This window comes from Amphiprion ocellaris, chromosome 16 (genome assembly GCF_022539595.1).
Source record: "Amphiprion ocellaris isolate individual 3 ecotype Okinawa chromosome 16, ASM2253959v1, whole genome shotgun sequence".
In the NCBI taxonomy this organism is placed as follows: Eukaryota; Metazoa; Chordata; class Actinopteri; family Pomacentridae; genus Amphiprion; species Amphiprion ocellaris.
In genome coordinates, this window is record NC_072781.1 from 23,862,266 (window position 1) to 24,006,444 (window position 144,179).

Consider the following 144,179-nt stretch of genomic DNA (forward strand, 5'->3'; position numbering starts at 1 on the left):
CACACATCAACAATGCTGGTGTAAACTATTGCTGCCAGTGGGGGGAGACTGAAGGTTCATACTTCAGGCTTAAATAAATGTCAAAAATTCTTCCATCACTCGCCATTGGTGACAAGTCACCTAAACACACACACACGTACCTCAGGCAGCTGCAGATTTGGTGTCTGCAAATAAAACCACCGTGTCCATGTCTCTGATCTCTTATTGTACGATTTCTTGCTAAAAATGCACACGTCACACCTTCTTGACTGAATGCTCTATGACAGCTGGTATTTTTACAGTGAAGTCTGCCTCCACTGCCCTGAAAAACCGATTAGTCATGTTGAATCTAAAGTATTTGTCAAGGTTATATCAGTTGAATGTATGTGGAGACTTTCATAATGCTCACTCTTTGGAGGTAGTTGGTCCTGTCTGTATAATATATGAATATATGTCTCCTTCTTTGTCTCCCTCATTGCGTCCTATCTTGCTCATTACACAGCATGAAGAGGGTTTATTCTTCTTCTTTCGGAACTCAGTGTGCCCACAGTAGGACAAACCTGATTTAATAATAAAAAAAAAGAAAAAAGATAAGAGGAATAAAGATTAATAGACATAGTGGGGTAAGTAGAGCGGAGGAGGAAGCATCTCATGCCAACTCAGAGTGGTCCACTCTTTCATTTGCTACAACTCGCCTTTTCTGGCCTGAAATAAACTGATTGCAGAAGGATTTAGACCCATCACAAGTGTCACTGAAAGCCAAATACTAGCATTTATGGCTGCATTACATGAGCGCCCTGATTATGGGCAGAACGTTATCCAAAATCTCGGAGGGACATTAACATTTGATTGCAGCACGCCATTAATGAGGACAAGGTCAGGCAGAGTCCAGAGTGGAGCAGGGTCCTGTCGTAATCTTTACGTTAGAAGAAGTCCTCCGACATCTGCTAATTAGCACGCTCCTGCACAGGAGGGAAAAACGGCACCACCTCCCTTTCCGGGCGAGTGGGTGGTTAATCAGCCTTAGCTGCAGATGTGTTATTTTTGATAGGTACCGGAATGAAACTATATGATTTTACGGAGGCCTCGGGGCCGTCCCTCCGCCAGCTGGCCCCTGCCCACCGGAACACTCTCCCCCTCCTCCCCTGATCCTCCCTCTCTCCCAGCAGCAAGCTGTGTGCTGCTACTGACCCTAATCCCAAACCGCTGCTGTCACTTCTGCTTAGCCACTGCTTTTGATTACTCTACGGGGGTATGCCATAAAAACCCACTTTCTCCGTGTTCCTCAGCTTAACCCATGGAGCAGCTACTGCCAATGAAATGTGATATCGCCTTTTGCGCCGCGTTCGCTGGCAATTTTACCAGCGTCTGTGGAGCAACAAAGACAGCATGTGAATTCCACAGGTGTGGAATTGCTTTCTGTGTTCTTCCAACCTTTTGGCATTTCACACCTTTCTGTGTCTCACATAGGAAGCCATTTTGAGAGGTTCCACATATTAAGAGCTACACAGGCCTGAAGGATGCTGTAGCTCACCTTGAGTAACCTTAAATATTTGATGAATTTGAGCTTACCGGCAAAGAATTCCAAATGAAAACACAACTCTCTTAAAGTGCTTCATCTTCACTTTGACATAATATCTCACTAGTACAGTTTCCATTTACGCAAAAAAAAGAAAAGAAAAAAACAAGAAAAAGGCCATCTTTGACAGGACACTCAGTTTTCCCAGAGAATCAAGAAGAAACCCAAATCGAGGCTGATCAAAAAACATCCAACCATTATGAGCATCTTTTGAAATGTGTGCCTTCTTCCTTGAGTCTTTAAAAGGATCTTCTTCGCTAAACATTTGAGTTTGATGATGCCGGGGGATCAAACAGATGAGGATCTATTCGGTAAACACTTGAGGTGAAGTTACCTCAGACTGAAAGCTGGTTCCTCTTGAGGCGCTCAACTCTGTGGGATGTTTTTCTCCCTCGGTTTGCCTCTTCTGATTCATGAGAACACCACTTAGAGGGGGAAAATAGAAGTCAGAGACTTTGTGTTCTATGGATTGTACGTGTGTGTGTGTGCTGAATGTGTGTCAACTACAAAAATATCCATATCTAGTTTTGTAGTCCAATTTAATTAATTATTTGATACATAGAGATAATATACACTGCCATTCAAAAAAGGTCACACACTCTAATATTTCACTGGACTGCCGACTGAACGACACGCATTTGCCGTGGCATCGTTTCGATAAGCTTCGGCAATGTCACAGCATTTAATTCCTCTCCAGAGTTGCATTCATTTTCTAACAAGATTTTATACTGATGATGGGAAAGTCGGACCACTACGCAAAGTCTTCTCCAGCACATCCCAAAGATTCTTAGTGGCTAAGGTCTGGATTCTGTGGAGGCCAATCCATGTGTGAAAATGATGTCTCATGCTCTCTGATCCACTCATTCTCAATGTGAGCCCTGCGAATCCTGGCATCATCATCTTGGAACATGCCCATGTCATCAGGGAAGAAAAACTCCATTGATGGAAAGACCTGGTCATTCAGTATATTCAGGTAGTCAGCTGACCTCATTCTTTGGGAACATGACGTTGCTGAACCTGACCAACCCCAGATCATAACCCCCACAGGCTTGTAGGCACTAGGCATGATGAGTGCATCACTTCATCCTCCTCTCTTCTTACCCTGATGCACCATCACTCTGAAACAGCATAAATCTGGACTCATGAGACCACATGACCTTCTTTCATTGCTCCAGAGTCCAATCTTCATGCTCCCTAGCAAATTGAACTGTTATTACCTGTTGAAACATATTCATCACTGAAGTAATTAACCAATGGAAAATTTTTACTTATTTGCTCAGTTAAATCCAAGAAGCACCTTTTTTTTTTTGGACAGTCAGTGTATCATTAAAGTGAGTTCAAGATTGTTCTTAAATCAATTAACTTGATGATAAATGAATACTGATGTCTTAGAAATCTTTAAAATACCTCTGTGTATGTAAAAATTGTTTTTATAGTCAGCTAATCAGTGCCTCTACTCCTTCCAGCTTGTAGAACTGGTGCTTTTAAGCCCCGAAAGGAGCCATTGAAGACTGGGCATCTGACCAGGGTTTCTCCTGTGGCTGAATGCATCCCAATGGAAATTATTATACCACTCTGAAGAGACTCTGGAGGCCCCCCAAATCACGGAAACACGATGCAGAAATTGTATACTTTTTGTCCATCTGACAGATGTTGCTAAGAGAAAGCTGTGGAGGCTACTTTTCTTTGCCAGCTGTGACCACAGCTTATGCTGATAAGAGACAGAAAAAGGTTGATCAGTCAACAATATTATTTTGAGCGAAAATATATGGGAAAATATGCCAGCAAAGAAGAATAACAAGCAGGACACGCAGGCTGCTGTCCTGAGCAAGTTAAAGGTTCTCTCTAACCATTGATTCAACACCTAAAAACTCATCTCTGTTCGTCACAGTGACCTGTCCAGGGTGTCCCTTGCCCTCATCCTAAATCAGCTGGGATAGGCTCTAGCGCCCTACTGAGGATTAAGTGGAGTATAGATAATGAATGGATGGATGTTCAAACTGGAAACTAATTCTGAAAAGAAGAAGAGTGATTTGTACAAGATTGCCCACAAGCTGATAATTTAGATTGCTTTATTCTGTCAGCCTTCTACTGAAAAAAATCATCATGGAATATGTGAAGTTATACAAGTTTCTACTGTCCTAAAACTGAATGCATTTACCAAACAACATCTAAATTCAATTCTAAATTGTATCATTTCTGTATCTAATCCTGTCAGCTTGCAAGATTCTGTATCGTCATTCTTCATCAGAATTAATTTTCAGTTCAAAGATGTGTGGCTGATTTCTTCCAGTGTTACAACTTGCCACTGTGGCATAGAGTAGTTTTAGTGTTTGAGCACTAAAACTTTAGCTGGTGTGCAAGCTGCAGTAAGTATAAAGGGGTGGGTAGGGAGAGAGGCAAATACTTCATAGATCTGCACATTCTAGAGGGTGCAATGACACAGAGTCACACTACTGTTCAAAAGTTTGGGGTCACTGTCCTTATTTTTGAAAGAAAGGCATTTTTTAATGAAAATAACATTAAACTAATCAGAAATACAGTCTAGACATTGTTAATGTGGTAAATGAATATTCTTGCTGGAAACATCTGATTTTTAATGGAATATCTCCATAGGGGTACAGAGGAACATTTCCAGCAACCATCACTACTGTGTTCTAATGCTACATTGTGTTAGCTAATGGTGTTGAAAGGCTAATTGGCGATTAGAAAACCCTAGTGAAATTATGTTAGCACATGAATAAAAGTGTGAGTTTTCAAGGAAAATATGAAATTGCCTGGGTGACCCCAAACTTTTGAACGGTAGTGTGTATCTGAGCCATTTTTGCCATGAAGAGATCATTTTAATGAAAAAAAGCAAAGCTTGATACACAAAAAGGAGTTTTTAGGGATTAATCAATGACCATAGTTTTGCTACTCTGATATCTGTACTCTAATATACAATTAATAGGTATCTGCAGCAGCAAGTTAGCTTTGCTTATCAAAAGAGACAGAGAGATTCAGCAAACCTAGCTAAAGCTAACAAAATCCATTCAACAGCACCTCTAAAGCTCACAAATTGGCATAAATGGTTTGTTTAATCTTTAAAAAGCTGAAGTGTAAAATGGATGATTACACAGACATTTGTGCTACAAGCTGGTATCAAGGAATTCACTAATCACAAAGGCTCTACAGAGAGGACACCGTTGTTGCATGATGAGAGTCCAATGTTTTGGATATCTTGGCATCTGTTACATCGATTTTGACTCTTCTTTCATGAATTTGTCTCATCCAAAACCAACAACTTCATAAAAGCCCAATACAAAGGTGCTACAGCACCTCTTTAAATCTGAACTCATTGTAACTTGGCCTGCAGGTCTGTGAGTGTTTATAAGCTAAAACAGGCACACACTGAAATCCAAAGAGGTAAAAGCTTATTGCTTTTCTTTCCTCCCCTGTGTAGTCATATTGCAGAGTTACAGTGAGATCATAAGGCAATGTCGGGTTTAGCAGCAGCAGAGCTTCTCAAAGTCCAAATACACCTGATTGGTTTTGTAAATGAGAGCAGACTGGCTGGCATTACTCACACATTCATCCTGTTTCTGCAGGACATGTGGCTTATTTCCATGTGCCAAAATACGTCTCAACAATGACTCATAGCTTTACTTACTGCAGGCCAAATGCTTTCAAACTCCTGGTGGGGCTCACCTGGGTAAACTGAAAGCGGTTCTCCTCTGTGCGCTCCTTTATTCAACTCTGAAGTGTCGCATCACGAAACTCAAACCCAAGTCATTGATCAGGGGAGCGGGGGAAACTTGTTTAAGATCAACAAAAAAAAGCGCCTTGCCAATGCAGGAGCTCCCCAGCTAAAAATTTCCCTGGGTCGATGTCACGACTGCGTAACCGTCACTACAACACAGAGAATAGAAAGAGTGGGAGAAAGAAAAAGAGGGGGTTTAAGATAGGGTTTGCTGAAAAAAGTAGCTGAAATATACATCACAGGATGCTGCTCTTTTGAGATCTCGCTGCAGTCTCAGGAGTTGCAGGGGTGGGAGAATGGAAAACACGCTCTTTAGTCATAGAGAGATGAAACTCAAATACTGAGCAGCGAGAGATGGCAGGGATACAACAGCGGAAACTGTCTTAATGTAGCGGTGTGTTAGGTGGTAGCGTGAATTTCGATCACGCCGCAGAGTGAAATTAATCAGGGACATGGAGGGCTCTTGACGATTCCAGCAAGAGTGAATAAGATCACAGGAACGTCACAGTGCTGCATATTACAGGATCAGTGGTAGACAATAAGATAATCTGCTGCTGGGGATGAGGCATTATTATGAATAACAGCGTCTGTGGGTGTGTGTGCATGTGTGTGTCCATGAATATTCTCTTTTTGTTAATTGGAAGGTAAAGCTCATGAGCTCCCACCTTGTCAGAGGTGTTCACCTTTGAAAACTCTCCTGCTTCTGCAGTGTCTCACACACACACTTTTCTGACACTTTCTCTGCGTATATTTGCACACACACATACATGCACGGTCATGTTACCTGAGCATCCCTGTTCCCTGTCAGTTCATCTGCTCCCCTGTGCATTTGTGAGCTTTTATGCATGTGCAAATGTGTGTTTCTGAGTGTGTATCTGTGTGCTTTGGTAAAACGCTGGAGCTGCTCTGTATTCCTTACTCCCCACTGCGATGCAGAGGCTCCAGACTGAGCTATGACTCATCACGGGCTCTCAGCTAGATCTCTGAGTTCAGACACAAAAGAATATAGGCCGACAGAGAGGTACAGAGGCATACTGAGAGGAATGGGCTTAGCGAACACATGATCACTGGCCTGAAATTCATGGCCAGGTTGCGGCCATTCCACTAAAATAACCCTCTAAATAACAATAACACGACAAGCAGAAAGAGAGGCTGAGACGCTCTGCAAAATAGGTTAAATAAGGACGTAAAGGTTTAAATCCACCTGCTCTGGACTGAAGAATCAAAGCTACGTGATCACACAACCTTGCAGTCTAACTTGCTGTTTGTCGGATAGTACAACATATCAAAGGGCTTTATTTGGCCACCACTGAAAGCGTGTCCACTGCTGCCTCCCAAGAGCTTTGGAGGCAAGTCTGCAGAGAAAAGGGGCCGACAGTCAGACGGAGCGACAGACAGCACAGTGGCGTTATCACACGAAATGCTTGTTACATAAACAAGCTCAGATCCTGCTTCCAATTTGAGCCCAATTACATGGTGCTCACAGGCCATAGGGAGAAACACAGATCTCAGGGCAGATTAGGGATCACTCCTGCACGCCCAGCACAGGCTTCTCAGTAGAGGCGAAACGCTGCCATTCTGAAGTGAGCTCACAGATGGGCAAAGTGGGAAGCAGATAGAGGTAGGTGTGTGTGTGTGTGTGTGTGTGTGTGTGTGTGTGTGTGTGTGTGTGTGCCTGTGATGAGGGAAGCAGTGAATATATGAGGCTTTGTTTATGTGTTGCAGCTGCACATGCCAAGGAGCGGTAAAGCATATTCGAGAAGGTTTTGTGCTATAAAGCCCTGTCCGATGACACTGTTGTGGCCAGTTGTGTACAACTACAATACCATTCAAAAGTTTGGGGTAAGCCAGACAATTTCATGCTTTCCGTGAAAACTCACACTAGATCATTTGAACATTTAGTGACCCAAAGCCATGTAAGAAAGTTTAGAGAAGCAAACCCACTATTTGATGAATCTTTTAACTCTTCCTGACTACGACTTACACGGCTTTTCCTCCTGTTCCCTTATCTGGGTGTTACTGTACTCAAAATCCACTTCACTATGGGAACAGCAACAGCAGCGAACTCTGAGCAGCAACTTTCATGGTGAAACTGTTTTTGCAGATAAGGTGCATCATGCAATGAAGTAGGCCTGCCTGGTTCTTTCAGTAAATTATCCTTTTAATGACAGTGCTTGTCTCACTACATGCAAATGTTCCACTAAAAGAATTTCCTCCCACACCACTTTGTAGAGACACTATCGCTGCATCCTGGACTTCGCACCAACAAAGACGTTATTGTTGAAAGAAATACAAAGAAACCAAAAAAACATTTCCTCCTACAGCAGAGAAGCAATGAGGTGCAGTCAGACCATTCTTCACAACACTGTGGCTTTGGGAGATGACCTGACTGTACACTGTTTTTTGTAAGACATCAGAAGTCAAACAGGTCAGGAATGACTGTGTTAATCTTCAGCATTGGGCTGTTCAAAGCTTTTCATTATGGCATACCTTCATATTAAAAGTAACTCAAAACGTCAAATAAATGTAGCAGTTAAAAAATAACACAATTCCCTCTGAAATATAGTGGAATGGAAGTGCAAGGTACAAGTATAATGGAAAGACTTGAATAAAGACCAAGTACTTCAAAACTGTACTTAAGTACAGTACTTCCACTTTGCTTTCCACCATTTCTGAGGACTACTACGCTACATTTTTGTCATTGTGACCTCATGGCATAGCAAAGCGATAATGTGCAAAAGCTGTTTTTTAAGTACAATCTCCTTGCTAAAAAGAAACTAGTGCTGTTTGTTGTGATGTAACAAATACAGTCCCAGCTACAGTTTTAAAGGATGTACCATATTAATCTTTACAGTGGCTATAAATTTTTAGCAGCTGGTACAAGAAACTGCAAAATATCAGTAGAGGATTGGACACTGACTTCTTTTAATCCCTGCCAGATTATTCTGTCACTATTTACGGGTGCCTCTATTTCTTTTATGTGTTCCATTGTCAGACAATCGACCTCTTTTCACACCAGACATTTTAATTGTCCTGGCAGGTAAAGCACTGGCGTAATTAATTAACGTTAATAATGGCTTTGTTCCGTTAAGTGTCACAGCAAGGTATTCCAGTATGAACAATACCGGCACCTCCCCTATGTGGTATACAGTCATCATTAATGTCATTACATAGACGTGTGTTTCTCCAGCTATAGCATGTTAGAATGTCTCCATGAAAAGGTCAGTAATCTGCATTAGTAGCAAACCTTCCATTATGAACTCACTACAGTGTCATAGGTGTGTTGCTGTGCCTTAAATATGATCATTAGCCAGTCCTCCCACTGTCTCTGTAACACAGTGCTGACTTCTTTCACTGTACTGTGTTATTACCAATATGAAAATCCCTGCACACTTATGGTTCACCCACATAAGTGTTTTTACTTGACTAACTAGATCTCCTCTCAGGACCTCCTCATACACACCCCACATACCTCAGTTTTCCTTCCTGTCCTATTGGCTTTCTAGCTTCTGTTAACTCTATGCTTTGGTATCCTACGGCTAAAAATTCAAGAAAGTTCATCCATTATCTATTCACTGCTTAATCCTCATTACAATCAAGAAAGTCATAATGTCTTATTTTATGATGATCAAATCTTTTCTTTTTCCCATAAAATCTAAAAAAAAATCTTGTCAGTCCACTAGTGCGCTCAGTTATTTGGCTTGTTTCAAGGTAACCAGCCTTTTCTGTCTCACAGAGGTATTCAATCTGTTTTTCAGCTTGAGCTGATGAGAAATAAGTTGCAGTTTTACCTTGAATTTTCAACAGTTCGGTGTATATGTAAAGCTGCAACACAGGCTTAAATCTAGCAAGTTTTAAGATTGTTTTTCTGGAGCTGGAGTGTGGTACATTTGCATACAAGTTTTTATTCTTTCATACATTCAAGCCAACTCAATGAAGATTAAATCTATCAGTACCAAAGGGTATGTGCAGGTTTAAAGTCATTTTTTTTGAGTGGACAGATGCATATTTCAAGAAAACTTCTCAAATAATTTACTGATTCAAGAGAACAGTTGGAGTTGTGTCTAGTCTAGAGACTTTCAATTCAGTTCAGCTCAATTTTTTTATATAGCGTCAAATACAATTCAAATTGTCTCAAGACACTTTACAGAACCCATATGCCTGAACCTGAACTTTGACACTAGAGTTTCATTACCACAGTGTCAGAGATACTCACAAAGTGTCCTACGGCATCTGTGCCACCTGCATTATCATTCTTATTTATTTATTTAAATTATTCAATGATAGATATACATGAGTTTTTTTTCCATTTTAAAACAGCCTCATAGAGGCTAGAGATGTGGTAGTGGTGTCAGTCACAGGATTTTTCCTCAGGTGACTGTAGTTTGTCACTTAAGTCTGATTTTTGCCTTGTGTGCTTACATTCTGGACCAAAACTAATTGAATAGGCTGAGGAAAAGGCCATGGTTAGTGTTAAAATACACTCACAGCATTGATTACATCATACGTTCAAGAATTTTTATAGATCTGTCAGATGACTTGTGAACTGAAATATGATGCTGTGAGTTGAGATTGAAACCAGGCTTGATCTAAAATTTTATTTCCAAAGCAAATATATTAAATTGCATGATAGACATGTCAATATGAAATAGGTTTATGGCAAAGTTTTCCTCCATATTACATGTAACCATTTTTTTTAAAGCTAGATTGCTATTTTGAGTAAAGGCCCTTTTTTCTCAGTGTATCAACATGTGAGTTGTTCACTACTGCAGGAAAAGCAAAGAAGTTACTAAAAGTATTTATAGCAATTGCATCAGTTGTGCATTGCTGGCTTAGAGGCAGGACTTCTTCAGACTCCCAGATGTAAAACATGATCACTGATTTTATGAATAACGCCCAAACTTCTTTTGCTTTAATGTGTTACACAGATTTGGTGATGGCTGAAGTCATTAAAAGAAACACAAAGGTGGTTGCTTGAAGCTACAGTTTTACCTATCAACAGTGGAAATGGGTAGAAAATGTTGGTGTCAAAAATTACAACACATATTTCTGAATATTTAAAGTATATGCTAATTTGGACTGAATTTAGGGTATGCTGGTGTCCAAGTAATATTCTGAATGCTTTGAGGGTGTAGTCAGACACAGTGAAACACCAGAAGTATCCTGTTCATTTGTGGTTTATTGTAGACATATTGTACAGCAGTGGAGGCTAGCAGAGAGCAATGCTGATTTGATGTCTAAACAGAAGAATATGTACCATGTGTTATCCTATACATATATAATCACCTTACGATAAAACTACTGCTACTCTGTTACTGATAGCAAAGCAACAACTACAACCATTCTAACCTAAATAACTCAAGCAATAAGGCGCTGCAAACAAATGTTGTAAGAGCAAAGGAACTTGTGTTTTCGCTCAGACAAAATGTTGGTGCCGATAGAGAGCTCAGAGTTCTGCTGCAGGTACGTATGCAGATGGCCCACGCTTGGAATATATCTTGGTCAGCCACAACATCTGAACCACTGACAGCTAGCATGAATAACATTGATCATCTTGTTACAGTCCAGTGTTCTGCAGGGAAACTTTGGATCCTGTTGGTTTGACACATACCATCTACCTAAATATTGCTGCAGATAATAATAATAATAATAATAATAATAATAATAATAATAATAATAATAATAATAACTAGAGAAGCACTCAGTGGATCCAGACTATAAGCTGCATCACTGCCAAAATCTAATCAGCTGGTCCTTGTGTCATTTCTGACCTTCACTGAAAATGTCATCCAAATCCGTTAGTCCGTTTTTGAGTAATGCTGCTAACAGATGGACATACCATAGGACACTTCCGGAGGATTTAATGTTGTGGCTGATTGGCATATTCAGTACATACTCCATTTCATTTTGAAATCAGGGTTAACTCACTCTCCAAACTCTCCAGATGCAACCCGAATGAACATCCACAGGATGCACCAGAACAACGCCAATCCAGAGGTCTCACCCCACAGGATGCAAAGGATCTGCTGCCAGCGTCCCAGTGCCAGACACCACAGGACACCCCCATAGGCCCCACGATGAGTTAGAGTTGTTTTGGCACAGGAAGAACCTACCCAGTATTAGGCAGATGGTTTTAATGCTGTGGCTGATTGGTGTATACAAACTCTAATCAGGCCAGAGTCCTCCTCCTTTCTGTTCTCCTCACACAGCTCCTCCTCCAGACCTGCTCTTCACAACACAGTAGGCTGAGGTGCTGTGACTCTCAGGTGCAGCAGGACAGCAGCTGTGCTCTTCTCACAGAGCACATTCTGACATGTCACAGTAGGAAAGGTATATATGTGCACAACAAAATGAATATCAATTGAATTCTGTTTAGCTGCTGCAGGTCCAGGGACGCGGTATTGTGCATGCTGGCTCACTGTCACACTGTCATGGCTTAGCGAAGAGAACAAAGTCATTGTTAATGTGATTAGTAACACCTGTGCTTTTCGAGCCTAGTCTCATTCCCAACTCGTCACATTCTGCTGCTTTGTCAGGAGGCCTTGGCGTTTCATTTGAATGCACTGGATACCCAGTAGCTTCAATTTTCAGTGCACAGTGTAGTCTGATACATCTACAAAGATCTGTGAATGCCATCAGTTTATAGTCAAATGTTCTGCGCTGGTGTCGTCACTGTCTCTGCCTAACATCTTGTGAAAGGGTGTATATTAACCAAAACCATGCTCTTTTTCTAAACTTAACCAAGCAGTTTGGTGCCTAAACATATCCAAACAGTGAGTGAAAACACAATTAAGCCACAAAATTAAGCAAAACTCAGTGACAAAAGTAATGGTCCAACACAAACCTCAGCCTCCTGAGTGAAAGTGTCCTGTGACATACACTTCCTCCACCCATGCAACCTCTTCCTGAAGCAGACACCTAAGGACACCTTGTGCATATCTCTCAGATGCAAGCAGCTTTGCCAAGCATTTGGCAGTATTTGATGCCCTTGGAATGAAAACAGGTTGACTTCTTCCACTATGACATGTCAAAATGCCTGCTGTTGAGAATAAGGGCCCCATATGGTTCTCAAGTGTGTCCTTTTATCAAGTCTGTTTCAATTTTACAGGTGATCCACGTAAGACATTTCCTCCACTTGTAAAAGGATGATAACTCATAAACAATGAAGATTTGGAACACAGAGAAGATCATTGCAAAACAGGTTTCTTAAGTCTTCACACTGAGTATTTCAATAGAGCTTGAATATTTACACTACCATTCAAAAGTTTGGGGTCATCCAGGCCATTTCATATTTTCCATGAAAATTCACACTTTTATTCATGTGCTAACACAATTGCACAAGGGTTTTCTAATCATCAACTAGCCTTTCAACACCATTATCTAACACAATGTACCATTAGAACTCAACAGTGATGGTTGCTGGAAATGTTCCTCTGTACCTCTATGTAGATATTCCATTAAAAATCATCCATTTCCAGCTACAATAGTCATTTACCACATTATCAATGTCTGGACTGTATTTCTGATTCATTTAATGTTGTCTTCATTGAAAAAAAAAATGTTTTTCTTCAAAAATAAAGACATGTCTAAGTGACCCCAAACTTTTGAACAGTAGTGTATATGCATCAACTCAAATTTAGGTCGTATAAAGTATATCTTTTCTATAAATATCCTTTGAAAGCCTTACAAGTGGGCTATGGAGGTTCTCAGACCCCAGTCTGGAGGAGTAGTGTCTTAGTCCAAGCACTTCATGAAAAACTGGATAGTGTGTTGAACATAGTGAGCTAAATGGCTTGTGCTTAAAAGGTTTGATTGAAATTCAATTTGCAGGGTAATGGTCCCAATGGTCCAAATTTGCAAATTACAAGGAAATCTGATTGACATGGAATGGGCCATAAGAAGTGGATGGAGTTATTTTTAGTTCAAGCACTGTAGCAGAGAGCAGTTTGCAGGTACTTGTATTTAAGTTATTTAGTGCTGACTTCTTTGCAGTTTTACTTTATATGTGAATAATTATACATAGCTTTATTCCAACTTTTTTCACTCTATTTTGTCAATTAAAAAAAGCCTCCTATCATTGTCATTCTTTACCCGCTTCAGCCACTTGGTTCTACACTATCACTCAGTATTTTTTTTTCTAATTATTGATTACATGATTTAAAAATAAAACAAATAAAAAACATTATTTATAAAGATTGTACACATTTGATAGTGTCAGATCAAATTCATCCAAAGAAGTATTTCCCAAGGAAAACTGATGGGATTTCGGTATTTCTGATTATTTTTTATTTATTTATTTTTTTTTAATATTCTTGACTGTGTTGAAGTAGATTCTTACTTATGGACTTTAATGTATTACAGTAAAAGAAAAAAAGCTGCATTGTCATAATTTATACTAGATAATTTTCTGTAGTATATTGCATGATGGTAATATATGAATACAAAGAGAGTAATGTGACTGCCACTAATATTAAGTCATAATAAACTATACATTTCTTTGTAATCAGCTTATTCCCAGTTTATCACTGTGCACATTCAAATGGAGTTTTTCCAGTTTATCAATGCTGAGTCATAATTACAGTTGTGGTGAACGAGCCACCATAGACACTATTGCATTATATAAGCCACGTGTGTTGCTGTAATGAGAATATTAGCAGTTGATCACTGTCTAGTACTGAGCATTAAAACTTTAATGGAGTATATACTGAATGCACCAATCAGCCCAAAACATTAAAACCACCCTTCTAATATTGTGTCGGTCCACTTTGTGCTGCCAAAACAGCCTGTAGGGTCATGGACATGGGACCTCTGGTGGTGCCTGTGCTGCTGAGATGTTGGTAGCAGATCTTTTGGGTCCTGTCAGCTGCAAGGTGGGGCCTTTGTAGCTTTTTCAAGTGCATTTTTGATGCTCGATTGGAATACTGTCTTGTTTGGTGGCCAGATCATCGCTTTGAGCTTTTGGTCGTGTTCCCTGAGCTGCTCCTGAGCAGTTTTTGTGTTGTGATGGGGCGCTTTGTCCTGCTGGAAGAGCCGTTACAATAGTGTGTGCATGGTTTGTAATGTTAGGGAAGGTTGTATGTGTCAAAATAACACCCATAATGCCAGAACCCAAGGTTTCCCAGCAGAACATTGCACTGTAATAGCATAATCAGTGTTATTCACTTCACCTGCCAGTGTCACCTGTGCTATTGTTGTGACTTTGGTGTGCAGGTGCTTAGTTATCAATACAATGAGAATAAATAAGCCTCCATAGATTTTTATGCAATTGACAAGCAGCTTAGGTTCAGTTGATTAGTGTCGGACTGTACGTTTTAAAACATGTATACAATGGCTGATCTATAAATACAAGGCATCCTAATAGGAATGATTTCAGCTTAGTTATTCAAACTCCGCAATGAACAACAGAAATGTACAAAAGATTGTACAGTGTTTAAAATATGAAGCAATAGCAAAAGTACCTTTGTGTCCTTCAGGGATTACTTGATTGATATGCAGATTTATGCACATCTATTGGAAACGCAGCAACTAGCGTCAAATTACACATCCATTGATACATAAATGGTTTTGAGCTGCAGATGAGCCAAAAAAAGGGGGGGAAATGGCAACATGAGTGTGATTGCTGCTGCACAGCAATCAGCAATCACACCATTGAGAATGCTTATTATGGAGATTTTACATGTGATCAGTTCATTAATGGGATGCAGTCTTATCAATCTCATAGTCAAAGAAGATATTCCTCTCCTTTCTGTAAAGCGAGGAGTGTTTTAGCAATCATTTCATTTTTATATATCAGAATATATTCAAGAGCAAAGTCAACCAACCAATCAGTTTTATCAAGTTATTAAGTTTCTTATTAACACTGCAGTCACATTTTCAGCTTTATAATTTACTGAAACCGTTCCATCACCCACGCTGAACCTGATTTTAATGAGCCTGATGTCTGTTCCTGTGACTGTAACCTGCCGCTCCCTGAGGACAGGAACACTGAAATTAAACAACACGTTTCTAACGGTAGGGGGTTGTCAATAAATTCCGATAACAGCTGATTTGTCGGTGCATCAACATGTGAGGGAATCTCATTATATTTTGTAGCTTAGTGCAGCTCCTTCACTCTGCAGTGGATTTGCTGGTGCAACATGGTTCCATACTGCCATCTTGTGTTGACGCGCAGCCGCACATGTTGGCGTTTCTCTGGCTGTGTGAGGAAAGCATGCTATGCTTTTACGAGGTTAAGTGGTGTGACTGTTTACAGAATTAGCTGGCTATGGACACGTCACACCTTTTACTCTGGAATACTAAAAGCAGCCATGTGGATCTTTACCATGTAACAAGCCTGAGAGACAAATAAAATGAGTATCCAATGTGGTGGAGCTCAAGATAAAGAGACATTCTTATGGATAGATCCACAGAAATCCCTCAAATCAATTCACTACATGCTTTTGAAAAGGTCTCATCAATTCTTGGCCAGTAACCTCAATGACTTCGAACTTGTAGCTGCCCAGCTGGACTGTGGCCTCCTCCTTCCACTACTGTCTGTTTGATTGGACCACTATTGATATTCCATGAACTGTGAGGAAAAATGATTGCACACATTATTTCACATTCCTGTGTGACTCTTCTGCCGAGACAAATGTTGTATTGGTCTCACTCACGCTGCTACACCCTCAGATCTGCCACCCTGAGATCCGTTTTGATGCTGTCATAACTTTCCCCTTCTGCACTCCTTCAAACCCGATTCATGCACCATGTCCTGCAGGGAGGGTAACAGGCTTCTTATCAGTTCTTACACTGATGTATCTGATTTTACAAAAAATCATGCAGTCATGGTGCATAAACGCGCTGATTTTAACAAAAGATGTCTGAGGTACTGCTGATGTATAAAAAATAAGAGCACTGGTTATTTGACTGGGATTGTTGTAGGCTCTTCTTTGTAAGTGTGGGCTTTAAAGACGTCAGCTTTTGCATATTTGACAGTGGTTTGATGCTCAAGTCAAGAAAAATGACAAATGACAAATGAGAGTGCACTGAGTAATGCAAATCAGATGAGTCACAAGCAGCCGGTTACAGTATTTTGTCATTACTTTGGCTCAGATCAGTTCCGGTATGCAAATCTCTTGCTGAATTCTTGCCTTGAAACACAAACTCGTGCCCCTGCATCCATAGTGCAAAACATCAAATCCAATGCTCAATACTCAGAATGCTACTGGCACATTAAACGAACAGCTTACTGGCATGCTTTAGAGCATTTCTCCTTATTTCAAACCCAGATACACGCCAATGGAGCAAAGCACTGGACAGTTTCACTATAACTGACTAATGTATTCTAGTATTCCAGTATTCTAGTATCTTGGACTACAGTAGATGCTTACTGCAAACCTGTATGTAATGTAAATATCTAAAGTATGATGTCTTGAATAGAAACAGACTTTGTGTTTGAGTGTAGGATTTATTGCAGTGTATATCCAGACTTCACAGGGCAGCCATGATGAAAGTGGCAAAGTATTTATTATTATTTTAATTTTAAGATTGACATGTTGCTCCCCTTCCTATGTCAATGTGTCCTTGGGCAGGACACTGAATCTCAAGTTGCCCCTGAAGGCAGGCAAGCCTGCTGCATGGCAGAAATGCCAACTTTGGTGTATGTGAGAATAAGAACCGCACTGTAAAAGTGCCTTGTTGAACCTACCTAAGGTTATAAGGCACTATATAAGTGCAGATCATTAACCATCTGGCATGAACTAATCTTTTTTTTCTTTCTTCAACTTGCATAAATTTGATTAAATTACTAATCTCATGCATACTCTGTTTTCATTACTGTTACTGTTTGACAGCATTACTTGGATTTTTAAGGACTAATTGATGTGAATTGTAAAATTCACAGAAGACGATGTACTGTAAATGTATTAGTTTATTTAATAGGGATACATCATTTAAATAAGTAAGATAAGTAAGATGCACAGTGGCTTGGTGGTCAGCATTTTTGCCTTGTAGCTAGAAGATCCCCAGTACGCATCATGGGATATTTCTGCATGAAGTTTGCATGTTCTCCCTGTGCAGGCGTCGTTTTCACCGGGTACTCCGGCTTCCTCCCACAGTTCAATAACATGTTGAGGTTAACTGTTCATTCTAAATTGTCCATAGGTGTGAATGGAAGTGTGATTGTTTGTACATGTAGCCCTGTGATAGACTGGTGACCTGTCCAGGGTGTCCCCTGCCTTCACCCTAAGTCAGCTGGGATAGACTCCAGCCCCCCATGACCCTAATGAGGATTAAGAGGTGTATAGATGATGGATGGATGGATGGATCATTTGTCTCATATTCAAGAGTTTATTTTTTTAAATAATTCTGTTAAGCCACAGTTCAAAAGCAATGTCTGATTTTCATTGGTTAATTTTCATAGAATTTTTATTTATTATTACTTTTGCCAGATTCTAATTATTTCTGTGACCATTGTGGGTTTTTCTTTCATTAACCGAGGGGTACCAACAATTTTGTCCACATGTGTACTATATGATGTTGTGACCTGTGTTACGGTGGGGGCTGGAGAACACAAGCGCAGACACAGAAACTGGCAGACAAGTAAATAAAGGAAAGAGTTTTATTAAACCAGATAACTAAACCAATACATAAAATGGAGAACCAAACTGGGGAACCGAACTAAACCAAACTACTCAAAACTCTACAAACCAACACTAAGAACGCAAAAATGGACGTCTACAAAACTAAAGTGAATAAACAATACTAAGCTAAAGAGGGGTACTCACAAGATGGGGGAACTGACAACAGAGGGGGAAGACAGGCTGAGAGAATCCAGGGGCAGACGGAGGCGAGGCAGGAAAAACAGGCTGGAGACTGAAGCAGAGCTGGTGAGAACCCAGTAGGAGAACTGAGTCCATGTGGGGAAAATCCAGGAAGGGGTAAAACGGAGTCCAAAGGTGGGGAAGCAAAGTCCATGTGGAAACTGAATCTCAGAGGGCAACAGAATCTAAGAAGGGAATGTGACTCTATGATCCGGCGGGGAGTGAATGGAAGCATGGAGCTTAAATACTGGAGGTGAGGTAGAGAACAGGTGAATGAACTAATTACTGCAGGTGACACTCATTGCAGTAATCAGCTGATGGCAGAATGCAGGCAGGTGAGACAGGGAGAGAGAGAGACATGAGGGAGAAAGGAGGAAAATGAGGAAAAAGGGCAAATAAGGGCAGGGGCTGGAGCAGGATCATAACAACCTGTTTCTAACCACAGGGGAACCATTCTTTTCTTGGGAACCTCATGAGGACATGAGGGTCAGTTTCATCACATTCTAATTTCTGAAGTGTTTAACTTTCATGTCCTAAAGTAATGATGAGCTGAGACATGTTAAAATGGCAAGTAAATCTACCAGCTAACTTTTGACAAGGCTCATCTGCAAACTAAATATAATTTCAGGTGATAACCTCATGAAATTGGTTAATGTACTGACAATAGCATGCAAAGCTATCATCAACAGAGGCTACTTTAAAGAATCTAAAACAGGAATGTATTTTGAGTTGCTTAACACTATTTTGATTACTATATAATACTATACATGCTATGGTCAAGCTTTGAGGTCTTTAGTGGCATCATACAATGGAAAAAATAGTAAAATTAAAAACTAAAACCAAAAAAAAAAAAAAAAAATTAAATTAAATCTAAATGTGTGTCTAAAGCTGTGAGTGGTGTATCTGATTCAGTGTTTTGTTTCAAAATGCCTCTGTCTGACTTGGTCAAACTCAAAATTTAGATCTACAATCCCCTGAGGATCGGGCAGCAGATAGTAAACATTGTACAACATGCATCATTATAATGTATGTACTTAGTAAACTAAGGCACTATGAGGTTTCACATTGTTTTATTTAGATGAATGAAACAAAAGCTGTTTAAACAATATGCAAACGAAACAAAGTGTGGAAGCCTATACGGGCATGTATTAAATAATAATGTAATTCCACAATAGCATTATTATTTTTAACATATCCATGTATAGAAGTATAAAGTGCATGCTCTGTTTGAGTACATTTAAAACGGAATGTAATAATTCATTTCTATTTTTACATAGTTGTGCTTTATTTTCACATAGTGTATGGAGATTCCATGACTGAGGTGAAAATGAAAAAGCTGTTTGTCAGTTCTTTAAATGCAATTTAAATTTTCCATTTATGCAACCAATATTCAAGTGTATTCAAGATTTTTTCAATGATAGATAACATTAAATGAATCAGAAATCCAGTCTAGACATTGTTAATGTGGTAAATGATTATTGTAGCTGGAAACAGATAATTTTTAATGGAATATCTCCATAGAGGTACAGAGGAACATTTCCAGCAACCATCACTCCTGTGTTCTAATGCTACATTGTGTTAACTAATGGTGTTGAAAGGCTAACTGATGATTAGAAAACCTTTCTGCAATTATGTTACACATGAATAAAAGTGTGGGATTTCATGGAAAACATGAAATTGTCTTGGTGACCCCAAACTTTTGAACGGTAGTATAAAACATAAAGGCTGTCATGCCAGTGGACATCCCATTTATGATCAAAGAATCTGAGCATGAAACACTGACAGCAAGTACTTGACAAGGTCAAAACCTGCACTTTTGACAAGCACTACATCCCCCTCATGATCTGGAAGCAGACATGATTGAAAAGAGGATCAGGATTTACAGTATGAGGATTATGAACACACAGCACTAATATTGTTTTCAGCTTCGTGGTACAAAGGTATTGACTCAAGGTAACTGTCAGGCTTTTTGATCCTTATAATCTGTGCTGTTACTCATCCAGAGAGGAGGATATAATCACACTACATGACATTTGTTCATGGTAAAATATTTAAATGAATATGTAGGCAGTGGTTATATAACGCCGCTGCGGTGCTTGATGGAAAAACTGTACTGTTATATATCTGTGTTTGAATCTCGTTGATGTATTTATTATGTTATGTAAGGTGAGTAGTGTTAGGAATGTAGTAGCATTAAAACACTGCAGGAAACAGTGCGCATCACTTGTGTGTGGTGAGTCAGACTAAGAATACAAACAGCTACACAAAGTTAGTCCTTTTTCATCATAGTTTACCCATATTCCCCATTTCTGGGTAATAAAATGATGTTAAAACTGTTATCTTTGCCTCGCCTTGGAACCGCCAAAGAGCAAAGTTGTAAATTTTTAAAAGTAAGCCTCTTTTGGAAATCACCCATTAAAAGTAATTGTGTGTGTGCAGGCGAGTGTGGGGATCTCAGATCATCTTCTCACTGTGCATACTGCTGACTCAGAGTTAATAGAGCTGCAGGGAATTAAAACTCACGTTCTCCCCCCACCCACCCACTGGGACACTGATACCCTAACATCTGCAACACACAAGTGCATACATTAGCATGACTGCAGGCAAGCTACTCTATCTGGCTGTGCTGCTAATTTAAATGATCCAGTTTTTCAAGCTACCTTGTTGTATTATGAAGCCATCTTCATATACAAATGTTACAACTAATGAGCAAAATGTATAAAGAGTGTCAACAATGCGCACGTTAAACCTCTTTTATTGCTATCTTTCATATTCATACACCAAATAAACATGCATAGTGTTACTATTTATTTACAACAGGTTAAGCAAACGTATGCCTATATTAACATGGTACTACAGTATATAAATACATTTCACATGAAGATGTGCCAGGAACTGTGAGGTTGGTAGCCACTCTCACCTTGAAGATAAAATTGACAAGTCCCACAACAGGAAAAGAAAGGGCAGTCCAACGGTAGCCATTTCCCCAGTTTTTCTGTTGCTGGAAAGGTACTCCAGATATGTCCTGGCAATTCTGCGCATATTGTCTTGTTCACTCCTTCCTTGGGTATTTATAACCGTCCAAAATGCTGTCCATTTGGAGCAAAAACTCACGCTGATAATGTAGTTGCAATCGAGGAGCCATTCTGTACTGATACTCTAGTGCTTGGCGCTCTATATGCATCCACACTTACAGGAAGCTTTACTGGTTGCTCTTGTGCTTCTTTGGCTCCATATTGGCATTCATTTATTGTACTGGTCGCTGAGAAGAATGCTATCAAAACTTCAACCGCGGTGGTATATTGTAGAAAACCTGACAATCTGTGATTTATCACGTTGACCTTTTCAACGCGTCAGTGCTCACTGACTTCCACAGCAGAGATGCAGCTCAGTTGGAGGCAAAACAGCATCGTCACTGGTCGCTCGTTCTTTCAAAGTTCAAAAAACGGAAAATGAGAACAGAAGTCTGAGCACTTTTGGAACCAGATGAAACCCCAAATCAAACAAACTACACATTTAATCCTCACAATAGCCTCAGTTTAGCATTGAATGGTGATTCTCCCCCATCATGTTAAACCAAAGTGAAATCAAACAAAGCAGAAGAAACAAATTTATACTTGATAAGCATGCAGAAGGAACAAACTAAAAAAAAAAAAAAAAACTACTTTTATTAGTATCAGGCAAAGAGAGCAATCAAAAAGTTTAATAATTGATGGTATATTCAAAAATAGATTCAAACATGGAAAGCAATGGAGCTAAAATAAGTCCATGAAGCATAAATATATATTGACGGTATAGCTTGTCTTTACACATAGACAGGTAGTTCTTCAAAATGGATCCTTGAGACTTGCATTCCGGCTAAATGGTCTATTAAACTGCTTTTGTTTAAATGAGTGAGAGTATGTCACAGCAATATTGAATACAGCAAGAAATAGTCATGCATCTCTGTTGTTCAAGTGAATCCTGCCTGGAATATGAAGTGTGTATGTTTATCTGCTCACTGACTGCATGCTATTTGAGAATTCTCAGATGAATAACAAACATGATATTAACATTTAAAAATGCACTTAAAGTCTTGTAGGAACTAAAGGGAAACCAAGAAGAACGGTGAAATTAAATTGGAGTCTTTGGTTCTTTGGTTCACGTCACTGATAGCGAACATACTGTATCACCTGAACTGAAACGCTCAATACTCGTAACGTGGAAGGTGACCATAGCTTTAAAAACTGAGGAGAGGAGTTACACCTCAAGCATAGCACGTCCAGGCAGATTGCCATGTGGATAATATGTAGATGATGACATTCTCTTGAAATGTTTCATTCATATTCAAATCACTCTACAACGTCTAACACATCAAGCTGTGGCTTTATGTATTACAAAAGCTCACTGAGAAACACTACCAGGAATCCAGAAAGAGAGAAATATTGCATATATATATATATATATATATATATATATATATATATATATATATATATATATATATATATATATATATATATATATATATATATATATCTCACTATAACATGGTACCTGTCTATCCAGGTGTTGCTTTTCTGTATTCTGTATATCCACGTGTATTTTTGCATTATGCCTGCTCAGTTATTACGGAGACCCAAATGTTGCAAAAAAATAAATAAATAACATATATTGAAATAAATATTAATGTGAATAAACAGAGCTCTATACATGATCCAATAAGCTGCAACAGTACATTATCAAAATTCAACACACTATTTTATCTCTTAATGATTATGAGATACAATTTCACTGCATTAAAATGTTATTATTCAAACAGTCACTTTTTGTTTCTCATGGTATTTTTCACTATGACAATTTCACTTTACATTAAGTTTAGTATTTTTTAATATTGCTCTTCTTACTTCAAATGCTGCAATGGATGGATTTTTTCTTAGAACAAAGCCAGTAGCTACTTTTTATATTCTAAACCAAATTTCCAGTCACATATGCCCACAAACTCTCAATGCAGGCTCGCCAATTATTTGCTCTTGATGGCTACAACAACCAGAAACAAAGGCTGTCTTTAGCTCGCGACAGAATTTTAAGTCTTTCTTTTGATATCACAACACTGCCAAGGTAAGTAATTAGCCAACTAGCGAACATGGCTAACCCTGGAACTCAATTTGATAGTAAATATTGGTCAAAGCTATTGTAGTTACAATGCTGGCTAGCTAACATTAGTATCTGTGTCATGGCACTGTGTTTACTAGCAGCAGCTTCTTAAATTAATTCTATTTCTGAGGCTATGGGCATTTAATCAGCTCAGCGGTAAGGGGCATGCTCTGGTCACAACTAAAGTGACACATCTTAGAACAAAGGATCTGATTTTGAAAAGAATACGTTCTAAAAATAAGAAGATAGGAATTACATTTCTTAATAATGCATTGAATTTTTATCATTTCTGAAATGTATTAGTACATGTATGTCATTCTCTCTATTCAGTTACAAAAAATATTTTATAATATGCTATTCATTTCTGAAATATGGACCCTTTTGGAATTCCATATATCAGGGGTTCAGGGTGCCTCCCTTGTGAAACAGATTTTTGTAATAAGAAGTGCCATAAAGTTGCTCTTGGTGGCCAGATTTCCAGAAGACAACTGAAGGGATCAAAGGCCACTACATTTATAGTGTCAGTGAAAAGATGGTAAAACACAGGCAAAGAGAAACAGCACTGCTTCGTGGAAGAAAAAAAGTAACGGAAGGACAATGAAGAAGGAGAGATTTCAACAGTGAGCAAATGATCATCCTTGAGAGACTACTATTTAGTTTTTAACACACTCTCCACAGAGTTAGTTCTCCACCTCCCTTTTCTGTCTTTTTCATCTTTCTTCTGCCATCTGTTATTTTTTTCTGTTTGTCTCCAAATGTTGTACCTGCAGGCAGAGATGGAAGATGAAGTTGTAAAATATCAGTGATCAATCCATCACAACAGAGAATCCAAGTGGAAGGGAAATTTGCTCTCACTCAACAGTGCTGGCGAATTCTGTCATAAAGCCTTAAATTACAGCTCCATCTTAAAATGAATATCCAACAAGGAAGATGGTCTGGCCATTTTTATCTTAGAAAGCAATTTTCATCTTTAAGCATATCAGCATTTATTAAATCTCACCTTGTCAGGGACAGGTAGGCTTATTTTTAGCAAAACCAACTCTATGAAAATTAAAGCAGTGGCTCAGTTTGAGTACATATTAATATTTAAAATGGAGCTGCAATCATATGCATTCCTTATTCACCAAAAAAACCCTGCATGAGTATGCTACTTCACTCATGAATCCAAATGTAGAAAGTGTACACACTCATCTCAGAACACACCTAAATAACACTTACTGTACATACATACAGTAAAATACACGTCTTGTCTACGTACTCTCTCTGTTTCACACTTTCTGGGACACATGTTGCACTCGAGCAAATGCTAAAAGTACAAATAATATGTCCAGTAGAGCAGGTTGACCATGACAAAAGACAGAGGGAATGTGACTCTGGAGTAGTTGTCTATGTGGTGGGGGTTCTCGACATGACAGCAATTTATGGAACGGAGAATTTTGCGGAGGGTGGCCAGAACAGTGAGGCACCAGTTGGTGGGCTCTGGAGGCGACGCCTCGGGCTTCGGCTCGCTGCCCGAGGGGCTGGAGGGCCTGACGGCAAGTTCTGTCGAGGCAGGAGCTGAGGACGGAGTGGCGGCGGGCTCCTTGCGTCTCTTGGCTCTGTTGTGATTGGAGATGGTGGTGAGGATGCCGTTCATTTCGTCATCGAAGTCGTGCATGTGGTGGCCATACTACAAGAGAGCAAGAGCCAAAGGAAGAGTGAGCGTTGAGAGGAAACCATAGCTACAAGTGAGAACTCGTAGAGGCTGTTCAACTTACCCCAAAGGGCTCATGATGACGTGATGATGGTGATGATGATGATGGCAGCAACTACCATGATGAACACGATGACTGTGAGCACAACCACAACAGTAATGAAAAATATTCAGGAGGGTCTCACCATGAGCATGTGTGCATCACTGTGGGTGAGGGTGCAGAAATGTGCCACAGCGTATTCAATGAGCGCTCCAAAGATGAAGCTAAAGCAGATTCCCAAATAGACATCTATGGCCTTGATGAAGCAGTTGGCATTGGGCAGTGATGTCCGGGCTCCCATCATCAGCGTGGTCATGGTCAGTACTGTGGTCACTCCTGGTTCAGAAAACACACACAGGCACTGGTCAGGTATGGATTCTATTGATCAAATATGAAAAACTTGAACAAAGTGTGTTAGATTATCTTTTGAGGATTAAAATCTCTGTCGGTCTCAGCAAATAATAGCCTTGTTACAGAGTAAGACACAAAGTTTGAAACAAAATTTTCAGGGGCTTCAACCATACTATGCCTCAGTGCTGAGAATGGTTTAATAGTTATGCAGAGACAGTAGAGGTGTAAGATATAATGAAGATTTGACTATATAGGAGATGCAGTTCAATAGGATAAAGTCATGAGGTCAGTTTCCATTCAACTGTTTTTCTGTGCACTTTCAGTTTGAACCACCAAAAGTTTAAAAAAGAAACTTGCTTTTTGCTTTGTTTTTTGCCAGAGGTGATAGAGAAACTGTGTCGATAAAAGCAAAACTTAAACATCCATTGAAGCTTCAACTCCACTGCAGAGACTTAAAGTAGCACCATTATGTTTTCTCCAGCGTTTCCCACCACTTGAGGCATAACTGGAGCTCTTTAAACGGAGATCTTGTGTGTCCTGGTTTTCTACAATCCCCTATAGAAGAAGCACCATCAGCTGTGTATATCAATGACTGACCCAGCTTCTAACATTTGCATAACAGGAGTGGATGGAAACAAGCCACTGTTTATTTAACAGATTTTCTGATAATTTGTTCAAAATCTGTGGATGAAAGCACACCTACTGTTTGTTTTGACGTGGCTTTGTTGATATTGTTCTTTGGAAAATCACACAGATACAATGTGTGTCAATGTATTAAAAAAAGAAAAAGACACAGAAGCCAAGGCACTTAAACAGTGAGACCCATAAGAAGAAAAATTCAAGCCTTAAACTCATTGTCGCACATCCTCTAAATAATTCCATTTCAGCCTTTAATACTGCAGTTCTGTTAGTGACTTTCCTGTGCAACGAAGATGACCAGCACATAATGTTCCCTTCAATTTTAACATAGTCATAGTATACATGGACAGTTAGATAAAAGGAAAAAAGAGTAGCAACAACACAAGGAACAAACAAGGTCAACCAACATCTTCTACATTAACCTCATCAAAAATTCCCTTTACATCCCATATGCCATGAAGTGGAATATTTTGTTTTGTGAACTTAGCGTTGAGCCCCTTGGAGAGGTGTGGTGGAGCTAAAGCAACAAAATATTGATGTTTGAATGTTCTCTCTAGATAACACGTGTCAGAGATGCTCTCTTCAAGCCTTTAGCATCTAAAATCAAACCAAAACAAAAGCCTATGTTCACTGACTGGGAGCAAAAATTCAACTTAATAGTAAACATTTATTGATGACTGACATCTGTGGACAGCAGCTGTACCAGACCTAAAGTCCACCTAAAGGACTTGATCAGTCTCATAATCAAAAGTCGTAAACTCTGATTTCATTGACCTCCAGTTCCCCAAACACAGAAATACACGCTAGAACCAACGATAATTATGCACAAACATTTATTAACTAATACTACGAACAAAACAAATAAACAACAATGATGTAACAACAACAGACAGTGAATAAATGGATGAATAAATGCAGATAAACAGACTAACTGTGATCGTCACTGGAAGCAGTTGGTAGAAAGGTGATGAATTTAGAATCACTCTGGAACTGGAAAACCAGATGTAATTTGTAAATTCACCTGTTTAGCAGAAGGAAAATGATACTTGTATAGCCTTTAGGAGGAGGGGGGAGGCTGCAGCAGGATGTGTAGTTGTGATGATCTGCTGAATGAGTTGGTTCAGGAACGCAGAGACAAGGAGGCACTTTGGCAGGTTTGCACTGTCAAAGTGTGCCGAAGTAAAAACATGCAGAAAATATTCACACCATTGCATTATTAAAGTTAACCTAAGAAGACCAACTTTATGTAAAACATAGGAAAACAAAGCCCTAGTTTAAAGTTAAGTCAAACGTTTTTTGAAGCCGTAAGAAAACAATCCAGTTTTAAGCCTTTGTTTTAGTCTAAGTTTTCATGAAAGAGCCTGTTTCAAACAGCCTTTGTTTCTCTGAGTTTTTGGAGCCTAATTCAAATCAGCATCTAAACAATCGTGGATGTGTTCCTTCCAAGGGGTGGTGTTGAGCTTCACTGTAAAGGAGAGGTCAGAGGCCTTTAGAAACTACATTTCACTTCATTTCTTAAATGTACAAATCTAATTGTTCAATATTTATGATGATCACAGATTTAAAATAACACAGAATAGGTGATTAGAATGACATAATAATATTTCTATCTCTTATGGTTCCTGAGATAATAATAAAATGCGTACACATAAAAAGTAAATTTTCAAATTGTAGACTTAGTGATGCTGTATTTCCTTAAGGTCCTGATTTAAACTGTTCAATTCCTTTCTACATTGCAAGTTCTCCATTAGATAAGGTGATTAAACGTCGCTGTGAAGAATACAAATCCTCTTTTCCAGAGGTGTGGTTTTCCTCACAGTTGACACTTTATGACCCTTATCAGATTCTGGGGAAGGGAGGAGACATCCTATTGTCTCCAAGAGAGCTGTCAGTGGTCCTTTGGTAGTAAATATCTGATCTGCAAATATTCCATTTGGATGTCAGTTTTTGGTTAGCTGTCTTCTGAAATGGTTTCTCACCAAATTTACAACTGTGGGAAAGGGTCTCTGGATTCTCACTGTGTTGCTCTGGAATGTTCTGCTCCCCGGTCCGCTACACTGCAGAAAATCATTTACAAATGGTCTGCCAATTTCCATTGTTCAGGACTGGCCAACCCAGCACATTCAGCACAGAGTAGACTATTTGGCACTACAAAAGTCTTCAAGAGGCCCAAAAAAAATCCAAGACAGCATTTGAAGGAAACACAACTGTTAGTGTCAAAGTGCTGCATCTACAACTGGAAAGAGATACCTCAAATTGGACCTGCATGGGAGGGTTGCCAGGCGAAATCCTTTGTTGTGTTAAAAGAAAAGTAGAGCTCCACTACAGTTTGCCAGCAAAGACACTAATTGTTGGAATAATGAGCTCTGGAAAGATGAGTCAAAAAGAGAGTTGTCCAGTCACAGTAACAGTGGAAATGCTTGGTGCACAATAAAGACAACTTTTCAGGAGAAGAACCTCACACCAACTGTGAAACATGCTGTTGGAAATGTTTGGAGTTGCTTCACTGCCGCAGGGACTGGGCAGCTTGCAGCCACTGATTCAACTATGAATTCTGCAACATATCAGAGAGCGCTTGAAGATAATGTTAGGCCATCTGTCTGAAAGTTGATGCTGAACCAAAAGTGGACCTTTCGACAGGAAAATCAGCACACTAAGAATCCACCAAGGAATTGTGCAAAAAAAGAAGAAATGAAGGGTTATGGAACTGCCTAGTCAAGCAAAAAATCTGAATCTCTGAATCTTTTAAACATTGTTGGGGTTTGAAATGGGCAGCACATGCTGATTTTTTCTTGTAACTGAAGAAATTTTTGGGAGAGTGGACATAAATTCCAATAAGTCAGTGTCAGAGACGGATGGACAATGATGCAAAATGCCTTCTATCTAGTTATTTCAGCTAAAAGGGGCAATACTGACATCTGATGCCAAGATTGTACTAAGTATTTCCACAGAAAAAAATATTACATCTGTTGATACTTTGGTTGAATTAATAATTGAGAAAGCAAATTTCCAGTGTTGTGCTGTATTTAATCTAAATCTACAATCAGTGGGATAAATGCTTGCTTGTGCAAATATGGTTGTACTTATTTTTTCATATTATAGTACATGGGGTTTGGTGCAGTGTCAAAGTATGGCATTTCCCCAAGTGCAAACATTTTTACATTTGAGTAAACAAAAAGAGTTTTTTTTTCTTTTCACTTTACCTATGCAAATTCGTGCTGGAACAGAGGACAGGGAAATCCAGAAGGAAACCCAAGAGAGGACAACCAGCAGGCTGGATGGGACATAAGTCTCCAGGATGAAGTAGAGAATGCTCCTCTTCAGCTCAAAGTGGAAAACCAGCTTGGGGTAATGGCCTATAAGCAAGTAGACAAAAACATCTATTAGTGCAGTTGTGGTGTGAATAAGAAAACAGTGCCAATAAATAACATCATGTCAATGCTGTTTAAACATTAGCATGGCTCTGACAGTAAGATAAAGCGCTGAACGTCATTGGTACCAGTTTCATAGATGGCCTCTGACACAGATGTGTAGTGATCTTCTACTGTGTACTGAGCCAGCTGGAGAGAGTCTAAACCACTGACCGACTCGTTTCCTCTGGTCCAGTAGAACATCACATCATTGATGTTGTAGCCCCCTGTAAAAGAAGGAAGAGATAAAAAGATGAAAGCTGCACTAATCAATAATTCTATACTAACAGTGGGTTACAAGAGATTTTTTTCTTGAGTTTACTTAAGCTGTAAAAAACTTTTTTTTGTCCTTTCAACTTATCCAAAGTCGACTTTCCTGTTTTGGTTTAGGTCAGCTACAAGGAGCCAGCAGGTGATCACAAACCACTCCAAATGAATACTAACATTGTTGCATGTCTTTTAGGTGTGTATACTGGCAACTACTTGCTAACACACTGACCATTAAGCTTTACTGGGTCAGCATTATACAGCTCATAAAACACACAACCTGCTACATGCTTTTCCTCAGCAACAGTTTAGTGATTTGTGTCATCACAGCTTGACAGTTAGAGTAATACTAGTTACCTTTAACTGACCAACACACAGCAACATACAACCACATGCAGGGTGCAATACAATTTACACATTACTGTCATAATTGTTATTTTAGTGATGACAGTGATAATATAGACACAATATTAGTGTTTTTTCTTTTACTAAACTCCAAAGTAGCAGTGGTGGGAACAGCTGGGAATGTTAATTGCTAAAGCTATGGTATGGTCTGATCCTGTTACAGCTGAGTTGGTTGAGATCGCACTCCATAGTGGGTGGTAAATTCCCTCTAATGCTAAATATCAGCACAAGAGAGACATTTGGCATGAATCAAAGGGAATGTGAGAACACCCTTGAAACACTAGTTTTAGATCTCATGTTACCCCTGAGAAGCAAAGGTCTACACAGTGCAACACTTAAATATGCCTGCCATTGAAACATCACATGAATTTGGCAAACCATGCTAATACACAATTTAAACATTATGCTAATGTTTCATGTATGCAGTTGTATTTGGAATATGCCTCCATCGTTCACTTTAACACAGTTTGACATAGAAAGATCCAACAGGAATTGCTAATGGAAGTGCATCTCTGGCGTTCATTCCATTCTTCAAAGAGGATAGCAATAGATGGGAGAAAAAAGCCTGGTGAAGGGCTTAACTGTTGCCTCGTACCATAACAGACTAATCATGCATATTGCACCGGGCCCTAGAGAGACTAGATAACCCAAATAAAACTTAGAATAAGAAGGCATGCAAGATGAATAGGATCAAAGATGCCGTGGTTGAGTGTGGTAGCACTTTGGATAGAACAATGTCACAATATAACATACTGTCAGTAAACAGGAACTAACATGGCCATCATGTTCAAACTGATTAGAGACAAAAAGGTGTGATTAACAAGGTTAAACTACTTAGGTGCATTTTTCTAATTTATCTGCAGAGGGAGCAAGAGAATAAGAAGACGTGCCATTGACTGAAGCTGGAATACACCCCTGTAGTCTGCTGTACGTGAAATGTTCATTAATATGCTATTCCTTCTGCCATTTAAATCCATATGGAGTCATGTATTCCCGATCAGATCCATGATACCAGCAGCAAAGTTGCCTAACTAAGGGCAGTCATGACTTTGATGCTGAAAGGTCCTATAAATTGACCATTATCTCTATTGTTGTGTAGTAACTCATTATTTTCCTGACCTAAAGCCCTGATGTTACTGTACAAATCCGAGATGCAGATGCGCTGTGACATGCTGTGCAATCTAACGCCCCACACCCTCCCACAACGATGCTCGCTTTAAAACTGCCTCCCGCGCTGAGGATCCACTTTTGGCACAGCATTAAAAGAAATAAATCCTTGAATATACATCTTCATAAAAAGACACAGACACAGAGCAAGAGGGAGATTGAAGGAGAGGAGAACGGGAAGGAGAGCGAAAACAGCACAGATAGAGAAGCAGGACGAGAGGGAGATTGTAAGGCAGCATGGAAAAGAGACAGACACAGAGAGAGGGATGCAGATATTTTGCCTGGAATTATTGAAGCAGTGAAGGAAGGATCCATCATCCTCTCAGTTACCTAACTTTAACCTCCAGATGTCTTTTTGTCTGCTAAGTGGCACTGGAGCTCAAGCTAAACGTATTATTTGGCACTGAGGTCCTGGTGGGCTTCTGGCAGGGATCAGACTTAGCTTAGCATGGCTGACTGTCATTTAATAGCATGGAGCAAAAGCATGCTGGAAAGCAACGACGGTAGATGAGCAAGGAAACAGAGAGGAGGGGCTAGGAGCTTTCTTATTCCTACCATTTCTTGCAAAACCAAAAAAGCCATCTTGTCATGTAATTTAATATTAATAAGAATTTGCTCTGATAAGAAACAAACTCCCGCTCTGTCTTATAATAAGGCAAATTGATCCTTATTTCTGGAAAATGTCAACAAAGTTCAAACTTGTTTAACAAATGAAGAACACATCCACGATTGGTTAGAACAAGCGAAGTGTGTTGGCAGAGTTTGTATTCTTAAGGTATTAAGGGTGAGTTTAAAGGATTTGTAGGATTAGATGGATTTCGTATGAGGGACTGGACTGACCCTTAAAACTGGTATCTGTGGACTTGTGGAGGAAGGGTTGTTATAAGGAGCATATACAAATCAGTCGAGGACAGTCAGGAGTTTGACATTTTTAGGATACACTCCCACATCTGTGCATTATAGGTCCCTGTGATTTATTTCTTAATCTACACTTAATAATCTGAAACATCTGAAACAGTGAAAACGTGTTTACAGATAATTTATTTTTTTGTGTATATTTCTGTAAAATCAAAAACTAAAACCTTTCATTTATTAAATTTTTCCTCCTTTGCAGTGACTCTCAGAGAGTGCAGTACGCCGCCAAGGTCAGTCATCGTATGATTTCCGACAAATGAAATCTTTTAAAAAATTTGTGGTCCGCAGCAGTCGATTTGTAATAGGATCGCAATCATGTGATCCTCAGCAGGCTGTTGACGTAGTGTTCACTTGTAGCCATAGTTACAGTGACTCCGTGCTGCTATCTCACAAGGATACAAAAATCTTTAACAAATCCGTAGATCCAGACTATAAGCCACCTCACTGCCAACATCTAATCACTTGGTCCTTGTGTCATTTCTGACCTTCCCTGAAAATGTCATCCAAATCCATTAGTCCATTTTTGAGTAATGTTATTAACAGACAAACAGACAGACAGACAGACAAACAAACCAACACCAATCGTCACATAACATAACTGGATAGTAAAAATCCATCCATCAAAAACAAAGTCCATTTAAAATGAACTGCAAAACAATAAAATGTGCAAAACACAAACGGCTCTGAGTACATGAATAAAGCAACAGTAGGAGTTGTATTAATATTCTCATCTCAGCCACAGCAAAATGAATAATGAACTGTTGAACTACTCCTTAAAGGTGTAGACAATTTCCATGAATTACCTTTGAGCCCCACGTTTGTTTTTATTTAGGGTAAGGAAAATACTACACATGGGGAAACATATTCCATCATGACCACAAATGCCCCAGTTTACATCTGCTGTGTGACATGAGCATGCAGCCTTTCGAACACACAAACAAGCAGCGTAGAAGATGAGAGAAAGTGATCTGTTTGATCCTTAGGTTTGATCAGATTCACTTGACATCACGCCCACCCACCAACTCCTTGTCACTGCTTCAAGGAACACAGATGAGATTTTTTTTATTAAGTATGAAGTGTTCTTACAGCTCTCCAGTTGTAGCGTGCAGGTCTGCTTGTCCATGGGGTACTTGGTCAGGTCCATGTTGCAAGCCACAGTGGTGGTAATCCTTAAAATAGAAATGTTGTTATTATGAGTATGAAACTAGCTAATGGAGAATATCAAAAAAAAAAAATCACAGCTGTTATTTGGTTATACACGTCTGATATAGTGACCATTTGGACATTTGTGTATGTATTTTGTTTTAAGACTGCAGCTCGTTTGCCATACTGTATACCCACGCCAGACTGTATAAAGCTCCTCACAGTACATTTTGACCTTAAGCGCATCAATATTTGAAGAATGATGCAATTTTGCACTCATTCTTAGAAATTGTCCTTAAAAGTCCAGTGGGTGCAATGCACACATTTGAACATAGTGAGTTAAAAGTTGATTTCAGCTTCCCACTTGGTCTTTTCTTATTTAGCAGGTTTTAGGAGTCTTAGGAATTCTTAAGAATGAAGTAGGAGTGCCCAATAAAGGCACTGATTACACTCCTACATATGATGATGAACTTTTTAGATTATAGATTGATGTTACCCATACTGAGGTTGCTACATGAAAACACTTGGATGTATTAAGTCTGAAGGCAGACACATGCTCACATGTTACGGTAAAATTAAACATTCTTGTAAGTTAGAAATTTATGAATAAAACCATTAAAATAGATTATTTAAAACAGATGCACCTGCCAGTGACTGTTTCATGATAACTTTTAATTCAGAGTGAAGGCAAAAGGGTCAACAAGTTCTCAGCTTATCTGGGAACTCCTTCAAGACTGTTGGAAAACCATTTCAGGTGACTACATCATGAAGCTCATCCAGAGAATGCCAAGAGTGTGCAAAGCAGTAATCAAAGCAAAGGGTGGCTATTTTGATAAACCTAAAATATAAAACATATTTTGACTTATTTCACATTTCTTTTGATTACTACATAATTCCATTTGTGTTCATTCATAGTTTTGATGCCTTCAGTGAGAATCTACAACGTAAATAGTCATGAAAATAAAGAAAAAACATCAAATGAGAAGGTGTGTCCAAACTTTTGACTAGTGGTGTAACTGTAAGGAAAACAGGGTACTGTCTGCCAGCTGTCCTCTTGCAAGCGTCACTATACTGAGTCATTGATGTGTTTTCCAGCTAACAACGTCTTTAATCTTCAATCATGACGTGGAGTGGATGAAGTCCTGACAAATGATGGGATGCAGCCAAGACACAGCACCTCTGAAGGCCTTTCTATTGGCTGATTCAGTTCTTGAGAGAGCTAATTTTTGGACACGAATGTAGTCCTTATCTTCACACTTAAGAATCACTGCAGTCAGCACTTATAAATTACACTAACTTTGCTAAAACTTTCTTTGAGCATCTATATGCCAAGATTTTAAATACTCCTTACAGCATTTTTTTTTATTTTGGCTGATAAGTCAAAGTATGGAACCATTTTTGCTCACTTATTTGAAATTCTTTAAATATTAATAGCAATGTTGGATGAATGAAGGAGATACATTTTATGTATACAATTGATCTTGCTGAAATTTCTATACAATAATGAGCTGTAGCACTCTGACTTACAAGATAGAAAGGAGATGAACCCACAGAAAATCTATGCTGGTACCATGCTTCTTGACCTTCCATAGCAATTTTCCACAAGTCTGCCTAATTGGCATGTCTAGTCTTTATTGCATGGATACCTGGATTTCTGACCTCTGGCTTCCTGATGATTTTACACAACAAATATGAAACTGAAACTTCTAAACCATAAAAGCAGCAGACAACTTTTTTTTTTTGGTAAAATCATCCCACCCTTAATTGCTTAACCTTTGGCTGCAATGTTTTTCCCCGTGGCACAGCACTGAAACATTTACCACAGCTGTCAATTTCCTCCAACACCTCACATTTCGCACTTCACTCTGTCCTTTTTTCACAGCCCCAATTCCCTGAGGTGGCCATTGCTCTCCTGACTATCTTTTTTTGGTTTGTTTTACCCTCAGTCGTCCTGCTCCCTGACTGTTAAGCGCTAACCTCCTCCACAATTCCACAGCAAATCGCAGAGAGTGGGCAGTTGTCTGTATTGAGGCAAAGGTCCATGAAAACAAGGACACACACTCACATACACACACACACACACACACACACACACACACACACACACACACACACACACCCACGCACACACACACACAGACACACACATTCAGAACGAAAGATCAACAAACGAGAGCCTCACTGCAGAACAATTTCATGCATTTGTTAAAAATAAAAACTCACAGAATCAAAACTCACACGTAAGCATGTTCACATGACAGTTCCAATGTATCACATTGGTAGCTTCCAATATACTGTACACAGGAATAGCACTCAATGAGTGGAGTCAAATCTGGACCTTGGACAGCTTTAAGTAAATCCATGCATGAACATGAGGTTGAAGTAAGTGGCAACAAAACAGTAGGATGTGTAAATCCTATCATCATAGGCTTAAAAGATCTGAACACATTCATCTATAACCTTTCTATCTAAAACCTGTCTGCTTGGCCCAGTATCTAATCAAAATGCCATGGTAATGCACGTTTCAGATGCTTGCCAAGAGCTTGTCAGATGTTAAGCCTTGCACACAGTATCTGTTTCACATATCCAAATGGGACTTTTGTTGCTTTGATAGCCCACAGCTCTTTGTATTGACAAACCACATGCTTCTGCACTCATACAATCCAATATCCCCGTAATAGAACTGACACAACTCGCTGCTTTGCAATTACATTTTCTCAAATTCAACCCACGCTTCCTCCTTCCACCAATTTCTTTTCCATTCCCTCACCCACTTTTTATTGTGTGTTTGATTATAAATTTAAAAACAACACAACAAACCAGTCAGGCAAAAATCTCCATTTGTTATCCCACCTCAGAGCATAAAGGACGGTCCCGTTGGGGAAGATGCGGATCAGCCTGTTCTCCACGGTGATGTCATGGAGGAAGGACTTCTTGGAGTCGACAATGAATGTGTCAGGGACCCAGAGGAGCTCCACGAGCCTCCCGTCCAGGCTCAGGCTCTTGTTGCCTTCAAATACCAACCGTTCATCCGTCCAGCGCTGACGGAGGAATATGGTGGCGGTGTAGTCCTGCAGGATGGAGGCCCAGAGGTCACAGTAAAGCTAATAGACTATTTTAACAAGCGTGTCAATAATATCCTGACAAATTCAGGTTTTTGCAAAGCAAACTTTGTGCACTTGTTTTTCATTAGTCAGCTTGGGACCTTTTATGCATTGTTTGGGTATTGATGGCATCAAGAGTGCCTGAAGCAAGAGTGATCCAGAGCATTGCTGCAAGTCAGCAAATCAGCTTTATTTTTTAGGACACTGAATATATTTTTGTGCTGGACATTCATTCTTAGGGTCCTGCTGTGACAAAATCTGCAACCATGCAATCAATATCGTGTTGTGTAGCAATTATTGACATCTGTTAGAATGTGTTCCTAACCAAACACCAGCTGCGCTCCAGACAAATGATGGTGTTTCAGCACAATGTAAATGAGGCATAGATTGATATGGCTTTAGTGCCATCTCATCTTATCTTATCCACCAATGCCAATCAATGTAGCCTTATTAATAGCTTATGAGCACATTAAGGACTATATTCAAAGGAATGTTATATTCAAGTGTGACAGTCTTACCATGTTGATCTCTGAGATGGTGTCAATGCTTGCAATGTCCAAGCTCATACCCACCGTCACTGGACCATCTACAAATAAAGAACCAAGCATTATTAAACCTACCACCCTATGCTTTCATACTGCATAATCCCTCCAATTTTATGCTTTAGTGTTTATTGGATTCTGTCTAATGGCCGTGAATGATTATATGACAGAACAGATTATACGGAGAACGCACAGGGATGTAAGGCTGTACAGTAAGGCATACTGTTGTATAATGAAAGGTTATTGAAGGACAGCATATTTAAAAATGCTAAGGACCCCCACATCTCTGCAGGCAGCTGCAGTCTGTCGAGTGTGAACCTCCTTGAGGGAATTAATTCTCCCTGATTCACCATCAAAGAAGGGGAAACTTTGCTGCTCTGCTATGTTTCATGCATCCATTCTCCTCTCCTCTTACTTATCAATCTCTATTTTTGGGAGAGAGTAATGAGCCTAATGTCATATTGCAGATACTGTATGTGCCAATGTGTGTGCCTACCGTAAGTTTGTATTTCCTGCATGTAAGCAAATAAACTGTAAGCAAGTGTTTGTGTTTACTTCGACTGGAGTTTGATTTTAAAGGGATTAATAAAGTGAGTGGTCTCTTTGCACTAATATCAATGCAAGAATGGAACTAAGTTTATTACCCAAAATTCAGAATTATTGTTACCTGTGTATTAGAAATGATGACTAACCTTTAAGTAATCGGCCAATGTGCTTCAAAGATCAAAACTGCGTAATCAGAAAGCATAGTGCAAGCAGCATCTGAGGCTATCTGGCCTGAGAATGATTCTGACAAGCAGTGAAACCCTGCAATTAGCAATAAAATGTTAACGTCTGTGTAAAGCAGCAAAATACATGTTCTGAGTTTGTCAAACCACAGAAAACTGTCATTAACCTGAGGGTAGTCATTGACAGTGCTCACACCAAGTGGTATGTCACGAACTCCACATCTGATGCCAGGTAGTGGGTAGACCCTTTCCTCCCCACTCCCCTGCTCTCTCTCTCCTCAGATGGACATGAGCATGGTGTGTGGCGTGCAGACAGCTGTGGTCAATCTGCAATCATCAGAGTTGGTTCGCGAGCAGTTGGGAGTGATCTCGTCACTACCGTCTCCCCATAAAAGACAACCTCAGATCACTACTCAGTGCCGGACCGTCGAACAGCCTCAGTCAGTCTTCATTCTTGTTCTGTCTAGCTCCTTGTCGTAATCCCGTATGCTTACAACCTGTTCTTGTGTTTCAGTTTCTCCCTGGGTGCTCGGAAACCTTAGCTTGGCTTCAGCTTGCCCTCAGCACAATCACCTGGAGCTATCCGACCCTCATCATGGTAGCACCTCTGCACACCACCTGTCTGTCATACGTCCACCACACACCACCTTTGTCTGCCACATCTGCACCTGCCAAGCCAACCATCTTTCATCAGCTAAGTTCCCGCTTGCTCTCTCAGTCCAGTCATTTTCTGTAGATCTCACGTTTATCTTGTTTCCAGTATTTCGTAGAGATTCCTGTTCTGCCAAATTATCAGCAGTAGTGTTATTTTTGTGCTCCCATTGATTCAGACTTTCCTTGCAAGGTATGACCAAGTTTTGGGTTAGTTCTGCTGAATTTGTTAATTTCTGACAATATGCTGGCATAGCTTTTCTCTGCCAGCCCACTAGTATTTTTATCTGAGATATTGTCATTAGTTTGTCTTTGCCTGTGGAAGTAGTTTTGCTTCCTGTTATATTTTGTGCCTTGTAAAACAAAGTGTTTTTCACATGCCTATGCCTGTCTGCCATTTCTCTGTCTGCCTCACACCTAGGTCTCAGATTCGGTTCTGTAACTTGGTACCCCTGAGGATGAAAAATTAAGCCAACGTGGAAATGACTGCAGTTCCTCTAATTTTCCCTTCAATCCACATAGACCCCATGTTGAAATGACCAATTTACAGCAGAAATAAACAGCCTGGTCTCCATAGCTAATTTTCCCGGTTCATCACAATTGTAGAATAGTGCAGACACTACAATAAACTAAACACACAAGGCAACCTGCACTCTTTGGTGGGCATGTACAGCCAATGATGGTGCCAAACATCAGCGGGACAGGAGGATCGAAGGCCTGGGAGGGAGTTACTCAATCTGATCTCCTTCACCAGTAACAGTGAACTGTCCATGAGTCCCAGTTGTCTCTGAAGAAAGTTTGTAAAAGTACACAGTATAAAATGCTCATTGCATTGAGATGGGCACTGGTGGTGATCCTCAGCTCTCCATCAGTGTGTCCTCTGACAAAATCAATGCACCTCCTTCATATCATCCTTCTTTTATAATTTAATATGGAGACCAAGCTGTTCTGCAAATTCTGGCAACCAGGGAAGATACACTCTATACAATAACTTTTAGGAAAGCTCACTTGTCCTCAGAAACCACAGGCACAACATTTCTAAATGGAGAACCTGATTTAGCCTGTGTTTATCAGTACTTCTTTAAAATCCTGTCCGATTTCAATCCTTTTTTCTTGTTAATGGAAGTTAGTCTTCTATTTATAGATATTTTTTTCTGACCCTTCCGGTAAAATGAGTGATGTGTATGATATACTACACTGCAACGCTTCAATGGTGATAGCAAGAATAGCATACATGCCAGTATCTCTACTAAAGTGAATTAGTTATGAATCGCCCACATGCATGAGTCATACATCAGTAATAGCCTAATTTTATGAATGATACATGATGATGAAGAAATCTGAAAACAGAAGAGCATGGCACAATATTTTAATATTTAAGACACCTCCCAAAATTTCACAAATCATTCTTCCAGCTAATGTCCTAAAGGTCCAAAATGAGAGATTTTGAAGACAAATAGCATTAATATAGCAACAAGTATCTGCGGTGTAAAGACACAGTGAAGTATTGGTGTCCTTAGTAGAGAATGAATTCACACTCTCTTTCTTCTCTGTGTTATGATTTGGCAGCTGATCGGTTGTGCATGCATGGTAGTTCATACTAATGCAAGTGAGTCCCTCCCGTTGAAAGTGATGGTTCCTCTGTGCCTATAAAAAGAAAGTGCAGTCTGGAGGAATAAAAATGCAGTTTGGAGCATTCAACTGGTGCAACCAGAAAGCAAAGCATATAAAAACATTATTTCATTTGCATGCTTACCTAAATTTATGTTCACTTGTATGATTTTCATCACCATTCGATGTATTTTACAGTGCTAGTGTGGGACAATGGTTGTGGATGGATTCCGTTTTTAGTTGGCTCTAATGTACACAACTTTTGGGGGTGCAAATGAAAGGAAACAAGCAGGAGGTGTGGCCTATATATCCATTAGTTTTAGTGTGAGATGCTGGCATTCTAGCAACATCCAGTGGTTCTGAATGTTACATATAGAACCTGTAGATGTAGTAACTGGAGTGGGTAAGCCACTGATGCCAATGCACTCTAGGTTTAATAATGCTACAGTGTTACAGGGAGGAGGAATGCAAAATATGACTCCAGTTTACAGTCTAACTCCACAGGCCAGGTCTGAATTTCTGTTACACACACTTTGAAAATACACTGCCCGTCCAAACAAAAAAGTCATACACTAATATTTAATTGGACCGCCTTTAGCTCTGAGAACGATGCACATTCACCATGGCATCGTTTTGATAAGCTTCTGCAGTGTAACAGTATTTATTTCTGTCCAGAGTTGCATTCATTTTCTAACAAGATCTTGTATTGGTGATGGGAGAGTCAGACCACTGCGCAAAGTCTTCTCCAGCACATCCCAAAGATTCTCAGTGGGGCTGAGGTCTGGACTCTGTGGAGGCTAATCCATGTGTATAAGTGATGTCTCATGCTCTCTGATCCACTCATTCACAATGTGAGCCCCATGAATCCTGGCATTATCATCTTGGAATATGCTTATGCCATCAGGGATGAAAAACTTCATTGATGGAAAGACCTGGTCATTCAGTATATTCAGGTAGTCAGCTGACCTCATTCTTTGGGAACATAATGTTGCTGAATCTGACCAACCTCAGATCATAAACCAAACCCCCACGGACTTGTAGGCACTAGGCATGAGTGCATTATTTCATCTGCCTCTATTCTTACCCTGATACGCCTATCACTTTGGAACAGGGTAAATCTGGACTCATCAGATCACATGACCTTTTTTCATTGCTCCAGAATTCAATCTTTACGCTCCATAGCAAATTGAAGCCTTGTTTTTCCCATTTAGCCTCACCGATCAGTGGTTTTCATAGGGCTATACAGCTGTTTAGTCCCAATCCCTTGAGTTCCCTTCGCATTGTGTGTGTGGAAATGCTCTAGCATTCACTACTAAACATAGCCGTGAGTTCTACTGTTGATTTCTTATATGATCACAATCATCCAAGAGTTTGTCTTGACTCCTTGAAGATGATGGTTCACCACTATCCTTCAGGTTTTAATAATGCATAGGATGGTTCTAAACCTGATTTTAGTAGTTTCAGACATCTCCTTAGTTGTTGTTTTTGCTTGATACAGGCCAATAATTTGACCCATCTGAGACAGATTAGCATCCTTTCCATGACCACAGGATTTGTCTTCTGACATGGTGGTTTAAGAAATGAGAAGCTACTCGTTGCATCAGCTAGCGTTAAATAAGTTGTTGTCAGCCGAAATGTATTCATCACGGCAGTAATTATTCAATGGAAGGCTTCTTCCTATTTATTTAGTTAAATCCAGGTAGCGACTTTTTTTTTTTTGGATAGGCAGTGTATTTCATCTTTTTATATTTACTAACTCTATTTCATTTTAACTGTGCTGTTTGTGTGGATTTAAAATGCTAAATAAAAATGCAAACATGACGCAAAGTCTTTCTGGGTATTATATTTTCCCTTACGGAAAAGGGAATGAATAGAATCAATGGAAGTTTGCACAGTGCTCGTATTGCAAAGGCATGTGAGTGGGTGTATGAATCTGTGTATTGTGTTTACAAGTGCTTTTACCATTACTGTGCGCATCGTTTGTGTTCTGAGGCAGGAGGACTAGTGATTATGCTGAACAGCATTCGCCTTGGTAAAGTCCAAGGCGTTATTACAGATCAAACAGTGAGTAAACAAACCATAATCACATTGTGACGGATTCCCGGAGCCCAGAACAATAACACTAGCAAGTAAGGGATTTGCAGGGAATAGCATAACATCGTTCTTCTGAAAGTATACACTGAGATAGACTTGGTTTCTCTATTGCAAGCAAATTAGTCGCTGGGTGGAAATTGGAATCTCAATCACAACACATATGAGCAGCTCTAATCTCAGTTAGATGGCTAACAGCATCGTATACTTTCAGAATTATACAGATATTAATATTTAGGTAAAATATGCATATGAGTTTATATCGTGGCCTCATATTAGTGTTGATGCACTGCACAAAGTATTGAATGACACCTATTCCAAAGGTAAATTGCAGTACATTTAAATAAATGTATGTCAGCATATATTACTCAAAAGAAACATGCTTGCACAAAATTGCAATATGAACCCCTCGTGTTCTCTGTCAAACACACAGTTCCCTTGAGTGTTCTGTCATTTCCATGGCTGCATGTGTCTGCAGTTTCCTTACTGTCAAAGAAAGGCCTGAGGTACTTGTTGTATCCTTTCATCAGCCTCTGAATGGTAGGAGGCAGAATCTCTCCTTCCTTCACTTCTGCATTGAGCATCGAGCTCTCTAACAACCTGAGAACAAAGACAGAGACAGAGAAGAGCAGAAATAAGAGTTACTCTTCAGTTTCTCCTCCCGTTGTGCATTTACCAGGTGGATTCCTCTTCGGTAGTCATAGAACCTGCAAGGTGTTGATTGAGTTCCTCAGTAATTCTGACAAGCTGTGCTGGGTGGAAGAAAGGGCAGGAAAAATGGGACAAAAAGAATAAAAGATAACAGTTTTAATTATGATATCACTTTGAATTGTCTGGTCCAGAATATTTTAAACTATCCCTCTCTGTTTTTTCATCCTCGTTTGCCTTTGAAAGCGAGTGTTCACTTTCATGAGTTGTTTTCCCGTTTTCGTTCTGAATGCTACCCTTAAAGGCACACTAAAGTGTGGGAAGATGATTATATTGTTGGCAACTTCGGCAGGGGGGAAGGAACACTCATTGCGCCTTCCGTAGCGGTATGTGTGTTTATGTATAAATCCAGCTCTAAATACAGAACGAATGCTCTGTAGAGAGAAAGCCCCGGGGCACGTGACATGATGTAAGCGGGGCTGAAGCAAGGCAGATCAGGCCATGTGCAGAGGCAGGAAGCATTCATCTCCATACGCTGGCAGCATGTCAGAAGCCCCTCTGTCACTTGTATGCTGCTGTCGTCAAATGTGTGACAAGGAAAGAACACTGAAGCAATGGGCCAGATTTTGTATCTTACACTGTCATCCACACATTCAGGAGACTTCCGTCATTAAGCTGAACGTGCTGCATGTTTTAAAGCATCAGTATTTCATTGAAAATTTATTGTAATGCCTTGGTATGATTCCAGTAATCAACCTAACTGACTTGGGTCAATATATTTAAAGCTTGGAACTTAGACCAGCGTAGCTGCTGCTAGTGTGTTCCAAAAACCCTGTTGCTTGTCATTATGTCACTATTGTATAGGTGCTGGAAAACCAACGTCCTCTTTCTGTTTTGTGTCACAAAGCTGTCTCTCATTGTGCTGTGAAGCAATCCAGTATTTTTTTCCGTGACATCTGACTTTGCAGGACGCAGTTTTTTCTGGTGATGACCATGTTTGTGTGCTGAATGAAAAATACAGAAGCATCTCAAAATGATGTAATGATTTATTGATGATACAGAACTACATGTATATCCCATTAAAGTTTGTTTATTGTATGTAAGGAGACACAATCATTATCTTATTATTTATGGAATGAAAATATTTCTAATAATACAATTCTACAATTTCATTTAGCAGACGCTTCAATCCAAAGCAACGTACATCTGAGAGTAGATACAACACAAGCAAGTATCTCATCAGCAGAAAACAACCTGGTTAAGTGCCATAGAACAAGTTTAAGTGTGATAATAGGACCGTGGTGCCTAATATTGTACAGAGGCTGGAGGTAAAAGCGAATGTTACCATTTCGACATGCTAAAAAAGAAAATATTAACAAGTAAAAGTCATGAAGAGTCCTTCTGTGGGAGCCTCAAGCCTGTAAAATTTCATGGTAATCCATCCATTCATTCTTTCTATGCACCACTTTACCATCTGTAGGGTCGTGTTCAGTATAAATTACATCCTCATGATGGCACAGGAGCACAGGAGCCGGATGTTATCAGTCTATTAAATGGCAGTTATCATCACAGCATTCTCATGCATATGGTCCAGCTGGTACATACCCCACGTTCAAGCAGGCTCAGTAAAGCTGTTGTCATCCATTATGATCATGATAAGAAAGTAGCCCTGATAACACAGGCAATCTCTTGCAATCATGTGAATGAGTGCGTATACCGACCGAGATGGAGCCATCACACCCAAAACAGATAAAATGGGGCTCTGTAACACGTGGTAAATGTAGCAAAAGAGTGTATTTTAACACAAACCAGGATCCTTCTCTAAATCTAATCAGGTAGTTGATGTCTAAACTCAACAAAACACCAACTGAAGAGCAGCAAAGTGACAGCAAAGGCAAACTTAAAAGAAAAGTAGAATTATGGTCTTAGACAATACTCAAACTGAAGTCCCCAGGGTGCAAATTCACTTGGACTTGGTCACCACCAACCATTCATGCATCCACATATAGACTTCTGCTCCTCCTAGCTTGCAGCTCCAGCACCAATAGATCAAGTAAGAACTGAGCTCCCTTAAATGAGGTGATAAAGGATTACTGAGCCTACTATTACGTGGAGTAAGGGTGTACTGGCCCATATGTGCAACATATTTTACAATCATAATAGCCATTTAATAAGCTCATTACAGGTAAAACAGGTGATAAGAGGAAAAGTCAGGGAATCTCTGTAGTCTGTGGGTTCTTCGGATCATGAATGTCTGGAACTCAATTCATTGTAGTCCATGCAGTAATAGCAGAACAATTTCTGTTTTGACCATAGTAATAACTAGAGTCCCACTATTAGGTGTGTAGAATATGTGATTTGACAAACTGAAGAGAGATACCACCTATCATGTCTCACTTGTGTTGGACTTAATTCACCTGACTGTATTAAAGTCTCTCTCTGGTCATTGTTCTAAGTCTACACTGTGGTGTAATGTGCAGATCTCAGAAGTCTATCTCCTCTATCTCCACCCCTCTCCCCACTTGCTGCAGCTGAGCACACTAGCTCACCTACAACCCTACTGAACACTGTAAAACTATTCTACACTGTACAATGGCAAGCTGTAATATTGGAATTATTCAGCAATATGAAACCATGGATGTCCCAACCTGTGTTTTTGAGACTGTCATCAGGAAACTGCAGCTTCACAGTAGAAATATTCAGCCATGATGATAACTGTTTAACTCCTCATGTTATGTCTTCTAGCATATAAATGCCATACGGACACGTTAATGAGGTAAAGAACTTGATTTTCATGAAAAGGGGTCCAAAAATGAGGGTTTGCACTTTTTTTTTTCATAAAATCACCATCTAATTTGTGTGTTCAAATTTTGACAGCATCACAGTTTGTGATTGACTACGACAGACGCTACGAATGATAGAAAGGTACAATGTTGTGTGTTTTTTTCTGTAAAAAAAAAATCACTTCCTGGTGAGTATCCATACCAGTCTCTGTGGAAATCCCTGGTCCTTTTCATTTCTTCCAATAAGACAATAGGCTCTCCTCCTGGTGAATCCACCGCATGGCCTGACAACCATGCATCTGAACTTGACAGGCTTCCACAATAGAGGAAGAGCACAGAAACAAATCCTTCCACTGAAAACTCAGAACTTGTTTCACCTGACTGTGTCAAATCAGCTTAGACAGTGGGGTAACTTACTCCCAGCACACAGTTGCTATGCTGCATAAAGTCTCACTCGCATAGCTCTTGTTTCAGCAGGCCACAGCACTGCATGGGAAAGCCATGTTGGTGATGGTAACAACAGCTCTCTGCCTCAAGCATACGATATTATCAATCTGGGTCACCCTGTGTGACCCTCGGTACCTTTACAAATTGTTTTGCATCCATTTGAGTGGGTTTGTGTGTGTGTGTGTTTCTGCATGGCTGCAAAAAATCGGTCTGCAGTGACACAGATGAGGATAGTAGCAAAACATGAAACATCAGAGCGAGGGATGTGATGAAGGCATGGAGATGACATTAACTTGAAAAAGAACACATTTTTGAATTGTATATAGCAAAAAAAAGGCAAATACAGAAAGCATACAGCTGTGTAAAGCCACATATGCAACTGACTACCGATAACCGATAGGGACAGAGCTATTCATCTTTGAGGTTTATCAGAGTTTCACAGTCTGACAATGAATCGCCGCTGCTTTGATCAGAATGTGTGTTAAGAGCTCCCAGCTCCTTTCACTCTGTCCACTTCTGTAAATCCCCAGACTCTAACTTTTGGCTGTCTAAACCTTCACCTGCCAGCGGGGATGAGACCTCAGATCTCCAACCTGCCAAACAGTCGCTATCCACTGAGCCCTGACAGAGCAAAGGAAGAAGAAGAAGGTGGACGTTTAGAATACATCAAGAATCACAAAGGCTACTTATCTTTTTGGTGTTTTTTTTTTTATGTTCAATGCAGTACAATCATGACTGCATGCGGCTGCGTGCCAGAATGCCAAACACACAAAGTCACACACATGCATGCACACACAAACACCCACACATATTTATGTACTGTAGGGTCCCTCTCTCCAAAGATGAAAGCACAGTGCGCGGATTGCACATTTTCCCAGTATGCCCGCTGACAGACCCAACACACCTGCCCACCAGGCTGCCTATCAAGAATAACAAGATGACACACTGAATGCCCACAGCTGAGCAGAGGAGGCCTCTGCCATACTAAGTCACAAGCTCTTTCTCTGCTTCAAGTCAATTTGAAAAATATAAACATTCTATATCCATGTTCTATATGCTCTCTACATCTACATCTCCACTAGCTTAGGAACAGTGCTGTGCGTTGGCAGTCATGGACATCCACTGGCATTCTGGCACTGTCTGCGTCATATATAGTAAAATCAATGCTAATGTGGTTTGGTATAATGATGTAGAGCATGTCAGTGTTACTCAGTAGCATGTCAACTCACACTTAATGCAAGCCCACCAGCTTTCCTTCTTCTGACGAACTAACACATGCTGTTTCGGCTTAGATTGCCTGTGGGTGAGACTGTGTTTTTCTTGTCTATGAGTGTAAGCCCCTTGATGGAGTGACAGCCTGTCCAGAGTAAAACCTCCTCTGACCTGTGACATGCACAGAAAAGCTCCAGCCAACTCATGACTTGCAACAGGACAAGATATATCTGAAAACAATGTTGGATGCAACGATTTTGTTATTCTGTTGTACAATCCGCTACAGCATCAGTGTTTTGAATTAGCAGTTAGTTTGCTGACATGAGAAAGAGGATAAATTAGTCCAGTGAGGGCTGCACAGTGGCTTGGTGGTTAGCACTGTTGCCTTGCAGCTAGAAGATCCCTGGTTCACACCCCTGCCTTCCTGGGATCTTTCTGCATGGAGTTTCCATGTTTTCCCTGTGCATGCGTGGGTTTTCTCTGGGTTCTCTGGCTTCCTCCCACAGTCCAAAAACATGCTGAGGTTAACTGGTAACTCTAAATTGTCCGTAGGTGTGAATGTGAGAGTGATTGTTTGTCTCTCTGTGTAGTCCTGTGACAGACTTGTGACCTGTCCAGGGTGTCCCCTGCCTTCAGTCAGCTGGGATAGACTCCAGCCCCCCCATGACCCTAATGAGGATTAAGCGGTGTTTAGATAATGGATGGATGGACATTCCAGTGACTGACAAGTGGGAGCAAAAATTCCACAACAGTGGGCACTCACAGCGGCATCTAGCAAGATACCAATTCGACTACTCGCTCAACAGTTGTGTTGGACATCGACATGAGCATCACTGTTGCATGACACCAGTTGATTTCTGAGGGCTTTATCTGTCCTGACACCTGTAGCAGCAACATTATCAGCACAGACACATGACACTGTGAATCTAAACAACACCTTCTAATGTGCTAATTGGCCAATCACAAGCAATTTTCCCTTAGTCGTCTGAACTTTGTGGGGAGGGAAGTGAGTGGAGGAAGTGCTGATCAGTCTGTCCTCGGTTGTCATGATCAACATCTTCACAATAATGAGCCCTTAGGTTTGATTGTTCTTCCGCTCCGCTTCTCTCCTCACTCTCAGTCTTGTGTTTTCTTTATTTTTCTCCTCAGCTCTCATATCTCTTCACATCTCTTTCTTGAGGCATTAACAGTCTGTGTCTCGCTTGTTCTGCTGCTATATGATCTCTAGCAATACTGTATCTATGGTGAGAAGCAATAATAATAATGACCTACTTTAAGTGACAGCTGTGCAGATGTTAAACACATGAAACCAAGGAGTAAAGCAGTGTGTCATTTGTGAGGGAAGGCCCATTACACTGCTCTTTGTGGTGTTTTAAATTAAAATAATGTAAAAAAATATGTTTCTATAGTATGCTGTCAATGAACATTTTACTAATGTGCTCAAGTGTCAACATTTGCCAGATGTGTTAATTCATAACATTTTCAAAAACACATTATTATCCATCAATCCATTGTCTTCTGCTTATTCAGGGTAGAGTTGTGGTGGCAGCAGACTAAGCGGAGCTTTCCAGACATCCCTCATCCAAGCAATGCTTTCCAGATAGACATGCCTGAGAAAACCACCAAAGGAAGGTATCGAAAAGGCATCAGAATCAGATGCCTGAACCATCCCAGCTGGCTGCTTTTGACGCAAACGAGCAGCGAGCAGCTCTGCTCCGAGGTCCTCACACTATCTCTAAGGCTGAGCTGAGCCACACTACTGATGAAGATTATTCCTTACTTAGTACAGTGAAGGAGGTTGTGTGTCCCTGTGATCGTGGGAGCTATGCTACTATGGACAATAGCCACTGGCAGGGTCTTACAAGGCAAATCTGTCCTAGGGGAGGGACATGACAAAGAGCGTTTCAAACACCTCAATGAAATGACAAAAAAGAGGTGGCATAACCTCACCCAGAATGGGGAAACTAGGGCCCCCCTCTGCAACCAAACCTGAGAAGGGAGCTCATTGGTGAGTGTCTGGTGGCCAAGCCTTCACCCATGGGACTTGGACGCGAAATAAACACACAATTAGTTGGATGTGAATGCAATTTTATGAAAAAATATTCAGCGAAGCTGCATTAGCTAGTGCGCCATATAGAGATAGTTGACAGAACAAACCGTTGACCCCCAAAGCGAGTGGATCAGGTGCCTCTGTTACACTGTGGAGGGCATTTTGCTAGCATACTTTGAGTCCACTTGTCTTCTCAGAGGGAAGGGTCACTACAAATCAATACAGAGTTGCTCTGAGGGAATATCTGAGTAGAGTTCCAGAGACTTGTGCCAAGAAGCACTGAAGCTGTTCTGGTGGCACGTGGTAGCCCAAAACCTTACAGAGACACTGTATGTTGGTTTTTCCTTTATCACCTGTCTAAATGACTACTGCTGCACTACCTTATGTGACTACTGTTGTGAACATGAGCTGCATTACTCAAGGGAAACACAAAAATAGAATGCTCTATGTGTGTAGTACTGACACAGTTATTACTCCGCCAAGGACCGGAGCTATGTGACGACCAGCGTACATTTGTCCTTCTGTGAATCTGTTTGTCTGTGAGCAACATTACTCAAAATGGATTTGGATGAAATTTTCATGAAAGGTCAGAAATGACACTTTGACCAAGTGATTAGATTTTAGCAGTTATGCAGCTTATAGTCTGGATCCACGGATTTGTTAAAGATTTCTGCATCATTGCGAGATAGCGGCACAGTGCCACTGTAACTATGGCAACAAGTGAACGCTATGTCAGCTGCCTGCATCAATTCCTGGCACCCGCTACATATTTCGTTCACGCAATTCGGTATTCGTACATAGCGTACGCATGCATAACACAGGTCTGTGCTCACCGCAAGGTAATTTTTTATTTATTCTGTTAGTTTGTGGGTAGATCTATATTAAATGGCCAGACTCTATGTTGCTGTGATTTCTGAATACACATATTGAGGAATGAACAGCGTTGGCGGAGTACTGCACTGTCTGAATGCTTCTCTTGTTAGTAATGTGCTTTTTACTAAGAGACTCAAACCTTGAATGATTCAGTAAATATATATGTAATAATTTAGCTGAGGTCAAACAGAAGGAATTCACAATATTTTGAAAATTTGGTGACTATAAAGAAAACAAGTTGACATTGACTGGTGTCTGTACATCACGGTAGCTCAAGAAATATATGTATAATGGTAACATGTTTGTCATTTCTATTTATTCTATGTAAAACATGCTTGCTCTGCAGCAGTATAGTTGAGAGATTCATCCAGTGAGTGTCAACTTCAACACGTCATCATCTCAGTTAACATGTCCTCTAATGTCTTAATTATTCTGCAACTACTTGGTTAGTTAATTAGTGTTTAGCTCCTTGGTGACTACCCATGATGGTAAAACTGGGTACAGCAAAGTACATAGAGCATTTGGCCATCTGTAGCCATGAGCAACCTCAACCACATGGCCTTCATGCCCACATATATTCTATGGCCTATAGGCTATGCTAATGTGTCTTGTGTTGTGATGTGGCTGTGTGGGTGGAGGAATGGGTTCAGACAGAATCATACAGGGGTGACAGAGTGGCTTAGAATGAGGGACTCTAACCCTGTGGGGGAATTCGCCTTTTCAGATTCTGTTTCATGACATAGCCTCCCTACAGAGCTCCCTGCCCATCCGCTTCCTCTTCCACCAAATCTCCAGTGCGCACAAGGCATCAGTCCAAGCAGCACTTGCACATTTCACAACAGATTAATTCAGATGAGCATAACCCCTGCAGAGAGCTGAGTAACACTCTTTGTGGACCCTTTTCTCCCCTCTCCTCCTTCCATTCTCCCTCCCACTCAGCAGCACACTCAGCTCCAACCCGCTTCTCACTCTTATTTCATTGATTTCATGTCATTTCTCGTTCCCCAGACTCCCTCAGCTGGCCTCGTCTCTGCTATAAAAATCCCTGAGGACATCAGCATGCCATAACGCTGAAGCCTCACAAAGGAGTACATGTGTGTTCTGTATTCACACAGGGAGCAATTTGACTGAATATTCTTCTTTCAGCAGCGTGTCCAAATCAGATCAGTGAACTGGGATTTGATAACATGGGGGTGCGACTCTATCCCACAGACTTTTACTTTTTTTTTTGGTGACACATGCCCCCAAACTGGCAACATGGTCCCCCATTACATTTTCAAGAGATGAATTAATTTGTCATTCAGCTACCGACTCTAAGACACATTAACTTATGAGTTTCTTTCCTTGTACTATTAATCAATTTGATAATACAAAACATTTCATCACACTTATATGACATGCTAGATGGTAGAATTCTCCCTTGAGGGATCATCATCATGGATGTATGAAAATGAGTTATTCAGGTCCTCAGTTGACCTTCAAGGTCAGAGAATCAGGCTTATTCATATTCAAATGACAACTAATGACATTTTTGTCTTAATTCATAATCAATTGGGAGACAACAGAATTTGCTTAATTTTCCCTCCATGCAGGACTGAAATTACACTCCTTGAAGGTTTCAAGTGCTCAGTACCCTTGTGACTTCCTCGGTACAGTAGGCCGGAATAGGAGGCATCCATTGTCTTGTAACAGGCTGCTGGGGGTAACAGGTAGAACATATGGCATTAGCTCAATCCTCAAGGTGTGCTAGAAACGTTAGATTCACACTGGATGCATCACCTGTCGAGTTGCATTAAACATCTTCTTTTCTTCTTTTTGCAGAGAATATTCATTTTTTGCCACTGTGAAATGGGATTTGAGGAAAGTCGCTGCTGCTCTCATATACAGAGATTATTCTCTCGCTCATCAGGGGCTTTCAAGGCTTCCTCAGACCCCTCAGCCACTCCAGGCTCTGAGATGTGGAGGCAGGCAACGAGGCACTGCGAAAAAAAAAAAAAGAAAAAGAAAAAAAAGACGTCCTCCTAAGTTCATATCGCAGGCTTGTGTGGATAAAAGCAGCTGTTTTTCCTTTCATGCTATCCCAGGCAGCTCCCTAAGGCCCTCAACACAGGAGAATAGAAGAAGTCCCCTCTGCTATACTCTGAACATTTACTGTCTTCATAAGCCTGCCGAAGTCAGAAGAGTCTCAAGAAAAAAAGTGCCATAAGAAACATGTGAGTGTACGTGCAAATGATATCTATACTTTTATATGCATTTGGCTGTTTTACTTTTATTCATTTATTTTAGTTTCTAGCCTCAAACCTTAAAAACCAGAAACCTACTGTAGCACTATCTTCAAAAGTTGCATGTAATCAACTAGTGTTAAAAAAAAAAAGAAAAAGTCTATGATGCATTTTGTCTGGGTTTCAAGTCTTCATATTCTTCCTGATAGGTTTGCTTCCATGTTAAACTGCCATTTCTTATTCACTACAGATACTGAGATACAGCGTTTTGCTCATTTCCTTATATTATTTGGACAGCGTTTTCATTAATATTACATGCAGGCCTTGGAACTTGCTCTGCTGATTATTGAAGGGGCTGCGTGCAATTTGTCAGTGAAGCTCTCTATCCATCGCCCCCAGCCAATTAAACTAAAGTATTGCTCACTTTGCACTATCAACTTGTCATGCCCTCGTACGTCCACGCAGCACTCAATCAATTACAGCAGCGGCACAATCAGAAATTAGCCACAGTATCCTGAATCAAACAGTAAATTAACTGGGTTATTCATGTGAGTTTTACAGCGTGTTTGTTTGTTAACTGTGTGCCTAATGCACAAGCTGCAGCTTTTCCACAGAAGTGCTCCACACGAGCAATTTGTCATTTAGACCAGGTGCTGCTGCAAAATTGTGAAAGTTTATGTGTAAAGGGATGTTTTGTGTGTGTGTCAACCATAAGAATGTATCATTGCGCTGGTGAACTGTATCGTGACAATACTGAAAATACAGACACATATGGCTGTCTGAACAAGAAACAGCGCATGATTTGAAGTGGATTTTGTTCCTCACCGTCATAGCGAGATAGCCGTCTGGGAATCAGCCATGAGTAATTGATTGAATGTCAGTCTCCTGAGTGGGCTCAACCCCAGTGGACTGCTGGTAATCATACAGGCTAGAGGTCCTCTACTCCTTTCTTTAATGCTGAAAGAAATTATGCCCAGTGCAGCGAGATAATGCAATTTCCACTGACTGCAAAACACTGATGCAAATTTGAATGCCTCTTAGGAGGGAGGTTTAACTGACATTTAAAAAAAAAAAAAAAAAAAGACTTCCAAGAGCCATACCCCGCTGAGCTTGAGAATGATGTTAAAAAACACTGCCTGAAAACTGAGTGAGCTGAGATTGAATTTTTCCCCCCTTTTTTTGGTCTGCTTTAATTAGACAGAATGTGACTTTCACAAAATTGCTGCCTTTTAAAAGACTTCAAAAGGGATTCATGGGTAGTCAAGCATTTTATCCAAGTTCCCTCTCCTTTAGTGCAAACAAGACGAAAGTTTTTAGAGCAGCCACATGACAAGACTGCTGGTGCTTTGAAGAAGGCAAGCGCAGGATGTGATGTTTAGTCAGACACAATATATTTAGTCTTTTTTTTAGACAGTGACTGTGATAGATTAAGGGATTAAAGAGCCACCTGTTTTGGACGTTATCAGCCCATTAAATGGGTGTTATCATCACAGATCATTTTCATACAAATGGGCCAGTAGGGACCTTCTCCATCCTCTAGTAGTCTCAGTCAATACGTCATCACACTATTATCACTTGAGGTCCATTATCACATCATCTGATGACAGTGGAGCTGCGATTTTACACTTACAAACAGGAACAACTGGCCACAAATGGAAGATGCAGAAGTAAGACAGCAAACTTTTGCCCTGGAGACTTAAGTTTGAGTACCGTCTCATGCCATAGTTATAGTTTCATTTTTACCTCAGTCTCATTTTGACTTGTGCTGTCACTTGCAGGTTTCTCACTTGGAGTTTACTTGTTTTCACAGTTTAATCACTAAAACTATTTCCTTGGGTTTAGAAAATGATCATGGTTTGGGTTAAAATACACTCTGTTACTATTTCAGTCACATGTTAAAAAGCTGTTTTTTCACGTTTCCAGGGTAACAGCTCCACCAGAGATTTTACATGCACTTAATGATGTGAAAGCAAGAAATCTGCAATGTTAACCGAGTTAGTTTCTGTTTATCACTGATCAGAACGGATCAGTGGAGTGACACGACTAAAGGGTAGAGGAAATCCTTACTGGGTGTATGTGTGGTAATAACAATTGTTATAATTGTTATATTTGGTCATTTAATTGGCTAATAACATCTGAATCAGATCACAAAGCTATATTTTTTTTTATTTCTGAGACTTGGAGATGTGACCAAAATCCAGAGGAGACAACATTTTGGAGCTTTCAATATTTTATAACTTGCTTGACATGCACTACCAGTCAAAAGTTTGGACACAACTTCTCATGTAACGTTTTTTTTTTCTATATTTTCATGACTATTTAGATTGTAGATTCTCACTGAAGGAATCAAAACTATGAATGAACACATATGGAATTCTGTAGTAAACAAAAAAAGTGAAATAAATCAAAACATGTTTTATTTGTCACACTTTTTTTATTACATAATTCCATATGTGTTCATTCATAGTTTTGATGCCTTCAGAGAGAATCTACAATCTAAATAGTCAGGAAAATAAAGGAAAAACACTTTGCATACTCTGCCAGTTGTTTTGCAACCTGCTTCCAACCAGCTCCTCCTTTTCATGCTGTGTCTGACTTAATCAATGTCATGTCTGGTGCCACTGATGCCTGCTGAACCCCCGGGGATGTTTGCTGCTGCCTTACCTGCCTCAGGCTTTCAATGCACGCACATGGAATGGCGAGAAGGTGTGCTCTCCCCGCCACAGGTTTCCACGTATGCATGTGGAAGATCAGGGAGGTCCCACAACAGAGTGCCACTGGCCAATGTAAACTGCTGCAGAAATATTAATAATAACTGTGTTTTGTCCAAAGTAGTCCTGACTGAACTGACTCATCTGTTCATAAAATAGTTTGGCACTTCGAGGAATGTGACTTACCTGCATCCCTGCTGGGAATTAAATGAGAAAATTGATTTCCACTTACAATAATCCTATAAGTCAACATGCAAAATTATCAAGCTAACTATTGTACATGGAAATCAAGATAGAACTTTTGATGTAGTGAAAAGAAAAACACGGATGGATCATTGCACATTGATTTGAATCCATCTGATATGCCTGAATGATCAACTCAGGTTCATCTGCACTTGGTCACTGCTTTCAAAACTAAAGGCAAAGAAAACAAATATCCTTCTTTGAAGTAGAACTAAACCTTGGGAAGAATCTGAACTGTAATAATGTCAAATCTTTACAGAAAATCCTAAATCAAATCGGTGGAGTTGGACTGATGCTGATACAAACTCGAGGTGCCATTCTGCAAAGCCTGAACTCAACAAGTTGGATATTCATTGGAAGAAATCATCAAAGATACATTTTATGCCTCTGCGGGTAATCTATAATTACTGTTGGAAATTTCTCTTGCCCATTTCAGAGTTATGCCATTACTGAGGAAAAGACTGATTAGTTATGAAGAAAATTTAACTATCCAGAAAAATCCCATCAGCAGGATAATTAGCTGTTTTTCGTTTCAACGCCAGACGAAACAGAGTAACAAGCATGCTAATGAATTCCTTTCTACCAAATGTGCCAGCACAAAACATAAGTGAGGGGAGAGTCATGCTAATTTATCCTGGGTTCAGAGACATCGAGCAGTAAACAACGTCTCTGTAAAGTTAGCTATGTGCGAACTAGGAGGTTTCCTCTCACATTTTTATTCAAATTTATAAAAGAGTAAAAATCTGAAGGTTAATTTATTCCATCGTGGGAATATGTGTAAGGATATTGATAAATTTTTAAAAATACTCAGCGGCTGCTGTGCCAAAATTTGGACTGCATAACACACTAGCATTCTATCCAACTATGTAATTAATAAGTGTAATCTTGTGATATTTGTATGCCACTGAGTACACGAGTTCTAGTTGTTATATTTCCAAGCTTGTCGGAGTGCTACATGACAAAAAATGACTATTGTCAAGACAGAGAAATAGAAGCTCAAATGTCGTCACAGTCGTCCAGTTTGGACAACAGCTTTTCCACTAAGCACAGATCCCAAATTAAAGGCTGTCAAAAGTAAGTCAAGATGCTAAAAAAGGAAAATAAGAGTTGAGGATGAGTTGGTTGTATCATCAGAGGGCACCTTAAATAACATCTCTGGGGTAAACAAGAGCTAGCGCACAGCACTGAGTAGAGTTTTTCAAAATTTTGCATGCAGCAACATCAGTGGAGTAGTCAAATATCTGCAGGGAAAGATTGATAGCGTCCCATTCACATGGGACATTATTACCTGGAGACCTGGCATTGCAGACTCACATGGGATTAACATCACAGACAACATCCACAATTAGAACAAATTACTAGAGGTCCACAGATAATACTAATGCAATTTATTCTTTAAAAAGAAACCAAATTTCTTATTTCTAAGCATACTTTTCTTTAATATTTTTTTAAACCTTTCATGGACTAATTACAGAAGAAAAATGTTACTGTATGCTGCATTAAGGTAGCACAAATGCTCAGGCTTAGGTATTTATAGTCTGACAAAAAAACATTAAACAGGACAATACTAAATTGAAAGCAGAATCTGTGCTCAGTGACACTATCTAAAAGAAGCGGACATTTAACAACAGTTTTATACGATGAATCCTTTTTGAGTGGCCTCCAAAAGTTAACTGACCTCAAATTTTTGCCCATTTCAGCAGTTCACTGTACAGAATATCACAACTTCAACCACAGAAACAGAAACAAATCTGAGAGTCTGCAGGTGTCTATCCTGGAAATCCTATCCTTGGAAACTAGAGGGAAGACTCAAACCTGAGATTGCATTAGGTAAAACAGTTCATAACCGTCCCCACAGTTATAGTGGGAGCACAAGTGAGTGAGAAAGCAACACGAAGGATTACATGGAGACAATGATGGATCGTGTTGTCAAAAGCAAAAACTAATGAAATTAAAAACTTACAAAGCAAGTGAACTTGACCGACCCTTAACTGATGCTTTCAGTGTAGAGAAGCAGCTTTGAAGCTAATCTCTTTTTAGAACTGGTGTTCTGCTTTGAAATAGATCTGTCCATGTTCACAAATAACTGGGAAAAAAATTACAATAATGTGATTAGGTTTTTAGTAACAATGTGCTACATATTTGAAATTCTGCAGAGGCACTGTAACTACTAAGGTTTCATCAGTTCAACATTTAGAGATAGGCTTAAACATGGAATACATTTCCACATCTAGCAACTTTGTCTATCGGCTGTTTGGTGCTGGGCAGGTAGTGTACTGTAGATATTTACAGAATTCTGTCATTGAGAACAGCTACATGCTTTGGCAAGCAAAACACCACTATGAGAGCAGTGAGAGTGACCAAATATAGGAAACCTGTCTGCTGGATAGTTAAAGAATCGACTAAAACCCCCGATAAAGCCCTGCAGAAATGTGGATTAATCACTGCTTATGACACTTTCCACACTGTCTCAGAGTTGTGACATTTTCATTTCATTAAAACACTAAATATACCTGCTTTAAAATGAACCATACAAAATGATTCAAAGCAACAAAATGATTTGTGATTGAGTACACGTTATTGCAGTCAGTAAATTTTAAACCAAAATTTAAAAAATGCACATTCTAAACCAAGGGCTTCACAGTGACTTGGTGGTTAGCACTGTTGCCTTGCAGCTAGAAGCTCCCTGGTTTGCATCCCGGCCTTCCTGGGATCTTTCTGCATGGAGTTTGTATGTTCTCCCTGTGCATGTGTGGTCTTTCTCTGGATACTCCGGCATCCTCCCTAAGTCCAAAAACACTGATAATTTTAAATTGTCTGTAGGTGTGAATGTGAGTGTGATTTTTTGTCTGTATATGTAGCATTGTGATAGACTGGTGACCTGTCCAGGGTGTCCCCTGCCTGCGTCCTAAATGAGCAAGGATAGGTTCCAGCCCCTCCATGACCCTACAGAGGATTAAGCGGTGGATAGATAATGGATGGATGTTAAACAGATCCATTTGCTTGTGCTCATGCAGCATTGGTTCCCGGTTAAGCAGGGCATTCGTCCCTCTTCCCAGCAATGTTTTCCAGCTCCTCCCAGAGGATCCCAAGGGGTTCAAAGACCAGATGAGATATGTAATCCCTCCAGCAGCTTCTTAATCTACCGTGGTGTCTCCTCCCAGTTGGATTTTCTTGGAGTAGCTACAAAGGACGGTGCCCAGAAAGCATCCAAATCAGATGCCTGAACCACCTCAGCTAGTTCACTTTTAAGTAGAAATGACTTTCCTCTGAGCTTTCTCTGTGTATCTGAGCTCCTCACCCCGTCTCAAAGGTTGAAACCAACCACACTATGGTGGAAACTCATTGTGGCCACTTGTACAGTCTTATTCTTCCCATCACTGCCTAGTGCTTATGACCATAGGTGGAGTTTGGAACATAGATTAATTGGTAAATCAAGTGGACACTTAATGTCACAGTCTGATGAACAGAATCACATCTTCTGCAAAAAGTGAGACTCTGGGGTACAAAAACCTGCGGCTTGAGATCCTGTCTTGTTTCATTTTCTCTGCACAAAGTCACATGTTAAATACTAATGATATTTTGTAAAACTTAAAGTAATGTAATAAACAACCTTTGCTGTTGAGTAATTAGTAAATATTTTCTTCAAGGAGAAAAATATGCAAAATGACTAATTGATTTCACTTTTCATGTCACTTGATTATTCAGTACTGAGACAGACTGTCAGTGTTACCAGCTGTTAAAAACTGTGAAAAATCTTTTGAAGTGTCTCAGCTTGAACTCACTGTGCCCTCAGATAATCATTCAATTATAATGTTACTTCTGAACATTATCCTGGGATCACTGGGAAGTAAAGCCTGTAAAGCTGTAGTGAGTGAAACAACCAGACCAATCAGTTTTCGAGAGGCTTTTAACCTTGACAAAGTAGTTCTGTTGTTGAGGGAGATACAAAGTAATCCTCTGTGATCTTGAGTTTAGAGTCCCTGTCTGATGGGATAAGCTATCAGCTACAGTAACACCCCTCTTAAGGCAAGCATGTGCTCCTTTATTAAATCTTCTTTTACACAACCACTGAGACTTTGGGAACTCAAAGGAAGGCCAAAATAAGATATCTGGTTAGTATTAATTAAATGACACTACAAAGCAATAAGAATGTTATCTGTAGAGCCTGCTTTGTAGTCCTATAATGTGAAATGGACCTTAGCGCTTTGGAGGAGCTTATGCAACTGATACTGTTCATACAGTACAGACTTTGTTCTTTACATTTTACAGTTGGAAATAGAAATATTCATAGAAATTCACAAAAAACAGTGGCAGCTGTCAGGTAATAAGTGACAACTTGGCAGATTTATTTATTGCTGTCTGAAAGAGATGGAGCGCTGGCCTCTATTAAGACATCAGATACTTTTTTAAAAAAATCATTGTCTATACAGTCAGAAATGTGGAGCTGGATTAGACTACATGATATGTTTATTCGAAAGTCTACATTTACCAAACTGTTAATGCGGTAAAGTGATACTGAAGTGGTGAAGCTGAAATAAAGTTAAATTGAAAAAGTGATGTTCATGTCATGTCAAAACTATATATACTATGTTCCTATGAGTACCAATATGCTGTAGCTCTATTTTTGACATGTAATCTTTACTTGTTCAATGTCAAATATAATCATGATAATAATTGGAATTAACTACACTTAAGAATTTATCTCTAATCTTTTTCATGTTGTCCTTGTCTCTCTCCCTCTGTGTGGGTGTTTTCCTCTGCTAGACTTGAATTTGATCTTTCAATTAATCCTAAAATTATTCATACCCAAAACAGCTTTTGATTTAATAGGATTTCTTCCTGCTGGAAATGACAAACATTTAAAAGATGGTGGTCAAATTGTGTGTCAGCGATGTTAATGATTCATTTGAACACTTCACATTTTTATACCTTGTCCAAAATTATTCAAGAAACTTTTTGGGAAAACACAGCTTCCATACTAGTCCAAATAGTGTTGGTAATTTCAACCATGTGGAAGAACTGAGAGCTGCTAATGAAGTAGTTCTCTGGGCAGTTACAAGTCAATGGCAAGCTGACATGTTCATTGTTCAGTTCCTTCACTGAGTGAGAGCTGCACATTGTGAATGCTCACAAGACTGGGAAAGACTATAAAGCCATATTTAAGTGTTTTCAAGTCAAAGTGGCCACAGCGCAAAGTTGAATCGAAATGTGCAAGGAGTCCCACACTGAGAAATCTTAAAGGATGTGGTAAGAAGCCAAAAGTGACCCCTGACCTGGCAAGAATGGTAGTGTGAGGGGCCACAAAGAATTCAAGAATGAACACCAAGATCATCCTGATGATTCTGAGCAACTCTGGTACCAACATTTTAAGACAGACACTTCAGCAGACACTGAACAAGGCTGGTCCCAGTGGTCACCCAACAAGGAGGACCCCACTTCTCTAAGACAGACACACAAAAGCTAGCCCTGGCAAAGAAGAAGGCTTTGGTCACCAGTTGTGTGGCTGGATGAGATGGAAATAGACGTGTTCGGACACAGGAACATAGCATGCGTTTGGTGAAACAACAAAGAAGCATTCAAGCCCAAGAACACCATCCCCACTGTCAGACATGGTAGAGGAAATGTGGTGTGGTTTTCAGTAAGCACACCTCAGGCAACCTTGTCAAAGTAAACAGCACCATGAAAAAAGAGGACAACATTGAAATTGTGGAGGAAAACATCACTCAACCTGCAGAAAAACTTGGCCTCAAGTAGCATTGGATATTACAAGAAGACGATGATTGGAAACAGTGCAGACCTGAATCCCATCAACAATCTGTGGAAGAACTGAAAACCTTAGTGTTGATAAAAAATCCTCCAAGATTATAATCTTCTTGTGTTTGTAATCTAGAATTTGGTCATCTTCTCTACAATGTGCACCTTCTATGTTGTATTTTCTATAAACACATCTACTGGAAGAGATCTTTCCTTTGTCTTAACGTCGATGCTTCTTCCATTTTTTTTCCTGTTAAAGGGTTTGTGGAAGATTTATTTTTTTGTATCCAAACTCAAGGTCTAAAGAAAGTGGGCATCACTGTACAGACTTTGAGGCAGGAGTGTGAATTTGCCATATTGGGTGTATAAATCAAATTAACTTGAATTCGCTTGGTTCTATTTAATTCCAATTAGCAACTGTGAGGTACTCTTGTGGAGTTAATTGTGTTTTTGTTAATTAGGATTTCTTTCACAGGGTTGGCAATTAATTTAGTTAGAAAGGATATTTAATTTCCCATATTGGGTTGTGATGATGCCTAGGAGGATGGAACCTGATCACCAGACAGTGCTGCAGAGAATTTGCAAATAAACTTCCTTTTTAATATGGTCTAAAAAGGGCATTAAATTTGTTCAGGATCTCTCTGTAGAGAGCAAGTTCACCTTGTTTTCGCAATTATCGCAAATGTTTGATTTAAATACCTGCGAGTTAGACACTATGTCCAGAAATCCTTCAGTTCTTTCCCAGACCTACCAAATGATGAAGTTATAGACTGTATCCTGTCATTCTCTCCAGTCAGCAGAAGTCTAATATCAACTTTATATAAATTTATTTACAACATCTCTCCACCTTCGCTTGACGGAATTAGGAGACAATGGGAAACTGACTTGGGTAAAGAATGAAGTGACAATATATGGGGTACATCTCTTAGACTAATTCATAAATCCTCCCCATGTGCACTTCATGGTTTAATTCAACTTAAGATAGCGCTGTGTGCCCACCTAACAAATGTGAGATTGCCGAACATATATCCCAACACAAACCCCTCTTGTCCTCACTGTAAAGGCCAACCTGCAGACCATATTCACATGTTCTAGTCTTGCTCATGACTCCACACATTCTGGCTCAACATTTTTGACGTCATCATTGACGTATATACAAAGAATTATGGAATGGTAATTTCACCCAGCCCTATCTATGCCATATTTGGTGCGTTGCCACAAAATTGCCATATTACCAGAAAGGTCTGCAATGTCTTTGAATGCAAGAAGGATTATTCTGCTCTGCTGGAAGGAGGAAGAAGCAACCTCCTCCCAGTTTTACAAGGTGGATAAGGGACATTATGTACTTTCTTAAACTAGAGAAAATTAAAATCTAACCCCCTCACAAAGGAATAGCAAAGTTTCACTACTGACTATCTCTTGGGATTTTGGACATGTACACTACTGTTGAAAAGTTTGGGGTCACTTAGAAATGTCTTTGTTTTTGAAAGAAAACCAGTTTTTCGATGAAGATAACAATAAATTAATCAGAAATCCAGTATAGACATTGTTAATGTGGTAAATGATTATTCTAGCTGGAAATGGCTGATTTTTAATGGAATATCTACATAGAGATACAGAGGAACATTTCCAGCAACCATCACTCCTGTGTTCTAATGCTACATTGTGTTAGCTAATGATGTTGAAAGGCTAATTGATGATTAGAAAACCCTTGTACAATCATGTTAGCACATGAATAAAAGTGTGAGTTTTCAGGGAAAAACAACAGTGTATATTCCGTATATTTTACATGAGTCCGTGGATACTCAATAAAAGTTGTTAAACGTGTAAATACAAAAAAAAAGTATGGTATCAGAATTTGCAAATAAATTCAGACTACATTCCATGTGAACAGATTCATTCTTAAAGTTTGTGTTCAGCCATTGGTGAAACTACTCTGAGTATCAAACTTACACATCTAGATTTTTTTCATGAAAATTAACCCTTGTGGTTCTACAAAGTCCCTGCCTCTTCCTCAACTCAGAGTAAAATTACTCTAAGCTAGACAATGGAAAGTAGTACTATTGGACTAATTTTGGCCATCTATGAACCAAAATGGATTCTGAAGAAGAAGAATGATATGGAAAGCTCCACTCTGCAGGTGGACAAGATTGGTATCCCTAGATCTGTATGAAACCCCTAGAAAAATCCATGTCTTTAAGACTGTCATCAGTACACTAGAGCTTCAAAGTGGAATTGCTATGATGATGTTATGATGGCAATTAGTTCTTATTTTGCTCATGATATGTCTTCTATGATAAAAGAAACACAATATGAACATGTTAACAAAGTAAATAACTTGCTTTGTTCCAGAGAGAGTCTTTAATTGTCAAGTTGCTTTAACTGAATTGGTGGCATTCGCCAGTTTTCTTGCTCATCAGCTTTCTATTTTTTCACCATCCCAACCTACCAGGTTACAGAATAGTGTTTTAGATTTCATGATTTTATTCACATATTTTCACACAGTAGTTCCCACAGTTCCACAGACTCTGTCCAGTGTCATCCTCTCTTGCAGCCAACAAAGTAACATCACCTACTATTGGCAATGACAGTCTTTCAAAAAATATCTCCATAACTGTCATGTCTCCATGACCTCTATGACATGTCAAACCATTCTCTTTATATTTCTGTCATGGTACAGCCTTGCACTGATGATACATCATTGACACCTCTGCTATTAATATCTTATAATGGTCTGGAGTCCTGTTACACAACCACGGACATTGCTAGCCCTCCAACAACACAATTTAAGTCTCAGTGTGAAGTCTTCTTTTGACCCTGGTAACCCTGACACAAACAGAGTGAAATAAGTAGCCTCATGGGGTAAATTTAGGATCATGAATTCTAGTACTGTGCACCTCCTCATAAACAGATGGCTCACTATGCAAGTTGCGTAAGGTCCTGAAAATTAAGCAAGTGGGTGTCAATGTTGCAGGTTAAGAAAAGAAAGAAAAACAAGCCCATGGCAATGAATTGCAGGAACATCAATCAGGCAATCTTGTGTTCTATCCTCTTTGAGTTTGACGTCAGTGAATAAGGGTGACGTTGAGTTGATGTGCTGGCTTGCAAGTGCATCTCCGTCTTGTCTGTCCGTCTCGCTAACCTAGCTGGGCAGTGCATCTCTTGGTCTCTGCATCTTGCTTGAGGCCACTTTCAGGATCATACTGTGACTTTGTGACTTATAAAAGTAAGTGTGAAACACAACTTTTTATTATGTTTGATAAATGCCAAAGGGCAAGGGTATTTATAAAACTGCATTGTGCTTGGACAGGCATTGTATGTGAAACTCGAAATGAAACTTATGCTTTCCAGCAGCAACATCTGTGGGGACCAGACGAGTCAATGTATAGGCAAGATGGCACTCCTCAAAGGCATTTTATAAACAGTAATTTCTGGGGGATTCAGTCTGAATGGGCCTGGTGCAGCTGATCAACGTACATTTTTTGCAATGTAATCTACAATCTTAAATTGCTATACTTAAATTTGTAGATGCTGCATCAGTAAAAATGCTTGTTTAAACCTCATTCTGTTCTGTGTAGATGTACTTATTCTTAGGAGCAACAGATGGAGTAAACTGTTTGAAATGAATTGCAGTGGGACCACTGTGGTGCAGGTTTGACTGTGTGGCAAATGGTTTACATGGCTCACAGGTCAGGTCGGATGGGCCCTTAGCAGAAGTTTGCTGAGGGTCCTCAGGGAGGTCAGGACCAGCTCTGCACAACAGCTTCATAAAACCTTTTAATGGTTATGTATGAGCCCTCAGGCAATGGAGAGATTGTGGTCTAATTTAATAGAGGAAAAGTCCACAATGACTTGCAACTCAGGTTTATTTACATTTAATCAGTCTTTTATAAACCTTAACCATGTGCACTTTGTGCTTTAGGCCTCTGCTCCAACCAACTCCTGCCAGTTTAAATGCAGTTCAATATTATAATGCTTCACTCATTTAAAAAAGAAATGAAGAAAGATCACTTCTGGATGTAATTCAGTCTGTAATTACAGAGCACCTAATTGTAACTAGGAAAACAACAAAAAGTTCAACTGACAAAAAGTTTGTCCGTGAAAGAGAAAAGAGGCAAAGGATCCAGCTTGGAACACTTATGAAGAAATACCACAGAAAACAATTTTAGGTAGATTTTGGGATAACAAATGGATAGATATAGGTAATGATTTTCAAAAATGAAACAATTACAGATAAAGCTGCAGCAGACAAATCTGGAAAGGTGAAGACAATGATTTGAGATGAAATAACCCTTTTAAGGAGCAAAAGTTAACAGCAGTGCATGATAGATTATCAATAAGTATGCTACATTTTGTAATCACAATTAAGCTCAGATTAAACTAGAATAAATTAGAAACAAAGGCATGCATTTAGCTGAATATGTGAAGTCTGCAGTGACAGGAAGCAACATTACATGCAGAATATATTCAATATATCAAGCTACAATTTCACAAATATTTTTGACAAATATCAATATTTTATGCTTTAAAAATATACACAATTTTTGCTACTCTTAGTTCATGTCCATGTTATTGTCATTTTTTCTGAGCAATTTCTGGCACAAGAATTTCATGCAGGATTAGTAAATAATTACTTGATCTGATCTCATTGTAATACACTGAAAGGTCAGCATAGACTTTTTGACGACTGCAGCCAAAAAACAAGACAAAGTTTGGGCATCTAAAATAGCTCTGAATCAAGAGTAGGTTAAAAAACGAAAAAAGAAAAAGTAAATTGTGACTGCAAATGTATGGTGTAATGAGACCAAATTCTGGTCTCATACGGGAAAGAAACACACCTTTCAGCAACCGCCTAGATGGAATTGTCTAACAGAAACATCAGATCTGGGATGGATTTGGCACTATTGGCCTTGAGGAAATGTCAGTAACAGAATTAGCAGCGTAAATTTAAGCATGTTCAAATTTTACAGATGAAAAATCATAAAATTCTGATTATTTTTATGTTTAAAAAAGTTCAACCGACTCTTCCACTTGTGTATGGAAACATTGTTAAATCTGCAGCAGGGAGCGAAGTCAACTCCTCATGCAAATTTAATATTAATCCTTTGTTAACGAAGGCTCGGCTTGGAAAAACACATCAACCCTGTTAAGTAGAGGAGCTAAATTCAGTCCCCAGTTTATCAGAAGGCTCTTGATCCTCTGAGAAAGTCCCTGCAGTGGAAACGACCAACAAAATAGCTTTCACAAATCGTAGCGGTGGTGATTTCACAGATCGCTGTATCACTCCCCAGCGTCGATAACGAGATAACGACAAGCTGCTGTCTCAGAAATAAAGAGGCCAATAAGTATGTGCAGCCCTGTGGTTTAAAACATTTAGCGCTGTTGTATAATCAGGTCTGCAGTGAGAAATTTCCTTGCTGAAGGAAAAACATAAATGACAGTGATAGCATGACAAAATACTGTGGAAATGAGAATGACAGAGAAATCCAACAGAGAGAAGATATTATTCCAGATAGGGGACCTATAATTACACGTAATGAAAATGAAAAACTGGTTTCCAGTTAGCAGAAAATGATAAATGATGGATTTCACATAGGCAAGGCAATTACCAACAACTGTTGTAGCAAAAGTGGATTTAGTGTTTAAAGGAATTTCAATTGCCTCATTATTTAACTCTGAGGAAAGTGAGGGCTTTTAAAAAGGAAAAATATTCTCTGTTAAGGATCTTTTTATTGGTCTGCCTCCCACACACACAGATAGTCGACTTGTGGACCAAATTCACATCAGTGGAGCATAATTCAAAGCTGTGTAAAATCTAACCGTTTAACAACACAGCCTCAAAAGACTGAAAAATGCCTTTTTAGTTTTGTTTTAATTGGGCAATATTCTCAGTAACTGCAGACCTACTTTTAACCAATCTGTCATCATACAGTAGGAAAACTGGTGACAAACTAATGACCATAGTAACATTGGTTATAATGCAGCAACTGCAATAACTGTAGCAATTCTATATGTAGTTCTAAGCCACTTTGTATACAACTTTAGTCTAACCTTAAGTCTTTTTGTCTTTCAGTCAAGATTTAAATGTTCTGTGGCATGAACTCTGAAACAACAGTGGTGTTATATTTTGGTGCCTCTTGACATCAATGAAGTGACATCAGTGAGCAGCCTCGAGTATTAACTTGTCACAAGCAGTACAATTGGAGATCACTCTTCTAAATCAGCATGTCAAAGCACTTGTTGAAATCTGGTCTCAGTGTCTGATATGATCTGCAGGAGGCTCACGTCAGGACACCTTGACAGTTCAGTTCAAACCTGTCTGCCTTCAATACATATGACATATTCATATAAACAGATAATACTCAAAACACAATTTATTTCACCAGTTATATGAACAACTAAATACACGGTACATTGTTCTCTCAAGTCAATTACTCTTCCTCATGCACCTCTGAGATGTTCCCCTTTTGTGGTTTCCCGTTTGAGACATTCCCGTCATGTAATTATCCCAGCATAGGGGTATACTAATCTCTCCGGTGACAATCAATAAAAAAAAGCTGACATAAAATGTATGTCTATACAGGAATAAGTCCTGTATCTCCAGTAAAAGCAAGAAAAGCATAGTGTAAGCCTTTAATCTGCCTGTAATAGGCTTCGGTAAAATGTTATCCATGCTTTTCTGGAACCAGTACCGTGAAACCATTGGTGCTTATATACAGTATTATGGTGCTACTTTATATTGTTAAGCCTCTATTGAGAGAGATTAAATAAGAAATCAAGCCTGACTGCTTTGGTGCTGCAGCCTGCATTTGTAAATGCAGGTTTTTAAATGACTTCCAGAGGAACACAGTTACTTCTGGTTACACAATCAGAAAAAATCTGTTCCTGACACTGTTGCAGCGAAGACATGACTTGAGTTTATTGTGGATTATACATATTTGACTAAACCCTTCCCCTGAATAGTAATTTTTCAGTTTAAGATGGCCTAACGAAGCATGGCAGGCACATGGAGGTTTCGATTTGTCCACGTTGAAGCTGTGCACATTAAAATCTCAAGAGAGGTACACTGCATTTAACAAGTTTGGATGGTATTGTTTGTTTTATAGTATTTTTTATTCACAGGAGTAAATGTACACTATCATTCAAAAGATTGGAGTCACCCAGGCTATTTCATGTTTTCCATGAAAATTCTTACTTTTATTCCTGTACTAACATAACTGCACAAGGGTTTCCAGAGTATCCACGGACTCATGTAAAATATACAAAATACAAATATACGGAATGTACACTACTGTTGTTTTCCATGAAAACTCACACTTTCTTCATGTGCTAACATGATTGCACAAGGGTTTTATAATTAGCCTTTCAACCCCATTAGCTAACACAATGTAGCATTAGAACACAGGAATGATGGTTACTGGAAATGTTCCTCTGTACCTCTATGTAGATATTCCATTAAAAATAAGCCGTTTCACGCTAGAATAATCATTTACCACATTAACAATGTCTACACTGTATTTCTGATTAATTCAATGTTATATTCATTGAAAAAAACTGCTTCTCTTTCAAAAATAAGGACATTTCTAAGTGACCTCAAGCTTTTGAACGGCAGTGTACGTCACATAAAAGGCCGTGGAGCATGGTTAAAGTTTACTCAAAAACTCTTTATTAAACTGTTTATGAGTGGCACATCCACTGTGTGCTACATTCCCACTGTGTGGAAGCTGCTTCTGGGTGCTACACAGGTAGCTGGCTCAGTGTTGGTGCTCTCGGCTTTGCTCTGGCAGTGACTCACCAAAAGTGAGCCAGCTCTGGCCCAGTTATGGTTGTCACATTTGGCTTGGCTCTTGTTACACAGAGTTTGGTCCAATTGTGGTTGAAAAATGGCACTTTTAGCCTCATTTTGACCAACTATGAACCATGAATGATTTTGGTGAGCTGCAGACAGACAGACCAGCACCAGTTTAGGCTGAGTGTTGGAGGTGGACAGGTCAGGGAGTCCAGCATGGGTCAGGGCAAAGCTGTTTCAGTATGACTCAACTGTAAAATAAGTCAATGAGTCAAATATCTGTTATTTACGACTAATATGATTTAATCTATAAATAGCGAAACAGTGGCCCTAAAAATAACATCTTACTGCATGTCATAGCTGGATAAAAAACATACTTTGAAATGTCAACTGTAACACACTTTTACTGCCCATTTTATGTACAGTTGAAAACAAAAAATATTATTATAGAGCACTTTGGCCATAGAGATGTTGCTTATGTTTGCAGAAAGAAGGTAGAGGTGTAACTCAAAGAACACCCTCCCCTCAGTTAGACATGGTGGTGGCAGTATTATGCTGTGGGAATGCTTCAATGTATCTCACACTGGGAATCTTGTCAAGGTTGAATGAATCATGAAGAAAGAAGGATATATGTAGATTTTGAAAGAAAACCTCAAGCACTCAGATGCAAAACTGGGTCTGGGTCGTCGCTTTGTCTTCCAACATGACAACAACAGAAAACATACGTCGCTCCTGGTGAAGAATTACCTCCAGAAGACCAAGATAACAACAACCAAGGAAACACAGTTGACTGTTAGCATTAGGAGGCTAATACTTTTGACCCTGGTAGTTTTTGTTTTTTTTAAATCATTTTGTTTCTGTGTGCAAAGTAAAATAATGTTAGTATAAAAAATCCAAAATAAAACCAGAATGTTTGAAAAAGCATTCCTCGAAATTCCTCGACCTGTTTAACAGCACTTGGGAGTTTTTTTTTTGTTTGTTTTTTTAAACTAAAATTCCATAAGGGCGTGCTAATAATTTTGTCTTCAATTGTAAAAGCAGTCTGATGTGGACATTTTTCATTATATTGTGGCACTAACTCTACACCACAATACAAACAGTGCTCTCTCTTTTCTGTTGAGTGTGGACCACAAGCTGATGAGGATACTGACTTCTTCCCTGGGACGTGGACTTTTAGCCTGGTCTTTTAGTATTATCAAACTTCCATTTGTGAAGGTTCATACTCTAATGAAATACTTGTGGAAACATAAAAATGTCCCAAGGCAACGTCGCCTCACAACAAAATATTTATTAGCTATGCTGGTCAATAATGCAAAAACATATTAGTTTTACAAGAAAGGCTGCAAAACTGTGAGACCTTTTTAGCATATTCTTTTCTGTAGGTCAGGGGGCAATTATATATTTTTCATATGTCTGGAGAGACTAGGTTGGCCAGAAATGGTAGTTTCTGTATGTTTACAAAGAGAATGTTACCTTAATTATCCAGCTACTGCATTGATTATATTGGGGAGAACCACATACTGGATTACAAGAGGGCACCTCATTTATTCAAATGAAATCTGCTCGAAAACACACAAAAAAAAGAAAAAAGTCCATCCTTTGCCAATGAGTGGACACTAGCATCTTTCTCTGTAAAGCCTGTAGAAACCATGTGAAACCCAGAGACCCTGTCGCTGTGAGGTACATCACTACCCGATGTGAGTCGCACATGCGCACATAGAAACCGTTTATAGCATGTAATATCTGCCATCTGCACTGGATTATGTAAATGCATGAAGCACTTTCTCACAATCTGGGGACATATGCTGAGGACGGACTGAGTTCACTGCTGATCTCAGCACAGAAACACCTGCAGGAACACTGATGAACCAACAATATTCATAACACATTAAAGCTGGGTATCAGAAACTGCCATGTTGTAACAGCACGGCACATAAATCATAAAACATACAAACGTTACAAACGTCCACAATGAGCTAAACATACACAAAATGAACGAACAAGGTTGTCTGCTCTGTAGACAACATGAGTGTTGTTTTGTGTGTCAGAGTTCTGCTGTGACTTTATCCACTTTCAATTTATTCACATGGTTTGTCAGATTCAGAGGATTTATTTGCTGTTTTATGGATGTTTTTAATGGTAAAAATGCTTTGTGGGCCAGTACATATGAAGTGATTAATGCAGTAGTAAAATGGGTTGATTACTCCGATTAGTCAAAATTGCCAAAGTGCAATTTGTTACCACAAACCAATCAATGCCGAGTATAAAGAGCCACAGCCCCCATGATAACATGATGTTGGTATGTCATGTACAGTTGTTTAGTTTCACATAATTTCACTGTGAATCCCAAACTAACCTCATAACAAAATAAGAACAGATGAATCAATACAATAAGAAAAAAATGTCTTCATAGCGCATGTGTGGTCTGTATCACTGTCATGTTAGTCAACAATCAGTAAATATTTTATATGCCCGTTGTGGCTGACAGCCTCAGTTGACTTGATTTTTTTCTTAATAACAAATTCAGCTATGATCCACAGCATCTCCTCTTGAATTCCTTCCTTTGTTCTTTTTACTCGGGGAGAAAAACAATGCTGCGTTACTGCCACAGTTTTTGGTGAGAGCCACAGGGACATGAGATGAGGAAGATATCTGAGGCTGGATTGACACTCAGGTGTTTTCTTATGGCTGAGCTACATTGGTGGTGCACTGAATCCTCAACATTAAGAAAAGCATCAATCTTCCCATAGACTTACAACAGGCCATTCAAGTCTCCATGAGCCTTTTCTGCTAAATGAATGTGTGACTTTCATGACCCTTTATGAGCTTATATTGTGTAGCTTGTGACCTGTAACGAGGTCCTTGTTTGCTCTGAGATGAGGGACGTGGCAGTTTCAACACTGTCAAGGTCACAGGGTGTCCTCATAAAGCTGTTAGGTCAATAACGTAGCAATGCATGTTGATAGAAATGCTCGCAATTCATTTGTATTCAGCCAGCGGAGGGCGAGCAGCCTTTCCTAATCACACTAAAGCTATCAAAGCTTCAGAGATGAGCACCAAAGCGGTTTGCTGATGGGCTGCAGAATACAGTAAATCAGTCTTCCAGGGTCTCCATATACACAATGTCATGGAGGTCACAGCAATTACATACTGAACTGCATGTTTGCATTTGTATTCAGGATTAATTTATGTCTGTCAAGCACTCAATGAAACAGATCTAAAAACAAAAATAGTCTCTTTTGTCACGTATGTTCATGAGTGGTTTTTTTTTTTTTTATCTTTGTGTCATGCACACAAGCATGTCCAACCCTCATGGGTTTACAAGACACCAATATACGTTTATAAGTTTTTTTTATAAGTTTTTCATGGTCCACCAACCAAAAGAAATCAAAATAAACAGAGGACATCTTACTGAAAAGTAAGATATCTTTGTATACAGGAGAGGAAAACATAAAATGAACCTCATTCTCAACTTCACCTAAATTACACAGCAAACAAAGGCTGTCCTTCTCTGGAGTAGCACTAACCTCCCAGTCTCTAAAGCTAATGCTAATGTTCCTGAGCGTAACTGTGCACGCAAGGATCTATGTCTTTTGTTAAATTATACTTCACATAAGGTTCCACACTGTATCTGTCCTATATAAGACAATAAGTTCCTAATTTTGGTTTAAGTCAAATAGCAAAAGACCATTTTTCTCTATACATAAGAAATATATTACTCCTCATCTCCTGAATATTACAGAATAACCTATTATGAAAAATAAATGATGAGTTATTCAAATTAATGTACATGTGTAACATGAATATGGAATGTGCAAAAAGAAGAGATGGATTTGCAAAAAAAGCCTGACCTCCTTCTAAGAGCGGAACTTGTCCTAACGCTTATCATTTATGGACAGTTGGTTGTCTGAGTGGAAGTATGTCCTCCTTACATGTAAGCGTTTGATGCTGAAATGCGTCAAGTCAAATTTAACTTGAATTTTGAAAAACACCCCATTGTTTCATGTAATTTATGAAGTAACCTGTTCTCACAACTTCAATAAAGGCATGCTTAAGAGATTTTTTTTTTTTTAAAGATCAAATTGACTGAATTAACCTTTTAATTTGCAAATATTATTTTGATATGTGGGGTTGACATAATACTGTTGGGAATTGCATCAACCTAATATTTTTTTCACAATTTAAACTTTTCTTTTCTGCATTGGTTGATTTAAAAATAAATTCAAGTGGATAATGAAGTTGACTTGAAAATGTTATTTTTCTTCACCTTGAGTTCAGAACTTCTAGTTTTCTCCGTTTTTAGAATGCCTGTACAATTTCAGACAGTTAGGACAATAATTAAGGCATACCATAATTAAACATACCTTTGATTGTTGACCAAATGCTAACTCCAGTAACTCAGTGCAGTTTGACTGAACATAATTCTGTCAGAAGCTGCCATAACTAATTAAGATTGACGCAAACTAATCTGCTTTTTTTTTTTTTTTTTTTTGGCAAGCCCAGACATTATTTTGTTGGAGTGTGTCAGGCTGAACATTCTTTCCCTGAAACACAGAAAAAGCTCCATTGTTCTATTTTCCAGTTGCAAATGGTAACACAAGCCAAAGCAGGCCGAGCATCACAGGACAAACCTGCATGCTATTTCAGATAGGAGTCTGTGATGGCTGAGTCTTGGAACGGCTTTTTGTGATGTTTCAGCTTCAAAGTTCTGCACAACGGGTTCGTCTGCAGCGACTGCCTTCTGTCTGTGTTCTTGATTCCTATTATTATACATTATATAAGATACAGTAAGAGTCTGCAGCCATGGGAAGCTCACTGAGGCTCGACTTAGACACAAAGACATTTGAGCGACATGTGAACATCAGGATATTTACATGCTCATGACACGAATGCAAGAATGTTAATGTTCCATGTTCACTATCTTCCTTTCACCATGCTGCTAGCACAAAAAAAGAAAACAAGGGACCTAATCTGAAAGGGAGCCGACGACACATGGCCTAAATAGATTGGATAATAATAGACTAGTTTGAACCAGACCCAAGTAGTGCGAGAATCCATCATCCATTACTAGAACCAATCAATAGCAGTTCTGTCATGGTCCTGCAAATTATGGAACAGCTGTTAAGACTCATTTTTTCAACACACACACACACACACGCACACACACACACACACATATGTATACACACACGCACACACATTTTTCTCATGTAAAGATAATGATGTAAATCAGAGCTGATAGCAAGTCCCCTTGAATCAGTCGGCTATTCGTAATACCTTAAGGAACCTTCCTGACCTGAAGATAACATGAGTCGGGGTAGACTTGGGTGAGGAGTCAGATCTCAGTTTCTCACATCTACTTTTCTATTAAAGCTCACAGGTTTATGAAATTAAAGAGCACATATACACTGTCTGGCCAAAGAAAAAAGTCGCACACTCATGTTCATCACACACATATTTCAGTGAACTGCCTTTAGCTCTGAGAACGACACACATTCACTGTGGCATCATTTCGATAAGCTTCTGCAATGTTACAGCATCTATTTCTTTCCAGAGTTGCATTCATTTTCTGCCAAGATCTTGTATTAATGATGGGAGAGTCGGACCGCTGTACATCATCTTCTCCAGCACATCCCAAAGATTCTCAATGGGGCTGAAGTCTGGACTCTGTGGAGGTCAATCCATGTGTGAAAATGATGTCTCATGCTCCCTGATCCACTCATTCTCAATGTGAGCCCCATGAATCCTGGCATTGCCATCTTGGAACGTGTCCATGCCATCAGGGAAGAAAAACTCCATTGATGGAAAGACCTGGTCATTCAGTATATTCAGGTAGTCAGCTGATCTCATTCTTTGGGAACATAATGTTGCTGAACCTGACCAACCCCAGATCATAACCCTAACCCCCACAGGCTTGTAGGCACTAGACATGATGAATGCATCACTTCATCCTCTACTCTTCTTACCCTGATGCACCCATCACTTTGGAACAGGGTAAATCTGGACTCATCAGAACACATGACCTTTTTTCATTGCTCCAGAGTCCAATCTTTATGCTCCCTAGCAAACGGAAGCCTTTCTTTTTTCTGATTAGCCTCGTCAGTGGTTTTCTTAGGGCTACACAGCTGTTTAGTGGAAGCACCTGCCCTTTTGCCCCTTGATTCCCAAAGCGCCCTTTTGTCAGAGTTGTTTTTTTAATTTTGAATTTTTTTTATTTATGATTTCTGTATCATTTAATTTTTTTTTTTACTTTATTATTAGCACTACGAATAGTAAAGGGCAGATTATGAATCAGCACTGTTGAGCTGAATCTCAGGACATGGGACTAAATACTACACTTCCCAGAATGCACTGGTAGCAGCAAAGCGGTGCCTGACACCTGGTGCTTGACACCTAATCAGTCATCACTGATTCAGAGCACCTGGGAAGGACTGGGGGAAGCTCACTCGAAGACGCCAATGGTTGGTGAAAGGTTTATCTGCTTTCTTGGCATTTTGAAATGTTTCTTAATATGATCAAGTTTATGTTAATTGCTGTGTGACTGGTTAATGAAAGCTGCAGCATTTACTTCATTGATTTTATGTCAAATGAGTTGAATCAAGATATTTCATTTTGAGTTTAAGTAAAGTTAAAAAAAAAAAAAAAATATATATATATATATATATATATATATATATATATATATGTATGTTCTGTTAAATGTTAAACTTTACTAAACTTTGCTAAAATGTTGATTATTTGTTTTTCAATTTAAAAGGCTTAAGTGATTGATTCATTTAAATGGTTAATATGCCAACTTTTTGGTTCTGCGTTTGATGATGTAAACTTTGTTTCTGTCTTTAAAGGTTTACAACCTATTGAAATATCATGACCAACCAACTTAAAGGAAAATAAAAGTTTGAGTTGGAAATTTGAATTGAGTTGTCCTCGCGTCCTTTGGAGGGAAAGAGAGGTGGACTTGACAAGCACCATGGAGCAAATCCGTGGCTATACAGTATATGTCTGGAAAAGGTATGAAATGTAAAAGCAAGGACTCCAGGAAGAGTAGCCACACTTAAACAGTCCAGTGTCTAATGGTGATCTAAATTCAACTTCAAAATAATAATAATAATAACAATAATAATAATTTGTCACAGATACACTACAGCACAGATAGGGGTTTGAATCTCTGACCTTCTGATCAGTAGTTCTGAGACTTAACCATTGCACCACTGCTGCACTTTATGTTGTAAGGTATGTTTCTGAATGGTGTTTCAAATTCTTGCTCCATGTGCCCCCTTTTAACTTTGAGCACCTGCCCCTCCAAAGGTCTCTGCACGGAACTGCTCCTCATTGAATCAGCTACGGTTAAATAAGTTGTTGCCAGCTGAAACATATTCATCACTGCAGGAATTATCCAATGGAAGGCTCTTACCTATTTGCTTAGTCAAATCCAAGTGATGACTTTTTTTTTTTTTTTTTTTTGGACAGGCAATGTATATAGCATTCATAAGTTTGTAGTTTTATTTATTCCTTTATTTATTTTGCATTTTGGAGTATGATCCACTAGAATGTTTTATAATTATTTGTCTTGTGCTGTACATCGCTAGCACCTCCTTTGATTCACTTTCTGCAAACGCTCAGTTTTGTCTCCTGTCTTTTTAAAGCTATGGTGCGTAGGGTTTTCTAGTGTCATTGGGCAATCATTATATAATCTTTCACACTGTTCTAATTCCAATAGTCAGAGAGGAAACTCAGATTTCTGTATCTCCTCTTGGCTTTGTTTTTTCCAGGCTTTAGTAAATGTAGTCTGTAACATGAGACTTTTCCAGTTGCAACTTTTCTCCCTAAGCAGGTAATATAATATAAAGAGTAGCAAAGTACAATGTGCTGGTGCAATGAGTTTGACGGAGAGCTATCTGAGAAGTATCTCGTACGTTGACGGCTTTTGTGAGCGCAAGTTGCCATGGGGCTTAGGACACAGAATTAAGAGGAAAAAACAGCAGGAGAAGAGCTGTATTTTCAAAGACTATGTTTTTTCTCTCTCTTTTGCACTTATTACAAATTTCTGCTAAAGCTTCCCTGCAAATAGCTCAGTCTGCTGTGATTGGTCAGCTGGCAAAACAAAAGCATTTTAACACTTATGTATCAAAAGCACAGATTAGCGGTGTAGCTCTATCAGAGGCAGCTCCGGTGAGAAAGCTGCTCATTCTTTGTTTGCAGATTTGTCAAACTAGCTGCTAGGCATATGTGCTACATGGTGATGCAGACAAGTAATGTAAGAAAGGCCTTCAAGGAACTTCAAAAAAGGTATTTCTGGCAGGCAGGGGGACAGTATTTTCTGTGGGAGAGAATAACTCTTTGCCGTAGGCTTGAGGGTCTGTACATTAACAAACCTATTACATGCACAACAGTGCTATAACAAACTCAAAGGACAGACGCAAAAAGCAGAATATGTGCTCTTTAATTTATTTCATACCTGAACAATTCACTTCTGGCATAAGGTGTTTGTACTATTTGGTAGCAATTTGGCATCAGGGAACCTTCTACAACCCCACAATTCCACAGCTGATTGTGCAAGAAAATACTCCACTGTACAGAGAACATCTTATAGCAGGATTCAGTGAGAGAAACAGAGGGTTTGCGTTATCTACAATGTGCAAAGTGCACTCTGCACTTTGGGAATACACTGTAAGAACAGAAGAGGCTTCTTGTCATGGTAACGGGCAAATGTGCACGAAAACATCCCATCATTCTCTCCATGTGAACTCTGCAGGGATTATAACACCAATTGTATGCAGTAAGCGATGCATGTGGTGCTGGATCTCATTGGTTCTGCTCCGCAGCATCATCTACGTGGCAATGAAATTCCAGTGCTGCTTGTCAGATGCATGGGGAGTTGTTATTGAGTATTGATGGTTCACAAGAAAATGACACAACTGAGGACCTCTCTATCTCCTGAGCTCACTGTATGCAAAGCTTTGGCGTAGTTACAAATTAGAATCTGACATGAGTTTATATTGCTCCTGGCCTGTAAAGACAGCTTTGTGCTTGTAGATCCCAGAGGTTATATTTCTTCCTCTGTATGTGGTCTTACCTGCTAATGAGGAGGATGGTGAACACAGTCCCTCCAGATAGAAAGAGAGCCATGACTGCTGAAAGAGTGAAGATGCCAGGTGGAGTTTATCTGAAATGAGAGTACACAAAAGAGAAAAATAATTTAAAGTGATGCAGCTGATGGTAGTAGATTTGGAAAATATGTTTGCTTTGAAATATTGTTTTATGCATCTCAACGGGGGCTACACAGTGGCTTGGTGGTTAGCACTTTTGCCTTGCAGGTAGAAGATCCCTGCCTTCCCAGGATCTTTCTGCATGGAGGTTCTTCGGTGTCCTCCCACAGTCCAAAAATATGTTGAGGTTAATTGGTAATTCTAAACTGTTCATAGGTGCGAATACAAGCGTGATTGTTTGTCTTTATATGTAGCCCTGTGATAGACTGGTGGCCTGTCCAGGGTGTCTCCTGTCTGCTCCCGAAGTCAGCGAATAGACTCCAGCCGCCCCGTGACCCTAATGAGGATTAAGCTGTGTATAGATAATGGATGGATGGATGCATCTCAGTGGGGATGCAAGATAGTACTTGTGCAGAACCAGTGACTTCTTCAGCTGACAGACATCACAGATGGTAAGTGCCCCTTTTCCTATTTTTAATCTACAGTTCCACAAATATTTTTTCACTCAGATGATTTCTGTCACCCAGGTAATGGTGGTTTCTCTCTGCCCCTTGGTTATCTTTCACCGATTCTCCCACAGACACTGTCTTGACGTATTTCTAAATCACACAGTAGCGAGCAGCAGCAACGTTCTGCCTCGAGCACATTCTCTCAACAGCATAATGACCTCTCGTTAATGACTTCACCCCAACTCCAAGTCTAGCTTGAAGCTTAAGACTTGGGTGAAAAGTAATAAAGCAGATTCCTTCTGAGAGAGTCCTTATGTTTCCGATATCCCCCTGCACTCACTTTCTCTGAGTGTCTTAAGATGAAAGAAGACAGAAAGGCATCAGAGACCAGAGTGACTTAACCAGCGAGGCCCCTTCCACAGTGGACGCCAAGCTGGGCTCAGGAAATATTGAATGTAAAGTTGAAAGCAAACTTCTTTGGCTGTGGCCTTAAAAGTGCCTTTGCAGCGGAGTGGATATTTACTACAGTAATACCTGCAGGTGGTAACATAACATTTTTGGGTACAGATCCAGTTGCATAACACAGAGTGCATATTTCTGTAGCAGGTAGGAAGTGGCATCATTACTGGCTGGTTTTATAAAACAAACAACAACATTTATAATATGTGTACAGTAACAAAACACAACATTATACCTTAAAAGCAACTGGTAATATGAAATTTTGAATGGATAGATAGTCAGTACTGGATTTTTCATAGTCCTGCCCTCTCCTTGTGTTCACCCCAGCTAGATGTACTGCAGTAAATGACATAACTGATCCTGACAGAGATGCAAGAATGTTTGAAGTTTTATCTCACTACTAATAAGCTCATTCAGCTGTCATGCATTACACTAAATTGCATATAAGTTATATACAAACTGCATGCGATCCCAATTCAGGATCGCATGCAATATATACATTTTTACTCCGCCAAGGAACACGGTGGAGTTATGTGACGATTGGCTCAAACGGACTAATAGATTTGCCTGAAATTTTCAGGAAAGATCAGAAATGATACAAGGACCACCTGATTAGACTTTGGCTGTTATGATCCTGCTCTAGCCCCTGCTGTTCTTTCTCCTTCTTCCTCTTTTCTTCCTTTTCCCTTCTTCCTGTCTTTGTCATCTGTCTCTTGTATTTTTCTCACTCATCTTGTCTTCTCTCTCCCTGTTGTCTCTCTGTCCTTGTCTTGTCCCTCTGGCTCCCTCTGTTTGTGTCTGTCGGTCTCTGCATCTGTCTGTCTGCCTTCCTTGTCTCACTCACCTGCCTGCACTTTGCTGATTGCTGTAATGCACATCAGCTGCAGTAATCAGTTCACTCCATTCACCTGTTCTCCACCTCACCTCCACCTATTTAAGCGCTGTGCTTTCATTCACTCCCTGCTGGATCATAGACTCACATCCTGCCACAGACTCTGTTTCCCCCCTTGGATTTAGTTTTCCACACCAAACCCTGTGAACCCCTCATCTGCTTCAGCCCCTTGGACTCTCCTGCTTCCCCGATCCTGGTTTTGTTCCCCCACTAATTTCTGGATTCCCTGAGCCCACCTGCTTTGCCCCCTTAGTTCTGTTTCCCCTGGTTTTGTAAGCACATTGTTTTGTTGTCTGGTTTAGTTTATCCCTGTTAACTAGATTTGGTTTAGTTTATCTCCTGGTTTGTTTTCCCCTTTCTGTATTGGTTTAGTTTTTGTTTTAATAAAGACCTGTTTCTGTTGCCACCTGTCTGTCACATCTGTGCCTGCACCTGGGTCCCACCCCCGCCCCTCGTAACATTGGCAGTGATGTGGCATATAGTCTGGATCCATGGATTTGTTAAAGATTTCTGTATCTTACTGCGAAATAGCGGCACTGTAACTATGACTACAAATGAACGCTACGTCAGCTGACTGCTGATGATGATGTGATTGCGATCCTACTACAAATCGACTGGTGCAGACTTATCAGGACTAATCCATCAGAAATCATACAATGACTGAGCAGCCTTGGTGGAGTACTGCGCTCTCTGAATGCTTTTCTTGTTCACTAATGTTTGCCATCTTTGTGAGCAGCTGAACTATCTCATAATTGTACATCTTAAAATTGAAGATTTGAATTTTGAATGGGTTGACATTGCGAGAAAGCCTAGTTACTCTCTGGATGCGAGATAGATGAGAAGATCAGTAATTCAACTCATTTGCTGAACTCATATCCTGTAGAGTGTAGTGGAAAAGCCTAATCCTAAACAGTAACCCTATCCCAGTTGACACTGGGAAAGAGGTGAGGGTGACCGTAGACATGCTGCTCCTACAGAGAGACAAACAACCAAGCACACTTACATTCACACCTATAGCCAGTTTAGACTAAACAGTTCTCAAGCATTTAACATGCACATCTTTGGACCAGGAGGCTCGAACCAACAGCTTTCTTGCTGTGAGCTGACAGTGCTAACCACTGCACCACTGGGCTGAGAAGATCAAAGCCACATTTATATCTGTGCATTGAATACAGTGCTACAGCCAGCTTAAAGGTTAAAGCACAGAAGCTTTCAGCAGGTGGAAACAGCTAATTATGTGTTTATCACTGAGCTTTAGAGGTGCTGGTAAACACATCTTGATCAAACTAGCTGTTTCCCAGCTACCTTATAATTAAAGAGATCGGAGGTCACCATATGTAACCAGCGCTGCCTTGCTTTCATTAGGCCAGGTATCCAGTCAGTGCAGACTGGGGGGCATGAAGCAGACAGGAGCGATAATGGAGCATTTCAAAAAGAGGGTGAAAAGAGGTGCTACAGCTGTGTACAGTATGAGAAAAATTATGTTTGTTTTTTTTTTTTAATATAGAGGCATGTGAATATATTCTAGTAGACCTCAAAAATACAATTATGCACCTTTAAATTTAAATCATCTGTGGCCTTATATTGCTGTTAAGGGACATTTAAGTTCTCTCTTCCCAAAGCAGAAAACTCTTGTAAAATAGTTTAATGGACAGCAAACTGCAACAGTAAAATATATTATAAAAACTGCATTTCATAGACTTTTAATACCCAAATTTAACAAACACAGGAGTGAAGCATAAAGAGTACAAACAGTCTGACACATACTGTATTTATCTGTTGTTCTGGGCTTCTTCAACCCAGCTTTCTCTTAACTTCTTTCATTGGAATACTCATTACAGTTAATTTTTACTCTATATATCCCTCGTGAGAGTGTAACATTAAATAAATCACTGATATGTTTTGTCAGTGGTTACTTTGAGTTAACTCAAATGAGAAACGAGTGATAGCATAGACTCATTACAACTTCTTTTGAATTTACAGCAAAGTGTGCACCACTTGAGACCAATTTAAACTAAATGAAGGATGCTAATAACTAAATATAGCAGCTTGTTGCTTTTGGACCGGTGCACTGATTTATACTCCACCCAAACATTATAAATTGGGCAGCAAATCAAACACAGAGTTAGGGGAGTAAGTGGGAAAGTTATTTCATTATTTTACAAGGTTAAAAGCACAGAGTTTAATACAAAAAAAATGTCTTTTCTGCTTATGCCAATACAAATTACAAGGTGATCTTTTATATACCTTTATTCCACAATGTATTCATTTTCCCAATGCCTTGTGTCTGAATCCCTACTGAAAGCTGCCATTATAAATGATTATCTATACATGCAGCTTAGTAATGCATTAAAGTGACTGAATAATGCCCACTCACGTGAAAGCAGTTCAGTCAGTACATTACAGCACTTCATAGTAACCTAGAGTATTATTCAGGGCCTTGGGGATACCCATTTAAAACACGTTTGCTAAAGTTTTGCACTGAGCACTACATAAATGTCTGACTCATTCTCACACAGAGGAACTGCTTAGAACTAATAAAAGAAAATAATAGAGTTTATTATTGGAAATCCATACATGTAAGCATATTAAAATCTAGAACTACATCATTGCCTTTTGGAAAAGAGATTGAAAAGAGTTCTTTGAAAAGACTACATTGACAACATGCCAGTATCACCTATCATTTATAAACAGTTAACAATATGCAGTCCTCCCTTTTTAATGCATTTATCTCTTAAATCACAACAACTTTGATTATTTAATAATTCTTTCAATCAATGCAATTTTTTTTTTAACATTTTTTTCCCCAAAAAATTAAGACTAGAATGCTATCTATAGCAACATGAGAGGCTTCCATCACAAAACACATCCAACATGTGGTTTATATCTGTTCCTAATGCTCTAGTTACTCAGTGAATGGGTGTGGTGGGTCAGACAGTAAATGAGAAAACTGTATATAAATTCTAGTTCTATAATCAGGTGCAGTTGGAATTATCTGTCACCTTCTGTGGATACCATTTTCATCTTCTGGCAGGAGTAAATAGACAGACAGGCTTCTGTTGCCTTATTTCCCCATTTACAGTATACAACAGCCAACCTCAGACCAAAACAAATAGACCGATGTGAAATAATGCTCATACAGTGCTGGAAGATTAGACGAAGTTATCGGTGCCTGAGGCTAAACGATCTTAAAACATTTCTCTGTCCAAGCTGTCCTGGCATCTGTCTGAGCTCAGTGACCATCCTGATGAAGACCCAATGGGAGAGGATGGGTAACAGTCCTTCAAAGTGACGCCTGTCTCTCAGCTGTGACTTCAGCTGTTGGCAATTTGATTTTAAGCCAACTTGAAAAGGGCAGCGGCAAATATAAAAAGATATGTCAGGCAGAACTGACTCATTTCATTTAATTCTATGGCTTTTCTCTCCTTTGTTGCTCTTCAAGGTACTTATTCTAGGCATAGTGAATGACTCACATCAATAGCATGTCAACCTTTGTGGCCTCCAAGCTGCTAGTCCATACTCAAATCCACCCTTTCCTCCAGTTATTCTCATTTATTTCCTTTGTATCTGTGACTTACTGAACTGGCAGTGTTGTTTATTTCACTTTCTCATTCATCTAAACCGTGAAGAGGTTTTCCTGCAAATATCGGACATGTTTCTTTAGGATTGTGACAATCACAAGAAGGGAACATTCCTATGGAGTCGTCTCATGAACATGATAAACACGACCCCTTTAAAGCAACCATGTGTTTACAAAAAGAATCCATATGAATCTATATGGAGCCATGGCAGAGTTTATCCTCACAATTTTATGTCCAAGAAAAATGTTAATATTCCCCACAGCCTCCTCTTTTCGTCTTTTCATTTCCTTCATTACATTACCTGCTCATTATCTTGCTAAATGGCTAGCCTTAGGTGCTTCTAGACAGTAATGTCCACGTTGCCGTTGCTTAGTAACGGTCTTCTCGCAACTTGTAGCCAGTGTTACAACATGAAGGCCTCGCATTTAGTATACACAGCTTCTCATGTTGTCATCATAAGCTTGAATGTTCCATTTGACGGCAACATCAATTCCATTTTAGGACATTTGAAGCCATATATAGCTCGTTTAAAAGTAAAACACCGAATGCTGGCACTGAAACAAAATGGCAGACAGTACGCAGTGCACTGTATAGTAAATAGGGATTACTTTTAGTCACAGCCACTGGCATGTCATAGCTTCTAAAGCACAGGTGTTACTAATTACAAAATAATGACTTTATTCCATTAGAGCATAACTGTTGTTGTATGGTGGCTCAGTAGCATGAATAATTAGGACGCCATTGATGTATGTAGACATACACGGATCAGTCCCAAAATTACAACCACCTGCTTATAGTGAGCAGGTCCTCATCCCCAGGCCTGGACCTCACAGACCTCCGAAGGTGTCTTGTTGTACCACGCACTGAGAAGTTTCCAGCAGATCCTTTAATCCTGGAAGCTCTGATGTGGCACTTCATAGCTCCCACTTGTTTTCCCTGCACATCCCACAGATTAGACTGAGATCTGGAGACCAAGTCAACACCTTAACTCTTTTTCATGTTCCTCACACCGTTCCTGAGTAATGTTTACAGCGTGGCAGGGAGTATGAACCTGCTGAAAGAGGATACTGCTATCAGGGAATATTGTTGGTATGAAGGGTGTATGTGTTCATGCAGGTGTCAGAGCAGCATCCATATGAATGCAAGGTTTCGAAGCAGAACATTACCCAGAGCATCGCACCGCCTCTGCCAGCTTGTCTTCTTCCCACAATGCATTCTGCTTCTATCTCTTCCACAGGTAAACAATACACATCCTGCTGCCCACATGATGTAAAAGAAAATGTGATTCATCAGATCAGACAACCTTCATCCATTGCTCAGTGGTGTTTTGTGCCCATTGTGGGTACGTTTGTGGGTCAACAGGTGTGAGCATGGGCACTTGCAACTCCATATGCAGCAAGTGGTGATTTTTGATATCATAGTTTTCATGAAGGTTTTCAGTAGTTTATGATAAAGTAGCTTTTCTGCTTATTGATTGTTTCTCAAAACACAAAACATCTGTTTTTCCTTTTTGGTAGGTATTAAATGCTGTTGCCCATTCTTCCTCCTTTCAACGCATAACTTCAAGAACTGACTGTTCACTTGTTGATGAATATATCCCACCATTCGACAGGTACCACTGTAGCATTATCAGTGTTATTCACTTTACCAGTGAACTGGCATCTTCCCACAGTCCAAAAACATGCAGAGGTTAAATAGTAACTCTAAATTGTCAGTAGGATGAATGTGACTGTTTGTCTCTATGTGTAGCCCTGCAATAGACTGTTACCTGGCCTTCATCCTAAATCAGCTGGGAATTGCTCCTGCCCCCCGCGACCCTAATGAAGATTAAGTGGTGTATAGATGATGGATGGATGGATGGTTGGTTTTAACGTTCTGGCAGATTGGTGTACACCTGTGGTCTTTTACTCTTTTGCTATCAGTTTACACATTTATCAAATTAAAGCATTATAGTAGGTGATTGACACTTTGTCACCTTAAATGGTGGAAAATGAATAAATGCTCAATGTAAAAACGGGAAGTTATCGTGGAGCCAGTCCGTGGTGACATGCTTTCACTGTTCTATTGTTGTCACTATCACATCCTGCTGACATTTAGTAAATCCTAAGTCAGTGCTGCCTTCTGCCCAGAGTTAAAGACTGCACGCCTCACTGAAATTGGGATCATCTGTAGAAGTGCTGTAATTGATGTGGCACTGAAACTGAGTCAGCAGCCGGTCCTAACCAAAAGCTTTGTTTTAGAACAAAGCTTTGATGATCTAAAGCAGCCTTTGTAAGTTGTACCCTGCTGGTAGGGCACCTTGATCTGACAGGTAATCACCATATAAATTCCTGGTGTAAAAGTACAATAAAAGTGCCAATCTTCACCTACTTGTGGCTTGTAGCCTACACACACTAGTTTGTCAGGTGATCTGTTTATGATAGCCTATATTTTGAGCACAATGTCATCTTTCCCTGTGTACCAGTGCTTTTATTTTTTAAAAAATGAAAAAAACTGCTTCTGCCTAGCAAAAAACAAACAAACAAACAAAAAACAATAATGTCAAAAGGCAGCTTGGATCATCAAACATTTTTGTTCCTCAATGCTGATTTTTTAGTTACTGCGACAGTCACAGATTTTATGATATGTTGTCAGACGAATAGTTTCTGCATACCACCGACACATTAAGTGAGGTAGAAAAACTGAAAGAAAGAAGATTGATTCTAAAAAAGCACAAGAAATCAACTTGATGCAGCCTTAATTTTCTGACATTTTATCATAATCTAAGAGGAAACTTTGAGGTGTAAATCATCAGGATTACAAGCTGGTATAGAGACAATACAGGACAAAAAGGATGCCAAAAGAAAATGTGCAAAGTCCAACGTAGTGCAAATATAAATGTAATGTGTATTGAAAGTAAAACTCTTGAACAAAAGTCTCAGCATTTCATACAGAGAGCTAGGACGCATTCAGACTTCAATCCAGCTCCCAGCATCCTTTTTTATGTAGATCTCCTAGATTTCTTCAGAGATTCAACAGATGCACTGAACCAAAAAGAGCTCCGAAAGAATCACTAATGTGAGAGTGATGGAACAGAGTGATGGAGCATTTCATTGTGCGGTAGAATAGCTTCCTGTCTGTCATCAAAGTGTCTTAGTGATGTTGTCATGGTATGGTCTTTAAGGTTCTTGCCATGAGTCTAACCAACATCTAAAAGGGACTCCTCAGCTCAACTCTCGACAGACACCCTCTCAGTCTCCCTTTCATTCCATCTCTCTCTCTTTCAAACGCACCAACGCAACATCTCAGAGAAACATTAGGGACTCTGTGGACTTCATCTAGGCAGAGGCCGCTCCTCCCCGGTTTCATCTGCAGGTTTAGAAGCTGCGATTCAGGCTCTGACTAAAATCTACTTCTCATCATACCAGACAGGTCTCTTGTGTCCATCACTGCATTATTATTAGGCTGAGCTAGCAACATTGCTGCTTTAACATACACTACGGGGAGGAAATGTGCAGGCTTGCAAATATAGCAGTGATGACAGTGGAGTGAATGATGAGGAGGAGTGAGAAGGGATTGGGAAATCATTAAAAATGGAAGTTGATGACGAGTACAAACATGTCAAAACACCTGTAGTCTACAAAACTTGAAGCTTGTGAGATCATTATAAAACAAGACTGTTCATTCCCCAATACGGTATTGTCAGAAATGCAGCATTGTCAACATTGTCATCATCTAGATATCCCCACAAAGAAAATGACCTGAGCACATCTGAGTTATGCATGTGTACGTTATGTACAGATACCAAATCATGACCTAAATATGTAGCGAGCGGCGGGAATTGATGGGATTTGGAAACACCCCCACAATTTAATCAATTGTTTCTTGATCATTCCCGACTGACAAGTCCCAACAGTCGATTTGTAGCAGGATTACAATCATGTGATTGTCAGCAGGCAGCTGACATAGTGTTCACTTGTAGTCATAGTGCTGCCATCTCACAATGATACAGAAATCTTTAACAAATATGTGGTTCCAGACTGTAAGCCGCATCACTGCCAAAATCTAATCATTTTTTCCTTGTGTCATTTCTGACATTCCCTGAAAATATCATCAAAATCCATTAGTCCGTTTTTGAGTAATGTTGCGAACAGACAGACAAACAGACAGACAAACCAGCGCCGACTGTCACATGACTCCGCCGCGTTCATTGGCGGAGTAACAAATATATAAATGAATATGAAACAAAAAGATTTTAAAAAAACAGTAATCAGATACATCGATCAGCCACAAAATTAAAACAATCTGCCTAACATTGCATAAGATCAAACAGCTCTCATCTATCAGGGCATGGCCCTAGAACCTCATGGGGTGTCTGGCAATGTGGTGCTGGCAGCAGATCTTTTGGGTTGCAGGGTGGGGCCTCTGTGGATCAGACTTGCGCCAGTGGATTTGGTGGATGGCTCTATCAAACTGGGGAGTTTGAATGCTAAGTCAATGCCTTGGGCTCTGTAGTATTCCTCAAGCTGTTTCAAAAACAGTTTTTGCGGTGTTACACTGGGTGCACTGTCTGAGGAGATGTGTCTGCTCTGCAACCATGGTTAGATGGGTGGTACATGCCAAAGTAACAACCACATGAACTCAAAGTTTCCCAGTAAAGCATTTCATTCTCACAAAATTATCTGTGTTAATCCTTCACTGGTCTGCTGTAATGTTGTGACTGATCAGTGTATATATACCTAATCAGACAATATGGGATTCATATGTAGATAGATATGGTCATGTAGTTTCAGGCCGGTAATGGAGTGACACCGTATTTGGTCCATAAACAGGAAGAGTCCATCCATCTGATATAGAGGAGCACAATATCCAAAATGTGCCTCTTAGGTGTAGCACATTCTGAAAACAAAAAATGCTCAGCAGTATTTTTTCATTTGTAAGTGCCTTCAAAATCCAAAAGCTGAGATAAAATAAAACAGAAAGACAACCAGTGATGGGGTACATGATAAAAGCATGTGGAGATTTAGAAATATTGGAGAATTTGTCAAACATGACTAGAACAATTCATTAAACTCAGCTCCTGCATGCGTCCCAGAAAGAAATGTCTGAGATAAACAAAGATTTCAAAAGCCTATGTTTTTTTTTCTACAGAAAACTGTGATTGCTGCATCTTACCCTGGATTCATTCCTCTGCCTGTGACAAACAAAATGCAACGTGATGTTTCATTTCATTGAAAACTACTGTAACAGAACATTCCTCTTGATGGAGCTCCTGGGATCTGTGACACCTACAGTACAGTATGTATTATTTACCATGAACAGCAGACACTATCATACTGTGTAGATAAAACTAGAATCCCTAATGCTGATGTTTAGGGTGAATGAAAGAGTCTTGTGTATTGGTGGTGTATGCGGGCGCCACACTTGAAATTAAACTAAAGGTTCCCGGTTGCATTTTGAGACTTTAATATGCTAACGTGCTCTAACTTCTCTGGCCTTTGTGCTTCTTGCCCTTTCAGAAGTCACCACAGATAAGCCTCTAAAGCCTTCTCTCAAACATGAGTTGTTTCGGAGAATATGCCAGCGCTTTAGAATGCAGATGCTTGCAAATAAGCTTCACTTGATGCTGAGCAAACAGGTATTAGATTAAATTTAAGAAATTCTCACAGATCAAGATGAACGAGAGTCTTTCGTGAGCAAGGATGAATGATTTAGGGAAAATATCTAATTGCGATTTTTCTGACCGATGCTGTGATTTGATTTGCATCCACACATTTAACAATCAGTTGAATGTTTACTGCATGATGGATTTAAAACATGATGGAAAATTCCTTCATGAGATACACTCAAAAGCATGACTGTTACACATGGAAGGCAGCATGAATTTGCAAAAGCACTGACACAGGTTCAGGTCAGATGCGCTACATAACTTGTCTTAAATTGCAGCCTTTGCAGTTTGCTAATTGCAAAGTTTTAAACTGCACCTTCCATTTAAGATCAAAATAACTGTTCAGTCCTGTTCACAAGTCACTGAAACGTGCTCTATGTACCTGTCTGAGAGCTTCTATTCCCTGCAGACCACACCTCTGATCTTTGGACACGTTTCTATCAAGTGTAATCCTTGAAAAGAAAAGCCTGAGGGAGACCGGTTGATCTGAAGGCACATGAAGACACCATGGCAGCACATGAATGGACAATACCAGCAGGATTTATTGCATCAGATTAGATTACTGATGACACACAACACTGTGGCACGTAGTCAAAGCAAGGCCCTGCATGACACGAACCACAAAGTGACACAGATGCTGCAATGATGCACCTGCGCTACTGACCAACCGGGAGAGTGTAAAATGTTGCTTTGAATTTAGTGCAGAGAAAAAAAATAGGGTCATAAGTTGTGGACCTGACATGAGAGATGTCCTCCAATGTACTCCAAAGGACTGAGATGAATTACCAGCCACCCACTCCAGTGACACAGGGCAATGCTCCCATTTAGCTGGCCAGACCACAAAAAGCAGTCAATAAGCAGGTAAAAAGAAGCAAACGGAGAAAAAGAACCGAATCAATACAGAGAAAGAAAACTGAACACAAAGAAAATGCTCTCAGATGTCTGAATTTGTCATTTAACACTGCAGTTTTGACAATTATTCTTCCGTGTTGTCCATCTGAGGGGGGGAAGAAAATACCACTCCCAGCTCTGGAGTTTTGATGATAACAGAGAGTCTTTCCCATTATCGCCACAACAACTCTAGTTATGTAAATCTCTTTCCTCTCCCTTCCCGAGCCTTCCTGCGATGGCTGGCCTGCACTGTGAGAGACAGATCTGAAAGGCAGCTGGCAGTTTACACCCAACAAGTGACAAAAAAAGAATATACAAATCTCCACCAATTAAGTATGCCTTCCAATCGGTGCTTGTTCCACTGATTACCGGCATTATCACTGTGGTAAATATAGTTTGAGAAATTAGACGAGGGCTTGGGGAGAACTCACCATAAGGCTTCCAGGAGCATTAGCATGATTTTAATTACAGGTTTTATCGCAGTGGAATCATAGCATTGCTGGGAGCATCTGTCTGTCGACTTGACAGCCTGTTTTTATCTGATGCAGGGCTGTTGGGTAAAGTACACATCACTATTGATTAGAATTATCTAGTACAGGTTAGCTTGGAAATGTCCACAGGATATAGTGGTTAAGTCTCCCAAATGATCTTTTTGTGTATCCCAGTAACACCCACTTCCTATAAAGACATTTACCACAGTATCTTTGGGTCTTAAATTCATTTCTGACCTTAACCTTCTTGTCATTTTGATAGCTGCCATCCTTAAAAATCACCAGTGGCCAATTAAAAGTGGCAATTTGCTTTATGAGCTTGACCACAGCTGGAATAGGCCAGATTGAATCTAAAGAAAGAGGCAAAAAAAAAGGGCCCTGGGGAAAAATCAATCACGGATTAAGAGGGCTGCGTGGTTAAGCAAAAACTTGTTAACCTTCTAACCCTCTTTCACATCAAGGAAGAAAATTATTTACGCACTGATGCACCAGCAGCTTGCACCGGCAGAATTAATTGAAAGCAGTAGAATTTAGGAGGAAGACGCACGAACTGAGACACGCACGTACAGGCGCGCACACAAACACACACATAGAAGCAATCCATATATTTGGCTGTTAAGTAACACCTTTTCGAAGCTCGGAATTGTGCGCCCCCGCAGATTTTTAGAGTTTCTCGTTTCATGCGATCCGACTAAAAAGATCACTGCCTGCGTCAAAGTTTAAATTGTCAGCGGACTTTGGTATCCAGTCTGTCTGAGGCGACACGCTCCATTCTAAGGTGCGCTGCTGAGGAAAAGCGCACGAAGAAGACAACAAACGTCGCCCAAATTCCCAGAGCAGCAAACACAAACAGGTGCCACCATCATTTCAAGCAAATGGGAAAAAAAGAAAAATGCACCAACAGATTGATAAAACGGAACTTTACCTGTATCTGCCGATCGAAGAGAGCATGTCACATTTGTCAGCGCATCGTGGAAATAAGAGTCCGTAATGGAAGTTTTCCGTCAGATCGGTGTTGCTGTAAACGCCACTTCCATCCAGTGTTTTTTTTTAAAAGATAGCACCTGCAGCGCATACATATGCCCGCACAAACAACTGGTTGTGCTCTGTCAGCGTATTCCCATTAACCACTATGACTATGAGCTGGACGCGCCGCTGCGCAATGACGCACGCCATGAACTCGCAGCTGATTTGGAGTCTCCAAAGCAGCCCGAGATGAATCCCAGAAAATCTGACATGATGCTGTCTGCTGTGGGTTACGTTATATTACAGTATAAGGGGTGGGGGGGGGACGATATTTCATACCACTCCTAAAACCATGGCGGTGTTTTTTTTTCTTTTCTTTTGGTCTCTTATCCCTCCTTCACAAGTGACAAAGATTCACTTCAAGCGGCTCTGAATATTTGCTGCAAACCCTCCACAGCCCCTAACATTTCAAATCAAAGAGATCACACTGGAACAGTGGGATTCATACCGACACACGACACATGTCCAACTGTATGTTATCATTCCATCTCTATTTTGGTACTTTGAAGAAATCAAGTGACAATAATCGCGTCAGTGCACGTTTAACGCTTCGCAGCAGCACTTAGAGCTATTGTACTTTCTAACTGGCCTGACAAAAACAAAAAATGCTCTAAAAACTCAGGAAATAAGGCTCACTGGCTACAAATTCAGATGGAGCAGTTTGTGCCAAGGATATGGTGTCTGATGTATGAAGCTCAGACCATCCCCAGGCCTCACCTCTTTGCTGCTGCGTGGGTGTACCGGGAAACGTCCATCCATAAACGCCTGGAGGGGAGTGAAGGGCAGTCAGTCAGGCAGCAACTGATCCGCTCTTAGCTCACATGTGTGCCATAACTGATGGAGCTCAGTCAGTGAATGGCAGAGCAAGAGACAGCCACGGTGGTTGCAAAAAGCTGGAGAGGGCTGAGCCATTCTGCTGGCAAACAGCCATTCAGCTGAGGCATGGACAGTGAATCCCTTCCATCCAGGGAGACTTCTCTGTAGCTGAGCCTGACCTCTGACCTTATTGTGTTGGGGAGGTAGTGTATGCCTCTGTGTATTTCAAAGAGGCATACACTACCGTTCAAAAGTTTGGGGACACCCAGACAATTTCATGTCTTCCATGAAAACTCACACTTTTATTCATGTGCTAACATAGCGGCACAAGAGTTTTCTAATCATCAATTAGCCTTTCAACACCATTAGCTAACACAATGTAGCATTAGAACACAGGAGTGATGGTTGCTGGAAATGTTCCTCTGTACCCCTATGTAGATATTCCATTAAAAATCAGCTGTTTCCAGCTAGAATAGTCATTTACCACATTAACAATGTCTACACAGCATTTCTGATTCATTTACTGTTATCTTCGTTGGAAAAAAACTGCCTTTCTTTCAAAAATAAGGACATTTCTAAATGACCCCAAACTTTTGAATGGTGGTATAGTTCAAGACAGAAATAGAAAGAAAGATCTAATCTTTAGGTAGCTCTTACATATTTTGGGAATGGGTGAGACCACGAAATAACAAAATGTGGAGGAAAACAATGACAGTCAGAAGAAGTGACATTTTAGCAACCTTAGTCACACTTGTGCATTTACACTTAGTTGCCAGAGGGTGCTAAAACATCTAAAGGTCGAAGTGGTGCAACCTTGTGTCATACTGTTTAAATGTGACATCTTTTTTCTTTTTTAATTTTAGCGCAGCACTTTTGTTTCATGCCATCCTTGCAGTCATTCTGTATTTTTTTTTTCTTTTAGTTATAAGAAATTTTAAAAAGAAAATAGTGTATCTGGGGCTGCACAGTGGCTTGGTGGTTAGCACTTTCACTTTGCTGCTAGTAGATCCCCAGTTCATGTCCTGGGCTTCCTGGGATCTTTCTGCATGGAGTTTACATGTTCTCCCTGTGCATGTGTGGGTTTTCTCCGAGTTCTCCTGCTTCCTCCCACAGTCCAAAAACATGCTGAGGTTAATTGGTGATTCTTATTTTTTTGTCTCTATATGAAGATCTGTGATAGACTGGTGACCTGTCCAGGGTGTCCTCTGTCTTCACCCTAAGTCAGCTGGGATAGACTCCACCCGCTGTGACCCTAATGAGGATTAAATGGTGTACAGTAATGGATGCATGGAAACAGTGTATCTGACACAAACACTTGTAATGTGAAGTCATCGTGAGACATTAATACAGTTTAGATTCACAACACCAGGTATATAAAATACACGTCTCATTAACAAGATAAATCTCTTTCTCTTGGCTTGCTCCATGGTGTTTTTTCACACTCTACAGATATTATTGCCACTTGCTACCTCCTGTTGACCTTGTTATGTGTTATGTGCCTAATATACTCTGAATATCCTTGAAGTTCCACCAGGGACCCTCCCATTGTAATTCTTTATGCATGTGGAGAGCAGGGGACAGGTGAGAACTTGAAGGCCATCCAGCTCACAACCTTTTCTTCCAACGACAGGCTTCGCTTGTGATGAATCTCTCCTTCGTATCTCTGCCTGTCACATTTGAATCCTGCTGGGGTATTTCACCACATCCACCTGAGCCCTCATTCATCTGCTGCTGCTGCTGCTTTCAACAAAACCATTTCACCCACGGTTATATTGCCATGTGCAAGTTTTATGCTTGATTTATATGTGCTGAGTTCTAGCGCTTAGACCTGGGTCATCAGAATAGATCGGATTAAAGGTGCACCCTCAAACCAATGCTTTCATGCTTTTGTCCGGTGATCTTGAGCTCTCAGCAGGTCAAGTGCCTGATGAATCATTCATGGTGAGTGAAGCAACCGTATACTGTATGTAGATCTGTGGAAGATTGTACTGTTATTTCAAGAGCGGCACAAGCAAAGTCAGTCTTTGGCAGCTAGAGTTTTGTCTTTATTCTTTCTCCATATATTTGCCATTTGGCCAATACAGCAGTATGTGATTTGTTGGTGGGATATTAGCATGGTCATGCATTATGCAGCAATTCTAAAGCTGCAAGCTTTATGTTTAAACAATTCATCTATTTAAAACGAAGAAAGAAAAAAAGAGGTTTCAATCAGTTTCAAGGTGCCCTTGCTTTCGCCAGCTGGAAGATGGATTTCGTAGGAAAGCCTAAGAAATCGCTCATTCACAAGTTATTGCACAAGCAGTAGGGGTGGGATTTACAAAACAGCCCTGGAATCTACCCTTGAATCTGAAAGGTGAAGCTCAATGTCTACAAGGCACCAGTTTCTCTCATATTATTTCTAAACTGACTGTAATTTAGTCACCAAAAATATATCTTGATCCTTTGGATTCATTTAGAACCATCAGAATTAAGCAGGGACTAAAAAATGTATGGAATCTTGAACATCAAATAAATGTAAAACAAAAACATTATGAAGTAACTAAATAATAACCAATGTTACATACAGAATAAAATAGATAAATAAACCTACAATTGAAGTAAGTGATCATTTTAAACCTTGTGTCAAAACTTAAGGGTCAAAAATGACCAGTCATTATGTTCAATAGCAGTGGAAAACCCCTAAATAATCTTTCTTCAACTTGAAATTCGATGATTTTTCCTAAAGTGATCCCAGCATTAAAAAAAGTGAAACATTGTTTTTGTTTATATTTTCATCAAAGCTGTACACACACACACACACACACACACACACACACACACACACACACACACACACACACACAATGACAGATCTCAACTTCAACTTTCATGTGCATTGTTATTTCCCTTCAAAAATGCATTTAAAGTTTCTTTCTGCACATTTCTGGTACTTTATTATGATATACAAATTCTATCTCTTGCTAAACAAGTAATAATTTCACCTATGCAGTACCTTTCACAACAATAATAGTGATAATAAACTTCTACTTTAGGAACGAAAACAGTTATAATGAGTAAGATGTAATAAAAATGAGTGATTTAAGGGAAAACTCAGACATTTGCAAAGTGTGTGAGGCATGAAAGGTTATTTCTTCATGGAAAATAGATTTGGGGTTGAAAATTCAATTAAGCTGCTTTATTTTAGAGGCTTAGTGGAGGCGGGTCATTTTTGATCGTTAGGACAGGGGGAGTGTACAGGATGTTCAGTCCACACGAGGGTTAAAACAGAACTCATTTTACAGAAGAAAAAGCAGTTTCATAATTTTTATTTCATACCAGGCATTTTTAGTATATGCCACTTATCACAGTGATGTTAGCAGCACCACCCCGTTGCCATTCAGCTCATCTAACTAGAGTAACCACAATGCAACAGTAGACTGCTGCACACAAACACAGTACACAGACACAGAAACAAAACCTTTCGAGCTTTTAGCTCCTGTGTCTGTGCATTGTGTTTATTTACAGCAGCAGCTCGATGGATAATTCAGGATTACTATGGCATTGTTGCTGCTCTGGCTAACTGGCTAATTTTGGTGTTTGTTGATCTCTCTTGCTTAAGAGGCAGAGTGTGTGCGACTTGCTGAAAGCTGATAGTCGTGAGCACAACATCCCATTATGAAATAAAATTAAATAAAGTGTCCTTGAGGGAAAATGCCCTCATGAAATAAAATCTTTCAAAACAGGTTATTTTGAAATTGAAAGCTCTTTTATTAACCCAATGAGCCCTAGGCTGTTTTCTGGCTAATTTCACCACCTTTACTTTAAGGCGCTTATCTTCTTTCCTAAGAGGACTAGCGGTGCATGTGGCATGTTGTTTTTCTCAGAACAGCCTTGACTATCCAGATCTTTCATCATTTGATAGGATAATACTTGCAGATTTTTATATTTGCCTTTTAGTCAAGGAAACATAAATCCCAGAATGAAATTTTTGTGTTTTTGTTGTGTGTATCTCACCATAAACTGGCAGTAGAACGATCTTTTCATAGTTGTTTATGGGAGATTGTCTGGAATGTGTCAATATCAGAAGCATGATGGAGGGATACTGTGATGATTCAGAAATGGTGAAAAATATGTGTTGAGTGTGACTGCAATGATTGCATTGCATATTTAGCATATCTCAATACAAACATAACTATGAGGGGAATTGAGGGATTCATCGGTATTTCAAGCAAAAGTAATGCACATTATGCTGGACGCACAGCTAAATGCAGATTGGAATTGTTATTAAATCTGACTTAAATTCAAGATTTTTTTTTCTCTATACTTTATCGCATAGACAAGCAACTAGCATCGCTGAAAAGGAAATAGAAAATGGCAACTATCTGTATAATACTACTACTACTACTACTACTATGATAATAATAATAATAATAATAATAATAATAATAATAATAATAATAATAAGGAGAAGAAGAAGAAGAAGAAAAGCACTCAGAGAATGCAGTACTCTGCCAAGGCTGCTCAGTCGTTGTATCATTTCGAACAGATGAAATCTTTAAAAAAAATTGTGGTCGATTTGTAGTAGGATCGCAGTCGTGATCACTTGTCACTTGTGTAGTGTTCACTTGTAGTCATAGTTACAGTGACGCCATGCCGCTATCTCGCAATGATACAGAAATCTTTAACAAATCTGTGAATCCCGGCTATAAGCCGCACGAAAATCTAATCACTTGGTCCTTGTGGTATTTCTGACCTTCCCTGAAAATTTCATCCAAATCCATTAGTCCGTGTTTGAGTAATGTTGTGAACGGACAGACAGACAAACCAGTCAACACCGATCGTCACATAACTCCGCATTGTTCCTTGGTTTAGTAATAACTCCACCAATGAACACCAAGTAATAAGAACTGTGTAAATCTCTGGTAAAACACTGTAAAAGAACTCATTTTTTGGAAAAATCTCTTTTTGTTAGGGACATTATTTACAGTTTTGGCCTTATTTTTTTAGTTTTTTTTCTTTTTTACAGTCAACATGTAAATTAATACTTTTTTCTGTAAATTTTAATAAATAATATCTGTAATTTACCAAAACAGGGAAAATCTGTCAATTTAATAATTTTAGTTAAAAACACTTAAAAAGTTTAAAAAAAAAAAAATTTACAGTATAGGCGAAATCCATGCTATATAGACAAAGTGTTTAATCCCACAACATGCAGCCTTTTTCAAGGTGTTACAACACTGGCACTTTGTAAAGAACCAAGACTACATTTCGATTCATTAAGCTGTCAGTCACAACTACAATACAATTCGTATCAGTTTGTAGTCCTGCACTGGCAGCATATAGAATATAAGCCACTACATTCAAGTTCAACAATGTCCACTTCATTGTCTGGCCATTGTTTGGACTGCACCATGGAATCTAGTCCAAAAGCGTTCGCTGCCAGCATGCAGTCGACATGCTCTCTGTAGTACAAGACGATGCATGTTGGATTTCTGGACATCTCCTCTTTAAAACATCTCACATTTTACCATTTGATCTTTTTCATCCTCATTACATAGCGGCTTCTCAAAGGAAACCTCATGCTATCAAAGCCGCGTTATGTCTGGCTTCACAGGAGCTTCTGTGCACCCTCATTAGACAGATGCTGTTGCCAGAGGGGACTGCGGTATCTGGGGTAAACTGTTCGTGGCGTCCTTGCTTTCCTTTCACAGGAACAGATGTCAGAGGGAGTGAGACTGCCTTGTCATGCCACCTGAGCTTTCCATCCTTTCATTTTTCTGGTGTTCATATTAAATTGTTTTTGTGTGCAGTGTTACAGCTGCAGACTGAAATAACCCCTGAGCACAAAGCAGAATGTTGTGTCTCAAAACAGCCGTGCTAAGTTAATGAATAAACCAAAATATGCATGTTGCAATGATGTGTCATTAGCAGAGAAAGTAATTATGGAGCTAAAAAATGGTGTCAATTTGTGGCTAAGTAATGTTACCCTATGCATGTCATTTATTTTGCATCGCTAGAAGGGATCTGGGGTCATTAAAAGTATGTGCACCAAACATTTTACTTTGTTTTTGAATAAAGGAACTCAAAACAGGGAGATAAGACGGGTATGATTTTTATAAAAGTTACTCAGAGATACAACAAGTGCTGATGGAGCAGGTAGAAGTTCACCACGTATAATTGGTTCCCACAACACACTTTCCTGTTTTCGTCGCCTTTTCACCTCCTGTGACATCCTTTATCTGTCACTGCTCTCTGTAAATATTTTTACCCATTTCAACCCTCACTCTCTACCTTTGTCTTTTGCTGTGTCTTCTCTTCTGATTTTGTTTTACTTGCATGCCCACACACACCCAGGAAAAGCTCGGCATTGCTTATCTGGCAGAAAGAGAATCCCAAAGTATTCAGACTGTGTAAGCATCAAATATAAGGATTTTGTGCTAAAACACACATCTGTGAAGAGGATAAAAGCAAAGTTTCTGTCATCTCTCAAGAGTAATATTCTTTTTATCTCATTTCCTGTCAAAACAGATGATACATGTGTCAGTTTGTTAATTTGACAGACTGGATTTTATCTTCAAAGAAACCTGCCACAAATAAAAGATCCATAACACAGCAAGTAGACATATCGAACAATATTTAACCTTCCTTTCTCAAACTGAAGTAAATAAGAAGCTCTAAAAAAAAATATGAGAACAAACATTACACCTACAGTGGAATCATACTGAATTTATTGTTCTAAATGTGCCTCCGTGAGTCATCAGAGTCCACTGGAGACAATCCTATTTGGAGATCTCACACTTGGAGTTTGTTTTTTTTTCTCCCCTGAACAATTGCATAATAGTATTGCTTCACCGAATGCACAGAAAAAGTCACAAGGTCTCAAAAGTAGCACAAGCGTTAGTGACTAGTCCCTCCAGATAAGAGATTTTGTCTCTGCTGACATGCCAGAGCAAATGTAATTCCAGCTGATGCAATTCCACTTGAGGATCATGGTTTTCTCCAGTGGTCACACCGGTTAAAAATGCATTGAAAATGGAGGAACGTGATCCTGAGCTGATGCTATGATTTTTCCATGTTCCATTTTCTCATGTTCAGCTTTCCAAACTTACAGTATGTTTAACTGCATTTTCTGCATCATACCAAATTGAAATGCTGCTGTGCTCTGTCTCCAACTTAAACCAGCGATACCTTTGTTCTTTTGGAAGAGATGCACAATTTCAGAAAGCAAACCTTACTGACTGTTTGTGAATGTGGCCTGAATTGTGACATAAAGCCATGTCTCACAAAAATCACAGCTAAATCACAGTGTCAACTAGAAAAACACTCAGAGAGCGCAATACTCCACCAAGGTTCATTCCCCCATATGGCATTGTCAGAAATGCAGCATATTTTTGTAGAAATGCAGCATTTGTTTATTAGTTTTTGATGATTAGCAATGACAGCAACATAGAATGTGTACATTTAATATAGATGTATCCACAAACAAAATGACCTTGTGCTGATCACAGGTGTGTTATGCATGTGTACGTTATGTAAGGATACCGAATGTAGCGGGTGGCGGAAATTGATGGGACTCAGAAAGACCCCCACAATTTAATCAATTGTTCTTTGTATCATTTCCAACAGATGAGTCCCGACAAGTCGGCAGTGGTTGTAGCAGGATCGCAATCATGTAATCGTCAGCAGGCAGCTGACGTAATGTTCACTTGTTGTCATAGTTACAGTGATGTTGTGCCGCTATCACGCAATGATATAGAAATTTTTAACAAATCCATGGATTCAGACTATAAGCTGCATCACTGCCAAAATCTAATCACTTGGTCCTTGTATCATTTCTAAACTTCCCTGAAAATGTCATTGAAATTTGTTAGTCCGTTTTTGAGTAATGTTGCGAACGGGCAGAGTAACAGACATACAAACCAACACAGACTGTCACAAAACTCTGCCGCCTTCCCTGATGTAGTCATTATGTTTTGAAAGGAAACATATTTTCTCCCAGATTTCACAAATGCATTTCAAAATCAGAATATCGTTGCCTTTTATTTTACTGCCATACTGGTGCTTCCTTTCAATCAGCCAATCATACATTTGATGGGGGGCTAATCATCCTGCTAACTCAGAAAATGGAGCAGAAGCCTCAAATATGTTGTGAAAAGGTTATATTTTAACCAAAACTGTGCTATTTTTTGAAAGTGAACCACTTAGTTGGTGCTGAAACTTAACCAGGCTTCTAACATTACCACAGAGTAGTTATTGTTGTGAAAGTGTCAACCAAAGCGTGATGTTTAGCAAAATCTAAACATGTCGTTTTGGTGCTTCAACCTAACTAAACAGTGAGTGAAAACTAAAAGTAATTGAATACAACTTAACTTTAATAAAAATGTTTGCATATGGGACACAAACTCCTGTCTCCTGGGTGAACATCCTGTTGCTCCCTTTCGTCTCCAAACTGTGTTCAAAAGTTTGGGGTCACTTCGACCTTTAGATGTTTTAGCACCCTCTGGCAACTAAGTGTAAATGCACAAGTGTGACTAAGGTTGCTAAAATGTCACTTCTTCTGACTGTCATTGTTTTCCTCCACATTTTCCTGTTTCATGGTCTCACCCATTCCCAAAACATGTAAAAGCTACCTATAGATTAGATCTTCCTTTCTGTTTCTGTCTTGAACACACTACTGTTCAAAAGTTTGGGGTCTTTTGGAAATGTCCTTATTTTTGAAAGAAGAGCAGTTTTTTGAATGAAGATAACATTAAATGAATCAGAAATACAGTCTAGACATTGTTAATGTGGCAAATGACTATTCAAGCTGGAAACAGCTGATTTTTAATGGAATATCTCCATAGAGGTACAGAGGAACATTTCCAGCAACCATCACTTCTATCTTCTAATGCTACATTGTGTTAGCTAATGGTGTTGAAAGGCTAATTGATGATTAGAAAACCCTTGTGCAATTATGTTAGCACATGAATAAAAGTGTGAGTTTTCATGGAAGACATGAAATTGTCTGGGTGACCCCAAACTTTTGAACGGCACTGTATCACATTTTGTGGACTTTCAAACTAAAAACCTTTCCTGCTATGTCACAATCTTACTTTTCGGTGAGAAACTGTTTGTTTCATAACTAGATTACATTTCATTATAAATGGAACCTAAATTTTGGGGTACATGTTTGGTAACATGGGACTAAAAGCATAGATTGTATCCTTCATTGAACATCCATGTACTGAACTGTAAACTTATTGCATTACACACTACAGTTGTATTTACAGAACAGCTCAATGGGTTAAATGAATGTTTTAGTATTTCCTATTAGCAAATGGATGGAATGATTTCTGGATTTCCTAAACAGACAGTTCTGAAAAACTTTTTCAGCTGTTGCTTTTCCATTGTTTTACAGAGTAATACATATTTAGTGTGTAAGGATAATGGCTATTTATTCTGAGCTTTTATCCATAGTCATTAATCTGTTGTTTTCAGCAGAAGTTAGAAATAATAATAATAATTACTGCTGACATTTAGCATTTAGCACATGGAAAATAATCCGTATGCTGTTTGGTTTTAAGTGGCGTGATCCCAGCAAATTTAAGGGTGAAAAATCCTGAAAATGAATATTTGTTTTCTATGATCAGAGCTGATGGTGGTTCAAACATTTACTCAGTGAAAATAGAAATTAATATTCATGTATAATATCTGTCAGAGTTTTTTTTACTGAAGGACATTTGTGTAACTTTTTAAAATTAAAGCGCAAGAGTTAAAATAATTATTTCAACCTGAGTTTAGTCACAGAACAACCGAAATCTAAACATATTTTCAATGTTAATTCATTTCCTTTTACTTCACTGATGTGATGAATTGAAGTGTTGAAACTTAAGTCTCACTGATAAACCTTCTACAGAAAACGCCTGTCAGAAAAGTCTGTTAAAGTCACTCAGAACAAACAGATTGTGAGGTGAAAACTCATGTTGTTGGATTGAAGTGAGAAGAAAGAATTCATGAAAAGCTGCTGCACTCAGTCAACAAATAGAAAACATATTCTGGTATTATGATTTTTATTATTTTATTTTGAATTTTGAGTTCAATTGCTTTAGTTGTATTTTAAACTTTAAGTTTAATTTTTGATCTCCGTTTTATTATAACAGTTTGTAAATCTAATTCTAAAAGTTTGTTAATCTCATTATAAAAGTTTGTTAATCTAATTATTAAAGTCTAGATCATCCATTCATCTTGAAGGAAAGATGCTTTCCGTGCTGTTTTCTTAAGATGGATGAAGACATTATTTTGAAGACTCGTCGTGGGTATCTTACTCTCCAAATTAAAGGGTCATGTTGGACATTGCCAACGTCAGTGCGCTCATTGCATCAGGGACCTTAGGACTTGATTGCTGGACATTTGTCGTCAGCTGGTGGCCAGTCTGGGGGCCACTACTGATTCTGGCTCTGTTGTCTCTTTGCTGGGGCAAATTTCCACTGGAACTTAAATTGTTCGGTGGCCGTCTCCAGCGTTCATTGTTGAACTTGCCCCTGTGGTTCCGCCGTGGTGTGAACCTTTGCTGGTAGTTGTAATAGTTGCCTCTTTTCCCTTGGCCTTGGCAGTGACAGCAGAAGTTGCCACTGTGCTGTCTCTGTGTAAAGCCTGCACAAGAAGTGTTTCTGGAAAAGGTTCCATCTAAGGGTCTGCGATGATAATAATCAGCTTGGTACGCTGGTCTGTTGTACCAAGTGGGCCTTGGATTGGTGAACCTTTGGTATCTTGGATACCTCTGCCAAGCCCGTGCATGGAAGAAACTGTTGTCTTGCGTAGGACCCTGGTTTCTTTGACGACCAGCAATCCATTGCCTGCGTGCGACTTGTTTACCAGTGTTGCGGCTGGTGTGGGGTCCTTGTCTTGCAGTGCTCACCCCAGTGTCTCCTTGAGACCCATGTCGTTGCAGAGCATCTGGTGAATTCAGCATGCTTCGATACTGGGCACGCTGTTTATGTCTGCGATTTGCCCACATATCAGAGGAATTTCCGTTGGGCGCTGAGTCAGAGTTTCTACGATATGACCGTTTGTCAGTCATTCTCGTCTTAGACAGAACGATGCGGTTCTGTTCTTTATTTTCAGTTGCCCCATTGTCTTTTTTTGGCTTGGATCCATCCTCTTTTACTGCATCTGTCCTTTCAATGTCTTCCACTGAATCAGAGATTCTGTGGTAGTGGGCAAGTAGTTCATACCTGTGATATTTACGCAGTGTTTGCAAATCCATGGAACCAGTAGCTCTTCTTTTGGCTCCTCTCGTGTCTGGGTCTCCAGAGGTGCAGCTGCCTGGGTTGCTGCTCTGAGTTGTTCCAATGGTAGGTTTTGCCTTGGAAACATCGTCTTCCTCATCCAGTGAATCGGGGATTTTTCGGAAGTTGGCTAGCAGTTCAAATCTGCGATATTTACGTAGTGCCCACAAATCTATGGAGGTAGTAGCTCTCCTGTGTGAGCCATGTGTCTCAGCAGCTTCAGAGGTGCAGCTGTTTGAGTGTCTCGTCTGAGCTGCTTCAGAGTCGGTTTGTGCCGCAGGTTTAACTTCTTCATCGTCCACTGATTCTGAGATTCTGCGGTAGCAGGCCAACAGCTGGTATCTCTGTTGTTTGCGTAGGACCCACAAATCAGAGGAATTCCTCTTTCATATGTAAGCTTGGCCACTGCAACGGTGGGCAGTGATGGTGGTACTGCCTGTCACATTTTTCCCTGGTGCCTCAGTTGTGGTGGCATCTCCTAGTGCCTTGGAGATCTTTCTATATTGGGACAGGATGTTGTAACGGCGCAGTTTGCGTAGTGCACACAAACTGGACGTAAGAATTGAAAGAATTAGAGTGCTATGGTGCACTGAAGGCCAAGTTTGACTCTTTTGGGCCAGGCAAGTTTGCACCAAAATATGAATCATATTTCAAAATGGCCGCATTCCGTGGCTTGCCATTTCCATGCCCTCAGACTTTTGCGGAGCGTTTTGATAATTTTTGATCTAACCGTCGCACAGTCGGTAGTCCCTGCAGCCAACAAGTTCCACTGCAGTGCTTTATTAACACGATACTAAGAATTTTGTATTGTTTTATGATCACAGGTTCTGTCTGAAAATAAGTGGCATCATTTTAAACAGTGAAACCAAACTAATGAAATGTAATGAGCAACCAGTGAGCAATACTGGATTCTATAAAAACATTAACAACTGAATGCAGAATACTGGACAAAGAAATTCTCTGCAGACAGTTGTTTTTCATCTAAATCTTATCTTAATACAATTAATGTATTGACATATTTGTGTGTGTATGCATGTATTTATTGATTTATTTAGTGCTGTTAGCATATCAGAGTGCTGAATGAGTTTTTCTTTACATAGTCAAAGGCCATTTATTGATTACATATTGACAATTAAATGTTTATTAAAAACTATAAAAGCATTAAAAAATAATAAACAACTTAGGCATTTATTGAGTCACTAAAATACTGTAGAGTCTGTGGCCACATCAGTAGGATTATAAGCATCCTCTGGTAAATTCACAACCAGATACTGATGTCTCTCACCATAAGGACTTCGGGAGATGATTAGATGATGATAAACTGTGACCTACTGGTTGGGTTCTCTCTGTTCTCATATTTCCTCCATGTTTGTCTCCTGATGCTGCCTTACTTCAGCCAGTCCATGAGCAACAGAAAACACAGTTTGTCTTGTACCCACTGCCAGGGGTTCCAGTCTTCCCAATCTGCAATTCCGAAAATGTTCTTGCTTCATTGAACGTGGTGGAGTTTCGCTTGTAGACATTTTCAGATGCGCGGGTGCAGCAGCGTTTGTAACCAGGCAACCAGAGGCAGGACCAGACACGCAGAGAAGTCTGAGATCTATCTGCTGGACCTGGCATCGGGTCCTCGCTACAAAGGTCCTACGTCGAAGAAATTGGCTGCCCTTAATATTTCCTGTGTTTTATTTTGTTCATTATGCAGTTTTGATGAGTGTGACAGACGTGTACGGGACATTTATGAAAATACGGAACAACTTGCGTCCCGTATCGATTCAATACGGGATGCAAAAATTAATTGCCAAATAAAGGACAATTCCGTATTTTAAGGGACGCGTGGCAACCCTATCCCCACCTGTCTCGCTTCTCCTTTCTCTCACACACTCCTTCCCTCTGAATATTTTAAGGTAAGCCCAAAAACTTTTGAAAGAAAAGACGAAACAAAGACTGCAGGACCACAGGCTTCACAGTTGTGTAAATTATGAAGACGGGTTGCAAATCAACCACATACTGTCCTCAGGCTGCTCTGTAAAGTAAATAATAAGCTGCCAATATAAAAAGTCAAGTCACCTCATGCTGCATCTGTATGTTTCAACTTAATAGGCCTGATGAGGGATTGCTGTGAGTGTACGTAGCTCTATTCTTAGTGACTGAAAGTTGCAGCTGAACTGAATGCACAGATTGAAAGAGAAAAAGATACAGTATACTATGCAATAATAATAATCTCCCGAGAAACAACACAACTTTTAGCTGGTGTGTTCAGGAGTTTGTTGCTGGCTCCTGAGCTTTCTGTGAGATCGCAGCTGCTGAAATAAACAATAAGAGGGCACCCAGAGACATGTTCAACCAGCTGGTAGCACATCACACACTGGCTGGACATTGTTCGAACGTTTTGGAAACCGAACACGGAGAGGTCAGAACAGGTTAAAATAACAAGAAGCTGCTGCACAGCAATTTGCTTTGACATATAACCAGAAACCTGCATCATGTTGGTGTGTGTGTGGGTATGTGTGTCACGCCTCAGCAAAAAAGAAGCACAACCTCTAAAAATTAAAGAATTCATCAACAAAAAACACGCAATATACAGAAAGTTATGCAACTAATACAACTTATTATTTGGGATTGCATTACACAATAATGTGCTGTTGTCTGTTGAATTATTCCACCTGAGGCCATGCAGAGGCCAGCCTGCAGGTATCACACCTGTGCAGCATATTCTATGTTTTCCAGTTCACCTCTCCATGTGTGCCTTGGGATAAGAATTTAATTAGCCTCATAAATTAAGCATCATCTGCATCTTGCATCAAAGTCTCACTTGATTTAAGGGTAACAAAGCAGGTTTTTGTACATATTTTTTCCTTGCTGTACAAATCTTAATCCAGAGAGAAAATGTGGATCTACCACATACTTTACATGGGCATTTGCCTGTAGAAGCAATATATAAACAGTTAATAGGCTTTTCTCACATCCGAATATAGCAGCGCATATGCAAATGTAAGTCTTTTAAATGTTGAGATCTTTGAAACATCTAAAATTGCTGCACAAACAGCTAATAAATGACTGACTGTGCATTACAACATAGCTGTAGACATCTTTAATGATATATGATTACACTTGGGAGTGAATCCTGAGAGTATATCATAGTAGAGCTGCAGATATTGATTATTTTAGTAATCAAGTATTCTATCGATTATTCTGGCAATTAATCGAGTTATCAGATTCGGTGCTTGGCATGTGTGTTACAGCATCAAAAGTGGAAGTGAGCGCACTGTGCAACAGAAATAACAGGCAGACATCTGTGGTGTGTTGTACATATACAGTATAGTACAGGGGTGTTGTACATATACAGTATAGTACAGGGGTATTTAACTAAAACTCAAAGCCATGGGAACCCAACATGTACTTAGTTGGTGATGTAGAAATCACATAAATATGTTTTCATGTTTGGTTCATTTAAAGTGCTGGTACTGCAGCTGATAGAACACAAATAAGAAAACTGATCAGTTTATTAGTATTTATCACAGAAAATATTCAATCAGTAACATTAGTTTCACTTTGATTTGGCCTCAAATTAAAGTGATTTCCTACATTATGAGACAGTGTCAGACCCAAATGCACTTCAATACAATATCATGTTTGAATATATGAAGTTTAATAGTTTTATTGTGCAGCTGTCTGTTAGAAATAATCAGCTGCATTAATGGGTAAAATAAATACATTATGCACATTTTATAGTTTTCTATCAGCATTCCTACCTTACACAATTTACAGTTGCAGCGCTTTTTACCATCATTTATCTTCCTCAGTGTTCTCCGTTAAAAGAACCTCTTTGCAATTTTGTTAAATTTGTAAAGAAAATGAGTCGAATGATGCGTTAAACATTTCTGTTTGTGTGGATTAGGTTGAAGCAGAAAGTGTGAGTTAACAATAAAAGTTGGAAAAAACCACCTTCATACCTGTTAACTCTGACTGAGGTTTAAATTTTTGTCGAGCCGACGTACACAAAGGAAGTCTGACTACCTATGTCAAACTGGCTTTGTAGTTCAGTTCTCTGATCTGCTAATTGCCATAAACGCTAGAAAAGCTGCGCCGGTTAAAATAGAAGCGATTATAGGTCCAGGTTGTATAGGATGAAGTCTGGGTCTGAACTCGGACTGTGGGCCTCCAGTTAGTAGCCTGGGGTCTAGTATGTAGTGGATTAAACAAAGCCTCGATTCGGAGAGTTTTGCCTTGAGAAAGTTTAGTAATTGAATTACTCGATTAACGAGAGGAATCGTTTCAGCCCTATGTCATAGCACAACTATATACACATCCATCAGAATTTTCAGTCAGCCATGGCATTTTCAAATCAAATCAAATTCAAACTTTATTTATAGAGCACCTTTCATACAGTTCAAAATGCAATGCAGAGTGCTTTACAACATTAAAAACATTACAAACAAGAAAGCCCATCCGTCCCTCCCTCCATATATACATATATGCACACAACTGCAGAAGCACACACACATACACACGCCCACACACACACACACACACACACACACACACACACACACACACACACACACACACTCTCACCACTGACTGTAGGGAGACATGGAATGTCACTGACGATTGTGGAAAACGCCTCCATGACCGCCGGACCCTCCCGACCCGAACAGACAGGGGGACCCCCACACCGAGGTGGGGAGACCCATAGACAGCACCCCCAGCAGCAGACCAGACAGCCCCCAGCGTGGAGGAACCCCCCTGAGGAAACATTGGAGTAAAAAAATAAATAAAATTTTAACCTATAAGATAGAATAAAAGACCTGTAAGATAAGTAAAAAGGTGAAAGGTTAAAAGAGTAATAATACATAAGATAATAAATAGAGAATGATAAGAACATAAGGGTTTAAAAGGTTAGTTAAAAGCCTGATTAAAAAGGTGAGTCTTCAACCTTCTTTTAAAAACCTCAACAGTCTCTGCAGTCCTGAGGTTCTCTGGCAGGCTGTTCCACAGGCGGGGGCCATAGTGGCTAAATGCCGCCTCACCGTGGGTTTTTGTCCTGGCTTGTGGTATAGATAAAAGGCCACTGCCAGAGGACCTCAGGATCCGCGAGGGTCGATATGTTAAAAGGAGATCAGATAAATAAGAAGGCGCAAGGCCGTTAAGACATTTAAAAACTAATAAAAGAACCTTAAAATCGATCCTGAAGCGGACGGGGAGCCAATGCAGCGACTTTAAAACTGGTGTAACACGCGTGTGGCTGAGTTTTGCAATAATTGTAGATTTAAAATACTCTTTTTGGGAAGACCAGGGAGCAGGGCATTACAGTAATCTAAATAAGAAGAGATAAAAGCATGCATTAGCACTTCCGTGCTGGCCTGAGAGAGAAACGGGTGGACTCTGGCTATAGTCTTCAGATGATAAAAACCTATCTTTGTTATATTGTTAATATGTGGCATGAAATTCAGGTCATATTTTGCTGGTTTAAAATCTTGTAATTTTGATAAAAGTTTCTCTCTCTGGCCTTCAGGACCTATAACTAAAACCTCAGTTTTGTCCTGGTTGAGCTGTAGGAAGTTCGCTGCCATCCATGACTTAATGTCTAAAAGAATCACTGAATGTCAATAAGACTGATCATTTTGTCACAATTAAATGTTCTGCTGGGAAACCTGGGTCCTGGCAGTCATGTGGATGTTAATTACCACTTACCTAAACATTGTTGCAGCCCAAACATACACCCTCATGGCAAAGGACTCCATAAAACTTTCCTCAGCAGAACAATTTGCCATCCACACTACAAAAAACTGCTAAGGAATGATTTGAGGAACATGACCAAAAGCCAACAGCCCACAGCTCCAAAGTCCCCAACATCCCAGCCCAATCTAGCACCTATGGGGTGCAACAAGATCAATCCATGGAGACCCTAGCCCACATCCCACAGGACCCGAAGGACCCACTGCCAGCCTCCTGGTGCTAGTCACCACAGGACACCCCAAGATGATGACCCGTGTCCTTGCCCTGGTGGGTCAGAACTATCCTGGTGTCACGGGGGGTGGGGGGCTTACATAATATTAGGCAGGTGGTTTCAAAGTGTGTGATACCAGGATGGCTTCACACACATAAACTGCCACAACATTAAGATGCATCTTACCAGTTTGCTCAATCCAATCAACTGCCAAATCCAAGTCATTTAATAATGAGCACGACGACATCAAGTCTTAATCTGATACCATTTTACTAGGTAATACACATTTCCAAGTATATTAAAGTTAATAAAAATCAATCCAGTCTCTATGCTTGATAGATACATAACTCTGAAAAGCGTTAACAAAAAATATCTTGCATTTGTTTCACAAAGCACCAGCCACAACTGGAATGTTTCAGATAATGCATCCTGATGCAACTTCAGCTCTCCTATTCTGGCAGGTGTGACTCCAGATGTATACAAAGGACTGCACCTAGAAACAGCCGATACTGATAAGTTGCTCAACGATTGGGATTGAGGGTGATCACTGCATTACTAGTTGTATTATACAATGCAATACGATATGTCAATACAATGTAATATATGTTTATACACCAGTTTATACACCCATTAAAAAGGCATCAGGATTCATAGTTTACAGGATACAATAACAGAAGAAGAATCGCAAAAGAAATACATTAATAAACAAACGCAAACAAACACTTAAAATCCCTGTGCTCATAGCTTCATTTTAAAGTGTCTTCTAAACCTTTCATTTATTATTTATGAAGTGCTTGAAGTGAGACTGTAACTTCTGGGAGAATAAGTCACAGTCTTAGTCCTATTTAAGAAAACAAAACTGAATTCATGGGTTATAAAATGCAACACTTATCTTCAGTACACTCAAAGCTTTTGTGGGTCTTAAAGTTTGCCAGAAATGACTGGTAGCCAAAAGGTGGATTATGCAGTGAGTATCTCCTGACAGATCGCTAACTCTTCGTTCTCTTTGGCAACCCTGTCTCCCAAACGGTACGGTCATATACAACTAAAACACATTCTCATTTCCATTTCAAAAGAAAAGTAATTTCATGTTGAACCAAACAAAATCTCATAACAAAATTGAACACTGTGGCACAGTTGGAAAAGCCGCCAAAGTCAGCAACAGAATTTTCATCCAGGAGGCCAGAGTTTCCATCCATTGGGGAACCATTATTTTGAGACCTTCTGTAGACATTATTCTTTTCATTTTCATTCATTGCCCTCTATAGTAAGCAGCCATTATTTGGCTACTGCATCTCAGACATCTTGCATGTACATTTGCATCCAGCAATAACATACAGACATTCACATATACCAGTCAGAAGTTTGGACACACCTTCTCATTTAATGTTTTTTCTTTATTTTCATGACTATTTACATTGTAGATTCTCACTGAAGGCATCAAAACTATGAATGAACACATATGGAATTATGTGGTAAATAAAAACAATGTGAAATAAGTCAAAACATGTTTTATATTTTAGATTCTTCAAAATAGCCACCCTTTGCTTTGATTACTGCTTTGCACACTCTTGGCATTCTCTGGATTTGGGTTTTCTCTGGGTACTCCAGCTTCCTCCCACAGTCCAAAAACATGCTGAGGTTAATTGATTATTCTAAATTGTCAATAGGTGTGAATGTGAGTGTGATTGTTTGTCTGTATTTGTAGCCCTGTGATAGACTGGTGACCTGTTCAGGGTGTCCCTGACTTCACCCTAACTCAGCTAGGATAGACTCCACCCCCCCACGACCCTAATAAGGATTAAGCGGTGTATAGATAATGGATGGATGGATGGATAGCTGGGTTTTACTGTGTGTGAACCGGGCGGCCATCACAAGCCTCGGCTCGCGACGCGTCGGCCGGCCGGCCGCTTGCCTACCCCCCTACAATTTTCTCAACGGATTTACACGATTCACAAAAACTATACTTTCGGCGGAAAAAAACTCGGAATTCCGCGGATCCGCGGAAAATTCTCATCCCTGTGAGAGAAAGGTGTTTATACACAGCTTTGGTTCTGTAAATAAAAAGCACACTAAGTGGCCGGAATCATTCACATGACTCTTTTTTTCAGCATGTCCAATGCGTGTTAGTGCACATTTTTGTTGATACACAGGATAGGAGGACCCTACATAGATAAGCATCAACCATCTTTCTCCACAATCACACACTCCACACTTAGAGTCCCTGGTGTTTCAAAATATTCCATAACTTTAGGTAAATGTTGTTGCATAATGCACACTACTGACAAAGCTGGCTTACTTTATTAATCCATGTTTATTACCACTTGCACTGTATTATTTATTATTTACACTGTATCACAGACGTGTATGATCTATACCATGTTTAGCTGCCACTTATGCTGCACTATGTAGAATTATATTCTATACTATGTATAATTGTCACCTACACTATGCAGAGCATAATTACGATAACTGATCATTCAGGACTCATGTACATTATACTGTGCATAACAACAGATCACTGCAGTAGCATTAATTTCACCCATTGTCACCCCAGTAGCGAGTATGATTGTGTCTGATGTATGCTTGTATTTTTTAGTTTAGTCTTTTATAATGTACCTTATATTTATTCTTAATTTTTTTTATAGTATTAACACTTTTATTTCTGCACTGTGAATGGATGAGAGAGGTACATTGCTGAATGACAATAAAGCTGAAGTTGAGTTGAGTTAGTCATTTTTGAAAAACTGCCACTTGTAGTCATGGTGACAAAGTCTTTTCTTAAAGAAGACTTCTGAAGTCTTAAAATAAGTTCTTCACACATGAGGAAAGTGAGGTGAAGACTGAATGGTCATGAATGCCAATATGAGTGATTGTCAGCCTTGATTGATTGTCGATCTGTATCAGCGCTGTGGTGGACAGGTGAGCTGACCAGGTGCTGAAACAGACTAAAAGACTGATGAACCTTATAGGAGAAAAGCTACTGGTGAAAATAAATAATGACTCAGACATTGAAGAAATTATAGAACATAGTCTTTTTGACATAAAAGGAATTAAGGGATCTGGGTGTAATGGATGAGTAGTTTGGCACTGACTGACAGATGATGGATGATGATGGATGATGTTGCAGCTATACCAGAGTTATTTACACGCCTCGTCACAGTCTGCTTCGCCTGCATTAGGGGACTTTCTGCTCCACATTTTTTCATGAGCTGTAATTAGGACACGGTTTTACATAAAGTGTCACCATGAGGGAGAATCCATCATACTGTCTCTGCCACTATTCTGTCAACACACAAACACACCATGACACAGAGGAAAAGCTGCACATATATAGTAGTGTAGACTGGCAGTCATATGGAAATCAAGTCATGCACTTCGCATAAACATATGCCAAAATTAGCAAATGCACTTCAGCAATGCATCTCAGACATCCTGTACGTACATTTGCATCTATGAATAACATACGAACATTCACATATGCGAATAATGACTCACTGAGGTTTGAGTAGTGAGCTGCAAAGAATAGCTAATAACCTTAAGACTCGCAGCATGAGTTCCTTCTCCAAAGTACCGAAGGAGCGTCTAAGAGTAGCGTGTTTTTGCACCAAATATTTGAAGTTGGTTTTCAAAGTGACTAAAAATGTTCAAAGTTACCTAAAATAGTTTGTGAGAGATATAAATATGCTCAAAGTGAAAATGAACAATTAAAGTCTCATAGTGGAGCCTCTTGGCTTTAATAAGGTAGCATGGTCTGTGTGTGCATGTGTGTGTGTGTGTGTGTGTGTGTGTGTGTGTATAGGTGTGTGTGTCACTCTGTGGATGTGTGGACACAAGACAGCCAAGAAGACAGGGAACTTGCAGGGACACGTTTCCAGAAAGGCAATTGTCTGCATGTCTGTAAAGCATGATTAATAACCCACACTTTTGTGGAATGAGGGGAAGCGAGTCTTTGTTCAGGGTATCTTTGTGGCTTCGGCTGTAATTACAGAACATGTATAACAAGCATCAATATATTCTCCTGCAGCTCCTCGTACTGTAAAGAAATATACAGTGTTTAATCTGCAAATGAGAAGCCGACACTGTACCAGCAACCAATTATAGGCAGATTATATTATTTTATGACCACTGGAATTAATAGACCTGGTTTACTTCAAATAATAGCAGTTCTATAAAGGTTTATAGATACAGACTGCAGCTGACAGAGCTGTGTTCATACTGATGTAAATGAATGCCTGTTGACTTTCCCAGCTAAACTAAGAATTTCAAAAGTGCTATGAGAAGATAAATGAATCAAAGACCATTTCATAAAGCAGCTCACTCAATGAATTCTCCACCTTTCCTTTCCTTTTCATATGACAGTTCCAATTAAAAAGATGATAGATTTAACTCCCTGTTAAATGATGACATTTAATCAAGGCTAAATGTATGTGTTTCACCAGGGGATTTGCTGGAACACGAACACTATTAGTGGTGAAATTTTAATTTCACTGCAAAGAAGGGAAGAAAGAACAAAAAAGCAATATATATAGTTTTAGTGAAAGATAGTTTTACTCTGTTAGAGTCCCTCTCCAGTCGTTATTTTTCCATGAACAATCTACCTTCCATGACTTAGATGTAACTTTTACACTGTTGCTTCTTTTGTTTTTTAAAGTTGTTTTTTAGCCTTTTGTTGGCTTTATTACTCAGCCGAGTTCCTTGATGTGACAGTCGGTGTATGTTTGTCTGTCTATGCACAACATTACTCAAAAACGGACTAACGGATTTGGATGAAATTTTCAAGGAAGTTCAGAAGTGACACAAGGACCACCTGACTAGACTTTGGCAGTGATGTAGCTTATAGTCTGAATCCATGGATTTGTTAAAGATTTCTGTATCATTGCGAGATAGCAGCACGGTGTCACTGTAACTATGACAACAAGTGAACACCACGTCAGCTGCATGCTGACGATCACATGATTGCGATCCTACTACAAATTGACCGCTATGGACTTATCAGGACTTATCCGTTGGAAACTATAGAACGACTGAGCAGCCTTGGCGAAGCAAGCACTGAGTTTTCTGACTGCTTTTCTTGTTAAACAGGTTAGTAGAGAGGCAGGCAGGAAAGTAGGGAGAAGAAGCAAATGGCCATAAGCTGGAACCGAACCCATGGCCGCTGCATCGGGGACTATAGCCTCTGTTCATGGGTCTCCCGCCCAACAAGGTAAGCTATCTGGGTGCCCTGCATCTTTTAAACTGTGAAGATCTTTCCACATCTTCTCTCTTTACTCACCTCTCTAAACTCACTGCAGCTCAAGCACACCAGCTCACATGAAACTCCTCTCAAACATTGTAAAGCATGTAGCCATACGTGTTCAAACCGGACACCATTCCTAAAGATGTAGAAAGAAAAAGCCAAACGCCGCAAGCTGACAGGATGATTTCCTCATGTTTGCAAGAAACCCTGAAAGCCTCAGTCTGTGTTTTTAAAACTGTCATCACTGCACTGCAGTTTCAAGGTGGGACTGTTCAGCAATGGTGCTGTCTATTTTGATCACAAGTCTTCTAGCATCTAAAAAAAAACTATCATATGAATATGTTAATCTTGTTAAAAACTTAATTTTCACAAGATGGGGTCTTTAGGAAATACAAAAGTTTCTAATTCTGTATCCAAACTGAGAGACAACCAGTCAGCTCTCCAAATGTTCTAATTGTGCCAGACGTTGCCTTTCCAGCACGCATGGTACAATGGAGAGGGATTAAGGATGCAATCCTAATTAAATCACTATAAACTCTAAATAATTGATTGACTCACATGCAATGCAGCTCATCTCTGATTGTAGTTGTAGGGCTGGTAATTGTCTATTTGCGGAACACAATTAAATAAAAATGAAATTAAAAGCTTTATAGGGAGGTTACACACAGACACACACACACACACACACAATCAAAATTTATGTAGTGCACAGTGCTTATACTGTTATTGTGCAATTGGCACAATTATGTAAAATACCTGCTTCCTGCATACTCTTAGTTGTCATCTATTTTCTACCATCTTGCAGCAGTGTGTTGCATTCATGGATACCAGGAATAGAACAAACTGCATGTTAGGCTTTAATGAGAATCTGTATTCATGCCAGCAACTCATTCAGGCATTGGTTTTAATGCTAATAGGAATGTGTTAACATGCACACAATGACATTGCTGAAGTACTGGTTTTTAGCAGATACAATCACACAAGCAGCCTACTGCTGGTGGTAAGGGTTTTTTTTTTTTTGCAGGTATACGGTCATACAACAAACTATTGGGGACATTTAAAGCTTGATACGATGATACTGCTGGATGAAAAGTCTAAAAAAATTCTCAAAAGATTTTGTAGTTCATACTGACCAGAGCAGTCCCCTACTGACTCATGAAACTAGTCAAGTGACTTCTATATATCTAAAAATTGAGGCATATTTAAATCTCAGAGTCATGCTGTGTAATTGAGGTGGTTTATATATGGGTCATTCCAGAATTGGAGGACATTTTACATCATGCAGTTGTTGTGTAAATGTACTTGTCCTGAGGCCAAATCTCAAAAAGCTAGGAGAAAAGAATGTTTGAAAATATTTTTAAAATACCAGATAAGTCTGGAGTTCCCCCTAAAATGCCATTTTTTTATGTCCTCTCTTCTATTTTTCATATCTTCATAACATTGTCAGTCTTGATTGAATGTCTCACTCTACCTCATGCAACCCTGTTATGGATATTATCAGGAAAAGACAAATTCCTTTTACTTTTTTCTTTACTTTTTTCTATCAGTAAGTTTGTCCTCTTGGTCAGCAGTAACAGCTAGATACATATCTAGCCTCTACTCCTGAGAAAAAGCTAACATTAGCATGGATTAGCAACCATGTTACTGTGATTAGAGTAGGGATTGTAAACAATAAAACATGGGGAAAAAAATGGTACCACTGATGTGTAAGCTGAGCCATTCATTGATCAATATGTTGCAGAAAATTGTGCAACAGGTGGTTAATTTTTCAAAAATTTTGAAGTCGAAATGTCCTCCAATTCTGGAAATAAGCAGATGCACATTCTCACCAGTTGCGCTGAATCACCATTCGCACATAACAACAACAGCAGACTGATCCAATTACTGAAATGAAGACAGAATCACAAGTGAGAGCCCAAACTCTGGCCTGCAACTAATTGCTCTGGACGCCATGCTTAACTTCCACAATCTTCAGCTACTTGTCAAGTCACATGCCATGTTCAGTCCCTCCAGTCACCAGCAGTTTCTCGTCAGAAACTCAACTGAACATTCTCACTTGAGCCTGCTCCCCATTCTTTTTCTCCGACATGGCAACCAGCCACTCCCCTGCTACAAATAAACCTCTGCAGATTCCCTCTACAGGCATCAGCCACCATTCCTAAGTGATTCGTTGCAATTTTTCTCCTAAAAATAGGTGAATATGTCTAATTTGAATGTTGGAACAAATACCAATGTGCCTTTGCTAAGTAAAGGGTCTCATTATAAAAACTCTAAGGATATTACAAATTAACTTTGCACAGACATTTAAAATTTCACAGCTGAATTGCTTGTATATATATATATTTTAAAAAAGCTGCCATGGGACATCAGAGATATAAACCCTAGCTGCTGTATATATGGTATTAAAGGTCTGATACAGTTCTTTGACTGCATTTCAATGCACAGCATATTGCCTGGTACCAACTGAGATAAAGAATCATTCAGTATTCTGTACGCATACACTATATTGCCAAAAGTATTCGCTCACCCATCCAAATAATCAGAATCAGGTGTTCCAATCACTTCCATGGCCACAGGTGTATAAAATCAAGCATCTAGGCATGCAGACTGCTTTTACAAACATTTGTGAAAGAATGGGTCACTCTCAGGAGCTCAGTGAATTCCAGTGTGGAACTGTGATAGGATGCCACCTGTGCAACAAATCCAGTCATGACATTTCCTCACTCCTAAATATTCCACAGTCAACTGTCAGCTGTATTATCAGAAAGTGGAAGTGTGTGGGAACGACAGCAACTCAGCCACAAAGTGGTAGGCCATGTAAACTGATGGAGTGGGGTCAGCTGATGCTGAGGTGCATAGTGCCAAGAGGTCGCCAACTTTCTGCAGAGTCAGTCGCTACAGACCTTCAAACTTCATGTGGCCTTCAGATTAGCTCAAGAACAGTGCTTCAGCAGAGAGCTTCATGGAATGGGTTTCCATGGCTGAGCAGCTGCATCCAAGCCATACATCACCAAGTGCAATGCAAAGCGTTTGATGCAGTGGTGTAAAGCAGGCCACCACTGGACTCTAGAGCAGTGGAGACGCCTTCTCTGGAATGACGAATCACGCTTCTCCATCTGGCAATCTGATGGACGAGTCTGGGTTTTGCAGTTGCCAGGAAAACGATACTTGTCGGACTGTATTGTGCCAAGTGTAAAGTTTGGTGGAGGGGGGATTACGGTGTGGGGTTGTTTTTCAGGAGCTGGGCTTGGCCCCTTAGTTCCAGTGAAAGGAACTCTGAATGTTTCAGCATACCAAGACATTTTGGACAATTCCATGCTCCCAACTTTGTGGGAACAGTTTGGATCTGGCCCCTTCCTCTTCCAACATGACTGTGCACCAGTGCACAAAGCAAGGTCCATAAAGACATGGATGACAGAGTCTGGTGTGGATGAACTTGACTGACCTGCACAGAGTCCTGACTTCAACCCGATAGAACACCTTTGGGATGAATTAGAGTGGAGACTGTGCCACCACAGACTGATAAAACATCAGGAGGATGCAATTGCATACATTGAAGGACCTGAGCCTCTTCAGCCAGCTCAGGCCCTTCTTGTAGACAGCCTCTGTGTTTGTGGACCACTCCAGTTTGTTGTCCAGACTCACTCCCAGGTACTTGTAAGTCTGGACGATCTTCACATCAGTCCCAATGATGCAGACAGGAGAGGGTGGAGACAGAATTTGATGGCTTAATGTACATACAGCTTAGGCAGTGTCACAATAAATGACAGGTTCCAGCAAACCAATACAGGCTACAACCACACACATACACTAGCTGCACCTGATTTGCTGTAGGCTGTCTGCTACTGGATTTCAAACAGAACCAATATGGTGGCTCATTTGGAGACTTTGACTTGTATCACAGAAACAGTTCAAGGCTAAAAATAGGCTATGCAGCTGCCAGATGTCTTCATTTTAGATTAAAATGCATTAGTTTAAAGGTCTTTCAGGAATTTCCTCATGCAGCGATTTGCAGCTGGATGAAAGTGGTTTGCATAAAGCAGCATAGCCTGAAGTGTAACACTCTGCTATGAGAATGCATTGCACAACTGATTACAACAGCCACACTTACCACTGCAGCAAGTAATGCAACACTTCCTATAGCTGCAATCATAACCCTCTATCTCAGCAAAGCATGGCTATGCTCTTTGCCATTGAATCACATCGCCATAAAAGCAGCTACAACCATGGCTTTGGGTCCAAGTTGTGTTTGAGTACACAATCACGTGGCCAGGCATAGGTGCTCCCAGATGTGTCATATCTAATGTCAAACAGCGGCATGTGTAAAGCATTCCCACAATTAACATTCAGGGGCACCATGGAAACATACCCAGATTTATGGCTTTCTCTTCGAGGAAGCTGTAGGGTTTCGCTGTTTATAGGAACAAATAAATAAAAATTGCTATGTACTGCTCCTCTCTATAGATATCATAATCAAACATCTCCTCAAGACTGGAATTCTACAATGTACTGTATATGAGGTTTATGAGGGCTTGTAAGTGGAGTCAAACATATGGTTTATCATTTCAATGCAATGGGCAAGTTTAAGTCTTTCTAAGTCTGAACCAAGTGTAAAATTTATTGCCTTGCACTGCTCATCTATCATGCATGCACCATCTGTCTGTCATTACTAAAGGAAGCATCATTAGCACCGTGAGCATGTCAGACTGGAAGACTATGACTGATTACTCATGGACGTCCATGATAGCAGAAAAACTGGGAACCTCCTGAACAATCTGCTGCTGAACAATTGCCTGGACTTGATTAATAGGTGCAGAGCAGCTGACAGCAATCAGCCATCTGGTACCCTGTGGACCTGCACGATATGAGAAACAACAGACTCATTTTTATTGATCATTTCTAAATGTTACTGGTACATGCATGAGATTTTCTACATGTTACATAACACTTTGTCTTTTGTATTAGTTGACAGTCAATAGAGGGAAGCAAGCACACAGATGTAATGATCTCTGCCATCCAGTGCTGCAGTTGCATGATATGCAAATGAAGTACTGAAGACATCTATTGGCATGCAGTACTATTCAGAGCACTGGTTCTTGTGCAGGCCGAAGAGAACAAAATTACAGTAAAGCGTGACTAGGAATACAATTTAGGGTTAACTAAGACTTTTGTCAACATGTTTTTAAGGCAAAAAACACTATCTGTCACTTGAAGAAACTAAAAAAAAAGTCACCATGGGGAAGAAGAATCTTTAATCATAGTTTTGTATGTTTACAAGCTGCACCATAGCATTAGTCATGGGGTTACAAGTTCACTGTCTATACCCCCATTATTTGTTGCCATTATCATGTGTAATCATCTTCTCACAGCAAAATGGTTAGGCTTTTGTCATCTGGAGTGGTGTTTTTGATGCCTTTTTATATGTATCTCCAAGGAGGAAATAGCATAACACTATATATAAAGAGCATGCAATAACATCAGCCATTGGTTTGCACTGGAGCCTAATGAAACCTAGAGAAATATTTTAGGGATGACACCATTCTTTCCAATTGTAATCAGGACCTGTCAACTACGGAAAGCATCGTTGATCAGGGAGTGACAAACCTGACTGGAGCACACAGCTAATGAGTACAGCATCATTGGTATGTTAGCTACTGTACACATTCTGCTTATCGGTAACACTGCATGTAATGCATTACAATTGGACACCATTAGGACAATAAACATTTATGTACCAAAAACAGTAGATGCTGATATTCTTTGGGGGTCTATTAGTCCAATTAATCAAATAAGGCAAAACAATGGCAAACTGACAGTTGAGTAAATGGGGCCAATGAAAATGTGGAAAATGTATTGGCTACTTGACAAATGACAACAAAATAAATGCCTCAAAACAACATGGCTTGAGTTTCCTTGGTGAATGACTCCAGGCCTGCTTTGCCCAAACATCCTGTCAGTCACTCCAGGTCAGTCAAGCCAGTCTCTCCCCCAAACATACCTCTCTTTGATGTCTAATATCTACTCAGTCATGTAATTATTTATAAAGTCACCTCCTGCATGCTGGTCAAAAGAAATTAATGTAACTAATGACATTATAATAACTCGTGGTGAAAAAAAAATCAGTGACAGAATTTTATTAGAGAAGTCGAGGCCTTTTGAATAGGAGTCTATTGGAATGAGAGATTGTTGGAGTCACCACCTAGTGACACTTAATGGTACTTCGGCATTGGCTTCAGTATTCAAGCTGTGGTTGTTGCTGCTTCAGGAATAGTTAGCGATTTAACAGCTAAATGCATCACCACAGTATGCATACCAGCTAGTTTTTAACTTAATACCTGTTGCATTGGCTGTGTAGGTGGGTAGTGTATAGCTGGTTTATGAGAGGTGCTGCACAGAGCCAGAAATGAGGCTCAAAGAAGTACTGAGAATAAACCCAAACAATACAGCCGTAAGCTCAAGGACTCTAAAATGCTCTGTAAAGCTGAGAGAACCGAGAAAAGTTGCTATGTATTTTTGTTAATTAAAGGCTGTTGGTGGTAATTTTACACAGTGATGTGAACCACTTTTAACCTGAGTTGTGCAGTTTTAATTTAATGTTTCACTAAGATATTTTGTATATATATAACTTTTTCATGCAAATGTCCCAATGCAAATGTCCAGATCATTCACATGCAATCTCTGTTTAGTGTTTTAATCTTTGAGTGTTGGAACAGCTACTGTACATCTGGTGACACATTGTGCCCATTCTGCTTGCTGATCTGTAGCACTAAAGCAGCAGTGGCATGAGACTCACCAAAACAGTGGTGTCTTTTCTTTATCATTATCAGAATGCTGTTTACAACTGCTACATGCATCACCCAGATGGAGACACATGTGTGCATTACATAAGCAGGGTAAGTCTTTCTAGCACAAGCACAACAAAATACTCACAGTCCCGCCCTCTTTGCTGTCTTTCTCAACCTCTGCAGGAAGGCATTAGGATAGCATAAGACCACTGGGAACCAATCCACAGAAAAAGAAAAAAAGAAAGACTTGGCAGCATTGTAGTCAAGTTCTTTAAAACTCCACTACTATCCACAACCTCAACAACACAAACAGAGGTCTGAGTGGAATTCCAAATCTGAGGTGAGGCGTGAAACAGGTGCTAAAGCTGCTTAACAACATGCATGACTTTCCATTTCTGCAGCTTACACCTCCACCACAAACAAAGTCTGTGTGTTAACAAGCCATGAAGTCTCTGTTCCAGCTGATATTTTACCTTCCGCTCTTTGCCGTCTCTCCTCTCTAACTGGATTTCCAAATTTTTTCTTCCTGGACATTTTGATAGATTGAAGAATATAGGTTCTAAAAGCTGACACTTTCTGGATTAAAGCTGCTGAAAGTCATATAACTGGCAAATGTCATGCCAAAACTTTTTTTTAAATGCAAGAATGCAAGCTGGAGGTGTTGGTCATCCATCTGGAAATCCAACTCTCCTAACTGAACAGGACCAATCAGCCAAAGAAGATTCCTCTGATGAGTCCTCTGAAGAGGAGAGTGAAATCCAAATGGCGTCCAACAGAATGAGCCGTAAGGACTCTTACTAGAGCAAGTTATCTCCCATCCAGAGCCATAATATCCTGAGAAGTCGGTCAGGGCCTGTACCTGGGCTTAACATCACTGTATCACCAAAACATGCATGGGAGCTCTTTATCACTGATAATATCGTACAAGAAGTGATGAAGTACACAAAGTTGGAGGGACGGAGAGTAGTTAAAGGAATAGAGTCTCTAAAAAAATGACAACAAAATGGATGTTGACATTCTTCTATTGCTGTTCTGTGTAATATTCTTCTTTTTCAATTATCAAAGTGTTAGAAATCTGTTATAAGGTGAAAAATAAACATATTTCAAACATGAAATCATTCTTGTGTGGACCAACATACAATATAAACAATAATACAAATGATTATTCTCAATCAAAATTACAAAAAACTCATTGATTCTTATACGGGTCATTTTTGACCCACTTATGGAAGTATGGAGTGTTGGGTCCGATCAATCATGCATCTTAGTTAAATCAGCATAATATGAAATAAATTAATCACAGCTGTAATATTGGAGGTTTTGTTGTTAATAAAGCACAGAGCAATATGTCAGCTAAGCCCTAGTCTTACTGATGACATGTTCAGAATATCGGGGTATCAGTCTGGCTAGATTAACTGCGTGTAATTGTGTGCGTGCAACACAAAAGCATGCCCATAACTGCATATTGCCTGCAGCATTACACAGGCAGTCTAGGCCATTTGGCAAGCAGAACTGTAGTCTCTGTCACCAGGAGGAACACACAGCAGAGCCCAGCGAGGGGAAAGAAGTGGAGGAAGGCAAAACGCCAGCGGACACTCAGAAATAATCACTCTCTCCCCCGTCACCCACACACTGAGCTCTGTCAACGCAAATACAGCCACCCACTCGCTCCGTGTCGAGGTTCTACAAATATTACAGAGCCAAACCAACACAGTTCAGCAGGTTTTTTGGAAAAAGCATATGCCTAGTAATCACAGTCAGAAGCAGACAGCAGCGGACTTCTCTCAATAGCCCGAACAGTTCACATGTTCGGAGACAAAGTAAACACCACCTGTTCTCAAATGTTTAATCAGAAAGCCTCAGTCACAGCTGGGAGCTTGGCTGTTGCTGCTGTGAATATGCACATTAATGCAGATTTTTCGGTTTATTATGACTATACATAAACCTTCAAGCTTCTCCTAAGAATATGATTTTCACTGAGCGAATAAGCAACTATTAAAATTCAAGTTGGACAGCAAAACATAGTTATAAATTAATGAGTGCAAGAATCAAATTTGCCTCTTCCACACTGTGTGAGGGCAGTTTGGTCAAATTTGTTTGACAGCACTGTCTCTGTGGCAAGAAAAGCAAAACCCAAACAACTGTCATCCAGACATGATTCTGCAAAATTGTAACTGGTAAGAGGAAACATTGTAAATGATATAAACTTTTTCCAATAGTCGACTGAAACTCTGCGGCCCGACAAGGATATTGACACATACAATTCTGCAAATCCCCTGATCGTGTTGTCAACATCTTTCAAAGGAACACTTTCAACAATATCTGTGCATGACAGCTATAGAATGTTCAGTCCCTCCAGGAATTTGCGATGTTGCGATCACGCAAATTCACACGAATTCAACCGATGTCCGCGAATTTTGCATGACCTTGCAATTTTGTCCAATCACCGCAACTTTTCCGCAATTTTGGCCCGCCTCCAATGAGTTCCACCAATCATAGCAGTCCCCAGCGCAAACGCAATGCATGTACGTCACTGAATTCACTTCCTTGTTTTTGGCTTGAAGATGCAGACATGTCCCATTATAATGTCTCCCCTTTACCAACAAAAAATACTGCTGAAGACTGTGCAAAACAATTAATTCCCTGATGTTCTTCACCAAACCGGAAGTAAACTGTTTTACACACGTGCAATATTCTGGTGGAATACAAAAAAAATGTTTAAAAATCATCAATCGATAAACACTTCTCTACCATGGAACATATTAGGAGAACGGCTGAAAGGAGCAGACCACAGACCAGACAAACCACCGTGATGGAAACTGTTGCGTCCAGATCTGTTGGAGCACTGAAAGAATGAAGGTAAGTTAGATTCATTACTCTGACAAGGAACGCGGCGGAGTTATGTGACGGTCCGTGTACGTGCATCATTCCTCTGTTCGCAACATTACTCAAAAACGGACAAAGGGATTTGGATGAAATTTTCAGATAAGGTCAGAAATAACACAAAGACCAAGTGATTCGATTTTGGCAGTGTTGCGGCTTAAAGTCTGGATCCACGGATTTGTTAAGGATTTCCCATTGAGATAGCGGCATGGCGTCTGATAGTGGCACGGTAACCATGGCAACAAGTGAACGCTACTTCAGCAGCCTGCTGATGATCACATCATTGCGATCCTACAACAAATCCACCGCTGTAGACGTATCTGAAATGATACAAGGAACAATTGGTTAAATTGTGGGGATGTTTCTAAGTCCCATAATTCCATATTTACGTCACGCGATTCAGCGTGTACACATGCATAACACACGCCTGTGTTCAGTGTAAGGTCAGGTAATGAACAGTCTTGGTGAAGTACTGTGCTCTCTAAATGCTTTTCTTGTTAACTGACGTGACAAGCCGTGAGCGCGTGTGTGTGAATATGTGTGTGCCAGGAAGTGAAATTAACTGTTGAAGCCACTGACATATGTCCAAATGTGATTCATTCCACAGTAAATTTTCATTTTGTGCCTTAAATCTACCAACCACTTCATGTTAAACCCGTGTGTGGCTGCTGCTAATTTCCCACCATAGTATGCCAGCTTGTCCCAGAGCCTCTGAAATACCTTCGTAACCTTTTCCAGATTTCCCGTCATTCTCATCTTTCTGGGATTTCTTATGATTTTGGTTTAGTAGACCGTTCACAGCACACAAATTTCATGCCTCTGCAAATGGTCTGCTTCAGCGATGATTTGATTGAACAGCAGTGGTGGTGATCAGGCCTGGGTGTTTGGTTTTTTTTTAGTTTTTGTAGCTATGGGCACAAATACTTTTTCACACACGACCAGTTATCAGAATCAGAATGTGAAAAACTTCATTAACTCTCCTAAGGAAACTGTTTTGCTACAGTTGCTCAAAATTGAATTGAAAATTGAATCCGCAGGTTGAAAGTACAGTCTGTGATATTCAGCACAGCATTTAGTCATTCGTAGTCTCGGGCTGTACATGCTCCTCTGGTTAGTCAGAACACTGTACAGAGGGTGGGAGATGTCCATGATGTAGTGGAGGTTTGACAACACCCTCCTCTCTACAACTGCATGTCTCTCGTGTAGCTTAGGGTGAGCTTTAAAAGTGATCAGTAAACCCTTAAAATCAATTCTAAAACAGACAGGGAGCCAGTGGAGGGAAGCCAGGATAGGTGTGATGTGATGTTGTCTGTTAAAACCACAAAGAAGCCTAGACAAGTTGGAGGCAACAGAGGAGCTTTACAGGAATGGCAGAAAGGAGGGAGTTACAATAATGAAGACGGGATAAGATAAGCGTATGTACAAGTTTTTCCAGGTGTGGGTGTGTGAGCGTCAACTTAGTCTTGTTCTGATTTGAAGGAAGCAAGACTGGATAACTTAGTGGCATCTCCTAAAGTCCACCACCAGCTCATTTGTGTTGCTGATGCTGAGCAGCAGCTGGCTCTGCTCATACTAGTCCACAACACTGTCCATACTTTCATTTCCACTGTGCGTTTCACATAGCCTTCTCCCACCTTCTCACAATCTGCATTTTAACATTTTCAAAATCCCTTTGCAAAGGGAAATGAAAACAACCACCTCCATGTTCTCCCAGTGCATGCATGGATTTTCTCCAGGTACTCCGGCTTCCTCCCACAGTCCAAAAACATGTTGAGGTTAATTGGTAATTCTAAACTGTCCATAGGTGTGAATATGAGTGTCTGTACATGTAGCCCTGTGACAGACTGGTGACCTGTCCAGGGTGTCCACTCCCTTCACCCTCAGTCAGCTGGGATAGACTCCAGCCCCTCTATAACCCTAATGAGGATTAACTGATGTATAGATAATGGATGGATGTTTGATCATGGATAAACTTTTCTGTCATTTAGGGTTATTATCATGCAATTGTATTTGCTCTGATCATTCATGCTTTCGTTTAAGAATGGTACGTTCTGTAAGGGTATGTAACCTTATGAGCACAGCAGTTAGTCCTCAGTGTCACGCTCTGTTCAGTACAAAGATAGCTAAGGTTAACAATTCAGCAGCCTGTTGTTTACATCTGAGTTATGAGATGTTTTTGTTGTTGTTGTGGTCTATTTAATAAAGAAGTCACATACTCTCAGTCAACAGGGTGAAGCTGCTCTGCTAAAAGCTGTTGATTCAGTCTGTGACAATGATGATTCACTGGAGTCAGTTCAGTTTAAAGACTTGTTAAAGACTTGTTTATGCATGAGCTGTCCAGAAGTTTCATATTTACCGTACAGATATGAGAGTGGTGTCAAACTTCTCATTAAACTTTCTGCAAAAAAGTAAAAAAAAAAAAAAAAGCACATTTCCAGTTTAGTACATTTAATCAAAAGGAGAACACTAGTTGCAAAACTGTAACTGGGCACAGAATCTGATGAGTTACAGCCCACCATCACTCATTACATACAGTGAAGGGCAAACTGTCCGCTGGATGTAAATCATAGGATGTGAAATTGTCTAGTATGGACCTAATTCCAAGGGACACTGGGATATGCAGGAAGAATACAGAACATAAATGCAGAAATCTCCCATAATGTTGAGGAGAAAGTGTGTTTCCGAGGCCTTCAAAGGGGAAAAAGCAACTTCACATCTTCCAGAAGTAGCAGTAAGTGCTGACTCCCCCATTATGTTACATGTTTATGCTTTACAGTCTGACTGGTCTGAGATGCTTGAAAGCAACATCAACAGAACAAGATGGTAAAAACTGTAGTGTCAAGCCCACCTTGAAATTACATGCCATTCCACCTAAGAGATGTTTCAATTAAAATGGTGACAGGATGTGATACGCTATATATTTCTCGGGGACTGTTATTTTTCCATTTCCTCATGTGTGTTCTGGGTGATTGACAGCAAACAGGGTGCAGGGTATTGTAGTGCTGATATGAAAACACTCAACTGAGGAATGTTGAAATAATATTAATAATAGAAATGTGGACCAAATCAAATAAAAAAGTAGCTTCAGACTGTTGCTCTGTTGAAGCTTTTGTCAAACTGGAGGAGAAAGAGTCATGGCCGCTCAAGGAGAAATAATAAGTCAGGATGGTGGATTGGGTTCGTCTTATCTGAATGGGTTAATACGGGGATTCTCTGTTTCATTTAGATAAAACAATTCAGCAGGTTATTTTGGTGCCAGGAGCAGTTTTAATAGGCAAACTTTCTGTGTGAAAATGTACCTGCACTGTATGTCCAGGAAGGAAAGGCTAGAAAAGAATCTCACCTCACAATCTGCTTGATACCAGCACTTATTATCATCCAGCCTGCAGCTTTCTCCATATGTAAAGGAGAATACAGCCACTGCTTTACTGAGTGGCATTGTGTGCGTGTGTGTTTTTGTGTGTCAGGGAGCAATAGCAAGGGAGACAATGCTATGCGAGTGAAAGCGAGTATAACAGGCAGCGGCTGAGATTCGCTGTTCATTTTGGGATGCGTGTGGTAGGAGGACAGAGAGGGTGGGTGGAGAAAGTGGAGAGGATGAGAGTGAGAAATTCTAATTTGCTCAGGGTTGCATGGCGAATATTTAGTGCTCATATTTTTACAGAAATACAGGCTGGTGGAATACTTGCTGCTGTTTTAGCAGCGCTCACTGGTGCACTCCAAATGTAGGATGTGTCACAACACTGTGAGTGTGTATTGTAAAAATGCTGCAATAGTTACTATGACTAAGGCATTTTATTTTATCACCAACATGCATACATATTCCAAACTGTCATGTTTTGGGCAATTGTAATTGGAAGCATTTTTCTTCTAGCTCGAAGTTGACAGTTTAAAAGTTTTCCCTCGGTGTCCTTCGTGACAAACTTTGGCCTTTGAGCTGATGCATCACTAGTGTCTTGATGTTTGTGTCACACATGTCCCACCAAATTATAAATGACTCAAGGAGGTGTAGCACTTAGGGAGCAACACTCATTTTGTCAGTGTGTTATGGCAGCTGCCATGAAAAGGGGGTAAGGAGGAAGGGCATGGTAGAGTCTGGTTCAAAGATTGTTCATATCACATACGACATCTTCTCCAAAAGCTACTGTAGTTTGTACAAAATCACTAAATAGGAATTAAATGTGCTTTTATACAACACTTTGATCTTTAGCGTGGCTGCTGTTTGAGCTGAAAACTATGTAATAAAGGTGTTATTGGTGAAAAGGTGAAAAACTTGTACATACATTCATCTTGTCCCGTTTTGATTATTGTAATTCCCTCCATTCCTGTAAAGCTCCTCTGTCACCTCTAACTTGTCCAAAACGCAGCAGCTAGGCTTCTTACTGGTTTTAACAGACGGCATCACATCACACCTATCCTGGCTTCCCTCCACTGGCTCCCTGTTCGTTTTAGAATTGGTTATAAGATTTTACTGATTGTGAAGGAAACTCACGATTGAGGTGGTCCCTCACTGCTGTTAGTTTATGACATCCCAAATGCTGGCGTGTCTGCTAATTGCAGTCACCCTAAATCAAGTGTAGGTACCAAGTCACCCCAAATTACTCGACAGGATGTCACCCTTGACCTCTGTTCCTCCTAAAGTGACGATGCAAACATGATTATGCTCGCTCTTTTCCTAATATGACCCTGAGACAGACAGACAGTGGCTAGAGATAGCATAGGAGTGAAAGACAACTGTTTGTAAGGAAAACAAGGTGATATTGCTGTATTCTTGTCCAGATGGATTCTGAACTAACAGTCCTGTCACCATATTTGGATTGTGACATAAGCATGGCATGCCCTCCAAACGTTATATATACCCAAGGCCAGAGAGACTCCTTAGAGTTGGTGCTGACAATGCTGGCATGAATGCTACTTTGTTGTATCACTTCTCCTGACGTCAGTGAACTCTACTCTCACCACAAGCCATCTGAGTCTCCAGAGTGTTTCTGAGTTTGCCTCCTGATTTCCTCTCCCGACATGGCAGGATTCTCCAACACTGATCACTTTATAAGCTCGGCAGGGTCTCGCCTAAGCTACATTTATGATCTGTTGACCGCTTATGAGCCTGCTCGCAGGTTTAGATCCCCAGGTGGATCCCTTCTGGGCGTTCCAGAGTCGAGGCTTAAATCTAAAAGTGATGGAACTTCCTCCATCAGTGCCTCTCGACTTTGGAACAACCTGTCTGAAGAGATAAGGCTTGCACAGTCACTAACTTGTGTATTATGTTCTGTTTATTTTAGATGTTCTCTCTTGTTTTATCTTACTTTTGAATGTCGTCTCTTTAATTCTCAATTTTTTAAATTTATTTTGAATTTCTAACTTTAAACCTTAATCTTATTCTTTAAATTTTAAGCTGCCTAGTTCCTTTGTTTGATATGAATGCTATTCTAGCTAATTATTCATTTATTTTATTGACATTTTTACTATTTATTTTAAATGACGGCTCTGACTTGTCTCCTATATCTCGCTTGGTTGTCTGTGTTGCAGGTTTTGACTGTCAAAGCATTTTGTGAACGCTAATCTTAAGGGTGCTATATGAAGTTATTATTGTTATTGCTATCACGATTAGGCTGCTGTATTAAAAACCAACATTTCATTAAACTGCAATAATTTTTTTTATTTTTAAATTATTTTTTATCTACTGTAAGAGCACAGTACAGATGCCCCATATTTTTTGGCCATATTTTGGCAAAAATGTGACTGTTTGGAACACACTGTGCAGACAGATGGACAGTGCAGCAGTAATTAGACTGGGCCTCAAAATCTTGCCCATGCTGTAATATACTGTGAATTCAGCCTCTCATATTTTCTAGTCTTTGACCCTTACAGGAGCAAGGGTTTGATACTCAGAATGAAGATTTTGAGATATCGTCTAATTTCATTTCTGAATCAGGAGATTTAAATGAATTCTAGACAGATGTGGTGTTGAAGCCGAGAAGACAAGCCAAGCTGCACATCTGGATGGATGTGATATTGTCAGTGGCATCCCTCTGAGCTCACTGGAAGAAAGTTGTGATGAAAATTAGAGATTTAATGGTGAAAGTGGCTGCGATAATTGAGCACTAAAATGACAGTGACAGAGAGAGGAGCACATTTTAAGTCTGACCAATAATAGATTGGGTCACAAAGGTTATGACGAAATTTGATTGGTTGAAGCGAAACATGTGAAACCCCTCATTAAAGGATCGGCAAAGCTCTAGATCTGGAGCATGAAAGCTTTTTAACAACACAACACTTCTTATTATGACATGTTTTATGTCAAAACATTAGTTGCTTCACCTTATTAAAGTAAAGTAGCGCAATAACCATGTGCATCAGATCTCATCTTTCATCTTGACACAGGTGTCAGTTCAGGGCTTTGAGTTAGCTGATGCACACAGATTCCTTCTCCCTGATTGAACTTGCACTGAACCAAGCTTCATTTGTGATGCCAAGCTACAAGCACTGTATTAGTCAGATTTGAACTGCCGTCTTCCTCACAATCAGTCACAGAAACCCTACCATCTGTGTAGAGTTATCACTACTGCAGTGGGCAACAAAGTATACATTAATTAAGATATTAAAGAACCCATACTGTGACCATTTTCAGCAAATTAAGGAAAGTCTCACATCTCTAGAATGTGTTGTTCAATTTTTTAGGTCAAAATACCACAAAGATGGTTCATTTTGCCATGACTGTATAGCCCCTGGTTTCATCCATGTTCTAATCTGGTTGTTTCATTGTCGGTAGCTTTAAATCCAGCTGAGCTGATGGTGTCCCTGCGTCCTTCAGGAATAAGACATAGACTTGAATGAATGTGTTCCTATTGCTCTAACTTTCTCTTTGACTGATTATTTTATAAGGAAATATCACCAGATTCTCAAGACAGCTTTTGTTTTTGAGACATGTGTCTGGTAGATTTGTCAGACAACATTGTGGTTATACAATACCATCCAAAAAAAAGTCGCACACTATAATATTTCATTGAACTGCCTTTAGCTCTGAGATCGACACACTGTGGCATCATTTCGATAAGTTTCTGCAATGGCACAGCATTTATTCCTGTCCAAAGTTGCATTCATTCTACCAAGATCTTATATTGATGATGGGAGAGTCGGACCACTGTGCAAAGTCTTCTCCAGCACATCCCAAAGATTCTCAGTGGGGCTGAGGTCTGGACAATGTGGTAGCAAATCCTTGTGTGAAAATGACGTCTCATGCTCTCTGATCCACTCATTCACAATGTGAGCCCCATGAATCCTGGCATCATCATCTTGGAACATGTCCATGCCATCAGGGAAGAAAAACTCCACTGATGGAAAGACCTGATCATTCAGAATATTCAGGTAGTCAGCTGACCTCATTCTTTGGGAACATAATGTTGCTGAACCTGACCAACCCCAGATCATAACACTAACCCCCACAGGCTTGTAGGCACTAGACATGATGAGTGCATCACTTCATCCTCCTCTCTTCTTACCCTGATGCACCATCACTCTGAAACAGGGTAAATCTGGACTCAACAGACCACATGACCTTCTTTCATTGCTCCAGAGTTCAATCTTTATGCTCCCTAGGAAACAGAAACCTTTTTTTCTGATTAGCCTCACTGATCAGTGGTTTTCTTAGAGCTACACAGCTGTTTAGTCCCAATCCTTTGAGTTCCCTTTGCATTGTGCATGTGGAAATGCTCTTACTTTCACTATTAAACATAGCTGTGAATTCTACTGTTGATTTCCTGCGATCATCTAATAGTTTGTTCCGACCACATTTGTTCCTCGAAGATGATGGTTCACCACTATCCTTCAGGTTTTCATATGCATTGGATGGTTCTTAATCCAACTGTAGTAGTTTCAGAAATCTCCTTAGTTTTCTTTGCTTGATGCAGATCAATAATTTGACCCTTCTGAGACAGATTAACATCATTTCTACGATCACAGGACATGTCTTCCAACATGGTTGTTTAAGAAATGAGAAGCTGCTCACTGCATCAGCTAGGGTTAAATAAGTTGTAGCCAGCTGGAACATATTCATCACTGCAGTAATTATAAAGACTCTTACTTATTTGCATAGCACAGTGTATCTTCAGTAGTTTAGCATTGCAATGCAGCAACTTGGAAATGGTTCTGAAGTGACTCCTAGTTAACATGTAGTCTTTAACCCTTTGATGCATAACCTGGGTCAAAAGTGACCCAAATCCAATGGAAAATGGGTATCTCCTGATGTGGTCTACGCATCAAAGGGTTAAGAAATATTTCATACTTATTTCACTGTCTGACAACAGAAACATATGTAACTGAGAACAACATGATCAGGAATTTGGCTGTATTAAAATGTAGTCGGCTATATGTGAGCACAGAGAGTTGGAGAGAATGAAACAGATGTAGTTATTACACAGATGTAGTATTACAATTTCCACAGAGCTTCGACTTGTGGGCATACAGTCAAAGCTAATGGCAATAGTAGTCACCTTAACAGCACTGCATCTTCAGTTCCTCAGATGCTGGGAGTGCATCAAGACTTGTGTCCACTCTTGCAGCCAACAATAGAATACTTGGTGTGTTTTGTTTGTGGCTGAGAGATTTTAAAGTTAGCAGAAGCAGCTCTAGAAAGTAAATAAACCTGGTGGGCTGTGACGCAGCTGCTCAATCTAATATATCTGAAAGCAGTGAGGCAATGAGGGGGCAGGATTTATCAAATATTTTGCTCGAAAATCTTTGATTTCTCAGTGTCTACTTAGAAACTTAACAAAATCCCTATTAGTTTGTAACACTCAACATAAAAAATTGTTAGGAAGTGACTTCATATAATCGCAGCTTTTACTTTACTCCAAGTTTTTCAGACACACAAACAGTATAGAAATGGATTTTCACCATTTGGTACCTTTAACTGTTCACTGCAGCTCTTACATCTACTGATGCAAACACTAGGAGCTGGTTGTCCGCTTGAAGTGATGCACTACTTCTGGTAATAACAGTTATCTACATCAGAAATAAAAGGGCACTTATAGTAATAGACATATTGTTTCAGTGAGAGTCTGTGAAATGCAATGCAACGGCATGCACATACTGAACCATTTCAAAACTGATTCACTTTGAAACTGCACATTTCTTCCAGCCCTGTAATCTGAAAGAAAAGCCCCGTAGTCTTAGTCATCTCAGCATTTGTGTACAAAAACATCCTTTTCTCAGTAGTTGAAATGGAGAACATCTGTGATGGCACCTAGTACAACATAAAAAACAAAAGTACACAATGTAAGTTTAATAGGCTATAGCCAGCAGTGTTTTCAGTTTGATGTCTTTGCATCTGCTGCAAGCTGCAGAGAGGCTGTCTGTTCACAGAAGGGGTCTGCAATATCTTTTCACAACATCATACACATCAAGCTGGGATCTGAGCCTCCAAGATCTGCAGGGTTTGGGTGCATGTTTCACACTCTCAAATAGATCTGAACCAAAACTGAAGAACAAGAGAAAGCTGAAACAGTCAGAATTGATTCTAAGCGAAAAGATAAATGCTTTGCTTGTTGCTCAAATGCATTTTCAAATACTCTGGTTCATCAGAATTCTCATCATATCGTGCATTGGAGAAATAACGTCTTGACTCTGCGTAACATTCAACATGAGTCTGTCTTACTGTACGCCTCTTTAATCAGTTCTTATTTTGCTGCCAAGCCTGCGTGTGCCTGACTAAAGTCTGATTAAGCCTGAAAAGAAACTGGTGGACACTCGGGTCATGACTGGACTCCTCTGGCAGCATGACAGGACTGTGACAGCTTGGTCAGAGCAACCCTAATCCAAACAAGCACTGAATGAAGAAGTAACAAGGTGACAGTATGACCTTCAGACGTAGAATGGGTGAGCATCACTGAATGAAGCAGGCAGTCAGCACTTGGCTAGCAAGGTCAGTGTTTTATAGGATGAGGACAGAGGATATAAGAAAGTAGTTTTATAAAGGGCCATCTTTATCTCAGAACTCTGCAACCCTTCAGGCCTGTCACAAGAGTCGATTGAGTGAAAATGTGTTAAAGGAAGAGAGCTAGCAAAGGACAGAATGAGAGAGAGAGAGAGAGAGAGGGAAGGACAGTGGGGATGGGGAAAGCCTACGTAAGGTCAAACTTCATGTCTTGGCTCACAGGAGAAACATATTCAGAAGCATAACAGTCCATTTGCGCCCTTACATAAAGTGTTTCCCTCTAGTTGGATTGTGAATTGACAAGAAAATGCCCTAATCTGCACCATCCGGTCTCTGGAAAGAAAACTCATGTGAACCATAAAAAATCTGGGATGGTCCTAAGGCTACAAGATGACAGAGAGTTATCACACCTCCCTCTTTCTCACTTTGCTCTTTTTGATTCTTCCTTGTAAACACAAAGAACAACTGACAGTTTGTTAAACCTCTTTCCTAAGCAGAGCTCAGCAGGCCTAACAGGTCTTAGATATCTTCTGTTGACACAGTACATAATGTGTTGGTGTGGGGTTCAGAAATACTCAGTATATATGAAAAGCACAATTGTTTCTTTTCCTCTTAAACACCAAAAATACAACAACAAAATTTTAGGGGATGATAAATAATGTGTTTTTCTGCTCCAGCACATATACTTGAATTCGAAGGCCTGCAGCTTCCTGTATCATACACCGTATTTCACAAGAAAATTACTTTTTACAACTACCACAACCACCGTTAAATTTTTCCACTGTGTCGAAGAAGGTCCTGTCTCATTATCCAACACAATATTAGATGACACACAGACAGGTGACAAATTAAAAGAAAAACTTGAACTCTTGACAAACTACAGTGAAGAGCCCGTGGGGAGCATTTTGCTGCTGTGGTTTGGTAAGAGTAACTGCAAATCAATACTAGTGTGGCCACATTTGTCCTATGAAGGAACAGTTCTATCCTGATGGGAGTGGTGTCTTCCATCCCTCCAAACAGAGCTTAGAAACTTGTAGAATCAGTGCCAAGGTGCACCGACACACTCCCTTTCTGCTAATCAGACTGCTGGCTTCATGTCTGAATCCAGGTTGGACTAGCCCATACCTGCAGCATTAGAAATGGAGACGGGATGGATCAAGGTCTAATAGCAAGCCAGGTGATGTGTCACACATAGTTTGTCGGCTACAGTTAAAGTTACATTGCTGCTTTAGATATAGCCGTTTGTTACTCTGCCAAGGAGATGGAGCCTCAGCACGGCGTTGGTTTGTCTGTCTGTCTGTTTGTCTATTAGCAACATTACTCAAAAACATACTCACGGATTTAGATGAAATTTTCAGGAAAGGTGATTAGATTTTGGCAGTAATGCGGCTTATAGTCTGGATCCACAGATTTGTTAAAGATTTCTGTGTCATTGCGAGATAGCAGCGTGGCGTCACTGTAACTATGACAAGTGAACACTACGTCAGCTGCCTGCTGACAATCACATGATTGCGATCCTATTACAAACCGACCGCTGCAGACTTATCAGGACTTATCCATCGGAAATGATACAAGGAACAACTGATTAAATTGTGAGGATGTTTCAGAGTCCCATCAATTCCTGCCGCCCGCTACATATTTAGATCAGGTGGTATCTGTATACAATGTACACATGAATAACACACGCCTGTCCTCAGTGCAAGGTCATTTTGTTTGTGGGTACATCTATATTAAATGGCCACATTCTATGGTGTCATGATTTCTGCCACAATTTTTTTCAAGATTTCAGAAGTCAGAAATGATACAATGACTGAGCAGCCTTGGAATACAGTGCTCTCTGAGTGCTTTTCTTGTTTATTAGAGCATTATCATGCATTTTGTCACTGGACTTCTCAATTCTGTATATGTGTGTATGACAAATATGCAGATAATGTGGCTTTTTCCATTATTGTGGTAGGCATGTCTGAATGAAGGCATGAGAAATGTTGAAATAAAAGTGATCTATGTCCAGATGACAAAATGCTGTCACTTTAACAGGCTGATAAAGCAGCTATGTTGTGTAGCATACTTGATGTTGGTTTTTCTTGAATTCGTCACAGGTCTGAAGAACTAGTTAGAGATTTATGTATTTTGAGGCTTATCAGGCACCAAACCGCCAGACATAAGTTTTGCAGTACCCAGACACACTCATTTTACAACTCAGCAATCAACCAGGAGCCTGTGCTTGCATGTATTACACTGGCTAATGCAGCGTGGTGTCATCTGGCAGAGGAAGCTGCAGCAAAAGTTGAGCTCAACTACCTCAGACTGTTTTGCCAGAGCATTTTGTGCCTGGAAAGTCATTATGGAGAACTCATGAAGGCAGCACTAAATCAGTGTTGCAGAAAGGCACTGTGTGATCTTCTTTTAAAGAAGAAGAAGGGAATTAGAAAAAATAAAAAAAGTGGAAACAGGGAGGCAAAGTTTATTCGGGATTACTTCAAGTTTCCTGTTATTAAATTTTGAGTTGTTCTGTTTTGAATAATCCATGTAATGAGGGCAGTGGGATGATTTATTTTGCCGCATGTCCTGAGGCCAGAGCCAATCTGTTGGGGAAGAGGCCAAGGAGCAACTGAGAAAAGACAGAGCACAAACACAATACACTTAAAAGAGCCTCATAATCTTTAGAACATGTACATATACCTTGTGTTTGACCCAAATTGTGTTCTCCTACATACATATTTTCTAGAACGTCTCATTTCATTCTTATTCCAATCATGTTGTGAGAGCATAGCGTTATGTTTTATTTTTTTCAAGCACGTGTAACTTTAGCTTGTCATCAAAGAAAAAGACGAGAGAAAGAGTGAGAGATGGGGAGTGAGAGAGGGGGAGGGAAAGAGCTGCTCCCTCAGAAATTGCTTTCATAATGTGACCGTGATGTGAACTTTGTGATCAGTATAGCGTGTCCACACTTCTCAAGGAAATCTGTGTACTGTAAAATCAGCCTGACGCCGCACGGTGACCAGTTGCTCACTGCTACACGGTTTATGTGCGACTACAGACAAAGATTGTTTAAAAGTATGGGAATAAGAGAATAGGGAAAAGGGAGATAAAATGGGAATGAGGAAGAAGGGAGGTTCTGGCTGGTTACCATGGTACCTCAGCTCAGCGATGTTGCAGAAGTATTAAATACCACTGAGGGTCCTTCTGCTTTTGATCCAACCCTTCCAGACGCAGACTGCTCCTCCTCCACATCCTGGCAGGATGGCCACTTGGCTAGAGAGACACGTCAGCCACCTGAGAGGAGAGATTCATGGAGTAACACATAACCGCATTCACAAACGGATACAGTACTTAACATATAACAGGATGATGAAACACAGATTCTCATTAGCCAGGTGTACTATTCTGTGAATGACAGGTTCCTCCTGAAATATTCATAAAGTGTATTATTTTCATCTCTTTTCGAAAGGATGATGTCAGATTTTGTCACAGCCAATGAAGTTGAGCCAGATATCTACAGAATTTCAGAATGTCATTTCCATTGCACCGTGTATAAAACCTTATTTTTGTTGTCACTGTTTACATTCTGAAGAGCATTACCTTCCCGACTTGAAAAAGACCATGTAATGTATTTGACATTTCCAACTGTGAGGAATTTGCATGCAAGAGGCATCTGCAGTTCTCAGAATACCCACATAAAAAACATGAATGAATATGTAAAGGTTGCATGAAGCATCTGTTTGTCTGTTTTAGAGCATGGTACATTGAATCATATTAAAAAACTGTCACACGAAAAGTGAAGAAGTGTAACAGATTTATGATCATGTATCACTCCTGTCATCACTGTCATCATCATTTGTAATTTCACATGTGGAAAGTCATATGTCATACATCTCAGACAGAAGGTAGTAAAGTCAATGAAGCAGGTGGAAACGTTGATATGACACAATATGAAACATAATTTGATGTATCACTCAGGTGACTTTGCTAACAATGAATCTTTAAGCTCCTGGTCTACAGCTCAAGCAACGAACGTATCAGTGAATGTCAATATAACAGTAACACTCAACCAGCATATTAGAAAGTCAAATTAACACTGAACATGGAAATCATTTGCTCACCTTCAAGGGTGGTGCAGTTGTGTGTTTTGTCAGGTACAAGGTGATTTATACATTTACCTCATCTGTCTCTCCCTTTGCCTCAGTGCTTGGTTTTCATGGGTTTATGTTAGAGATACTTAAAATATCATCGTCACTATTATTGGTATCAACCACCCCTTTTAAATGCTATCATACCATTCAGTTATCATTGTCATGAATCATCATCCCCATATGGGACCTCTTCTCCCTTTTAACACTTTTAGTAAGCCATGATCAGCCCATTTAAAGGTGGTGGAGCTGTGATTTTGCATGTACAAAAGGGAACAAAAGTCAGCAGCTGCTGTAAGTCTGCGGACTTTCAGCCAGAACATTTACCATTTTTTCCACCAAGGATTAACTTGCATTTTCAGTCATTTGGTTAAAATTAGGTGCCAAAACTACTTAAGGATTAGTATTAGGTGAAAATACAGTCTGTCACTATGGTTATGACATGCAACAAAGTTTAATTTTGTCTGTTTTACATGATGCCACGATGTTGTCGTCATCAGAAGGGATGATAATGGGTCAACTGGGTCTTCTACTAGAAGGTATCTAGGTTGCTACTGGCCCATATTATTGGAATTATGTGAGGATAATTTAATGAATTAATAATGGGTGATCAGCCAATAAAGGCTTGAAATGATCTATGAGCACCCATCCAACATTGCAACATTTGAAAATGTTACAGATAAAATAAATATGGCATATTTTGCATGGAAGTTTTCTTATTTTGCCAGTGAATGTGTACATTTGCAATGCACTGTATTCTATGTCTGTACCTGCCAGTGGGACAAGACGATAAGAATAGGCATAATAATATGATAATTCCACTACAGCAAAGGCGGGATTCTCTCTGCATTTGTGAAGGAAATATATGAATATATCTGTCTTGGCATTGACAGGTGGACAAAATGATTTGGAAAATACTGACATATTGAAAATCAGCAAAAATCCAATATTCATCCCTAGTTTATGCATCAGCAAAATTGCTATAAACTCTTATAGTGGAGGTGGAATCATCTAAAGACAACAACAGTCATATTCATGTCCCTCTTTATTCTAATAGTTTGCCAAGTTGTCATTAATCCTTTCCAAACCCAACACTACATCATTTAATGTAACACTGAGATCCAAAGATTTTGTGCATCAATCCCACACCTGACCGTTGATCTTCCTATCAAGAAAGCAAAAGAACAACTCTTGAGAAATAGTAAATCATTATGAGGAGAGGTTATATTTGATGGGCAGTAACTGCACAAGCTGCAGAAAATTTATGCCAATAGGCATGAGTGATAATCCCCTAAGTGTAGTCACTCGAGGTGCAGTTATGCATATGAATATGATAGATTGTTTGTCTTCAGGTCAAGCTGTCCTGAAGTACTGTCAGGTGGCAGGAGATGGGAGGTAGAAGTGCAAGCAGCCAGTGTCTTTAAGTGGTTTATTGATGCCTGTCAACTGGAAGCCAGAGTGTGGCTAATCACAACCCTGTCTCTATGCAAAGAGGATGGCTTAAAGATGGAGACGTTGCAAGTTATTAACAAGATCAATCAGGCTGGCCCATGCTTAGATGTGAAATTAATAGATGATTCACTGTAACACCAGAAGACCAGGTGGATAAAAATCATTGCATAGATGAAAAATGGAGATCTGGGTTTGCTATTCTTAGATTGTTAGTGGGGCAATAGTTTAAAGTCAAAAGTGGATTTTTGTCGCCATGGATATGAGTAGCTGTAAAATGTCAATGTCAATGCAAAGTTTCCATCCAAATGTAGTGCAAATTTTAAAAGAACTTTCAGAAAATCTGTGAAAGAAAAATGTGAATATATGCCCAACCACAAGTGATATGCAGACGTGAGAGCATCGGGATAAACATTTGGTGGGCTGTAGACGATTGTGTCACGGGAGGTGACATTAAAGAACTGCAGAATAAGAGGACAGAACTAGATGATGTAATTAAAATAGGAGTGCCAACCAAACCTAAATCAGTCAGAAATGCTGTAGAAAACTGCACTTACCTGTTTGTTTGTTTGTTTGTTTGTTTGTTTGTGTGTTTGTTTGTTTGTTTGTTTGTTTGTTTGTTTGTATCTTTTATGAATATGAGGAATGCTAAATTTGCCGGTCTACACATTTCTCATATTTTATTTTACTATCTCTTCAGTGCAGTGAGTCACACCTTGGTCCCAGGCTTCTTCCTTCTGATTCATTCACTAAGTCAATTTTTGTTGCACTTTGTCACACTTTGATTGAATTGAAATAACAATTTGGCCACCTCAGCCAAAAATAGTGTGACGACCCTTCACTTGGACACCAGACGTTCCGTTGTGTCTTTCCAGAGCTGAGTCAGGGTCGCCAGCTGATAGAGCCACACCTGGGATCCAGTGGCTCAGCTACTTAAACCTCACTCACTGCTCTCTCTGACAGGAGCTCCAGCCGCACGGCTTTGGGTGTTTGTTTGCTGTCACCATTGCACATGTGTGGTTGTTTTGCACGGCAACAAACCTTGCTTTTAGTCACCATACCGATGTTGTCTCCTGGTTTTGTTGTGGCTTTTGGAGCCAAGTTGTAACAATAGACACAACAGTTTTATGAATTTCCACTGACTCTGGGTTTTTCATGCTTTAAATTTTAAATAGGCACCCACTTACTCTTAAAGAGTTCTGGTGGATCTAATGGACGAAGAAGTAATGGAAGAAATAGGATTCTCAGATAAAAGCCACAGTAAAATATCATCACACTCAAAGGTTGTTTTTCTAGTCTTTCTAGTCTGATTCCTGCAAAATTATTATTATTATTATTATTATTATTATTATTATTATTATTATTATTATTATTAATAATAATAATAATAATAATAATAATAATAATAATAATAATAATAATAATAATAATCCAACACTTCTGTCATTTCATTTCTTAATCTGAATAGTTCTCTGTTTGCAAGGAGTTGTTTTGTCCTAAGTAATCAACACCAAAGGATGTACTGGATAACCGATGTTATGTTTTGATGTTAAACAGAGGTTAGGAGGTTATCGTTTTTTCCCTTCGAACCATTTCACTCAAAAGAATAGTGCACATTTAACACCTGTTCAGTCTCACCCATGTTTGTCACCATTTTCTTGGCAATTTTCTATTTCATCCACATGAAGATGACATTCCCATTCTTAATTCCACCTACAAAGCTCTGGGTTTTTTCCAACCTGAGAAACAGCAGCCACAAAAACAACTGCAGACCTTCATAAATCACTGAAAAAGAATCTGAAATGTGGGTGGTCAGTCACAGGTCAGCAGGGTACTGTAGATAAGAACATGCAAACTATGTGACCTGTTACAGCTGCAAGAAAAAAAAGTTTGTGAACTGTTTGTAACTGCAAAGATTTCTGCATTGATTACTCATAAAATGTGGTCTGATCTTTCACTAACACACAATCTGGCTGAAGTTATAACACACAAGCTGGTGTACTTTTTATGTCTTTCTTAAACACACCGAGTTATTATTCACAGCTGAGGCTGAAAAAAGTGTGTGCATCTCTGTGTTCTTCAAAAGCTACTGGAAGTCTGGTGTTCCTCTTTAGGAGATAACATTGGAGGTTTAAGTTGTAGAGGTGCCCCTCTTTATAAACACAGGCATATGTTTCTAGTGACTGACAAACTCGGCTTTTCTCAGTAAAGATAATTCAAAATGGAGCACATTCACAACTGCTGCTACTCTCCTAAGGGTGGGCGTCCTGCAAGGATCACACCATGAACCTAACATGCAATTATGAAAGAGGTGAAAAGGTACCCAAGGGCAACAGAAAAACACAGCTGCAGGACTGCAGGAACATCTACAACTTGACAAAAGGTTGGTTCATTTGTCCACAGTAACAAAACTCTTGATAAAAGGGGTGTTAATGGAACACACTACATGCAGTGAGCGATTATTTTTAGATAGATAGATTTTGACTATATACCGATCAGGCATAACATCATGACCACCTGCCTAATATTGTGTTGGTCCCCCTTATGTCATCAAAAATGCTCAGAGCCTTTGGGCATGGACCAGAGGACCTCTCAGGGTGTCTAATGAGGTCTGGCACCAGGACGATGGTTGTGGATGCTTTGGGTACTCTGGGTTGTGCAGTGGGGCCTCTGGGAATCAGAATTGTTCCACTGCATCCTGTTGATGCTTGATCAGAATGGGATCTTGGAAGTTTGGAGGTCAAATCAACATCTTTGGTAACTGTCATGCTCCCCAAGATGTTCCTGATTGATGTTTTTGTGATGTAATGCGGTGAATTTTTACTGGAAGGACAGTGACATTTAGGATTGTTATTTGCATGAGGGAGTGTGTTTCTTCTGGGACAACATTTATTTGGGTGTCTAGGTCCCATCACCACGGATGTCAAAATCCAAAGTGTACAACATAGTACCAATATGATCAATGTTATTCACTTCACCTGTCAGTGGTCAGAATGTTGTGGCTGATTGGTATATTTTTGACTTTAATGAAGATCAGGCATTTTAACATGTGGTTCTATAGGGATTAACTCATTTTTGGATTCAGCCTAAAGTGGCCATGCAAGGAACTGCAATTTTTGACTTTTCTGCATTGGCTTCACGTTTCAGCTGCTTTGTACTGGATCAAAACTCACAGCAGTCTTTTGATAACCTAACAGCAATTGGGTAGGGTGGTTCGAGTCTTGGCAGGGGATAATTTGCTGCATTTCATTCCCTGCTCTCCAAAAATGCCTAAAAATATATTTTTAAGAAAATCCACAGCAGTCTATAAGTCTAGAAACATGAAGAAGCCTGAACATACAGCCAGCTTTACAAGCTTAGCTATAAGTCGACAGGACTGACTCAGCTTGCATGATGGTAAGCTTAACAGTGTTCATAGAATCATTTATCCTGAACCTACAAATGACAGCATGTTCGAGAGATCCTACAGAGGTTAACTGAAGTGTTGGACACATGAAAAGCTACACCCTTTAGTGTTATTATGTAGTAAAGTTGAGATGATCCTACTAGAACTTACATGATTCATTTGTGAGGGTTTATGTATCAGTGGAATTTGATGGCTGTGCATCCAATAGCTATCTGATATAGATAACTAATTAATTAGACTGACAAACTGACTGACAGACCAATGAATATTATAATCCTTAGAGGCACATCTCCAGCATGACTAAAAATACATCTGGTGAATGAACAGCATCATTTATCTTTTCTTAGCTGCACAGTTGACTGATCACTTTTCAGTAAGTCCTCAACCTCCATCAGATACATTAGGCCTTTTTAATCAGTGTGTTGAAATATTGCAGTATAATTAAACACTACATCATCACTGTCTAGAAGCGATTTAAAGACTTCTAGTGAAGACTTTGTAAAAGAGGACAGTTTTGTTTTTGTAATGGCTATGAGACAATAAACACAAGCACAGTACAATACATTGGTTTCTTGCACAGTGCACAATGAAATGTGGAGCACTGTAATGCTATGCACGCTAAACTGCATGTGCCTCATATATTGCAAACAAGTTAAATATATGTAATCTGCCTTAAAGTATAGCTTACAGCGTACATGTAAAATATATGGAGCAGAGTAATGCCTCGCTTGCTTTCAACTTGATATAAATGACTAATCTCTATGGAGTGCAACCAAATCAGTAGATACATGCTGTGAAGGATTGGGCATCATGTCAGTTATTGCTAAGTATGCATCCAGGGTGCCATCAAATCCAATCCCCACGCTGTTGATGTTTAAACAAATCAGTGACATCCGTCATCTCCGATGAGAGCGTGAGCAGTGAGTCAATACCTCATTAGCTGTTTGAACACATGCTTGTGTAGATAAGAA

General features: G+C 39.7%; 1 protein-coding gene across 1 annotated transcript; it reads right to left on the minus strand.

Annotated features, from left to right (window-relative positions):
* Window positions 1-22,611: 22,611 nt before the first annotated feature.
* LOC111578243 (gamma-aminobutyric acid receptor subunit pi) lies at window positions 22,612-91,542 on the minus strand. The gene is made up of 10 exons (XM_023284893.3): window positions 91,270-91,542; window positions 77,802-77,891; window positions 42,478-42,590; window positions 36,886-36,953; window positions 36,117-36,334; window positions 33,207-33,289; window positions 29,456-29,593; window positions 29,160-29,312; window positions 25,112-25,302; window positions 22,612-24,902 (listed from the first exon to the last, which is right to left on the minus strand). The coding sequence occupies exons 2-10, from the start codon at window positions 77,852-77,854 to the stop codon at window positions 24,540-24,542; spliced, it is 1,380 nt and encodes a 459-aa protein (XP_023140661.1). The 5' UTR covers window positions 77,855-77,891; window positions 91,270-91,542; the 3' UTR covers window positions 22,612-24,539.
* Window positions 91,543-144,179: the final 52,637 nt, after the last annotated feature.

What these genes read in the sequence shown, in the direction of transcription:
- LOC111578243 (XM_023284893.3), bottom strand. Translation starts at nt 77,854, where the DNA reads ATGGCTCTCTTTCTATCTGGAGGGACTGTGTTCACCATCCTCCTCATT. An exon ending in CCTCAGGCCTTTCTTTGACA is followed by an intron (nt 36,954 to 42,477) that starts GTAAGGAAACTG and finishes CTTTATTTGTAG; the next exon opens with ATGGTCCAGTGACGGTGGGT. An exon ending in CACGCTACAACTGGAGAGCT is followed by an intron (nt 29,594 to 33,206) that starts GTAAGAACACTT and finishes CTTCTTTTACAG; the next exon opens with GGGGCTACAACATCAATGAT.